The sequence below is a fragment of the Podarcis bocagei genome (genome assembly GCF_964188305.1).
Source record: "Podarcis bocagei genome assembly, chromosome: 2".
NCBI lineage: Eukaryota > Metazoa > Chordata > Lepidosauria > Squamata > Lacertidae > Podarcis > Podarcis bocagei.
The window spans coordinates 6,431,432-6,556,964 of NC_138126.1; the positions used below are offsets into that span (position 1 = coordinate 6,431,432).

Below are 125,533 nucleotides of genomic sequence, written 5' to 3' on the forward strand. Positions count from 1 at the left end.
GAGCACCTGCACATATGTGAGCGGCGAAACATGGAAGTAACGCGCTCCGTTACTTCCAGGTCGCTGCGGAGCGCAACCTGAAAATATTTAAGCTGAAGCGTATTCATCCCAAGGTATGACTGTACTAGGATAGAGAGCTGACTGCACCTGTGATTTTACAGTGGTACCTTGGGTTACATACGCTTCACGTTACATACGCTTCAGGTTACAGACTCCGCTAACCAAGAAATATTGCATCAGGTTAAGAACTTTGCTTCAGGATGAGAACAGAAATTGTGCTCCAGCGGCACGGCGGCAGCAGGAGGCCCCATTAGCTAAAGTGGTGCTTCAGGTTAAGAACAGTTTCAGGTTAACAACGGACCTCCAGAACGAATTAAGTACTTAACCCGAAGTACCACTTTATGATGCACAATTTTAATCAATGTGTGCCTCTTTCCACACACACAGAGCACAAATCTGTTAGGCCACATTCACTCCACATATCCAAAGCCCCATGAAACCACCTAAGATTTCAGGGAGCTTGTTTTGCTGGTTAAGGGTGCTGTGAGTTGTGACAATAAACTATTCTAGCTGGGAGCAAAATCTGTAGTGGCGGGGGGGGGGGGAGGGGCAATACGGGCTCTTCAAGGGTTAAAAGGAGCGATTATATTATGACAGAGGATTTCCTGGGGGAGGGGGGAAGCGTCACTTCCTCCTCCGTTTGTCACATTTGACAAGCTGCGAGGGAGGAGGAGATTCTGCAGCGCGGAAGACTGTGCTTTTTGCCAGGTAGGAAAAATAGGGATATATTTGGGGGGGGGGGAAGGGGGCTCCCAGGCCAGAGCAGCTCCTTTGCAGGAGAGAAGCCCCCTGGGAGAGGGCAGTTTTGCAAAGGGGCAGCGGTGGGAGGGCGCATGCGTGGGGTTGCCCCCCCAATTCAGCCCCCCAAGAGCTGCGATGAGTGCAAAAGGCTTTAAGGGGTGCAGGGGCGCCCCAGGAGGAGAGCAGGCGGGGGAAGAGGCAGTTTTAGGGTGGGCTAGAAACCCCCCCCTCCCTAAAAGGAAAGGAGGGGAAGAGGAGGAGGGAGACATTCATGTTTTGGGAAAAGAGGGGGGGAGGGCAGGGTCAGCTGGAAACTCATTTCAGCTCTACAAAGACATGGGCTCTTTTATCTTCGATGCCTTCCCTGTCTGGGGGGGTTCAGGAGGAAAGCCCCCAAGGAGGGCGCAGTCTCTCTGTATAGCAGACCAGCCCTAGGAAGGAACCAAGGTGTTGGGAGAGATGGAGGAGGGAAGACTTTAAGGATGGGAAGAGGAGAACCACTGGACATAAAATGTCATCAGTTTCTCACCACCAGCAACTGCTGCAGCAGAACTGGGGGCTCCAAGCGCACTGAGCTGCCTACACAGTCATACCCTTGCTCCACCTGGGCTACTATTGTCCACACGGACCGGCAGCAATTGCTCTTCCGGGTTTTCAGACGTGGTTTCTCAGCCCTGCCTGGGGACTGAATCTGGGGCTTCCTGCCTGCGGAAGAGATGCGCTGCCCTCGAACTGCAGCCCCTTCCCCTAAAGTGGGGATGGGGGAAAGGAAATAAATGTTTTTAATGGTGGTGGGAAGAAGATCCTCTTTCAGGCATGACTCCACTTTTCATGCATGGCTTCACAATCACCAGGAAAATGTCTTGGGCAGGAGTATCCCTGCAGGGCCTCTGAGGCTCTCTTTGCTTCTTCCTCCCTCCCAGGAACCTGCAGCTTCTGAGCTCTTCAATCCAAGCGAGGATGGAAGGAGGAAGATGGACGGTTGACCTGCTCAGGCTGTCTCCTGCCTCCCTCCAAGCAACCTCTGAGTGTTGCCTCCCAGGACCCTCAGAGACATCTCGTGAGTTCCTAGGAAGTGGAGATAGGGACTTGGGGGGATGGAGAGTGGAAGCAAGGAATAAGATAAAGGGGGGAGATTTTACTGTGGAGGCTGTGGGTGGGCCCCCGATATATTGGGAGGCATCCCCTCCGGCAGGAAAATCCCTGGAGGGGCTCTGAGGCCGCCTCGCTTCTCTCTCACCCCCAAAACCCTCAGCTTCTTTAAACTTCTGAGTCCTGCAAAATAGTTCCAAAGAAGCTGGATTTGTGGTCCTAGGAAGGACCTGAGCTGGGACTCCCCACCTCTGAGGCTGGGAGAGGTTGGCTCAGTTTCAGGGGGTTGGGGTGGAGAAGGAGAAGGAGAAATGGATGGGTGGGGGCTGGAGGAAAACCCTCCCTCAAGCAAGCAGAAAAGACAGGAGAACATAAAATGCAAGAAGGTCTTGACTTGGAGGAAGGCAGGGAAGAGGTTTTCTCCAAAGCCTCTCTCCTGGAGCATGTGCCAATATGTTTCTGGTTGCCAGAAGAGGAGGAATAGGCAGAGGATCTCTATATAGATATAAAAACAACTGAGTTCAATGGGATCTACATTCAGGTCATTACTGTGCCTCCCATGCCGTGAGGCCTGGGTGCAAGGCCCATTCCACCTGGGCAAGGGGGTGGAGCCCAGGCTCACCTTGAACAGCCGAAAGAGGCTCCTGGGAGGCCACTGGGACATTGCTGGAACAACTCTTGGGTTGGGGCAACTGGCTAAAATGCTTTAAAAGGTTCTGATTTTGGTTCCTTTGTTTTGTTTTCGTCGGGTTGGTGTTGGTTAATTGTTTAGTTGGGGGTCGGTGGTTATTTTAATTTGGGTATAGGTGTAAACATGTTGTTGTTATTATTGCTGCTATTCTTATTATTGGTTTGTTTGTTGCCAGTATAGGATATTTCTGTTTTCTTATGTTTGATGTTTTGTTCTGTTTTTATATATGCTCTTAGCCACACTGGGTGGCTGTGAGAAGCCCACCAGATTGGGGGATATAAATTTTTAATATATGCCGCATTTGGGCTTCTGCAGCGGCTGGAGAATATCTAGGGCAGAGGAATCCCTGCAGCTTCTCTGAGGCTCCTTTTACTCCTCCCTCCCTCCCTCCCTCCCTCCCAAGGAACCTGCAGCTTCTTTAAGCTTCTGAGCTCCTCAGGAAGGATGAAAGAGGCTGATCCTCTTTGACCCTCTTTCTGCTAACAACAACACCTTGAAGATCCCAGGCCCCAGGGAAATTAGACTGGCCTTGACTAGAGCCAGGGCCTTTTCAGCCGTGGCCCCGGCCTGGTGGACCACTCTCCCACAAGAGACCAGTACCTTGTGGGATTTGACATCTTTCCACAGGGCCTGCAAGATGGAGCTCTTCCGCCAGGCCTTTGGGCAGGATGCAGTTTGACTTACCATATTTTTCTCTCTATAACACGCAGATCTTTTCTCCTAAAAAGGAAGGGGAAATGTCTGTGCATGTTATTGAGCGAATGTGTGGTCCCTGGAGCCGAAAAATCAGGCAAAAATCAAATTGTGCAGTCACGGAGAAGGGAAACCTGAAAAGAGGAAGCTGCTGCTTTCCTGCATTATTGCCCACCCTTTTCTGTTTCGTTGCTGTGTTTGCTCAAACAGAACAAAGAGCAGGGAAAGCTCCTCCCCTCCAAGCAAGCAGAGGGGAAAGCAGAGTGTCGTTCCTTCCTCTCTGTGCTCCGTTCCTTCCTCTCTGTGCTCCGGTGCTGCTGAAAACATGCAGGTGGGGGGGGGGAGAGAGAGAGAGAGAGAGAGAGATGGCTGGCTTGGGTGCTTGGGTGGGGGGGAAACTTTTGCCTTCCTTTCCTCCCTCCCGTTATACCCCTCTCCTGCATTCTTAGCCAGCTGCTTCTCTGCACACCCCTCTCGTGCTCCTTGTCCCTTCTGTGTTTTTCCTTCCCTCCCCACTTAAAATGTGGTTACAAAGAATGGATCCACATGGATCCTCAGGATCTTTGCATTGGGTCACCCCAAATTCACCATCAGAGCACATAGCATGTCCATGGCTACAGCCTGCCCCCCAAAAAAATCACGCACCCACTGTTGCCTGGGGCTGCAATGGTGCAAAAATGTGGTTAAAAAGCATGGATCCACATGGATTCTCAGGATTTTTGCATTGGGTCACCCCAAATTTACCATCAGATCACATAGCATGTCCATGGCTACAGCCTGCTCCCCAAAAATCACGCACCCGCTGTTGCCTGGGGCTGCAATGGTGCAAAAATGTGGTTAAAAATATGGATCCACATGGATTCTCAGGATTTTTGCATTGGGTCACCCCAAATTCACCATCAGATCACATGTCTGTGGCCACAGCATGAAGCAAAGAGAGATCTGGTGAGTCTCAGGGAATGGAGATGGGGACCTGGGGAAATGTTGGGGTTGAGGAAGCCCCCCTGGCAAGAAAACGAGGAAGGCTAGCAGAGATAAAAGGTAGAAAGAAAGGACATGAATGTTTTTTAATGGTGACATGGCATAGTCAGAGTTTTGGGGCTGTTGTCTACCAGCTCGATCTGGTACACAGGCTAAGTCCCTACCTGCACACAGACTGTGGTACATGCCTTGGTTATCTCCTGCTTGGATTGCTACAATGCACTCTAGGTGGGGGTTCCTTTGAAGGTGACTCGGAAACTACAATTAATCCAGAAAGCAGCAGCTCAACTGGTGACTGGGAGCAGTTGCCAGGAGCATATAACACCGGTCTTAAAGGATCTACATTGGCTCAGAGTATGTTTCCAAGCACAATTCAAAGTGTTGGTGCTGACCTTTAAAGCTCTAAACGGCCTCGGCCCTGTAGACCTGAATGAGCATCTCCACCTCCATCCTTCTGCCCGGACAATGAGGTCCAACTCTAAGGGTCTTCTGCTGGTTTCGTCACAGTAAGAAGTGAAGTAGTGGAACCAGCCCTGTGGAACACCCTCCCGTCAGATGTCAAGGAGATAAAGAAGTACGTAGCTTTTAGAAGACATCTGAAGGCAGCCCTGTATTGGGAAGTTTTTAATGTTTGCTGTTTCCCCTTAATTTTAGCAGGTGATGACCAGGGCAATAATGGTTCTCGGGGCTCACCAGAAAGAAATAGGCATGAAGCGAAGAGAAGAAATGATAGCCCTTCATATGGCAAAACGTTCAAAGGTAAATCGAGCCTCAGCCCACACTGCAGAATCCACTCAGAGGAGATACTGTGTAAATGCTTGGTGTGTGGAAAGAGCTTCACTGACCGCTCAGGCCTAAAATCACATCAAAGAATTCACGCAGGACAGGAATCATACCAATGCCTAGAATGTGGAAAGAGTTTCAAGCGCCACTCAAACCTTACAACACATCAGGTAGTCCACAGCAGGGAGAAACCACATAGGTGCTCTGAGTGTGGAAAGAGCTTCAGTCGCAGGAGAAACCTTACAGAACATCAAAAACTTCACACAGGGGAGAAACCGTATACCTGTTTGGACTGTGGAAAGACCTTCCGTCACAGCGCAAGCCTTGCTTCGCATCAAAAAACCCACACAGGGGAGAAGCCGTATAAATGTTTGGAGTGCGAAATGAGCTTCACTCACAGCTCAAGTCTTATATCGCACCAAAGAATTCACACAGGAGAGAAATCTTATAAATGTACAGAGTGCGGAAGGAGCTTTGCTCACAGTGCTACCCTTACTTCACATAAGAGAACCCACACAGGGGACAAACCATATAAATGCTTGGAATGTGGAAAGAGCTTCAGCCAGAGTTCACACCTTAGTTCACACAAGAGAACTCACACTGGTGAGAAGCCGTATAAATGCTTTGAGTGTGGGAAGAGCTTCAGTCAGAGTTCACACCTTACTGTGCATGAGCGAATCCATACAGGGGAAAAACCATATAAATGTGTGACATGTGGAAAGAGCTTTAGTACCTGCACATACCTTGTTTGCCATCGCAGAATCCATACAGGAGAGAAGCCATATAAGTGCTTTGAGTGTGGAAAGAGCTTCAGTCAGGTTACAAGCCTTCATATACATCAAAAAATTCACAGAGGTGAAAAACTGTATGCATGTTTTGAGTGTGAAAAGAGCTTCACTCAAAGCTCAAGCCTTGAACGTCATCAAAGAATTCACACAGGGGTGAAACCATATACCTGTTTTGAGTGTGGAAAGAACTTCATTCACAGCACAAGCCTTACATATCATCAAAGAATTCACACGGGAGAAACCATATAAATGGACTGTGGAAAGAGATTTGCACAGGGATCTAAGCTTACTTCTCATAAAAGAACTCACATGGGATAAACCATATATATGCTTGGAGTGTGGGATTTCACAACTCATTTTGCATAAGCGAATCAAGAGGAAAGAAATATTGAGATGCTTGTAATGCGGAAAGCATTTTAATTAGAGCACCGCTGTTGCTAAACTTCATGGAATTCATACAATAATTCCAATGGGAGAAATGGTACACCTGCTGTCACGAAGGTGCCGTCAACTACAGGGCTGGCTGGCTGGCTGCCTGCCTGGTGAAATCAGTGGTGCTGTGAGCTTCTTTTGCTTCTTTCATTTAAATCAACAAAAACACACAGAAACATGGAATGTATGTCCTCAAAAACCTGAGCTGTTGCCTAGAGTGAGTGTTCCTGCCCGCAGCAATTACTTCCTGGCCTTGAGTCCCTTCCTGTTGTGTACGGGGGCCGCTAATGGAAAATCTCTGTCTCTGTTTGGCTTTCTGCTCTGTGAGATGAAGGGCACGCCTGGTTGTAGGGGAAGGAGGGGACTCCAGTATACTAGAGACATCGTGTCGCTTGGCTGCTGTGATATTTCTTTTTTTTAAAAAAAGTAATCTTTATTAAAGTTTCAAAAGGTTACAAATAACAAAACAGAAAAACAAAAGAGAACACAAAAAACAACAAAAAAGATTCCACCTTTTAGATCTCATTTTCAATAACTTCTTTTCATGACTTCCCCACGCCTCCCCTTATTGTATTCCAACTCCAGTTGTTTGTTCAAACAAGTTTTTGTCCTTAATGTCCTAATCATAAATTGTTAATTTGCTTAACCATGATTTGTTAATATGATTCTGTAATAAATTTATGCCTTATCATTATTATCCTTATCCTTAGTTTAGTTTATCCAACAATTTTTAAAATATATACCTTAATCATATATGAAAAAAACAAACAAGAAATATAAAAACAAGAAAAAAGATACCTTTCCTAATGTTGTCCTTAATTCCCATCCACGGATTCCCCTTTCTTATAATAATAAAAAACATATAATTTTTACACTGCATAATGAGAATCAGGCCGCCTTTGGACTTCTAAACCCCCACCCTTCTCTCCCCGGTTTCAGTCCCAAACCAAAGTCCAGTTAGTCCATCTTTTTAGCCTGGTGATCTTATGTCCGAGGCTCTCAAATCTCTCTCAGTCCCTTTCAGCTGGCTTCTTCGAAAGTCTCTCATGCTAAACATCCAGGGTCGAAAAGGTACCTTCTCAGTGTTGACCATGCTTCTTCCAGCCATGCCTACTTGTTTAAAGATGGAGCTCCAACTCTGCTTCTTGAATTTGTATATCCCAAATGGTCCCACTTTCACCTTGGTCGAATTAGAGTTCATCTTAGCAGGTCTCCGGCTCTCTTTTATCTTCTGTGGCATTTCAGCCACCCCTTCTTTCTGCTCCTCCTGTTCAGCAGGTGTCTTTTCCTCCTCTTCAATTTTTGGTTTCTTTTCTTGTCCAGCTGCCTGTGTTTTGAGCATCAAGTCCCTTTCCAACTCAATAGGTATATTTTCTGTTAACTTCGGTTTTGTGGGGCTTGTACACAAAACATGGCCTCGCTCGCTCGTCTCTCGCAGCTTTCCCACGAGAAAGATAAGCTCTTGCAAGTCAGCTCGTATTTCCCGACCTAGTTCCATTCTTGTAATGTCCAAGAATCCCCTCTAGAGGGATTCTAGTTACTTTGTGTTCTTTTCCCTTCCGATCCAAAAGTCAGATTTGTTTGTATCAATCTTTCTTTACTTTCAATATTTTGTAACAATATAACCGGTTAAAATTTAAGCTTTCAGTTTTTCCCAACTTTGACAGCTAGTTTGACAGCTGTCAAAAGTTTTCTGTAAATCCTCAGCAGGCTCTTTTCACGGGTTACTCCCGGGCTTGAGAAAGATGGTACTTGATCCAAACAAATAAACTCTTGTCCTCCAGCACACTAGCTTAGTCCTTTAAATCCGTGGAATTTATATTTTTTATCCAATCACAACAGTTCTTCTCGCAACCTTAGATGACAGATCCTTGCTTTAAGCTGTTTACAATAGGGGGGAGACGGACTTCCTTTTTTCCCCCACCTCCCCCGCTCGTACCAAATCCAAAACTGAATTATTTATAGTCCAATTTCCAAGTTACTCACGGGTTGTTGCTCTTGATTTTAAGTCCAAATTTTGGCAGGAAGAAGTCAGCGCTCCCCGACAAACGGCATGCGGCTACGCTCGGCAGGGGAAGCAGAAGACTCACAGCACCACGCCGCTCCCCGGCACCCGTTCCGTAGCCTTTAAAAAGGCTACTTCACGAGTCGGGAGGGCGCTAACTGTGCCAGCCGAGTCACCATGTCCATGGGCTCCGTGCCCGTGGTTTTTTAGGGTCCCCGTATCGCCGGCACGGCAAGACCCAGCCCCCTGTCAAGCCGATTCCCTCCAGAGCTCGGAGGGAATCCGCCATTAGTCGATCGCGCTAACCCGGAAGACTGGCTGCTGTGATATTTCTAACGCAACAGGCTCCTGTCTCTGTTCAGGGCTGGAGCACCTGCTATCTTGCTCCTGTTGATCCACTATTTCCCAGCTCCTTCCTTCTGCGGTGTGTCCCATCTCAAACCACCGCAATTCTAGGTCCATACTCCCTTCCTCTTCCCCTTCTCTGAAGCCTATTGGAGTGGCATCTCCACCACTCTTGCTCATCTCATCTTTGAAAACAGACCAAAGGATGGCCTAATATGGTCACACTCTTATCTAAGGAAGCATGTTGTGTGGAAAGGCAGGGACAGGTCTGAGCATCATGTACTGCTTCTGAACTCCTGCAGGTTTCTGGCTGGTGCTTTTGGGTACAAGATGGTGCCATCCATGGACCTTGGGTCAGATCCTGCAAAACAGTTATTGAAAGCGGACCAGGATTCATTGCTTTTGTTTTGTAGCAGTTGGGTAATTTGATTGTAGTTGGTAATGAGGCATTTCCCTTCTTTCCTCCAGGGGTGTCCCACCTTTTCCTTGTAACTTCTAGATGAATTAAAGCATTATATTTGAGCATTATCGTGGGGGTCAGAGTAATACATTTTGTTACTGTGTGCTGTTGTAATTACCTTTCACTGGAAAGGTGGAATATAATCAGGTATACCTATAAATGCACATGCACAAAAACACATGCATACTCAGAAATAATAAAATTCCTTGCTTATAAACCACTGCAGGAGGAAGCAACGCCTTGAAGCAACATTCCAACATATTGTTAGTTACAAGCAGGCCAACTAATTCAGATTAACACCATCAGCTTCTGTCCATCTTTATAGAATAAGTAAAAATGCTATATTCTTAACCATATTGGATTATCTTTTTTAAAAAAAGGGAAGGGGGAAATTGAGTTCCCCTAAGTGTTTTCATTTTGAAAATCTTAACGCACTTCTAGTCATGCAAATTCTTCATAGCTTTCCTGAAAGCTCTAATGGAAACTTTTGGAACAGGGCAGAATTAAAGCAGTAAACAGCTCCATTTTAGGAAGAAAGTGAAGAAAACTGCCTTTTAAAAAAATACAGTGGTACCTCAGGTTACAGACGCTTCAGATTACAGATTCTGCTAAGTCAGAAATTAAAGGAAAGTCCTCCTTCTGAATATAACTACTGCATTCTGGGGAAGCATTTCTTCTTTTCTCTTGCATTCTGGGAAGTCTTGCTTGTAGGATTTTCTCTGCTTTTACACACACACTGCACAACCTGTTCCTGTTCCAAAGACCAAGACATTCCCTCATTTCTTTACACTGACACTATGACCTGTTCTTAATGCACAGCTGACCACATCTACGGAATTCACTTATTATTATATTCTTTCATGTTATGATCAATCATTAGTAATTGTTTTAGTCATGTTATATTAATCTTTAGTTATAATTTAATTAGGAGGTTTCATGCCTGTCTAGTTCCAGTTTAGTTTCTCAGCCTTTAATCTATAAGTGATTAATGATCACATGTAATTCACGCCTTGTCCAACCTTGTACTTACGTTAACCAATCAGCAACAGGTTGCTTTGTATTTGTATCAACCAATCAGCCACAAGCACACCTGTGGCAATGTTTTGTAATATTCAATAAAGGAGAGTTCCCGGGGCTCGCCCCGGCCGACGCCTCTCTCACATGACACCGGCTACTCGTCTGTCGTTATTCCAGCCCAACAAGAAATAGTACCTCAGGTTAAGAACTTAGCTTCAGGATGAGAACAGAAATCGTGTGGCGGCGGCAGCGGGAGGCCCCATTAGCTAAAGTGGTACCTCAGGTTAAGAACAGTTTCAGGTTAAGAACGGACCTTTGGAACAAATTAAGTACTTAACCTGAGGTACCACTGTAGAAGACATTGCAATTATTCAGCCTGGAACTTGCCAGAGCCTGGAGTTCAGTTGCCAAGTCATCTCTGTCCCGAAGGGGGCATAGCTGGCAAACCTGCAGAGGTGAGAAAAGCCATGGGGGGCGACCAGTGGGAGTGGAGAGGAGCCCCTCCGAAGTTTTGGAGGGAAGATCTTGAGAGGCCAGGGGCTGAGCTGGATTGGAAAGCAGTAAATAAAATGGAAACCTTTCTTTTAAATAAAAGCATACATGTGCTAGGAACTCCACAAGAGCTGAGCTATTGTTTAGAATAGAACAGAATGAATTGTAAGAATACAATTTAAGAACCTATTTATACTGGCTCTTCAAGGGTTAAAGGCAGCGATTATATTGCTAGAGAGGACTTCCTGGGGAAGAGGGGAAGCGTCACTTCCTACCTTTGTTACATTTGAAAAGCTGCGAGGGAGGAGATTCTGCAGCGCGGAAGACGGTGCCTTTTGCAAGGTAGGAAGAAAGAGGGATATATGGGGGGGGGCGGAGGGGGCTCCCGTGCCAGAGCAGGAGAGAAGCCCTCCGGGAGAGGAGCATGCATGGGGTTGCACCCCACATTTGAGCCCCGAAAGAGCTGTGGGGAGAGCAAAGGACCTCGAGGGCTGCAGGGGCGCCCCAGGAGGAGAGCAAGGCAAGAAGGCGAGGCGGGGGGGGGGAGAGGGAGTTTTAGGGTGGGGTAGGAGACCCCACAAAGGAAAGGGGGCAGGATGGCTCTGGGGAGAGGAGGAAGGAGGCCTGGATGTTTTGGAGAGAAAGGGGTCGAGTAGAGAGGGCAGGATTAGACCAAAGGGGGGGGGGTCTTGGATCGGGGACTTTCTGCCAGTTTAGGAGATGCTCCGCTCTTGAGCTGCAGCCCCTTCCCCTAAAGTGGGGCTGGGGGAGGAGGTGGAATGGAGGGAGGCAGCCAGGTCACAGCTCCAGGCTGGCAGAGAGAGAAGGAAGCCAAAAAAGGAATGTTTTGAATGGTGGTGGGAAGAAGATCCTCTTTCAGGCATGACTCCACTTTCCTCGCATGGTGGGGTTCAGGAGGGGGGACACTCCTCTTTTATCACGGGAGCTCCACACCTAGGCAGGCTTATCATTCACCAGGAAAATATCTTGGGCGGGAAAATGCCTGCAGGGCCTCTGAGGCTGCCTTTGCTTCTTCCTCCCTCCCAAGAACCTGCCGCTTCTGAGCTCCCCAGGAAGGATGGAAGAGGCCGGTCCTGCGATCCTAGCGAGGATGGAAGGAGGAAGGTGGACGGTTGACCTGGTCAGGTTGTCTCCTGCATTCCTCCCAACGACCTCCAAGCTTTCTCTCCCAGGACCCTCAGAGAGATCTGGTGAGTGGCAGGGAATGGAGATGGGGACCTTGGGAGATGTGGGGGATGAAGAAGCTCCCCTGGCAAGAAAACAAGGAAGGCTGCAGGGCCAGAGCTCTGGACTGGCAGAGATAAAAGGTAAAAACAAAGGAAAGGAATGACTTAATGGTGATGTGTATGTGAAGAAGTGTGCATGCACATGAAAGCTCATACCAAGAACTAACTTAGTTGGTCTTTAAGGTGCTACTGGAAGGAATTTTTTTATTTTTAATGGTGATGTGTAGAAGATTCATTTTCACGCGTGACACCTCTCTTCTCTGGTGGGGGATCAGGAGGAAGACACCCCACTTTTACCATGGAAACTGTGACTGGGAGCTCCACGCATAATGAGGCTTTTCCTTGAGACACCCCCCCAGTCCTTCCTTCCCTTCTGCAAGTCCCATTTCCACCTGGCCTAGGGGGCGGAGCCCAGACTCACCTTGAACAGCCTAAAGAGGCTCCTGGGAGGCCACTGGGACATTGCTGGAACATCTCTTGGGTTGGGGGCAAATGACAAAAAAGATTTATAATGTTAAAAACAGTTCTCGTTTTGGTTCCTCTGTTTTGTTTTCGTTGAGTTGGTGTTGGTTAAATGTTTATTTGGGGTTAGTGGTTATTTTAATTTGGGTATAACTGTAAACCGTTTATTACTGCTATTGTTATTGTTGTTGGTTTGTTTGTTGCCTGTATAGGATATTTCTTTTTTTTCTGTTTGATGTTTTGTTCTGTTTTTATATATGCTCTTAGCCACACTGGGTGGCTGTGAGAAGCCCACCAGATTGGGGGATATAAATTTTACATATATGCCCCATTTGGGCTTCTGCAGGGGCAGGAGAATATCAAGGGCAGAGGAATCCCTGCAGCTTCTTTGAGGCTCCTTTTACTCCTCCCTCCCACCCAAGGAACCTGCAGCTTGTTTAGGCTTCTGAGCTCCTCAGGAAGGATGAAAGAGACTGATCCTCTTTCACCCTATTTCTGCTAATAACAACCCCTTGAAGATCCTGGGCCCCAGGGAAATTAGACTGGCCTTGACTAGAGCCAGGGCCTTTTCAGCCGTGGCCCCGGCCTGGTGGACCTCTCTCCCACAAGAGACCAGTACCTTGTGGGATTTGACATCTTTCCGCAGGGCCTGCAAGACGGAGCTGTTCCGCCAGGCCTTTCGGCAGGATGCAGTTTGACTTACTTTCCTTTGTATAAAACAAGCCCGAAGGAGGCCCCCAACCTGCTCACAGGTCCTTGTATGATCAGTGGAAACAGTTGGTCCTGGCAAGTATTAACCACTCTGAATTCCAACATGATAATTCCCAACTGCTTAGATTTTAACTTGTCTGAATTAATTTTAAGATGTATTTTAATTAATTGATGTCTGTTTTTATGCATATTGTGTTGTTTTTATGATGCTAGCCACTCTGGGCCCTGCCTCGGCCGGAGAAGGCAGGATACAAAAATTATTATTGTTATTGTTGTTGTTGTTGTTGTTATTATTATTATTATTATTCTCCTGCAGACCTAGCAAGGATGGACGGGGGAAGATGGACAGTTGACCTGGTCAGGCTGTCTCACACCACCTCTGACTGTTCTCTCCCAGGACCCTCAGAGAGATCTGGTGAGTCTCAGGGAATGGAGATGGGGACCTGGGGAAATGTTGGGGTTGAGGAAGCCCCCCTGGCAAGAAAACGAGGAAGGCTAGCAGAGATAAAAGGTAGAAAGAAAGGACATGAATGTTTTTTAATGGTGGCATGGGCATAGTCAGAGTTTTGGGGCTGTTATCTACCAGCTCCATCTGGTACACAGGCTAAGTCCCTACCTGCACACAGACTGTGATACATGCTATGGTTATCTCCCGCTTGGATCGCTACAATGCGCTCTAGGTGGGGCTGCCTTTGAAGGTGACTCGGAAACTACAATTAACCCAGAAAGCAGCAGCTCAACTGGCGACTGGGAGCAGTTGCCAGGAGCTTATAACACCGGTCTTAAAGGATCTACATTGGCTCAGAGTATGTTTCCAAGCACAATTCAAAGTGTTGGTGCTGACCTTTAAAGCTCTAAACAGCCTCGGCCCTGTAGACCAGAACGAGCATCTCCACCTCCTTTGTTCTGCCCGGACACTGAGGTCCAACTCTGAGGGTCTTCTGCTGGTTTCGTCACAGTAAGAAGTGAAGTAGTGGAACCAGCCCTGTGGAACACCCTCCCTTCAGATGTCAAGGAGATAAAGAACCACGTAGCTTTTAGAAGACATCTGAAGGCAGCCCTGTATTGGGAAGTTTTTAATGTTTGCTGTTTTCCCTTAATTTTAGCAGGTGATGACCAGGGCAATAATGGTTCTCGGGGCTCATCAGAAAGAAATAAGCATGAAGCGAAGAGAACAAATGATAGCCCTTTGTGTGGCAAAACGTTCAAAGGTAAATCGAGCCTCAGCCCACACTGCAGAATCCACTCAGAGGAGATACTGTGTAAATGCTTGGTGTGTGGAAAGAGCTTCAGTGACAGCTCAGGCCTAAAATCACATGAAAGAATTCACGCAGGACAGGAATCATACCAATGCCTAGAATGTGGAAAGAGTTTCAAGTGCCACTCAAACCTTAAAAGACATCAGGAAGTCCACAGCAGGGAGAAACCACATAGGTGCTCTGAGTGTGGAAAGAGCTTCGGTCGCAGGAGAACCCTTACAGAACATCAAAAACTTCACACAGGGGAGAAACCGTATACCTGTTTTGAGTGTGGAAAAAGCTTCACTTGCAGCTCAGGCCTTGTGTATCATCAAAAAATTCATACAGGGGAGAAACCGTATACCTGTTTTGAATGTGGAAAGAGCTTCTCTCATAGCCAAGGTCTTCTTGTTCATCAAAAAATCCACACAGGAGAGAAGCCGTATAAATGTTTGGAGTGCGGAATGAGCTTTGGTTACAACTCAAATCTTACAATACATCAAAGAATTCACACTGGGGAGAAATCTTATAAATGTTCGGAGTGCGGAAGGAGCTTTGCTCACAGTGCTAGCTTTACTTCACATAAGAGAACCCACACAGGGGAGAAACCATATAAATGCTTGGAATGTGGAAAGACCTTCAGTCAGAGTTCACACCTTAGTTCACATAAGAGAACTCACACTGGTGAGAAGCCGTATAAATGCTTTGAGTGTGGGAAGAGCTTCAGTCAGAGTTCACACCGTACTGTGCATGAGCGAATCCATACAGGGGAAAAACCATATATATGTGTGACATGTGGAAAGAGCTTTAGTGATTCCACATACCTTGTTAGCCATCACAAAATCCATACAGGAGAGAAGCCATATAAGTGCTTTGAGTGTGGAAAGAGCTTCGCTCAAAGCTCAAGCCTTCAGATACATCAAAAAATTCACAGAGGTGAAAAACCGTATGCATGTTTTGAGTGTGGAAAGAGCTTCACTCAAAGCTCAAGCCTTAGATCTCATCAAAGAGTTCACACAGGGGTGAAACCATATATATGTTTGGAGTGTGGAAAGAGATTTGCACATGGATATGGCCTTACTTCTCATAAAAGAACACACACAGGGGAGAAACCATATAAATGTTTGGAGTGTGGAAAGAGATTTGCTCACAGTGCTAACCTTACTTCTCATAAAAGAACTCACATGGGATAAACCATATATATACTTGGAATGTGGGAAAAGATTTGGTCAGATTTCACGACTCATTTTGCATAAGCGAATCAAGAGGGGGGAAGTATTTAGATTCTTATAAAGAGGAAAGCAGTTTAATTAGAGCACCGCTAATTTGGAAGATATAGGTTTATTGGATTTGGAGGGACATAATAACCGTTGGGGTTAGCACGCTTTATTGAATTTATGGGAAGGCAAAAATACACAGATTTCTCAAATCATATTATAAGGAGATCACTTCTTAAAGTTTGGGAGAAATACAAAGATTGGTTGGAGCCTAAAATCCCGTGGTGGGCCTCTCCAAGCAGAGGCCACAGTGGTGAAGGAAAAAAATATGTTGTGAAATTGGCCTACTTATAAAATAATTTTAAAAGAAGATAACAAACTGAAACTTAAAAGTTTTGAGGAATTAAGAGATATTATTACAGATTGGTTCCAATATTATCCAATATTCAAAAAATTTAAAGTAGAAAAAAAGAGTTCGCCAAGGAAACCTCGAGTTTTGAATCCAATGTAATAAACTCAAAAAGTAAAACTCTCTCTAAAGCTTATCATCTCCTCCACTGGGAAGTCGAGGAGGAAGAAGTTACATCAGCCGTGATAAAGTGGTCTCACAACTTTGGGTATGTTATAACAATGTCCCAATGGGAAAATCTGTGGAAGAATAATTGGAAATTTACCACGTGCTATGCCATAAGGGAAAACTTTTTTAAAATGCAGCACCGGTGGTATTTAACTCCATGGAAATTAGCCAAAATGTACAAAGGAGCCAAAAGTAACTGTTGGAGATGTGGAGATCAAACAGGCTCACTGTATCCTATATGGTGGCAATGTAGCAAAAGAAAGAAATTTTGGGAGGAAATCCATTCAGAATTAGAAAAAAATGTTAAGAATTTCCTTTACAGTGGGATCTTGGGTTAAGAACTTAATTCGTTCTGGAGGTCCGTTCTTAACCTGAAATTGTTCATAACCCGAGGTACCACTTTAGCTAATGTGGCCTCCCGCTGCTGCCGTGTTATTTCTGTTCTCACCCTGAGACAAAGTTCTTAACCCAAGGTACTATTTCTGGGTTAACTGAGTCTGTAACCTGAAGTGTCTGTAACCTGAAGCGTCTGTAACCTGAGGTACCACTGTAATAAAAAAGCCAGAGGCATATCTGTTGGGGATCAGGGACTCAGATATTCAAAAAAATATTAAAGGTATTTTTTTGTATGCAACGGTGGCACCGAGAGTCCTTATAGCCATCAAGTTGGAAAAGCGATATAATTATTTCCAGACAGGAGTGGATTCAAAAATTGACTGAATATGCTGAATTAGATAGCTTATCAGGAAAAAATAAACTGAGAGCTGAATTTGTATCAAAATGGGAGGCCTGTAGAATATATCTTAAACAAAACTATACCATGTTGAAATCTATAGCTACTTTTGAGTGATCTCAGCAGTCTTTATTAATTGCTTATATAAATATTACTAAACTGTGTAAAAATAATATAAAAAATAGTATTTTGGTATGGCAGTAAAGTTATAGAGAAAGAACAAAGGAATAAACGGGAGGTTGGGTTTAATGATAATGAGATTTTTTTTACTGTAACATGAAATTGCAATCTCAAATTTATGTCATATTCTCTACCTTAATAATAACAATAGATAGTGTAAGTTTTCTTTTCCTTCCCCCCTTCTTAATTTGTACTCTTTATCGGTATTGCCTTTTTGTAATATTTTTCTCCAGTTATGAAATAAGCATGGAAAATATAATAAATTTTTTAAAAATAATAATAATAATTGGAGCACCGCTGTTGTGAAATCAGTGGTGTGGAGAGCTTCTTTCATTTCTTTCATTTAAATCCACGTAAATACAGAGATTACAATTACTTCCTGGTTGTTTTTCCTACATTGCAGGGGGTTGGACTAGATCAGGGATTATTGACCTGGTCCCTACCGCACACTAGTGGGCATTTCAGGATTCTAACTGGGCGGTAGAGGGTTCTGAATCCTCCTTCCATCAAGTCCTGGTGGGCGGTAAGGAAATTTTACCATCAAGAAAGATGCATTAGTGGGCGTTAAGTATAAAAAGGTTGACTATCCCTGGACTGGGACGCGGGTGGTGCTGTGGTCTAATCCACAGAGCCTAGGGCTTTCCTATCAGAAGGTCGGCGGTTCGAATCGCCGCAACAGGGTGAGCTGCCATTGCTCGGTCCCTGCTCCTGCCAACCTAGCAGTTCGAAAGCACATCAAAGTGCAAGTAGATAAATAGGTCCTGCTCCGGCGGGAAGGTAAACGGCGTTTCCATGCGCTGCTCTGGTGTGCCAGAAGCGGCTTAATCATGCTTAATCATGCTGGCCACATGACCTGGAAGCTAGATGTACGCTGGCTCCCTTGGGCAGTAAAGCGAGATGAGCGCCACAACCCCAGAGTGGTCCGTGACAGGACCTAATGTTCAGGGGTCCCTTTACTTTTACCCCAGGAGTTGATGATTCTTATTGTCCCTTCCAACCCTACATTTGTATTATTCTTTGACCTGGAGTTTCCAGTTCTGGTCTTGCACTATGGCGGCAGCTCTCTCAACATTGGAGGGAGGCACAAATGAGGGGGTAGGGAATGAAAGGGTTTAAGCATTCCTGGAAACCTCCTGGGTTACGAGGGAGCAGGCTGACCCGCAGCCGTCTCAACAGCTCGCTCCCGTGCAGATCAGCATGGGGGCATATGGAGGTGTTGGGACACCACATTTGCCATGATGCAACCCCCTCGGACTGCCAACAAAAGCAGACGTTCTCCTTATAATAGGATTTTAATTGGTATTACCGTATTTTTCGCCTCATAGGACGCTCCGTCCCATAGGACGCACCTAGTTTTTTTTTGGGGGGGGGGGAAATAAAGGGAAAAAAATTGCAAGTGAGGGGAGCACCCTGTCGCGACAGTCTTTCTTCAATAAAGACCAAGCCTACAGGCTGCTGATTTGCTTCAATTTACTCTGGTTGGTGTCTTTACTTTTTGTCCAAGGGAGCACTCAGATTTTTCCGGTAACAGTTTTGGCGACCATGCTCAGGGACACTTGGTTCTCCTGTAGAGGTGAGGAGGGAGATAGAGGGGATCAGGCGCCACTGGGCAACCTTAGCCCAGAGATCCTTCTTCCTCTCCCTGCCTCCTCTTTGCGGGCGGTAATCAATCGTACCAAAAGCTCAACCAGGGGAAGCAAAGGCGAGGTCAAGCCGGCTAAAAAGAAAAGGATCCCGGGATCCACGAGGGACATCTTCGAACGTGAGTATGGTTTGAAGTAAATACATTGGGAGGGGGGTGGAAAAGGAACATCTCCACGACAGCCAGACTTTCCTTCTTTCATTTCTGACGTTACCCCTCGGAGTCGTCCGGGTACGTTCTCTCTCTCCCCTTTTCTCCCCCGATTTTCCCTTTCGGAAAGTGGCCAGGAAATCGCGGAACTTTACTGTCTGACGTTACCTCTCGGAGTCGCCCAGGGACGTCAAAAACTTACCCTTTCTCTCCCCCAATTTCCTTTTTTCGGAGTGTGGCCGGGGAAATTGTGGCACCTTTACTGTTTTCCGACGTTACCTCTTGGAGTCGCCCAGGGACGTCTTAATCTCTCTCCTTTTCTCCCCCGTTTTCCATCTTGGAATTGAGTCCGGGAAAGCGTGGCTCTTTTACTGTTTCTCTGACGTCCTTCCCTCGGAGTCGTCCGGTGGTGTCTTTTCAAAAGTATTTTAACGCAAGGTCATTTGCTTCCTTTCAAACCTTGGTTGTTTTCTCGGACCCCGATCTGGCACTGCATTGCACAGGCGTTCAGTAGGGGACTCCAAACTTAGTCTCAAAGGCTAGGCAGGAGGCTGTCGTGGAGGGTAGAGGGGGAAATTGGGGCCCCACACTAGGATTAGTCTTGTAAACAGCGCTGAGGTAAAGGAATTCCGGGCAGAGGGACCCGTGGTTTGAGTTTCCGGGCAGAGGGACCCGTGGTTTGAGTTTCCGGGCAGAGAGACCCGTGGTTTTGTTTCAGGTTCAGGTTTGAGATTTCCAGAAATTAATTTGTGGTTTATAGATAAGTAGGAATTGTGTTAGTCAAGGGTACTTTGAGTACTGAAAGGATCTTTTATCTGTCCCCCCTTTCTTTCCCATTGCCCCTCCTCCCTTGTGTGTGTGTTTCCACTCTTTCTGTCTTTAGCGTACTTCGTTAACGAAAAAAAAGCCCAATAATAACATATGAGAGAATGGGAGCTCACTAAACACCCTAGCTGGACTCCTCCTGGCAACAAAGCTTCCATGAAGCCTTTTTGCCCCAGGGAGGATTCTAATATGCCCCTCCAGCATCTCCAATTGGAAAAAAATAAAAATAAAAATATAAAATAAAGGGGCAAAAAATGGTCAAATTTGTGTTGTTAAACTATAACCTAAAGCTAGAACATGAAACTGTAAACTTAATGGTGCTCAGAAGGCAGTACATATAATAACAGCCCAGCCTGAGAGCCCACGCATTAGAGATCTTAGTTTCTCTTAAAAAAAAGAAAAAAGAATAAGAGATATACTCAAAGATTTAGAAATATTTCAAGGGTTTGTATTTACATTGGCCTTGGCATCCACAGACTGTTCTTAAATGCACATAGTTTTAAATTGCAAGCTTGCTTCAAAAATCTTAAATCTAAGGAAGCCATGTTGCGCCTTATCAATCTTAAAACAAAACAAAATGGAGAATGGAGTTTGCAAATGTTTGTTATTTGAGAGAGGCTCTAAAAGAGAGTTTTCCTCCCAAGTGGTAAAATCCTGTATACGTGCTACTTGCGTTCTGAAAGGGGGATTACCCCACCTCCTTCCTCTAGTTTAAGTGAGGAGGGTGATTTAAGTCTAATGGTAAATGATGTTTTGTTGTAACTTTTGAGTTTGTGAGTACACCTGTGTTCCAGTCTATTTTGGAAGGTGAAGTTAACCTAATGTTTCTGCTGCAAAAGCCTAGTTCAGCCAATTGCTCTCTCAAGCTAAAATGCAGTGTATGTATTTCATTAAGCATATACCTATGAAAGTATGGTGTTCATTCTAAGAAAAATATGTGAGTCCAGTTTTAACTTTGATTTGGTTGGACAGAAGAGTTATTGTAAGGCTCCTGATATCAGTCTCTATAAGACTTCCTGGCCTCTTTTGTTAGAAAATGCCCCCCCTTGTTTCACTCTGCCTCTCTCAGTTGTTTTCTCCCTTCTTACTTCTGTGCCAGGTAAATTTACTCCCAAGTAAGCTTCCTTTAAAGGAAACTGCAAAGAGGGGAGGGGGGCAACACTTGTGTATTCTCTTTAAAATCAAATCTAGGGCTGTTTTAACTATGCTTTATAAGAGATCCTCTCCCTATCTTACGAAAGCTGCTCACTTCAATCTTCCTTTAAATATCATTTCAAACTCACTCAAACTATCTCAAGATCTGCAAAAAGGGTTCTGTGTAAAGTTGGGTATTTTATTTTCCTCTTCCTTAGTACATGATAGGAGCATAGATGTTTCCTTTCCCAGCTGTAAATCTGTACTTAAATGTGTATGCCTCTTTGGTAGTACAAATCTTGCTGTGAAATCTTGCTGTGAACCCTATGTTTTGGAGGGTTGGACTAGATGACCCCAGGGTCCCTTTCAACTCTCCCAATTTGTGGCTGTGTGGAAGGACATGTGTCTGAAAGCATTGGAAGGTAATTCTTAAATTCTGGTGTGGTGATGGAGTTGAAATTCAGCCTAGCTTTGCTCTTTAGTTTTAAGAGGTGTGAGATGAAGCCATGATGGTTTTGAAGCACAACTAGTGACATCAAGCATTTGGGTGATTACAGTGTTTATCATTTTGTCTACTATTTAAAAATCAGACTTCAAAGTCAATTCAAAGTTTCAGCACATACAAATACATAGGCGCCTTGACCAATCCTGTAAATAAAGGGCAGGGGGAAAATTTTTTTGTGTGTGTCTGCAAATGGTAAGGCTGAAATGACTGAGAATGTTAAAAAAAATCCTATGAATTCTGACTCTGGCCATTTCCCCAATTTATAAGGGCGTGGCATTGTTCCGCGAATGGCCAGAGGGATATTAGCCCTTTCCTGTACATAAAGGAAGCAGTCTCTTTTGCTTGGGCTGAAATTGCTAGTTTTGGTGAATACTTAAATTGCTGAGTAGTAGATAGGTAGCCGTGTTGGTCTGCCATAGTCAAAATAAAAAAAATTCCTTCCAGTAGCACCTTAAAGACCAACTAAGTTAGTTCTTGGTATGAGCTTTCGTGTGCATGCACACTTCTTCAGATACACAGTGTGTATCTGAAGAAGTGTACATGCACACGAAAGCTCATACCAAGAACTAACTTAGTTGGTCTTTAAGGTGCTACTGGAAGGAATTTTTTTTATTTTAAATTGCTGAGTTTCTCTTTTTTGTTTAAAATCTAACCCTATTTTCAAAATCTACTCCTTACCCTTCCCTTCCCTTACTCAAATGGTAATTTAGCCAAAAGAGTCAACATTTCCAATAGTATAAAACGTTTGCTGAGACATGAACTCTGCACATGCACAGAGGCTAGATCAGATAAAGAGAGAGGGGGGGGAGAGGAGGTTTCTTCGAGAACTGCAGAGAGAAACTTATCCAAATGTAAAAGAAAACTTGGAACCATTGAGGGAAATCACCCTTAATGTGTCTTTGCTCCAGGGGCTACGTAAGACAAAAGGCTTAAAAAAACAAAACAAAACAAAAAACTAGCCCATCAAAAGTCAAGAGCTTTCCAGGTTCGAAATCTTAGCATGGCAAATTCTTTTCACAGGTAAATATCAAAGCATTCCCCCCCCTCAATGGGAATTTTAGGAACAGCATTTCCTGACAGGCTTCTCACATGAAATAATTCCCCCCCCTTTTTTTTTGCAAGTAAATTTTTATTCAAAATTTGTAAAAGAAAAAAGAACAAACAAATACAAAAATAAACATTTTAACATAAATTATTCATCCTATTTTCATGCTATACAAAAAGTAAGCGTACAATCATACAAAAAAATAATATAAACATTAGGCTCTACTTAGCCTTTGACTTCCCTTCACCCTTTTGGTAAGTATCAAATAAATCCCGGGTTGCGTAATTAGTTTATTAAAGTTTATAATTATTAGCTGATAAAGTTTTTCTAATACCGCCAGTTCCTCCTATATATCCGTTCCAATATATTTCCAAAATTTACTCCAATTTTTTTGAAATTTCTGGTCGTCTTGGTCTCGTATTCTGCCTGTTAATCTATCTAGCTCGGCATAGTTAATCATTTTGACCTGCCAGTCACTTATGTTAGGTATAGTTTCTGTTTTCCAGTTTTGTGCCAGCATAATTCTTGCGGCTGTGGTGGCATAGAGAAATATTTTTTTATCTTCATTTTTTATTTCCTTACCCATAATTCCCAGCAAAAAGGCCTCAGGTCTTTTGGGAAAAGTATATTTAAAAACTTTTTAAAGTTCATTATAAATTGCTTCCCAAAAAACCTTCACCTTGTTGCATTGCCACCACATATGGTAGAGGTCTCCCTCCACTTCACCACATTTCCAGCATGTCTTATTTTCTGATCTATAGATTTTAGCCAATTTTGCCGGTGTAAGATACCATCTATAGAGCATTTTCCAAACATTTTCTCTCAAACTCGTACAGGCCGTAAATTTAATATCTCTATTCCACAATTTCAACCACTTTTCAAACTCGATGTTATAGCCGAAGTCAATTGCCCATTTAATCATTGCCTCTTTGACTTCCTCATCTTTTGTATGCCATTCCAGTAATATGTCATATAATTTAGACAATGTTTTGTTTTTACCTTCTATTATTTCTATATTGAATTTTGATTTCTTGTCCTCAAAGCCCATTTTTCTTTTGTCTTGCTTTAACATATCATTCACCTGATGATATTGTAGCCAACCGGTGAATTGATCCTTTATTTCCTCATACAGTTTAAGTTTAAGCCCTTGTTCTGATTTTCTTACCAAATCTTCGTAAGTGGCTGTCTTCCCTTCCATGTTGGTTTTTTTTATTGTTAAGACCTCTACCGGTGAGATCCACCATGGTGTTTTTCTTTCAAGAAGGTTCTTATTTCTTTCCCAGACCTGATATATTGGTCCCCTGAAAATATGATTTAAGAAAGCCCTGTGGACTTTCACCTTCTCATACCAGAGATATGCGTGCCACCCGTACCAAAATTTTCCCTTTTAACAGGATATGTGAACCCCGATAACAAAGTGTTTGTCCCTTTTTCCTCCCACAGCAACTTTCTTTCTGTTCTGTGAAACAAGTCTGAATCCCTGCTATATTAGTGACTTCCATCTCTTTGTGGCTTTGACACTTTTTAAAGTTACAAATAATCTGTTTTCATTTATTTAATCCGTTTCTCCATGATGTCTATGAAGTTAATCGAAGCACAACCAAACATTGTTTGTGGAATGGTACTTGTTTACCTTTGGCCCAAGCATCTCTTATTAATTCTGTCATTTTGGCTAGTGCAAGGTACTTGCACAACTTTAAATTGCCATTCATTTTTTTCCCTTGGTATTAAGTCATTTTCCAGTATTTTGCTATTAACATTCTAGCCGATGTTGTCACATCAAGAAACACTCTTTTATTTTCATTGTTACTTCAGATTTCTTAAAATTGTGTGTCTTAGCATTTATTTATTTTTCGTTCCTCATAAGTCAGTGTGCGTGTTTCATTATTATTTTAACCTTGTATTTTTTACAATTCTCTTTCTCTCCAAAGTGAAGGAAAGCAAACAAACTTGGCAGATAATAACAGTAATTATATGAAAATGTGATAATAATATTGGAATGAATGAAATGCTTAATTCGCTAAGATTTTTATTATTTGCAGCTTCCAACAGAAACCGAAGGACATCCTTTTTGCCTTTTGCCCCCTCCTTTTTCTAACTCTGTCTTTAAGCCCCCAAAACCCTGCCCCTTACAGGATATCACCTATACAGATGTGCAATGATGAAAAGCAGCAACAACCCCTCAACTCAGTTCTTCGCCATCACAAGACCAGCAACAACAGACACCAGAGTTTTCAAAGCGCCCACAGCTATCTCTTTCAAAAGCTACAGACTGATGGGGGAGTGGGGCTGACAAAGGAGGGAGGAGTTGAATTACAAGGACATTTTTTCACTTGAACCTCAAGCCTCTGTGCTCCAGGATTCAAAAGATACATGCGTAAAAGATCACAATTGTGTCAAAGATATGCAACTGATATTTGATTAGTTTGTTTTGTATTACGTGTTATTGCGTAGGAATGTTGACAGTGTGTTATTTCCACAAAAGGGGGGCTATTTTTGCGTGTAATTGTTTTTATGTTTAATGTCTTATTCCTTACACCCCAGTGGAGGATTCTCATACATTTTATGCTTTTTAATAGGTCAGGCTATTATGTAGTCCAATGTTTAGAATTAGATAAATTTATAACCACATTTCGTTGTTCCACCTGGCACTCTGCCAACTACCCTACCCATTTTAAAATGTGCGAAAACTCACTTTACCAAAGAGAAGCTGATAAGATACATGAAGGTGCATATGCTTTGGTTTAGCAGGAATGATCCCTTATAGAGTTAAATTGTCTTATTTGGACAAAGTGCCCTTTTAAGAACGGTTTTCCTTTAACAGACTGGTTTGAAAGGTTGAGAACCATGGGCACATAAATTCAAATTGGACTCAGTTTGAATTGGGCAAGTGTATCCAGGCTGCAATTAGCTTTTTGGTCCTTAAAGTGCAAGTGAGCAACTTCCCATGACTGCAAGACCAGAGCCCATAAATCCCATGGAATGGCCAAGGCGAGGACATTTCACTCATGACGTGTCCAAAACCTGTGCCAGCTGTGGTGGGTGCCAGGCAACATGGTAAATATGAAAGCCCTAAGTGGATTCACCAGGGATTGCCACTACTGCGACACCATGCCGATGTGAGACCACAGAAGAGCTACTTTGACACCTGAGAACACAAAAATGGAGGGGGGGGGGGAAGCAAACTGCACTTTTCAGTCATTAGTGGACCTTCCTGCTAAATGTAAAGCATAGACCACTATTGAGAAAATATTTCTTCCAAGGTACTAGAATACCACAAGTAACTGAGCAACAAAATATTAATTTTACGTGATATCCTATGTCTAACTATGTGCACTGTTACACCATTATATTTCTATGCAAATATCCTTAAAGAGGCATGATATCCAAGTCTCTTTCAGGTTCACATGGACACACGCATCGGGGACGGAGAATAGCAGGTTAATATTTACCACCTTAAATTGTGTGGAGAAAAGGATTGCAAAGTAGCCACCTTTGCAATCTTATCTCCGAAAGGGGGAACTGTAGCAGGAACTCCCCACCCCAATCATTCTGTTTGTACAAACTTCACACACACTCACACTCACACATTACACACGCCACATTTCTGTTATAAATTCATAGAAAAATCAACCATACATCGGATTTGCACTGTTCCATTTTTATTTTTACTCCATATGACAAGGACTATTAAAGGGGGGGGGTGGCTTGGTTCTGGTCAGCCATAATCCCTTCACCATCCCAGCACATCCACAGGAGCCCTGCCCAGTTGCTATGTCAACCCTGATAATCCCAGACAGAAGACAATCAAAATCACAAAGAATCTGCATATGGTAGTGGATTCAGCATGGACTGAAACAAAGGACAATAATCAGATCTTCCCTCTGGGGGCAGGAAACTGCAAACTCCCGTTTGTCTCCTGGAAGTGACTCATGGGCAGGGGGAAAGGAGGAACCAGCCAGGTGACAGGACACTCAGGTTACCACCACAACTCCTCCCTCAACCCCTCCTTTCTGTAATGTATGCATGATGTCAACCCCTTCTGTAATGTATGCATGATGTTTCTGGGGGTGGGCTTGATCTAGAGGAGGGGAATTTCAAAAGTTTTTATAAGGTCTTGCACACCATCTTTCTGGGTCTTTCCTCTCACCTGCAAGTGAGGGGAGCACCCTGTCGTGACAGTCTTTCTTCAATAAAGACCAAGCCTACAGGCTGCTGATTTGCTTCAATTTACTCTGGTTGGTGTCTTTACTTTTTGTCCAAGGGAGCCCTCAGATTTTTCCGGTAACAGCTGCTATCCGCAGCGTGGGGAGCCTTGCCGGGAAGTCCGGCAAGGCTCCCCACGCTGCGGATGTCTGCCTGGCGAGGGGGGCGCTCTGCTTCAGGGCACCCCGCCCGCCGGGCGGCAGGCTGCTATCCGCAGCGTGGGGAGCCTTGCCGGACCTCCCGTAGGGCTGCCTAGGCTGCGGGTGTGTTCCTGAAGCCTGGAGAGTGAGAGGGGTCGGTGCGCACCGACCCCTCTCGCTCTCCAAGCTTCAGCAAAAGCCTGCATTCGCCCCATAGGACGCACCCAGATTTCCCCTTCATTTTTGGAGGGGAAAAAGTGCGTCCTATAGGGCGAAAAATACGGTATGTCTTATTCTTCATCTTAATAATAACAAAAGATAGTGTAAGTTATCTTTTCCTCCCCCCCTTCTTAATTTGTACTCTTTATCGGTATTGTCTTTTTGTAATTTTTTTTCCAGTTCTGTAATAAGCATGGAAAATGTAATAAAATTTAAATAATAATAATAATAATTGGAGCACCGCTGTTGTGAAATCTGTGGTGTGGAGAGCTTCTTTCATTTCTTTCATTTAAATCCATGTAAATACAGAGATTACAATTACTTCCTGGCTTTCCGACTCTTCCTGCATCTGTATTTTATGCAAGGAGTAAAAATACACCTAATCCTAAACTTTAGGAAGAAATTTCTGACTGCAAGTGAGATGAGCTACCTTGGAAGGTGGTGAACTCTCTTTCCTTTTTTTAGGTTTTTCAGCAGAGGTCGGGTTGTTTTTCCTGCATTGCACGGGGTTGGACTAGATCAGGGATTGTCGACCTGGTCCCTACCGCACACTAGTGGGCATTTCAGGATTCTAACTGGGCGGTAGAGGGTTCTAAATCCTCCTTCCATCAAGTCCTGGTTTGTGGTAAGGAAATTTTACCATCAAGGAAGATGCATTAGTGGGTGGTAAGTATAAAAAGGCTGACTACCCCTGGACTGGGACGTGGGTGGTGCTGTGGTCTAATCCACAGAGCCTAGGGCTTTCCTATCAGAAGGTCGGTGGTTCGAATCGCCGCAACAGGGTGAGCTGCCGTTGCTTGGTCCCTGCTCCTGCCAACCTAGCAGTTTGAAAGCACATCAAAGTGCAAGTAGATAAATAGGTCCTGCTCCGGCGGGAAGGTAAACGGCGTTTCCATGCACTGCACTGGTTCGCCAGAAGCGGCTTAGTCACGCTGGCCACATGACCCGGAAGCTGTACGCTGGCTCCCTTGGCCAGTAAAGCGAGATGAGTGCCGCAGCCCCAGAGTCATCCGCAACTAGACTTAACGGTCAGGGGTCCCTTTACCTTTACCCCAGGACTAGATGATTCTTATGGTCCCTTCCAACACTACATTTGTATTATTCTTTGACCTTGAGTTTCCGGTTCTGGTCTTGCACCATGGTGGCAGCTCCCTCGACATTGGAGGGAGGCACAAATGAAGGGGTAGGGAATGAAAGGGTTTAAGCATTCCTGGAAACCTCCTGGAGTATGAGGGAGCAGACTGACTCGCAGTCGTCTCAACAGCTCACTCCCATGCAGATCAGCATGGGGGCAGATGGAGGAGTTGGGTCATCTCCTTTGCCATGATGCAACCCCCTCGGACCGCCATCAAAAGCGGAGGTTCTCCTTATAACTGGATTTTATTGGCTGTGCACTGGAGGAGATGTGGACACTAGAAGCTATATGTGGTTTGAAAGGAGTGAAGGTGGGGAGAACCTTGTTTTGACCGATGTCGTTGGGAAACTAGAGCTTAACCCCACCACCACCAAAAAAGAGTGTGGATTTAAGGAGGTGTTGACATACAACCTATTTTTAAGAGGAAGGACATGGGCTAAACAAAAAAACGCTACCATAGAGGTGAGAGGAATTACACAAGGGCACATGAATAGCAGTGGTCCCCGAATGCTTGGAGAGAAAAACCCTTCCCGTCTAAGACAAGGAAGAAAGTTGTTGATCAACTAAAAGGAGGCCTGTTGTTTATCTTGAAGTGGGATGGAGGGGGAGCTGAGTTGAGGAGGACGGGACTTCATCTTGTGACTTCAGGTCCGCCCTGAACCACGCTGGAATGACAACATTGGGACAACATTCCTACTGCCCAAGGTTGCGGTAGGAAAAACATCAGTGGCAAAGATATACCCATTTTTACTCTCCTGCACCCTATCTGCATAATGTAGCAATTATAAAATATAAATGCGCATTTACTCTCACAAGATTGAATATACTGCCTTCGGTTGTACTTGAGGGACAATTCCAACAAATTCCACACAAAAAACGATTATGTCCCTGTGGAGATGGCAATACCGAATCAGTGGCGCATGTCCTTCTGGTTTGCATTCTTTATAAATATTTGAAGAGCGAGGTTATCACCCCTATTTTATTGTCCATTCCTGGTCTCCCAGCCACTGTCACAGTGTTTTTTTTTTTCTCAGCAGACCAAGATGAGCAAGTGACATCAAAATTTGCAAGGTTTTAAGCTGGGGCAATTAGAATAAGATCCACTATCTGACTATTGATTCAAAACCCCAAAATGTATTTTATATAATTGCGTTTTTATCTTTTCGCCGCTTCCGCGCATGCATTTGACATCATTTTGAGCACCTGCACATATGTGAGCGGCGAAACATGGAAGTAACGCGCTCCGTTACTTCCAGGTCGCTGCGGAGCGCAACCTGAAAATATTTAAGCTGAAGCGTATTCATCCCGAGGTATGACTGTACTAGGATAGAGAGCTGACTGCACCTGTGATTTTACAGTGGTACCTTGGGTTACATACGCTTCACGTTACATACGCTTCAGGTTACAGACTCCGCTAACCAAGAAATATTGCATCAGGTTAAGAACTTTGCTTCAGGATGAGAACAGAAATTGTGCTCCAGCGGCACGGCGGCAGGAGGAGGCCCCATTAGCTAAAGTGGTGCTTCAGGTTAAGAACAGTTTCAGGTTAAGAACGGACCTCCGGAACGAATTAAGTACTTAACCCGAAGTACCACTTTATGATGCACAATTTTAATCAATGTGTGCCTCTTTCCACACACACAGAGCACAAATCTGCTAGGCCACATTCACACCACATATCCAAAGCCCCATGAAACCCCCTAAGATTTCTGGGAGCTTGTTTTGCTGGTTAAGGGTGCTGAGAGTTGTGACAATAAACTATTCTAGCTGGGAGCAAAATCTGTAGGGGGGAGGGGAGGGGAAATACTGGCTCTTCAAGGGTTAAAGGCAGCGATTATATTATGACAGAGGATTTCCTGGGGGAGGCGAGGGAAAGCGTCGCTTCCTCCTCCGTTTGTCACATTTGAACAGCTGCGAGGGAGGAGGAGATTCTGCAGCGCGGAAGACTCTGCTTTTTGCAAGGTAGGAAGAAAGAGGGATATATTGGGGGGGGCGGAGGGGGCTCCCGTGTCAGAGCAGCTCCTTTGCAGGAGAGAAGCCCCCTGGGAGAGGGCAGTTTTGCAAAGGGGCAGCGGTGGGAGGGCGCATGCGTGGGGTTGCCCCCCCAATTCAGCCCCCCAAGAGCTGCGATGAGTGCAAAAGGCTTTAAGGGGTGCAGGGGCGCCCCAGGAGGAGAGCAGGCGGGGGAAGAGGCAGTTTTAGGGTGGGCTAGGAAACCCCCCCCAAAGGAAAGGAGGCAGGATGGCTCTGGGAAGAGGGAGACATTCATGTTATGGGAAAAGGGAGGGGGAGGGCAGGGTCAGCTGGAAACTCATTTCAGCTCTACAAAGACATGGGCTCTTTTATCTTCGATGCCTTCCCCGTCCGGGGGGGGGGGTTCAGGAGGAAAGCCCCCAAGGAGGGCGCAGTCTCTCTGTATAGCAGACCAGCCCTAGGAAGGAACCAAGGTGTTGGGAGAGATGGAGGAGGGAAGACTTTAAGGATGGGAAGAGGAGAACCACTGGCCATAAAGTTTCATTAGTTTCTCACCACCAGCAACTTGTGCAGCAGCAGAACTGGGGGCTCCAAGCGCAGTCAGCTGCCTACACAGTCATACCCTTGCTCCACCTGGGCTACTATTGTCCACACGGACCGGCAGCAATTGCTCTTCTGGGTTTTCAGACGTGGTTTCTCAGCCTTGCCTGGGGACTGAATCTGGGGCTTCCTGCCTGCGGAAGAGATGCGCTGCCCTCGAACTACAGCCCCTTCCCCTAAAGTGGGGGTGGGGGAAAGGAAATAAATGTTTTTAATGGTGGTGGGACGAAGATCTTATTTCAGGCATGACTCCACTTTTCATGCATGGCTTCACATTCACCAGGAAAATGTCTTGGGCAGGAGTATCCCTGCAGGGCCTCTGAGGCTCTCTTTTCTTTTTCGGGAACTTCTGAGCCCTTCAATCCAAGCGAGGATGGAAGGAGGAAGATGGACGGTTGACCTGGTCAGGCTGTCTCCTGCATCCCTCCAAGCAACCTCTGAGCGTTGCCTCCCAGGACCCTCAGAGACATCTGGTGAGTTCCAGGAGAGAGGGACTTGGAGGGATGGAGAGTGGAAGCAAGGAATAAGATAAAGGGGGGAGGTTTTACTGTGGAAACTGGGGGTGGGCTTCCCCTCCCAATATATCCGGGGAAGAAAATCCCTGGAGGGGCTCTGAGGCCGCCTTTGCTTCTCCCTCACCCCCCAAAACCTGCAGCTTTACTCAACTTCTGAGTCCTGCAATATAGTTCCAAAGAAGCTGGATTTGTGGGGCTAGAAAGGACCTGAGCTGGGGCTCCCCACCTCTGAGGCTGGGAGAGGTTGGCTGAGTTTCAGGGGGTTGGAGGTGGAGAAGGAGAAATGGATGGGTGGGGGCTGGAGGGAACTCCTCCCTCCAGCAAGCAGAAAAGACAGGAGAACATACAATGCAAGAAGGTCTTGACTTGGAGGAAAGCAGGGAAGAGGTCTTCTCCGCTGGAATGCGGAGTTAACCAGGGCTATTGACTGTCTGGCTCCGAAGCGCCCTCTCCGATTGCATGGAGCCCGGACAGCCCTGTGGTTTTCCCCGGAGCTGAGGGTGATGAAACAATCGTTGAGACGGCTAGAGCGCCGGTGGCGGAAAACTCATTCTGAATCAGACCGGACACGGGTTAGAGCTCAACGTCGAGCCTACCAAGTGGCAATGGCGACGGCGAAGAGGGCCTTCTTCGCTGCCTCCATTGCATCTGCAGAAAACAGCAGCAGGAGACTTTTTCAGGTGGTTCGCAGTTTATCGGAACCACCTGTACCACCGGGGCCTGGTAGGGACCCCAAGATCTCCTGCAATGCTTTTGCAAAGTTTTTTGCAGATAAAATTGCTCAGATTCAGAAGGAGGTAGACTCCACAGTGGGAGCAGGGCCAGGGCGGGAGAGTGCTAGAGTTCTGTCTGGTCCTGTTATATGGGATCAATTCCAATCTGTTACCTCCGAGGATGTGGACAGGCTGCTTGGACGAGTGAAACCGACCACCTGTCTCCTTGATCTTTGCCCATCCTGGCTGATAAAAGCGAGCTAGGAAGGGCTGGGCGATGGGCTCTGCGGGGTGGTGAATGCTTCCCTCTGTGAGGGAGCCTTCCCAGACCCGCTGAAAAAGGCGGTCATTAAACCGCTTCTTAAAAAAACATCTTTATACCCGGCCAATTTGGCCAACTATCGCCCAGTCTCAAATCTGCCATTCTTGGGCAAGGTGATTGAGCGGGTGGTTGCTGAGCAACTCCAAACACGCCTGGAGGAAACGGACCATTTGGATCCCTTCCAATCGGGATTCAGGCCTCACCATGGGACTGAAACTGCCTTGGTCGCGCTGGTTGATGATCTCCGGCGGGCTAGGGACAAAGGTGAGAGCTGTTTCCTAGTTCTGCTGGATCTCTCAGTGGCCTTTGACACCATCGACCATAACATCCTTCTGGACCGTCTAGAGGGGCTGGGAGCTGGGGGCACTGTCATACAGTGGTTCCGCTCCTTCCTCCTGGGCCGTGTCCAGAAAGTGGTGGGGGGGGGTGAGTGTTCAGACCCCTGGGCTCTCACTTGTGGGGTGCCTCAGGGTTCTGTCCTCTCCCCCATGCTTTTTAATATCTATATGAAGCCGCTGGGAGAGATCATCAGGGGGTTTGGACTGGGTGTTCATCAGTATGCAGATGACACCCAGCTTTACCTCTCCTTTAAATCAGAACCAGTGAAGGCGGTGAAGGTCCTGTGTGAGTGCCTGGAGGCGGTTGGAGGTTGGATGGCGGCTAACAGATTGAGGTTGAATCCTGACAAGACAGAAGTACTGTTTTTGGGGGACAGGAGGCGGGCAGGTGTGGAGGATTCCCTGGTCCTGAATGGTGTAACTGTGCCCCTGAAGGACCAGGTGCGCAGCCTGGGAGTCATTTTGGACTCACAGCTGTCCATGGAGGCGCAGGTTAACTCTGTGTCCAGGGCAGCTGTCTACCAGCTCCACCTGGTACGCAGGCTAAGACCCTACCTCCCCGCGGACTGTCTCGCCAGAGTGGTGCATGCTCTGGTTATCTCACGCTTGGACTACTGCAACGCGCTCTACGTGGGGCTACCTTTGAAGGTGACCCGGAAACTGCAATTAATCCAGAATGCGGCAGCTAGACTGGTGACTGGGAGTGGCCGCCGGGACCACATAACACCGGTTCTGAGAGATCTGCACTGGCTCCCAGTACGTTTCCGAGCACGATTCAAAGTGTTGGTGCTGACCTTTAAAGCCCTAAATGGCCTCGGTCCTGTATACCTGAAGGAGCGTCTCCACCCCCATCGTTCAGCCCGGACACTGAGATCCAGCGCCGAGGGCCTTCTGGCGGTTCCCTCATTGCGAGAAGTGAGCCTACAGGGACCCAGACAGAGGGCCTTCTCGGTAGTGGCGCCCGCCCTGTGGAACGCCCTCCCATCAGATGTCAAAGAGATAAAGAATTACCTGACATTCAGAAGACATCTTAAGGCAGCCCTGTTCAGGGAAGTTTTTAATATGTAATGCTGTACTGTTTTTAACACTGATTGGGAGCCGCCCAGAGTGGCTGGGGAAACTCAGCCAGATGGGCGGGGTATAAATAATAAATTATTATTATTATTATTATTATTATTATTATTATTATTATTATTATTATGTCAAGCAGATAAAGAACTATGTAGCTTTTAGAAGACATCTGAAGGCAGTCCTGTATTGGGCAGTTTGATGTTTTATATATGCTGTGGCTGAGGAAACCCAGCCAGATGGGCAGGGTATAAATAATAAAATCACCATCATCATCATCAGATGTTACAGAAAGTCTCACTAGGATGGTGATTTGGATTACATTTTTAATTGTCATCTTCCCTTAACTTTAGCAGGTGATGAACACGACAGTCATTGTTCTTGGGTCTCATCAGAAAGAACCAAGAATGAAGTCAAAGGAAAGACCTTTCAAGATCAAGAGGAAACAAGACCACAAGAGAAAAAGCAAGAAGAAAATAGGAGGTATGAAGGCCTTCTAATGCAGACTGATAACGACCATCAAATCCCAGTCCAGAAAAAACATCAGAAGGGGAAGAGAACAAATGAGAGACCTTTATGTGGCAAAACATTCAAAAGTAAATCTAGGTTCAATTCACACTGCAGAATCCACACAGAGGAGAAACCGTGTGAATGCTTGGTGTGTGGAAAGAACATCAGTGACAGCTCAGGCCTAAAATCACATGAAAAAATTCACGCAGGACAGGAATCATACAAATGCCTAGAATGCGGAAAGGGTTTCAATCGCCACTCATACCTTAAAAGACATTACAAAGTCCACACTGAGGAGAAACCATATACCTGTTTAGAGTGTGGAAAGGCCTTCACTAGCAGATCAAGCCTTGTATATCATAAAAAAATCCACACAGGGGAGAAGCCATATAAATGTTTGGAGTGCGGAATGAGTTTCGCTCATGGCTCAAGTCTTACATTGCATCAAAGAATTCACACTGGGGAGAAATCTTATAAATGTTTGGAGTGCGGAAGGAGCTTTGCTCACAGTGTTAGCCTTACTACACATAAGAGAACCCACACAGGGGAGAAACCATATAAATGCTTGGAATGTGGAAAGTGCTTCAGCCAGAGTTCACACCTTAGTTCACATAAGAGAACTCACACTGGTGAGAAGCCGTATAAATGCTTTGAGTGTGGGAAGAGCTTCAGTCATAGTTCACATCTTACTGTGCATGAGCGAATCCATACAGGGGAAAAACCATATAAATGTGTGACATGTGGAAAGAGCTTTAGTAACTCCACATCACTTGTTATCCACCGCAGAATCCATTCAGAAGAGAAGCCATATAAGTGCTTTGAGTGTGGAAAGAGCTTCCGGCATGGTACAGGCCTTCATAAACATCAAAAAATTCACAGAGGTGAAAAACCGTATGCATGTTTTGAGTGTGGAAAGAGCTTCACTCACAGATCACAGCTTAAATGTCATCAAAGAATTCACACAGGGGTGAAACCATATACCTGTTTTGAGTGTGGAAAGAACTTCACTGAAAGCTCAAGCCTTAGATCTCATCACAAAGTTCACACAGGGGAGAAACGATATAAATGTTTGGACTGTGGAAAGAGATTTGCACATGGATCTGGCCTTACTTCTCATAAAAGAATTCACACAGGGGAGAAACCATATATATGTTTGGAGTGTGGAAAGAGATTTGCACAGGGATCTGCCCTTACTTCTCATAAAAGAACTCACACAGGGGAGAAACCATATAAATGTTTGGAGTGTGGAAAGAGATTTGCACATGGATCTACGCTTACTTCTCATAAAAGAACTCACATGGGATAAACCATATATATACTTGGAATGTGGGAAAAGATTTGGTCAGATTTCACAACTCATTTTGCATAAGTGAATCAAGATGGGGAAAATATTTCGATTCTTGTAATGAGGAAAGCACTTTAAGTTGAGCACTGCTAATTTGCAAGATATAGGTTAATTGGATTTGGAGGGACATAATAACCGCTGGGGTTAGCACGCTTATTGAATTTATGGAAAGGCAAAAATACACAGATTTCTCAAATCATATTATAAGGAGATCAGTTCTTAAAGTTTGGGAGAAATACAAAGATCAGTTGGAGCCTAAAATCCCATGGTGGGCCTCTCCAGCAGAGGCCACAGTGGTGAAGAAAAAAAATACGTTGTGAAATTGGCCTGCTTATAAAATAATTTTAAAAGAAGATAACCGACTGAGATTTAAAAGTTTCGAGGAATTAAGAGATATTATTACAGATAGGTTCCAATATTATCAATTATTCAAAAATTTAAAGTAGAAAAAAATAGTTCACCAAGAACCTCAAGATTTGAATCCAACGTAATACACTCAAAAAGTAAAACTCTCTCTAAAGCTTATCGCCTCCTCCTCCACTGGGAAGTCGGGGAGGAAGAAGTTACATCAGCCATGATAAAGTGGTCTCAAGACTTTGGGTATGTTATAACAATGTCCCAATGGGAAAATCTGTGGAAGAATAATTGGAAATTTACCACGTGCTATGCCATAAGGGAAAACTTTTTAAAAATGCAGCACCAGTGGTATTTGACTCCATGGAAATTAGCCAAAATGTACAAAGGAGCCAAAAGTAACTGTTGGAGATGTGGAGATCAAACAGGCTCACTGTATCATATATGGTGGCAATGTAGCAAAAGAAAGAAATTTTGGGAGGAAATCCATTTAGAATTAGAAAAAATGTTAAGACTTTCCTTTACAGTGGGACCTTGGGTTAAGAACTTAATTTGTTCTGGAGGTCCGTTCTTAACCTGAAACTGTTCTTAACCTGAGGTACCACTTTAGCTAATGTGGCCTCCTGCTGCTACCGCGCGATTTCTGTTCTCATCCTGAAACAAAGTTCTTAACCGAGGTACTATTTCTGAGTTAGTGGAGTCTAACCTGAAGCATCTGTAACCTGAGGTGTCTGTAACAAGAGGTACCACTGTAATAGAAAGCCAGAGGCACATTTGTTGGGGATCACTGACTCAGATATTCCAAAACAAATTAAAGGTATTTTTCTGTATGCAACAGTGGCAGCGAGAGTCCTTATAGCCATCAAAGTGGAAAAGCGACATAATTCCTTCCAGTCAGGAGTGGATTCAAAAATTGACTGAATATGCTGAACTAGATAGCTTATCAGGAAAAAATAAACCGAGAGCTGAATTTGTATCAAAATGGGAGGCCTTTAGAATATATCTTAAACAAAACTATTCCATGTTAAAATCTGTAGCTACTTTAGAGTGATCTTAGCAGTCTTTATTACTTGCGTATGTAAATATTACTAAACTGTGTAATAATAAAGGACAAAAATAATAAGGACCTAACAGAAGCAGAAGACATCAAGAGGAGGTGGCAAGAATACACAGAGGAACTATACCAGAAAGAAATGGATGTCTCGTACACCCCCGGTAGTGTAGTTGCTGACCTTGAGATATCCTGGAGAGTGAAGTCATATGGGCCTTAGAAAGCACTGCTAATAATAAGGCCAGTGGAAGTGATGACATTTCAGCTGAACTATTTAAAATGTTAAAAGATGATGCTGTTAAGGTGCTACACTGAAGAAGCCAGAAAGTTTGGAACACTCAGCAGTGACCAGAGAATTGGAGAAGATCAGTCTACATCCCAATCCCAAAGAAGGGCAGTGCCAAAGAATGCTCCAACTACCGCACAATTGCACTCATTTCACACACTATCAAGGTTATGCTTAAAATTCTACAAGGCAGGCTTAAGCAGTATGTGGACCGAGAGCTCCCAGAAGTGCAAGCTGGATTTAGAAGAGGGAGAGGAACCAGAGACCAAATTGCAAACATGCGCTGGATTATGGAGAAAGCTAGAGAGTTCCAGAAAGACATCTACTTCTGCTTCATTGACTATGCAAATGCCTTTGACTGTGTTGACCACAGCAAACTATGGCAAGTTCTTAAAGAAATGGGAGTGCCTGATCACCCCATCTGTCTCCTGAGAAATCTCTATGTGGGACAAGAAGTGACAGTTAGAACTGGATATGGAACAACTGATTGGTTCAAAATTGGGAAAGTAGTACGACAAGGCTGTATATTGTCTCCCTGCTTATTTAACTTATATGCAGAATTCATCATGCGAAAGGCTGGGCTGGATGAATCCCAAGCCGGAATTAAGATTGCCGGAAGAAATATCAACAACCTCAGATATGCAGATGACACAACCTTGATGGCAGAAAGTGAGTAGGAATTAAAGAACCTTTTATTGAGGGTGAAAGAGGAGAGCGCAAAATATGGTCTGAAGTTGAACATCAAAAAAACGAAGATCATGGCCACTGGGCCCATCACCTCCTGGCAAATAGAAGGGGAAGAAATGGAGGCAGTGAGAGATTTTACTTTCTTGGGCTCCATGATCACTGCAGATGGTGACAGCAGTCACGAAATTAAAAGACACCTGCTTCTTGGGAGAAAAGCGATGGCAAACCTAGACAGCATCTTAAAAAGCAGAGAAATCACCTTGCCAATAAAGGTCCATATAGTTAAAGCTGTGGTTTTCCCAGTAGTGATGTATGGAAGTGAGAGCTGGACCATAAAAAAGGCTGATTGCTGAAGAATTGATGCTTTTGAATTCTGGTGCTGGAGGAGACTCTTGAGAGTCCCATGGACTGCAAGAAGATCAGACCTCTCCATTCTTAAGGAAATCAGCCCTGAGTGCTCACTGGAAGGACAGATCATGAAGCTGAGGCTCCAATACTTTGGCCACCTCATGAGAAGAGAAGACTCCCTAGAAAAGACCCTGATGTTGGGAAAGATGGAGGGCACAAGGAGAAGGGGACGAAAGAGGACGAGATGGCTGGACAGTGTTCTTTAAGCTACCAGCATGAGTTTGACCAAACTGCGGGAGGCAGTGGAAGACAGGAGTGCCTGGCATGCTCTGTTCCATGGGGTCACAAAGAGTCGGACACGACTAAACAACTAAACAACAACAAAACTGTAAAAATAATATAAAAAATAATATTTTGGTATGGCAGTAAAGTTATTTAGAAAGAACTAAGGAATAAATGGGAGGTTGGGTTTAATGATAATGAGTTTTTTTTTTTTTACTGTAACATGAAATTGCAATCTCAAATTTGTGTCATATTCTTTATCTTTATCTTAATAATAAAAATAGATAGTTTAAGTTTTCTTTTCTTTCCCCCTTAATTTGTACTCTTTATTGGTATGGTCTTTTTGTAATATTTTTTTCCAGTTATGTAATTTTTCCCCCAGTTATGTAAGAGAGCTTCTTTCACTTCTTTCATTTAAATTCACGTAAATACAGAGATTACAATTACTTCCTGGCTTTCCGACTCTTCCTGCATCTGTATTTTATGCAAGGAGTAAAAATACATCTAATCCTAAGCTTTAGGAAGAAATTTCTGACTGCAAGTGAGATGAGCTACCTTGGAAGGTGAAGGACCAGGTGCGCAGCCTGGGAGTCATTTTGGACTCACAGCTGTCCATGGAGGCGCAGGTTAACTCTGTGTCCAGGGCAGCTGTCTACCAGCTCCACCTGGTACGCAGGCTAAGACCCTACCTCCCCGCGGACTGTCTCGCCAGAGTGGTGCATGCTCTGGTTATCTCACGCTTGGACTACTGCAACGCGCTCTACGTGGGGCTACCTTTGAAGGTGACCCGGAAACTGCAATTAATCCAGAATGCGGCAGCTAGACTGGTGACTGGGAGTGGCCGCCGGGACCACATAACACCGGTTCTGAGAGATCTGCACTGGCTCCCAGTACGTTTCCGAGCACGATTCAAAGTGTTGGTGCTGACCTGTAAAGCCCTAAACGGCCTCGGTCCTGTATACCTGAAGGAGCGTCTCCACCCCCATCGTTCAGCCCGGACACTGAGATCCAGCGCCGAGGGCCTTCTGGCGGTTCCCTCATTGCGAGAAGTGAGCCTACAGGGAACCAGACAGAGGGCCTTCTCGGTAGTGGCGCCCGCCCTGTGGAACGCCCTCCCATCAGATGTCAAAGAGATAAAGAATTACCTGACATTCAGAAGACATCTTAAGGCAGCCCTGTTCAGGGAAGTTTTTAATATGTAATGCTGTACTGTTTTTAACACTGATTGGGAGCCGCCCAGAGTGGCTGGGGAAACTCAGCCAGATGGGCGGGGTATAAATAATAAATTATTATTATTATTATTATTATTATTATGTCAAGCAGATAAAGAACTATGTAGCTTTTAGAAGACATCTGAAGGCAGTCCTGTATTGGGCAGTTTGATGTTTTATATATGCTGTGGCTGAGGAAACCCAGCCAGATGGGCAGGGTATAAATAATAAAATCACCATCATCATCATCAGATGTTACAGAAAGTGGTGAACTCTCCTTCATTTTTTTAGGTTTTTCAGCAGAGGTCGGGTTTTTTTCTGCATTGCAGGGGGTTGGTCTAGATCAGGGATTGTCGATCTGGTTCCTACCGCACACTAGTGGGCATTTCAGGATTCTAACTGGGCAGTAGGGGGTTCGGAATCCTCCTTCCATCAAGTCCTGGTGGGCGGTAAGGAAATTTTACCATTAAGAAAGATGCATTAGTGGGCGGTAAGTATAAAAAGGCTGACTACCCCTGGACTGGGACGCGGTTGGTGCTGTGGTCTAATCCACAGAACCTAGGGCTTTCCTATCAGAAGGTTGGCGGTTTGAATCCCGTGACGGGGTGAGCTGCCGTTGCTCGGTCCCTGCTCCTGCCAACCTAGTAGTTCGAAAGCACATCGAAGTGCAAGTAGATAAATAGGTCCTGCTCCGGCGGGAAGGTAAACGGCGTTTCCATGCACTGCTCTGGTTCGCCAGAAGCGGCTTAGTCACGCTGGCCACATGACCCGGAAGCTGTACGCTGGCTCCCTTGGCCAGTAAAGCGAGATGAGCGCCGCAGCCCCAGAGTCATCCGCAACTAGACTTAACGGTCAGGGGTCCCTTTACCTCCCCCCCCCCCCAATTCCAAGCTTTCCATTTCCAGCTCTATCGGACTGTGGTCTGAGATTACTTTCGGTCTTTTTTCTATTAATTTAACTCTTGGACATAATTCACTCGAGATCCATATCTGATCTATCCGTGACATCGACTGGTTAGGTCCGGAATGAAAGGTGAATTGTTTGTCTAGCGGATGTCTGAGGCGCCAAATGTCTGTCAAATTGCAGTTTTCCATCATTGAGAAGAAGGATTTTGGTAGTTTTCCTTCTTTACTTACTCCTTTCCTAAGTCTATCCGCTTCTAGAGAAACCACCCCATTCATGTCACCCAATAAAATGATTTTTTGGTCCAAATATTCAAGTAGTTTCTCTTCTAAGTTTTTAAAGAATTCAGTCTTATTACCATTTGGAGCGTAAACCCCAACTACAACCAGGTTTTCTCCCTGCCAGTTAAGACGAACCGCTATCACCCTCCCCTCCTCGTCTTTGAAAATTGTTTTGGCTTCAATCCTGTTTTTAATGTATAATACCACCCCTCTTTTCCTTTCCTTATCAGAAGATTCAAATTCATTTCCCAATCTTTTATTGATTAACACTTTTTTATGCCTTCTAGCCATGTGCGTTTCTTGTAGACAGATAATGTCCAGATTTTTCTTTTTCAGAAATTGCTCAATTTTATTCCTCCTTTTTTTTCGTTCATCCCATTAATATTCCAGTTCCAAATTTTTAACCCCATGGTGTCTAACTCTCGCCTAAGCTTTCCTTTTCTTTATAAATTCGCTGGGTCTTCTTCTTCCTCCTCTTCCTCTTCGTCCGAGCTGCTTCCTCTACCCTCCTCCTCCTCCCCCCCTGTTCCTGGTTCTCCTGGTAGTCTTCCCTCTGCTCCCCCTGCTCCGTTCGCCTCTACTCTCAATTCCTTATATTTCCTCAGAAATTTCCCGGTTTCTTCCAGGTTTGATAACCTGTGCCTCTTGCCTCTATACATAAATGATAATCCTTCCGGGAATTCCCATCTAAATTCAATTTTTTTTTTCTTCAATGTCTGCGCCAATGATTTGTAAGAGTCTCTTCGTTTAAGTAATCTGATTGGGATGTCTTTAAAGATGATTATGCAGTTCCCATCTATGTACAGCCTCTTTTCCCTATTCTTTTGAAGAATCCTATTCCTCATTTCTTTATCCTTAAATGTAATCAGGCAATCGCCTGTGAATTTCTTTACTTTTGTTGTTTTAACACGCATTCTGAATGCGTCCCTTTACCTTTACCCCTGGACTAGATGATTCTTGTGGTCCCTTCCAACACTACATTTGTATTATTCTTTGACCTTGAGTTTCCGGTTCTGGTCTTGCACCATGGCGGCAGCTCCCTCGACATTGGAGGCAGGCACAAATGAAGGGGTAGGGAACGAAAGGGTTTAAGCATTCCTGGAAACCTCCTGGGGTACGAGGGAGCAGGCTGACCCGCAGCCGTCTCAACGGCTCACTCCCACGCAGATCAGCATGGGGGCAGATGGAGGAGTTGGGTAATCACCTTTGCCATGATGCAACCCCCTCGGACCGCCATCAAAAGCGGAGGTTCTCCTTATAATTGGATTTTATTGGCCGTGCACTGGAGGAGATGTGGACACTAGAAGCTATATGTGGTTTGAAAGGAGTGAAGGTGGGGAGAACCTTGTTTTGACCGATGTCGTTGGGAAACTAGAGCTTAACCCCACCACCACAAAAAAGGAGTGTGGATTTAAGGAGGTGTTGACATACAACCTATTTTTAAGAGGAAGGACATGGGCTAAACAAAAAAACGCTATCATAGAGGTGAGAGGAATTACACAAGGGCACATGAATAGCAGTGGTCCCTGAATGCTTGGAGAGAAAAACCCTTCCCGTCTAAGACAAGGAAGAAAGTTGTTGATCAACTAAAAGGAGGCCTGTTGTTTATCTTGAAGTGGGATGGAGGGGGAGCTGAGTTGAGGAGGACGGGACTTCATCTTGTGACTTCAGGTCCGCCCTGAACCACGCTGGAATGACAACATTGGGACAACATTCCTACTGCCCAAGGTTGCGGCAGGAAAAACATCAGCGGCAGAGATATACCCATTTTGACTCTCCTGCACCCTATCTGCATAACGTAGCAATTATAAAATATAAATGCGCATTTACTCTCACAAGATTGAATATACTGCCTTCGGTTGTACTTGAGGGACAATTCCAACAAATTCCACACAAAAAACGATTATGTCCCTGTGGAGATGGCAGTACCGAATCAGTGGCGCATGTCCTTCTGGTTTGCATTCTTTATAAATATTTGAAGAGTGAGGTTATCACCCCTATTTTATTGTCCATTCCGGGTCTCCCAGCCACTGTCACAGTGTTTTTTTTCTCTCAGCAGACCAAGATGAGCAAGTGACATCAAAATTTGCAAGGTTTTAAGCTGGGGCAATTAGAATAAGATCCACTATCTGACTATTGATTCAAAACCCCAAAATGTATTTTATATAATTGCGTTTTTATCTTTTCGCCGCTTCCGCGCATGCATTTGACATCATTTTGAGCACCTGCACATATGTGAGCGGCGAAACATGGAAGTAACGCGCTCCGTTACTTCCAGGTCGCTGCGGAGCGCAACCTGAAAATATTTAAGCTGAAGCGTATTCATCCCGAGGTATGACTGTACTAGGATAGAGAGCTGACTGCACCCGTGATTTTACAGTGGTACCTTGGGTTACATACGCTTCACGTTACATACGCTTCAGGTTACAGACTCCGCTAACCAAGAAATATTGCATCAGGTTAAGAACTTTGCTTCAGGATGAGAACAGAAATTGTGCTCCAGCGGCACAGCGGCAGCAGGAGGCCCCATTAGCTAAAGTGGTGCTTCAGGTTAAGAACAGTTTCAGGTTAACAACGGACCTCCAGAACGAATTAAGTACTTAACCCGAAGTACCACTTTATGATGCACAATTTTAATCAATGTGTGCCTCTTTCCACACACACAGAGCACAAATCTGCTAGGCCACATTCACTCCACATATCCAAAGCCCCATGAAACGCCCTAAGATTTCTGGGAGCTTGTTTTGCTGGTTAAGGGTGCTGAGAGTTGTGACAATAAACTATTCCAGAGCTGGGAGCAAAATCTGTAGTGGCGGGGGGGGGGGGGAGAATACTGGCTCTTCAAGGGTTAAAGGCAGCGATTATATTATGACAGAGGATTTCCTGGGGGGGGAGGGGAAAAGCGTCGCTTCCTCCTCCGTTTGTCACATTTGACAAGCTGCGAGGGAGGAGATCCTGCAGCGCGGAAGACTGTGCCTTTTGCCAGGTAGGAAAAATAGGGATATATTGGGGGGGGGGAAGGGGGCTCCCGCGCCAGAGCAGCTCCTTTGCAGGAGAGAAGCCCTCCGGGAGAGGGCAGTTTTGCAAAGGGGCAGCGGTGGGAGGGCGCATGCGTGGGGTTGCACCCCCCCAATTCAGCCCCCCAAGAGCTGCGATGAGTGCAAAAGGCTTTAAGGGGTGCAGGGGCGCCCCAGGAGGAGAGCAGGCGGGGGAAGAGGCAGTTTTAGGGTGGGCTAGGAAACCCCCCCAAAGGAAAGGAGGCAGGATGGCTCTGGGAAGAGGGAGACATTCAAGTTTTGGGGAAAGGGGGGGGAGGGCAGGGTCAGCTGGAAACTCATTTCAGCTCTACAAAGACATGGGCTCTTTTATCTTGATGCCTTCCCCGTCCGGGGGGGGGGGGGTTCAGGAGGAAAGCCCCCAAGGAGGGCGCAGTCTCTCTCTATAGCAGACCAGCCCTAGGAAGGAACCAAGGTGTTGGGAGAGATGGAGGAGGGAAGACTTTAAGGATGGGAAGAGGAGAACCACTGGCCATAAAGTTTCATTAGTTTCTCACCACCAGCAACTTGTGCAGCAGAACTGGGGGCTCCAAGCGCAGTCCGCTGCCTACACAGTCATACCTTTGCTCCACCTGGGCTACTATTGTCAACACGGACCGGCAGCAATTGCTCTTCCGGGTTTTCAGACGCGGTTTCTCAGCCCTGCCTGGGGACTGAATCTGGGGCTTCCTGCCTGCGGAAGAGATGCGCTGCCCTTGAACTGCAGCCCCTTCCCCTAAAGTGGGGATGGGGGAAAGGAAATAAATGTTTTTAATGGTGGTGGGAAGAAGATCCTCTTTCAGGCATGACTCCACTTTTCATGCATGGCTTCACATTCACCAGGAAAATGTCTTGGGCAGGAAACTGACTGCAGGGCCTCTGAGGCTCTCTTTTATTCTTCAGGAACTTCTGAGCTCTTCAATCCAGGCGAGGATGGAAGGAGGAAGATGGACGGTTGACCTGGTCAGGCTGTCTCCTGCATCTCTCCAAGCAACCTCTGAGCGTTGCCTCCCAGGACCCTCAGAGACATCTGGTGAGTTCCAGGAGAGAGGGACTTGGAGGGATGGAGAGTGGAAGCAAGGAATAAGATAAAGGGGGGAGGTTTTACTGTGGAAACTGTGTATTGGGCCCCCAATATATTGGGAGGCTTCCCCTCCCAATATATCCATGGAGGAAAATCCCTGGAGGGGCTCTGAGGCTGCCTTTGCTTCTCCCTCACCCATAAAAACCTGCAGCTTGTTTAAACTTCTGAGTCCTGCAATATAGTTCCAAAGAAGCTGGATTTATGGTCTTCTCCAAAGTCTATCCCCTGGAGCAGGCACCAATATGTTGCCAGAAGAGGAGGAATAGGCAGAGGAGCCCTATATAGATATAAAAACCACTGCGTTCAATGGGAACCACTTTCAGGTCACTACTGTGCTCCCCATGCCATGAGGCCTGGGTGCAAGGCCCATTCCACGTGGCCAAGGGGGTGGAGCCCAGGCTCACCTTCAACAGCCAAAAGAGGCTCCTGGGAGGCCACTGGGACATTGCTGGATCATCTCTTGGGTTGGGGTAAAATGCTTTAAACGGTTCTGATTTTGGTTCCTCTGTTTTGTTTTTGTCGGGTTGGTGTTGGTTAATTGTTTAGTTGGGGTCGGTGGTTATTTTAATTTGGGTATAGCTGCAAACATGTTGTTATTATTATTATTGGTTTGTTCTTATTATTGGTTTGTTTGTTGCCTATTCTTATTATTGGTTTGTTTGTTGCCTGTATAGGATATTTCTGTTTTTTATGTTTGATGTTTTGTTCTGTTTTTATATATGCTCTTAGCCGCACTGGGTGGCTGTGAGAAGCCCACCAGATTGGGGGATATAAATTTGTAATATATTTGTAATATATATATTGGGCTTCTGCAGGGGCTGGAGAATATCTAGGGCAGAGGAATCCCTGCAACTTCTCTGAGGCTCCTTTTACTCCTCCCTCCCTCCCTCCCTCCCTCTCTCCCTCCCAAGGAACCTGCAGCTTGTTTAGGCTTCTGAGCTCCTCAGGAAGGATGAAAGAGACTGATCCTCTTTCACCCTATTTCTGCTAACAACAACACCTTGAAGATCCCGGGCCCCAGGGAAATTAGACTGGCCTTGACTAGAGCCAGGGCCTTTTCAGCCGTGGCCCCGGCCTGGTGGACCACTCTCCCACAAGAGACCAGTACCTTGTGGGATTTGACATCTTTCCGCAGGGCCTGCAAGACGGAGCTGTTCTGCCAGGCCTTTCGGCAGGATGCAGTTTGACTTACTTTCCTTTGTATAAAACAAGCCCAAAGGAGGCCCCCAACCTGCTCACAGGTCCTTGTATGATCAGTGGAAACAGTTGGTCCTGGCAAGTATTAACCACTCTCAATTCCAACCTGATAATTGCCAACTGCTTAGATTTTAACTTGTCTGAATTAATTTTAAGATGTATTTTAATTAATTGATGTCTGTTTTTATGCATATTGTATTGTTTTTATGATGTTAGCCACTCTGGGCCCTGCCTCGGCTGGAGAAGGCAGGATACAAAAATTATTATTATTATTATTATTATTATTATTATTATTATTATTATTATTATTATTATTATTATTTTATTTATTCTCCTGCAGATCTAGCTAGAATGGAAGGGGGAAGATGGACAGTTGACCTGGTCAGGCTGTCTCCCACCACCTCTGACTGTTCTCTCCCAGTACCCTCAGAGAGATCTGGTGAGTGGCAGGGAATGGAGATGGGGACCTGGGGAGATGTTGGGAGTGAGGAAGCCCCCCTGGCAAGAAAAGGAGGAAGGCTGCAGGGCCAGAGTTCTGGGCTGTGAGAGATGAAAGGTAGAAAAGGAAAGGAATGTTTTTCAGTCGTGGCATGGGCGCAAGATTTTTGGTGGGGGCGGCAGGCCTTTTGTTAGGGGGGCAGCACTGGCATGATTGGCCAGTTAGTTAAGTATTTCTAATGTTTTACCTGATCTGGGGGGCTGCCCCCCACCCCTCCTTGGCTATGCCCATGAATGGTGGTGTGAAGAAAATTCTTTTTCAGAGTATAATATTGTGTTGGGTCCTGAATCTTCCGACACTTGGTGGTAGCTGCAGCAATTGCCAGATGAGGGACTGAATGGGCTTCATCTCAGTATGGAGACAGATTTCCCCTCAGTTTGCAGCAGCCAAGCTGCCAGGTCAGCAGTGAGAAACTTGTGGGTCATGGCAGCAGTCCCTCTCTAGCCCACAAAGCCATTTCCCTCAAACCGTGTTCTGCTGCCCTACATATCAGAGGTGGGGGGCCAGGATGTGACTGAAAAGGATATGTATCAGGATCCCGAAAGTGCACCGCTGATTGTTCCTTGGCACCTGAGACTTTCTGTCAGATGAAACCTTATGAAACGTTGTCTCTTTCAGCAGATTATGATGCGGCACTTTGGGATCTTCACTAGTTGCAGATCTTGCAAAAATCCCTGTAATTGCTCTTACAAGTCTTATTAGAGGAACGTCTTTTTCAAAAGAGTGCAAAATGTTTATTCACCAGCTGATGTTGCTGTTTGAGTCACTCCCTCTCTGCGATTTTCGACCCCCTTCTCAATCTATGTCCGTCTATGTCAGTCTTATGCAATTCATTTCCGTTCCTCAAACCAGGAAATGTCAGTCTAAGAAAATGTCGGAGCGCGTGAGTCAGCAGAAGTACCGTATTTTTCGTCCCATAGGACGCTCCGTCCCATAGGACGCACCTAGTTTTTTTTGGGGGGGGGGGGGAATAAAGGAAAATATCTTTTCCTTTATTTCCCCCGCAAAAGCAGGTCAGGGAAACCGAACAAGGTCGAGGAACAGCGGGATGGCGGTGCTGCGCCTCCCTGCTGTCCCCTGAGCTTGTGGGGCTGGCCGATGTCTGCCCGGCGCGAGGGGTGCTCTGCTTCAGGGCACTCCGCCCCCCCGGGTGGCATTCTGCTACCCGCAGTGTGGGGAGCCCTGGGGGGAACTCCTGCAGGGCTCCCCATGCTGTTTTTTGTTGCATCAATTAAGTGTTTTAAATTTGTTGTTAGCTGCATTGAGCCCGGTTTTCTGAACCAGGAAGGGTGGAGTATAAATAAAAAAAGTATTTATTTATTTATTTTTATTCTGCAAACCTAGCGAGGATGGAAGGAGGAAGATGGACGGTTGACCTGGTCAGGCTGTCTCCCACCACCTCTGACTGTTCTCTCCCAGGACCCTCAGAGAGATCTGGTGAGTTCCAGGGAATGGAGATTGGGACCTGGGGAAATGTTGGGATTGAGGAAGCCCACCTGGCAAGAAAACGAGGAAGGCTGCAGGGCCAGAGCTCCGGGCTAGCAGAGATAAAAGGTAGAAAGAAAGGACATGAATGTTTTTTAATGGTGACATGGGCATAGTCAGAGTTTTGGGGCTGTTGTCTACCAGCTCCATCACAGGCTAAGTCCCTACCTGCACACAGACTGTGCTACATGCTATGGTTATCTTCCGCTTGTATTGCTACAATGCGCTCTAGGTGGGGCTGCCTTTGAAGGTGACTCGGAAACTACAATTAACCCAGAAAGCAGCAGCTCAACTGGTGACTGGGAGCAGTTGCCAGGAGCATATAACACTGGTCTTAAAGGATCTACATTGGCTCAGAGTATGTTTCCAAGCACAATTCAAAGTGTTGGTGCTGACCTTTAAAGCTCTAAACGGCCTCGGCCCTGTAGACCTGAATGAGCATCTCCACCTCCATCGTTCTGCTCGGACACTGAGGTCCAACTCTGAGGGTCATCTGCTGGTTTCGTCACAGTAAGAAGTGAAGTAGTGGAACCAGCCCTGTGGAACACCCTCCCTTCAGATGTCAAGGAGATAAAGAACCACGTAGCTTTTAGAAGACATCTGAAGGCAGCCCTGTATTGGGAAGTTTTTAATGTTTGCTGTTTTCCCTTAATTTTAGCAGGTGATGACCAGGGCAATAATGGTTCTCGGGGCTCATCAGAAAGAAATAGGCATGAAGCGAAGAGAACAAATGATAGCCCTTCGTGTGGCAAAACGTTCAAAGGTAAATCGAGCCTCAGCCCACACTGCAGAATCCACTCCGAGGAGACACTGTGTAAATGCTTGGTGTGTGGAAAGAGCTTCAGTGACAGCTCAGGCCTAAAATCACATGAAAGAATTCACGCAGGACAGGAATCATACAAATGCCTAGAATGTGGAAAGAGTTTCAAGCGCCACTCAAACCTTAAAATACACCAGGAAGTCCACAGCAGGGAAAAATCACATAGGTGCTTTGAGTGTGGAAAGAGCTTCAGTCGCAGCAGATGCCTTAAATCACATCAAAAAATCCACAGGAAGGATAAACCATATACCTGTTTGGACTGTGGAAAGACCTTCTGTCACAGCTCAAGCCTTGCATCACATCAAAAAATCCACACAGGGGAGAAGCCATATAAATGTTTGGAGTGCGGAATGAGCTTCGCTCACGGCTCAAGTCTTATATCTCACCAAAGAATTCACACAGGAGAGAAATCTTATAAATGTACGGAGTGCGGAAGGAGCTTTGCCCATGAATGTAGCCTTACTTCACATAAGAGAACCCACACAGGGGAGAAACCATATAAATGCTTGGAATGTGGAAAGAGCTTCAGTCAGAGTTCACACCTTAGTTCACATAAGAGAACTCACACTGGTGAGAAGCCGTATAAATGCTTTGAGTGTGGGAAGAGCTTCAGTCAGAGTTCACACCTTTCTGTGCATGAGCGAATCCATACAGGGGAAAAACCATATAAATGTGTGACATGTGGAAAGAGCTTTAGTAACTGCACATACCTTGTTTGCCATCGCAGAATCCATACAGGAGAAAAGCCATATAAGTGCTTTGAGTGTGGAAAGAGCTTCAGCCAGGGTACAAGCCTTACATCACATCAAAAAACTCACAAAGGTGAAAAACCGTATGCATGTTTTGAGTGTGGAAAGAGCTTCACTCACAGCTCCAGCCTTGAATGCCATCAAAGAATTCACACAGGGGTGAAACCATATACCTGTTTTGAGTGTGGAAAGAACTTCAGTCACAGCACAAGCCTTACATCACACCAAAGAATTCACACAGGGGAGAAACCCTATAAATGTTTGGAGTGTGGAAAGAGATTTGCACATGGATCTACGCTTACTTCTCATAAAAGAACTCACATGGGATAAACCATATATATGCTAGGAATGTGGGAAAAGATTTGGTAAGATTTCACAACTCATTTTGCATAAGCGAAATAATGCTTTCCGCTTGTAATGCGGAAAGCATTTTAATTAGAGCACCACTGTTGCTAAACTTCATGGAATTCATACAAGATTTCACATGGGAGAAATCATACACCTGCTGTCATGAAGGTGCAGTCAACTACAGGGCTGGCTGGCTTGCCTGGTAAAATCAGTGGTGCTGAGAGCTTCTTTCGCTTCTTTCATTTAAATCAACAAAAACACACAGAAACATGGAATGTACGTCCTCAAAAACCTGAGCTGTTGCCTAGAGTGTGTGTTCCTGCCCCCAGCAGTTATTTCCTGGCCTCGAGTCCCTTCCTGTTGTCTACGGGGGCCGCTAATGGAATCTCTCTGTTTGGCTCTCTGCTCTGTGACACAAAGGGCACGCCTGGTTGTAGGGGAAGGAGGGGACTCCAGTATACTAGAGACATCGTGTCGCTTGGCTGCTGTGATATTTCTAACACAACAGACTCCTGCCTCTGTTCAGGGCTGGAGCACCTGCTATCTTGCTCCTGTTGACCCACTATTTCCCAGCTCCTTCCTTCCTTCTGCGGTGTGTCCCATCTCAAACCACCGCAATTCTAGGTCCATACTCCCTTCCTCTTCCCCTATGTCAGGAGTGCTCTGATGGTGTTTCCTGCTTGGCAGGGGGTTGGACTTGATGGCCCTTGTGGTCTCTTCCAACTCTATGATTCTATGATTCTATGATTCTCTGAAGCCTATTGGAGTGGCAGTCTCCACCACTCTTGCTCATCTCATCTTTGAAAACAGACCAAAGGATGGCCTAATATGGTCACACTCTTATCTAAGGAAGCATGTTAATAATAATAATAAATTTTATTTATATCCCGCTCTCCCCAGCCGAAGCCGGGCTCAGGGCGGCTAACAACAATCAAATAATCAAACAGTAAAATAGTTACACAATCTAAAAATATTTCATTATAAAAATTAACTAAATCAAAGGATTTAATTTATTTTTAATTTAATAATGGAAAGGCAGGGACAGGCCTGAGCATCATGTACTGCTTCTGAACTCCTGCAGGTTTCTGGCTGGTGCTCTTGGGTACAAGATGGTGCCATCCATGGACCTTGGGTCAGATCCTGCAAAACAGTTATTGAAAGCGGACCAGGATTCATTGCTTGTGTTTTGTAGCAGTTGGGTAATTTGATTGTAGTTGGTAATGAGGCATTTCCCTTCTTTCCTCCAGGGGTGTCCCACCTTTTCCTTGTAACTTCTAGATGAATTAAAGCATTATATTTGAGCATTATCATGTGTGCTGTTGTAGTTACCTTTCACTGGAAAGGTGGAATATAATCAGGTATACCTATAAATGCACATGCACAAAAACACATGCATACTCAGAAATAATAAAATTCCTTGCTTATAAACCACTGCAGGAGGAAGCAACGCCTTGAAGCAACATTCCAACATATTGTTAGTTACAAGCAGGCCAACTGATTCAGATTAACACCATCAGCTTCTGTCCATCTTTATAGAATAAGTAAAAATGCTATATTCTTAACCATATTGGATTATCTTTTTTACAAAAGGGAAGGGGGAAATGGAGTTCCCCTAAGTGTTTCCATTTTGAAAATCTTAACGCACTTCTAGTCATGCAAATTCTTCATAGCTTTCCTGAAAGCTCTAATGGAAACTTTTGGAACAGGGCAGAATTAAAGCAGTAAACAGCTCCATTTTAGGAAGAAAGTGAAGAAAACTGCCTTTAAAAAAAATACAGTGGTACCTCAGGTTACAGACGCTTCAGGTTACAGACTCTGCTAAGTCAGAAATTAAAGGAAAGTCCTCCTTCTGAATATAACTACTGCATTATGGAGAAGCATTTCTTCTTTTCTCTTGCATTCTGGGAAGTCTTGCTTGTAGGCTTTTCTCTGCTTTTACACACACACACTGCACAAACTGTTCCTGTTCCAAAGACCAAGACATTCCCTCATTTCTTTACACTGACACTATGACCTGTTCTTAATGCACAGCTGACCACATCTACGGAATTCACTTATTATTATATTCTTTCATGTTATGATCAATCATTAGTAATTGTTTTAGTCATGTTATATTAATCTTCAGTTATAATTTAATTAGGAGGTTTCATGCCTGTCTAGTTCCAGTTTAGTTTCTCAGCCTTTAATCTATAAGTGATTAATGATCACATGTAATTCACGCCTTGTCCAACCTTGTACTTACGTTAACCAATCAGCAACAGGTTGCTTTGTGTTTGTATCAACCAATCAGCCACAAGCACACCTGTGGCAATGTTTTGTAATATTCAATAAAGGAGAGTTCCCGGCCCCGGCAGACGCCTCTCTCACATGACACCTGCTACTCGTCTGTCGTTATTCCAGCCCAACAAGAAATAGTACCTCAGGTTAAGAACTTAGCTTCAGGATGAGAACAGAAATCGTGTGGTGGCGGCAGCGGGAGACCCCATTAGCTAAAGTGGTACCTCAGGTTAAGAACAGTTTCAGGTTAAGAACGGACCTCTGGAATGAATTAAGTACTTAACCTGAGGTACCACTGTAGAAGACATTGCAATTATTCAACCTGGAACTTGCCAGAGCCTGGAGTTCAGTTGCCAAGTCACCTCTGTCCCGAAGGGGGCATAGCTGCCAAACCTGCAGAGGTGAGAAAAGCCATGGGGGGCAACCAGTGGGAGTGGAGAGGAGCCCCTCCGAAGTTTTGGAGGGAAGATCTTGAGAGGCCAGGGGCTGAGCTGGATTGGAAAGCAGTAAATAAAATGGAAACCTTTCTTTTAAATAAAAGCATACATGTGATGGAAACTTGGCAAGAGCTGAGCTATTGTTTAGAATAGAACAGAATGAATTGTAAGAATACTTATTTAAGAACCTATTTATAAACTGAAAACAAGATGAGAAAATAAATATAATCAGCCCAACAGTTACCAATAAAGTGCATGTATTACTGAGCCATAAATAAAACTTTCACAAATCCAACTTTGTCAGGAAGCACGCTAAATTGACAGCATTCATAGCTGGGATCCAAGGAATCGCTTCTGTCAACCGGAGGGAAAGTTCTGTTGAACAAATGAAATTGTTGGAGAGGAAATTGTTGGAATGCTGATGAGAGAGAGAAATGCAAGGTGGGGCATCGTGTTGGGCTGCGACAGATTGTAATGGATTGCTTCCAAGTCGGTTCAGCAAGAAATTGGGGGTGGGTGGGAGGAATCACCCCCCCCCAACAGCCTTGTATTTCGCCAGAAGAAAGGTAGCAACCCTCTTTTATGGGGTACAAAGAAGCAGAATCCGCAATGTCCCCAGCACCTTACAGTTTGGGGTGGAGGGTGGAGGGTGAAGGGGGATACTGGCTCTTCAAGGGTTAAAGGCAGCGATTATATTGCAAGAGAGGATTTCCTGGGGGAGAGGGTAGCGTCACTTCCTCCTCCGTTTGTCACATTTGACAAGCTGCGAGAGGAGATTCTGCAGCGCGGAAGGCTGTGCCTTTTGCAAGGTAGAGAGAAAGAGGGATATACTGGGGCGGGGGGCTCCCGTGCCAGAGCAGGAGAGAAGCCCTCCGGGAGAGGAGCATGCATGGGGTTGCACCCCACATTTGAGCCCCGAAAGAGCTGCGGGGAGAGCAAAGGACCTCGAGGGCTGCAGGGGCGCCCCACGAGGAGAGCAAGGCAAGAAGGCGAGGCGGGGGGGGGGGAGGGAGTTGTAGGGTGGGGTAGGAAACCCCACAAAGGAAAGGGGGCAGGATGGCTCTGGGGAGAGGAGGAAGGAGGCCTGGATGTTTTGGAGAGAAAGGGGTAGAGTAGAGAGGGCAGGATTAGACCAAAGGGGGGGGGGTCTTGGATGGGGGACTTTCTGCCTGCTGAGGAGATGCTCCGCTCTTGAGCTACAGCCCCTTCCCCTAAAGTGGGGCTGGGGGAGGAGGTGGAATGGAGGGAGGCAGCCAGGTCACAGCTCCAGGCTGGCAGAGAGAGAAGGGAGCCCAAAAAGGAATGTTTTGAATGTTGGTGGAAGAAGATCCTCTTTCAGGCATGACTCCACTTTCCTCGCATGGTGGGGTTCAGGAGGGGAGGCACTCCTCTTTTATCATGGGAGCTGCACATGGGAGCTCCACACCTAGGCAGGCTTATCATTGACCAAGAAAATACGTTGGGCGGGAAAATAGCTGCAGGGCCTCTGAGGCTGCCTTTGCTTCTTCCTCCCTCCCAGGAACCTGCAGCTTCTGAGCTCCTCAGGAAGGATGGAAGAGGCCGGTCCTGCGAACCTAGCGAGGATGGAAGGGGGAAGGTGGACGGTTGACCTGGTCCGGCTGCCTCCCACAACCTCTGACCGTTCCCCTCCAGGACCCTCAGAGAGATCTGGTGAGTGGCAGGGAATGGAGATGGGGGCATGGGGAGATGTTAGGAGTGAGGGACTTCCTCTGGCAAGAAAACAAGGGAGGCTGCAGGTCAAGAACAGAGATAAACGGTGGAAAGAAAGGAGAGGAATGTTTTTTAATGGTGGTGCTAAGAAGATTCTGTTGGGGACTGTTGCAGAGGGGATGCCCCATTTGGGCTTCTTCAGGGGCAGGAGAATCCCTGCAGGTCCTCAGAGGCTCCTTTTGCTTATTTTTCCGTCCCAGGAAAATGCCTTCTGAGCTCCTCAGCAAGGATAAAAGAGGCTGATCCCGCAATCCTAGCGAGGATGGAAGGGGGAAGATGGACGGTTGACCTGGTCAGGCTGTCTCCCACAACCTCTGGCCGTTCCCCTCCAGGACCCTCAGAGAGAAATGGTGAGTGGCAGGGAACGGAGATGGGGGCATGGAGAGATGGGGAGTGGAAACAAGGAAAATCCCTTTGCTTCTGCCTCCCTTCCAGGAACCTGCAACTTGTTTAAACTTCTGCAAAATAGTTTCAAAGGGCTCCCCACCTACAGCATTCTTTAAGGCTGGAGAGGTTAGCTGAGTTCCAGGGGTTTGGGGGAGGGGAGGAGGAGAAACGGATCCCCCAAGTCAGCAGAAAATACAGAAGGGGAAGAAAAGGCAAGAAGGTCTTGACTGGAGGAAGGGCAGGGAAGAGGACCAATGGGTTTCTGGGTGTCAGAAGAGGGAAAATATGCACAGTAGTCCTTTGCAGATTTACTCAAAAGTAAGCTCCATTGAGTTGAATAGGATCTATTGAGGCTCCCTTTGCTTCTCCCTCCCTCCCAAGCACCCTGCAGCTTGTTTTGCTTTCTGAGCTCCTCAGGAAGGATGGAAGAGGCTGATCCTGCAACCCTAGCGAGGATGGAAGGAGGAAGATGGACAGTTGACCTGGTCAGGCTGTCTCCCACCACCTTTGAATGTTCCCACCCAGGACCCTCAGAGAGTTCTGGTGAGTTCCAGGAAATGGAGATGGGGACCTGGGGAGATGTTGGGGGTGAAGAAGCCCCCCGGCAAGAAAACGAGGAAGGCTGCAGGGTCAGAGTTCTGGGCTGTGAGAGATAAAAGGTAGAAAAGGAAAGGAATGTTTTTCAATGGTGGCATGGGGGCAAGATTTTTTTTGGGGGGGCAGGCCTTTTGTTAGGGGGGCAGAACTGGCATGATTGGTCAGTTAGATAAGTATTTCTAATGTTTTACTTGATCTGGGGGGCTGCCCCCACCCCTCCTTGGCTACGCCCATGAATAGTGGTGTGAAGAAAATTCTTTTTCAGAGTATAATATTGTGTTGGGTCCTGAATCTTCCGACACTTGGTGGTAGCTGCAGCAATTGCCAGTTGAGGGACTGAATGGGCTTCATCTCAGTATGGAGACAGATTTCCCCCCAGTTTGCAGCAGCCAAGCTGCCAGGTCAGCAGTGAGAGACTTGTGAGTCATGGCAGCCGTCCCTCTCTAGCCCACGAAGCCATTTTCCTCAAACCGTGTCCTGCCACCCTACGTATGTGGCCTCAGGGGTGGGGCGTGCAGGGGCCAGGATGTGACTGCAAAGGATATGTATCAGGATCCCGAAAGTGCACCGCTGCATGTTCCTTGGCACCTGAGACTTTCTGTCAGTGCAGGTCAGCTGATGGCGGCTAACGCAATGAAGTTGAATCCTGATAAGGCAGAAGTACTGCTATTGGGAGCTGGGGAGCAGGTGGTTGTGGTGACTCCCTGGTCCTGAATGGGGTATCTGTGCCCTTGAAGGAGCAGGTGCACAGCTTGGGAGACATTTTGGACTCACAGCTGTCCATGGAGGCGCAGCCTCTGAGTTCATCCGGCAAGTGATTTAAGTCAAACAATATGTTCCTGTCAAAACAAAACAAAACAAATTCTTCTAGTAGCACCTTAGAGACCAACTAAGTTTGTTATTGTTATGAGATTTCATGTGCATGCACACTTCTTCAGATACACAAAAGCTCATACCAATAACAAACCTAGTTGGTCTCTAAGGTGCTACTAGAAGAATTTGTTTTGTTTTGTTTTGTTTTGACTACGGCAGACCAACACGGCTACCTACCTGTATCTAGAAATATGTTCCTGTGTGGATGATTTCTTCTCCATGTCTTTACTTTCATTTCTTCATTCAAAATATCCATGATGACATGTCTTAAAATGGAGGAATTCTGGCTCTCTGCCAACTATTCCGGGCATACATCCAAATAGATAAGCCCACACTTTGGCCAGAAAGCCTTGACTCCCCAATCCATTTGTTAAAGTCCATTAAAAATAATATCATCTTTTTCATAAGTCTTCTCCACACATTTAAGTCAAAATAAGTCTCAAATATTATAGTGCACTCCAATCGCACTTGCTTACATAGTCCATCGGCAGAGTCAGTTCTTCCGGGGGGCGGATTTTGCCAGGTAAAATAGCAAATACAGAATATATCAAGAGAAACAAAGAAGGCTCACTCCCTGTTTTTGGTCCAACATACCAGCTCCGTCATGATGATAATCCCTCTTCAACTCAATTCCTTTTAGCTCCTCAGTGACTGAATCAATCAGCAGAGTAACTTATCCCTCCTCACTCTGAGTATGCCCATTAATTAAATCCAATTTCTCATCTGCAAAAACAGTAATTCGTTTGCTCATGGCAACGACTGTGGAGAGTTGGCAAAAAATTTGCCATCCACCCAGCGCCCCCAGCCCCTGTTAGTTTCTGTTTTGCCACTGTGCAGCTGCTTGGAGTCACAGGACTCTGTTTACATTCCAGAGACCTTACAGGCTGTCGGAAGTCTCACGGGAGACGGATGTGACGTTAGTGGTTTCCTGTTCCTTTGTTCCTTTGTTGTTCAGTTGCTCTCTGCTTTCATAGAGAGAGGATGTATTTTGCTGTCTGGGTAGTAAGAAATAAAACATAGCATGCAGTCATAAATCTCATCACTTCCGCGTGCTGTTTTGATTCTCTGCTCATTGGGAATGTGCCTGAGTCTCATCAAAGGCTCAGGTCGTTCATTATCATCGGAGGGCGATTCCGAAGGACCCGGCCGGAAGATTAGCTTTATCAGCTCGGTCGAACGCAGATTCCGGCAGCCCCCTCATTCCTTTCCGGATTGGGGGCTGGTGTTGGGCGATCTGTGGGTGAAGCTGCCCCCCCACGACCCTGAGGGGGTTGGGAGGATGATTACTCCCATCTTATGCAAAAGAGCTGCGATGTTGTTTTCAGCCTCCACCATGGTGAGCCAAACCGGAAGTGCTGCCTCTGTGGCTCCCAATACATTTCTGAGCACAATTCAAAGTGTTGGTGCTGACTTTTAAAGCCCTAAATGGCCCCGGCCCTGTAGACCTGAAGGAATGTTTCCATCAGCTTTTTTTCCTCAGTGGTGGTGCCCTCCCTGTTGACTACGTAACTTTTAGAAGACATCTGAAGGCAGCCTGTATTGGACAGTTTTTAATGTTTAATGTTTTACCATGTTTTACATATGCACTTCAGCTGCCCAGCATGGCTGGGGAAACCCAGCCAGATGGGTGGGGTGTAAATAATAAAATCACCATCAGATCTTACAGAAAGTCTCACTAGGATTGTGATTTGGATTACATTTTTGATTATGATCTTCCCTTAACTTTAGCAGGTAATCAAGGCAACAGTCATCGTTCTTGGGTCTCATCAGAGAGAACCAAGAATGAGGTCAAAGGAAACACCTTTCAAGATCAACAAGAAACAAGACCACAAGAGAAAAACCAAGAAGAGATTGGGAGGAATGATGGTCTTCTTACACAGACGGATATCGGCCATCGAATCCGAGTCCAGAAAAAACATCAAAAGGGGAAGAGAACAAATGAGAGACCTTTATGTGGCAAAACATTCCAAAGTAAATCTAGGTTCAATTCACACTGCAGAATCCACACAGAGGAGAAACCGTGTAAATGCTTGGTGTGTGGAAAGAATTTCAGTGACAGTTCTGGCCTAAAATCACATGAAAGAATTCGCGCAGGACAGGAATCATACAAATGCCTAGAATGTGGAAAGAGTTTCAATCACCACTCAAACCTTAAAAAACATTACAAAGTCCACAGCAGGGAGAAACCACATAGGTGCTCTGAGTGTGGAAAGAGCTTCAGTTGCAGGAGAAACCTTACAGAACATCAAAAACTTCACACAGGGGAGAAACCGTATACCTGTTTGGACTGTGGAAAGACCTTCCGTCACAGCTCAAGCCTTGCATCGCATCAAAAAATCCACACAGGGGAAAAGCCGTGTAAATGTTTGGAGTGCGGAATGAGCTTCGCTCACAGCTCAAGTCTTATATCGCACCAAAGAATTCACACAGGAGAGAAATCTTATAAATGTACGGAGTGTGGAAGGAGCTTTGCCCATGAATGTAACCTTACTTCACATAAGAGAACCCACACAGGGGAGAAACCATATAAATGCTTGGAATGTGGAAAGAGCTTCAGCCAGAGTTCACACCTTACTTCACATAAGAGAACCCACACAGGGGAGAAACCATATAAATGCTTGGAATGTGGAAAGAGATTCAGTCAGAGTTCACACCTTACTGTGCATGAGCGAATCCATACAGGGGAAAAACCATATAAATGTGTGACATGTGGAAAGAGCTTTAGTAACTGCACATACCTTGTTTGCCATCGCAGAATCCATACAGGAGAGAAGCCATATAAGTGCTTTGAGTGTGGAAAGAGCTTCAGCCAGGTTACAAGCCTTCATATACATCAAAAAATTCACAGAGGTGAAAAACCGTATGCATGTTTTGAGTGTGGAAAGAGCTTCACTCACAGCTCAAGCCTTGAACGTCATCAAAGAATTCACACAGGGGTGAAACCATATACCTGTTTTGAGTGTGGAAAGAACTTCAGTCACAGCACCAGCCTTACATCGCACCAAAGAACTCACACAGGGGAGAAACCATATAAATGTTTGGAGTGTGGAAAGAGATTTGCACATGGATCTAAACTTACTATTCATAAAAGAACACACATGGGAGAAACCATATAAATGTTTGGAGTGTGGAAAGAGATATGCACAGGGATCTAAGCTGACTTCTTGTAATACACTCAAAAAGTAAAACTCTCTCTAAAGCTTATCGCCTCCTCCTCCACTGGGAAGTCGAGGAGGAAGAAGTTACATCAGCCATGATAAAGCGGTCTCACGACTTTGGGAATGTTATAATAATGTCCCAATGGGAAAATCTGTGGAAGAATAATTGGAAATTTACCACGTGCTATGCCATAAGGGAAAACCTTTTTAAAAATGCAGCACCGGTGGTATTTAACTTCATGGAAATTAGCCAAAATGTACAAAGGAGCCAAATGTTACTGTTGTGGAGATCATACAGGCTCACTGTATCATATATGGTGGCAATGTAGTAAAATAAAATTTTGGGAGGAAATCCATTCAGAATTAGAAAAAAAAAGACTTTCCTTTACAGTGGTACCTTGGGTTAAGAACTTAATTTGTTCTGGAGGTCCGTTCTTAGCCTGAAACCGTTCTTAACCTGAGGTACCACTTAAGCTAACGGGGCCTCCCGCTACTACCATGCGATTTCTGTTCTCATCCTGAAGCAAAGTTCTTAACCCGAGGTACTATTTCTGAGTTAGCACAGTCTGTAACCTGAGGTGTCTGTAACCTGAGGTACCACTGTAATAGAAAGCCAGAGGCACATCTGTTGGGGATCACTGACTCAGATATTTAAAAAAAATTAAAGGTATTTTTCTGTATGCAACAGTGGCAGCGAGAGTCCTTATAGCCATCAAGGTGGAAAAGCAACTTAATTCCTTCCAGACAGGAGTAGATTCAAAAATTGACTGAATATGCTGAATTAGATAGCTTATCAGGAAAAAATAAACCGAGAGCTGAATTTGTATCAAAATGGGAGGCCTTCAGAATATATCTTAAACAAAACTATACCATGTTAAAAGCTATAGCTACTTTTGAGTGATCTCAGCAGTCTTTATTAATTGCTTATATAAATATTACTAAACTGTGTAAAAATAATATAAAAAATAGTATTTTGGCAAACCTAGACAGCATCTTAAAAAGCAGAGAAATCACCTTGCCAATAAAGGTCCATATAGTTAAAGCTGTGGTTTTCCCAGTAGTGATGTATGGAAGTGAGAGCTGGACCATAAAAAAGGCTGATCGCTGAAGAATTGATGCTTTTGAATTATGGTGCTGGAGGAGACTCTTGAGAGTCCCATGGACTGCAAGAAGATCAAACCTATCCATTCTTAAGGAAATCAGCCCTGAGTGCTCACTGGAAGGACAGATCCTGAAGCTGAGACTCCAATACTTTGGCCACCTCTGGAGAAGAGAAGACTCCCTGAAAAAGACCCTGATGTTGCGAAAGATGGAGGGCACAAGGAGAAGGGGACGAAAGAGGACGAGATGGCTGGACAGTGTTTTTTAAGCTACTAGCATGAGTTTGACCAAACTCCGGGAGGCAGTGGAAGACAGGAGTGCCTGGCGTGCTCTGGTCCATGGGGTCACAAAGAGTCGGACACGACTAAACGACTAAACAACAAAAAACTGTAAAAATAATATAAAGAATAATATTTTGGTATGGCAGTAAAGTTATTTAGATAGAACTAAGGAATAAATGGGAGGTTGGGTTTAATGATAATGAGATTTTTTTTTTACTGTAACATGAAATTGCAATCTCAAATTTATGTCATATTCTTTATCTTTATCTTAATAATAACAATATATAGTTTAAGTTTTCTTTTCCTTCCCCCCTTCTTAATTTGTACTCTTTATCGGTATTGCCTTTTTGTAATATTTTTCTCCAGTTATGTAATAAGCATGGAAAATATAATAATTTTTTTAAAAATAATAATAATAATTGGAGCACCGCTGTTGTGAAACTTCATGGAATTCATACAAGAATTCACATGGGAGAAATCATACACCTGCTGTCACGGGGGGCTGTCAACTGCTCACTGGGCTAGCTGCCTGGTGAAATCAGTGGTGTGGAGATCTTCTTTCACTTAAATCCATGTAAATACAGAGATTACAATTACTTCCTGGCTTTCCGACTCTTCCTGCATCTGTATTTTATGCAAGGAGTAAAAATACCTCTAATCCCAAGCTTTAGGAAGAAATTTCTGACTACAAGTGAGATGAGCTACCTTGGAAGGTGGTGAACTCTCCTTCATTTTTTTAGCTTGTTCAGCAGTGGTTGGGTTCTTTTTCCTGCATTGCAGGGGGTTGGTCTAGATCAGGGATTGTCGACCTGGTTCCTACCGCACACTAGTGGGCATTTCAGGATTCTAACTGGGCGGTAGAGGGTTCTGAATCCTCCTTCCATCAAGTCCTGGTGGGCGGTAAGGAAATTTTACCATCAAGGAAGAGGCATTAGTGGGCGGTAAGTATAAAAAGGTTGACTATCCCTGGACTGGGAAGCGGGTGGCGCTGTGGTCTAATCCACAGAACCTAGGGCTTTCCGATCGGGTGGTCGGTGGTTTGAATCCCTGCGACGGGGTGACCTCCCGTTGCTCGGTCCCAGCTCCTGCCAACCTAGCAGTTCAAAAGCACATCAAAGTGCAAGTAGATAAAAAGGTACCGCTCCGGCGGGAAGGTAAACGGCGTTTCCATGCGCTGCTCTGGTTTGCCAGAAGTGGCTTAGTCATGCTGGCCACATGACCTGGAAGCTGTACACCGGCTCCCTTGGCCAGTAAAGCGAGATGAGTGCCGCAGCCCCAGAGTCATCCGCAACTAGACTTAACGGTCAGGGGTCCCTTTACCTTTACCCCAGGACTAGATGATTCTTGTGGTCCCTTCCAACACTACATTTGTTTTATTCTTTGACCTTGAGTTTCTGGTTCTGGTCTTGCACCATGGTGGCAGCTCCCTCGACATTGGAGGGAGGCACAAATGAAGGGGTAGGGAACGAAAGGGTTTAAGCATTCCTGGAAACCACTTGGGGTATGAGGGAGCAGACTGACTCGCAGTCGCCTCAACGGCTCACTCCCATGCAGATCAGCATGGGGGCAGATGGAGGAGTTGGGTCATCTCCTTTGCCATGATGAAACCCCCTCGGACCGCCATCAAAAGTGGAGGTTCTCGTTATAATTGGATTTTATTGGCTGTGCACTGGAGGAGATGTGGACACTAGAAGCTATATGTGGTTTGAAAGGAGTGAAGGTGGGGAGAACCTTGTTTTGACCGATGTCGTTGGGAAACTAGAGCTTAACCCCACCACCACCTAAAAAAAGAGTGTGGATTTAAGGAGGTGTTGACATACAACCTATTTTTAAGAGGAAGGACATTGGCTAAACAAAAAAACGCTACCATGGAGGTGAGAGGAATTTCACAAGGGCACATGAATAGCAGTGATCCCCGAATGCTTGGAGAGAAAAACCCTTCCCGTCTAAGACAAGGAAGAAAATGGTGAATGTTTGAAAGTTGATCAACTAAAAGGAGAGGCCTGTTGTTTATCTTGAAGTGGGATGGAGGGGGAGCTAAGTTGAGGAGGACGGGACTTCATCTTGTGACTTCAGGTCCGCCCTGAACCACGCTGGAATGACAACATTGGGACAACATTCCTACTGCCCAAGGTTGCGGTAGGAAAAACATCAGTGGCAGAGATATACCCATTTTGACTCTCCTGCACCCTATCTGCATAACGTAGCAATTATAAAATATAGATGCGCATTTACTCTCACAAGATTGAATATACTGCCTTCGGTTGTACTTGAGGGACAATTCCAACAAATTCCACACGAAAAACGATTACCGTATTTTTCGCCCTATAAGACGCACTTTTCCCCCTCCAAAAATGAAGGGGAAATGTGGGTGCGTCTTATGGGGCGAATGCAGGCTTTCGCTGAAGCCTGGAGAGCGAGAGCGGTAGGTGCGCACCGACCCCTCTGGCTCTCCAGGCTTCGCGGACCTCTCCCCAAGCAGCGGGAATGCTCCCGCTGCTTGGGGAGTTGCCGGCATCCCGAAGCCTGCGCGCGCTGATCCCAGCGCCGGCAGGCTTCGCGGATCTCTCCGCAAGCAGCGGGAACGTTCCCGCTGCTTGGGGAGAGTTGCAGGCATCCCGAAGCCTGCCCGCGCTGATCCCAGCGCCTGCAGGCTTCGCGGATCTCTCCGCAAGCAGCGGGAACGTTCCCGCTGCTTGGGGAGAGTTGCAGGCATCCCGAAGCCTGCCCGCGCTGATCCCAGCGCCGGCAGGCTTCGCGGATCTCTCCGCAAGCAGCGGGAACGTTCCCGCTGCTTGGGGAGAGTTGCAGGCATCCCGAAGCCTGCCCGCGCTGATCCCAGCGCCGGCAGGCTTCGCGGATCTCTCCGCAAGCAGCGGGAACGTTCCCGCTGCTTGGGGAGAGTTGCAGGGATCCCGAAGCCTGCGCGCGCTGATCCCAGCGCCTGCAGGCTTCGCGGATCTCTCCGCAAGCAGCGGGAACGTTCCCGCTGCTTGGGGAGAGTTGCAGGCATCCCGAAGCCTGCCCGCGCTGATCCCAGCGCCGGCAGGCTTCGCGGATCTCTCCGCAAGCAGCGGGAACGTTCCCACTGCTTGGGGAGAGTTGCAGGCATCCCGAAGCCTGCCCGCGCTGATCCCAGCGCCGGCAGGCTTCGCGGATCTCTCCGCAAGCAGCGGGAACGGTCCCGCTGCTTGGGGAGAGTTGCAGGCATCCCGAAGCCTGCCCGCGCTGATCCCAGCGCCGGCAGGCTTCGCGGATCTCTCCGCAAGCAGCGGGAACGTTCCCACTGCTTGGGGAGAGTTGCAGGCATCCCGAAGCCTGCCCGCGCTGATCCCAGCGCCGGCAGGCTTCGCGGATCTCTCCGCAAGCAGCGGGAACGGTCCCGCTGCTTGGGGAGAGTTGCAGGCATCCCGAAGCCTGCCCGCGCTGATCCCAGCGCGTGCAGGCTTCGCGGATCTCTCCGCAAGCAGCGGGAACCACCGCTGGGCTCCCACGGCTTGCAGAGAGCTGCCTGTTTGCGGGCTGGGGTCGGGGGAAGCTCGGGCTGCCCCAGCCCCGCGCCTGGGGGGGAAATAATTTTTTTCCTTTATTTCCCCCCCAAAAAAACTAGGTGCGTCTTATGGGCCGGAGCGTCTTATGGGGCGCAAAATACGGTATGTCCCTGTGGAGATGGCAGTACCGAATCAGTGGCGCATGTCCTTCTGGTTTGCATTCTTTATAAATATTTGAAGAGTGAGGTTATCACCCCTATTTTATTGTCCATTCCGGGTCTCCCAGCCACTGTCACTTTTTTTTCTCTCAGCAGACCAAGATGAGCAGGTGACATCAAAATTTGCAAGGTTTTTAGCTGGGGCAATTAGAATAAGATCCACCATTTGACTATTGATTCAAAACCCCAAAATGTATTTTATATAATTGAGTTTTTATCTTTTTGCCGCTTCCGCGCATGTGTTTGACATCATTTTGAGCACCTGCGCTTATGTGAGCGGCGAAACGTGGAAGTAACGCGCTCCGTTACTTCCAGGTCGCTGCGGAGCGCAACCTGAAAACATTTAAGCTGAAGCGTATTCATCCCGAGGTATGACTGTACTAGGATAGAGAGCTGACTGCACCTGTGATTTTACAGTGGTACCTTGGGTTACATACGCTTCACGTTACATACGCTTCAGGTTACAGACTCCGCTAACCAAGAAATATTGCATCAGGTTAAGAACTTTGCTTCAGGATGAGAACAGAAATTGTGCTCCAGCGGCACGGCGGCAGCAGGAGGCCCCATTAGCTAAAGTGGTGCTTCAGGTTAAGAACAGTTTCAGGTTAAGAACAGACCTCCGGAACGAATTAAGTACTTAACCCGAAGTACCACTTTATGATGCACAATTTTAATCAATGTGTGCCTCTTTCCACACACACAGAGCACCAATCTGCTAGGCCACATTCACACCACATATCCAAAGCCCCATGAAACCCCCTAAGATTTCTGGGAGCTTGTTTTGCTGGTTAAGGGTGCTGAGAGTTGTGACAATAAACTATTCCAGAGCTGGGAGCAAAATCTGTAGTGGCGGGGGGGGGGGAGAATACTGGCTCTTCAAGGGTTAAAGGCAGCGATTATATTAATACAGAGGACTTCCTGGGGGGGAGGGGGAAAACGTCTCTTCCTCCCCCGTTTGTCGTATTTGACAAGCTGCGAGGGAGGAGGAGATTTTGCAGCGCGGAAGACTCTGCTTTTTGCCAGGTAGGAAAAATAGGGATATATTGGGGGGGGGAGGGGGCTCCGGAGCCAGAGCAGCTCCTTTGCAGGAGAGAAACACTCCGGGAGAGGGCAGTTTTGCAAAGGGGCAGCGGTGGGAGGGCGCATGCGTGGGGTTGCCCCGCCAATTCAGCCCCCCAAGAGCTGCGATGAGTGCAAAAGGCTTTAAGGGGCTCCCCAGGAGGAGAGCAGGCGGGGGAAGAGGCAGTTTTAGGGTGAGCGTGGAAACCCCCCTCCCTAAAAGGAAAGGAGGCAGGATGGCTCTGGGAAGAGGAGGAGGGAGAACTACAGCCCCTTCCCCTAAAGTGGGGGTGGGGGAAAGGAAATAAATGTTTTTAATGGTGGTGGGAAGAAGATCCACTTGGGGCGTGGGGTTGCCCCCCCCCATTCAGCCCCCCAAGAGCTGCGATGAGTGCAAACGCTTTAAGGGGTGCAGGGGCGCCCCAGGAGGAGAGCAGGCGGGGCAAGAGGCAGTTTTAGGGTGGGCTAGAAACCCCCCCTCCCTAAAAGGAGAGGAGGAGGGAGACATTCATGTTTTGGGAAAAGAGGGGGAGGGGGCCAGGGTCAACTGTAAACTCATTTCAGCTCTACAACGGCATGGGCTCTTTTATCTTCGATGCCTTCCCTGTCTGGGGGGGGGGGGTTCAGGAGGAAAGCCCCCAAGGAGGGCGCAGTCTCTCTGTATAGCAGACCAGCCCTAGGAAGGAACCAAGGTGTTGGGAGAGATGGAGGAGGGAAGACTTTAAGGATGGGAAGAGGAGAACCACTGGACATAAAATGTCATCAGTTTCTCACCACCAGCCACTGCTGCAGCAGAACTGGGGGCTCCAAGCGCAGTCAGGTGCCTATACAGTCATACCCTTGCTCCACCTGGGCTACTATTGTCCACACGGACCTGCAGCCATTGCTCTTCTGGGTTTTCAGGCGTGGTTTCTCAGCCCTGCCTGGGGACTGAATCTGGGGCTTCCTGCCTGCGGAAGAGATGCGCTGCCCTTGAACTGCAGCCCCTTCCCCTAAAGCAGGGGTCTGCAACCCGCGGCTCCGGAGCCGCATGTGGCTCTTTTACACCTTTGCTGCGGCTCCAGGGCTGATACAAGCGAGGGGAGGAGGCGCATTGTGCGCCCCGACACTCCCCACTGTGGCGGGCGCTGTACTGGCTGTGACGTCGCATGGGGGCGGTGCATGCGTTAGTCACGCACTGTCCCAACGTCACCTTCCCGCCCGCTGTCAGATCGCGGCTCCGGAGATATATTTGTTTTAAATGTCGCAGTGGTTTTGCGGCTCCCAGTTCTTTTTTCCCTTCGGAAACGGGTCCAAGTGGCTCTTTATGTCTTAAAGGTTGCAGACCCCTGCCCTAAAGTGGGGATGGGGGAAAGGAAATAAATGTTTTTAATGGTGGTGGGAAGAAGATCCACTTTCAGGCATGACTCCACTTTTCATGCATGGCTTCACATTCACCAGGAAAATGTCTTGGGCAGGAAACTGACTGCAGGGCCTCTGAGGCTCTCTTTTCTTGTTCGGGAACTTCTGAGCTCTTCAATCCAAGAGAGGATGGAAGGAGGAAGATGGACGGTTGACCTGGTCAGGCTGTCTCCTGCATCCCTCCAAGCAACCTCTGAGCGTTGTCTCCCAGGACCCTCAGAGACATCTGGTGAGTTCCTAGGAAGTGGAGATAGTGACTTGGAGGGATGGAGAGTGGAAGCAAGGAATAAGATAAAGGGGGGAGGTTTTACTGTGGAAACTGGGGGTGGGCTTCCCCTGCCAATATATCCGGGGAAGAAAATCCCTGGAGGGGCTCTGAGGCCGCCTTTGCTTCTCCCTCACCCCCCAAAACCTGCAGCTTGTTTAAACTTCTGAGTCCTGTGAAATAGTTCCAAAGAAGCTGGATTTGTGGTGCTAGAAAGGACCTGAGCTGGGGCTCCCCACCTCTGAGGCTGGGAGAGGTTGGCTGAGTTTCAGGGGGTTGGAGGTGGAGAAGGAGAAATGGATGGGTGGGGGCTGGAGGGAACTCCTCCCTGCAGCAAGCAGAAAAGGCAGGAGAACATACAATGCAAGAAGGTCTTGACTTGGAGGAAAGCAGGGAAGAGGTCTTCTCCAAAGTCTATCCCCTGGAGCATGCACCAATATGTTGCCAGAAGAGGAGGAATAGGCAGAGGAGCCCTATATAGATATAAAAACCACTGCGTTCAATGGGAAGCACTTTCAGGTCACTACTGTGCCCCCCATGCCATGAGGCTGGGGTGCAAGGCCCATTCCACCTGGCCAAGGGGGTGGAGCCCAGGCTCACCTTGAACAGCCAAAAGAGGCTCCTGGGAGGCCACTGGGACATTGCTGGAACATCTCTTGGGTTTGGGCAACTGGCTAAAATGCTTTAAACGGTTCTGATTTTGGTTCCTCTATTTTGTTTTCATCGGGTTGGTGTTGGTTAATTGTTTAGTTGGGGGCAGTGGTTATTTTAATTTGGGTATAACTGTAAACATGTTGTTGTTGCTATTCTTATTATTGGTTTGTTTGTTGCCTGTATAGGATATTTCTGTTTTTTCTGTTTGATGTTTTGTTCTGTTTTCCTATATGCTGTTAACCGCACTGGGTGGCTGTGAGAAGCCCACCAGATTGGGGGATATAAATTTTTAATATATGCCCCATTTGGGCTTCTGCAGGGGCTGGAGAATATCTAGGGCAGAGGAATCCCTGCAGCTTCTCTGAGGCTCCTTTTACTTCTCCCTCCCTCCCTCCCTCCCTCCCTCCCTCACAGGGAACCTGCAGCTTCTTTAGGCTTCTGAGCTCCTCAGGAACGATGCAAGAGACTGATCCTCTTTCAGCCTCTTTCTGCTAACAACCCCTTGAAGATCTCAAATCTGCCATTCATGGGCAAGGTGATTGAGCGGGTGGTTGCTGAGCAACTCCAAACACGCCTGGAGGAAACGGACCATTTGGATCCCTTCCAATCGGGATTCAGGCCTCATCATGGGACTGAAACTGCCTTGGTCGCGCTGGTTGATGATCTCCGGCGGGCTAGGGACAAAGGTGAGAGCTGTTTCCTAGTTCTGCTGGATCTCTCAGCGGCCTTTGACACCATCGACCATAACATCCTTCTGGACCGTCTAGAGGGGCTGGGAGCTGGGGGCACTGTCATACAGTGGTTCCGCTCCTTCCTCCTGGGCCGTGTCCAGAAAGTGGTGGGGGGGGGTGAGTGTTCAGACCCCTGGGCTCTCACTTGTGGGGTGCCTCAGGGTTCTGTCCTCTCCCCCATGCTTTTTAATATCTATATGAAGCCGCTGGGAGAGATCATCAGGGGGTTTGGACTGGGTGTTCATCAGTATGCAGATGACACCCAGCTTTACCTCTCCTTTAAATCAGAACCAGTGAAGGCGGTGAAGGTCCTGTGTGAGTGCCTGGAGGCGGTTGGAGGTTGGATGGCGGCTAACAGATTGAGGTTGAATCCTGACAAGACAGAAGTACTGTTTTTGGGGGACAGGAGGCGGGCAGGTGTGGAGGATTCCCTGGTCCTGAATGGTGTAACTGTGCCCCTGAAGGACCAGGTGCGCAGCCTGGGAGTCATTTTGGACTCACAGCTGTCCATGGAGGCGCAGGTTAACTCTGTGTCCAGGGCAGCTGTCTACCAGCTCCACCTGGTACGCAGGCTAAGACCCTACCTCCCCGCGGACTGTCTCGCCAGAGTGGTGCATGCTCTGGTTATCTCACGCTTGGACTACTGCAACGCGCTCTACGTGGGGCTACCTTTGAAGGTGACCCGGAAACTGCAATTAATCCAGAATGCGGCAGCTAGACTGGTGACTGGGAGTGGCCGCCGGGACCACATAACACCGGTTCTGAGAGATCTGCACTGGCTCCCAGTACGTTTCCGAGCACGATTCAAAGTGTTGGTGCTGACCTGTAAAGCCCTAAACGGCCTCGGTCCTGTATACCTGAAGGAGCGTCTCCACCCCCATCGTTCAGCCCGGACACTGAGATCCAGCGCCGAGGGCCTTCTGGCGGTTCCCTCATTGCGAGAAGTGAGCCTACAGGGAACCAGACAGAGGGCCTTCTCGGTAGTGGCGCCCGCCCTGTGGAACGCCCTCCCATCAGATGTCAAAGAGATAAAGAATTACCTGACATTCAGAAGACATCTTAAGGCAGCCCTGTTCAGGGAAGTTTTTAATATGTAATGCTGTACTGTTTTTAACACTGATTGGGAGCCGCCCAGAGTGGCTGGGGAAACTCAGCCAGATGGGCGGGGTATAAATAATAAATTATTATTATTATTATTATTATTATTATTATTATTATTATTATTATTATTATTATGTCAAGCAGATAAAGAACTATGTAGCTTTTAGAAGACATCTGAAGGCAGCCCTGTATTGGGCAGTTTGATGTTTTATATATGCTGTGGCTGAGGAAACCCAGCCAGATGGGCAGGGTATAAATAATAAAATCACCATCATCATCATCAGATGTTGCAGAAAGTCTCACTAGGATGGTGATTTGGATTACATTTTTAATTGTCATCTTCCCTTAACTTTAGCAGGTGATGAACACGACAGTCATTGTTCTTGGGTCTCATCAGAAAGAACCAAGAATGAAGTCAAAGGAAAGACCTTTCAAGATCAAGAGGAAACAAGACCACAAGAGAAAAACCAAGAAGAAAATAGGAGGTATGAAGGCCTTCTAATGCAGACTGATAAAGGCCATCGAATCCCAGTCCAGAAAAAACATCAGAAGGGGAAGAGAACAAATGAGAGACCTTTATGTGGCAAAACATTCCAAAGTAAATCTAGGTTCAATTCACACTGCAGAATCCACACAGAGGAGAAACCGTGTGAATGCTTGGTGTGTGGAAAGAACTTCAGTGACAGCTCAGGCCTAAAATCACATGAAAAAATTCACGCAGGACAGGAATCATACAAATGCCTAGAATGTGGAAAGGGTTTCAATCGCCACTCATACCTTAAAAGACATTACAAAGTCCACACTGAGGAGAAACCATATACCTGTTTAGAGTGTGGAAAGGCCTTCACTAGCAGATCAAGCCTTGTATATCATAAAAAAATCCACACAGGGGAGAAACCATATACCTGTTTTGAGTGTGGAAAGGCCTTCACTAGCAGCTCAGGCCTTGCAATGCATCAAAAAATCCACACAGGGGAGAAGCCATATAAATGTTTGGAGTGCGGAATGAGCTTCGCTCATGGCTCAAGTCTTACATTGCATCAAAGAATTCACACTGGGGAGAAATCTTATAAATGTTTGGAGTGCGGAAGGAGCTTTGCTCACAGTGTTAGCCTTACTACACATAAGAGAACCCACACAGGGGAGAAACCATATAAATGCTTGGAATGTGGAAAGTGCTTCAGCCAGAGTTCACACCTTAGTTCACATAAGAGAACTCACACTGGTGAGAAGCCGTATAAATGCTTTGAGTGTGGGAAGAGCTTCAGTCATAGTTCACACCTTACTGTGCATGAGCGAATCCATACAGGGGAAAAACCATATAAATGTGTGACATGTGGAAAGAGCTTTAGTAACTCCACATCACTTGTTATCCACCGCAGAATCCATTCAGAAGAGAAGCCATATAAGTGCTTTGAGTGTGGAAAGAGCTTCCGGCATGATGCGGGCCTTCATACACATCAAAAAATTCACAGAGGTGAAAAACCGTATGCATGTTTTGAGTGTGGAAAGAGCTTCACTAACAGCTCACAGCTTAAATGTCATCAAAGGATTCACACAGGGGTGAAACCATATACCTGTTTTGAGTGTGGAAAGAACTTCACTCAAAGCTCAAGCCTTAGATCTCATCACAAAGTTCACACAGGGGAGAAACCATATAAATGTTTGGACTGTGGAAAGAGATTTGCACATGGATCTGGCCTTACTTCTCATAAAAGAATTCACACAGGGGAGAAACCATATATATGTTTGGAGTGTGGAAAGAGATTTGCACAGGGATCTGCCCTTACTTCTCATAAAAGAACTCACACAGGGGAGAAACCATATAAATGTTTGGAGTGTGGAAAGAGATTTGCACATGGATCTACGCTTACTTCTCATAAAAGAACTCACATGGGATAAACCATATATATACTTGGAATGTGGGAAAAGATTTGGTCAGATTTCACAACTCATTTTGCATAAGTGAATCAAGAGGGTGGAAGTGTTTAGATTCTTGTAATGAAGAAAGCAGTTTAATTAGAGCACCGCTAATTTGCAAGATATAGGTTTATTGGATTTGGAGGGACATAATAACCGTTGGGCTTGGCACGCTTATTGAATTTATGGAAAGGCAAAAATACACAGAGATTTCTCAAATCATATTGTAAGGAGATCACTTCTTAAAGTTTGGGAGAAATACAAATATCAGTTGGTGCCTAAAATCCCGTGGTGGGCCTCTCCAAGCAGAGGCCACAGTGGTGAAGAAAAAAAAAATGTTGTGAAATTGGTCTACTTATAAAATAATTTTAAAAGAAGATACCCAACTGAAATTTAAAAGGAATTAAGAGATATTATTACAGATAGGTTCCAATATTATCAATTATTCAAAAATTTAAAGTAGAAAAAAATAGTTCACCAAGAACCTCAAGATATGAATCCAACGTAATACACTCAAAAAGTAAAACTCTCTCTAAAGCTTATCGCCTCCTCCTCCACTGGGAAGTCGAGGAGGAAGAAGTTACATCAGCCATGATAAAGTGGTCTCACGACTTTGGGTATGTTATAATAATGTCCCAATGGGAAAATCTGGAAGAATAATTGGAAATTTACCACGTGCTATGCCATAAGGGAAAGCTTTTTTAAAATGCAGCACCGGTGGTATTTAACTCCATGGAAATTAGCCAAAATGTACAAAGGAGCCAAAAGTTACTGTGGTGGAGATCAAACAGGCTCACTGTATCATATATGGTGGCAATGTAGCAAAATAAAGAAATTTTGGGAGGAAATCCATTCAGAATTAGAAAAAAATGTTAAGAATTTCCTTTACAGTTGGACCTTGGGTTAAGAACTTAATTTGTTCTGGAGGTCCGTTCTTAACCTGAAATTGTTCACAACCCGAGGTACCACTTTAGCTAATGTGGCCTCCCGCTGCTGCTGTGAGATTTCTGTTCTCACCCTGAGGCAAAGTTCTTAACCCAAGGTACTATTTCTGGGTTAACGGAGTCTGTAACCTGAAGCGTCTGTAACCTGAGGTACCACTGTAATAAAAAAGCCAGAGGCATATCTGTTGGGGATCACTGACTCAGATATTTAAAAAAAATTAAAGGTATTTTTTTCTATGCAACAGTGGCAGCGAGAGTCCTTATAGCCATCAAGGTGGAAAAGGAACTTAATTCCTTCCAGACAGGATTCAAAAATTGACTGAATATGCTGAATTAGATAGCTTATCAGGAAAAAATAAACCGAGAGCTGAATTTGTATCAAAATGGGAGGCCTTTAGAATATATCTTAAACAAAACTATAGCATGTTAAAATCTATAGCTACTTTTGAGTGATCTCAGCGGTCTTTATTAATTGCTTATATAAATATTACTAAACTGTGTAAAAATAATATAAAAAATAGTATTTTGGTATGGCAGTAAAGTTATGTAGAAAGAACTAAGGAATAAATGGGAGGCTGGGTTTAATGATAATGAGATTTTTTTTTATTGTAACATGAAATTGCAATCTCAAATTTATGTCTTATTCTTCATCTTAATAATAACAAAAGATAGTGTAAGATATCTTTTCCTCCCCCCTTCTTAATTTGTACTCTTTATCGGTATTGTCTTTTTGTAATATTTTTTTCCAGTTCTGTAATAAGCATGGAAAATATAATAAAATTTAAATAATAATAATAATTGGAGCACCGCTGTTGTGAAATCAGTGGTGTGGAGAGCTTCTTTCATTTCTTTCATTTAAATCCACGTAAATACAGAGATTACAATTACAGTGGTGCCCCGCAAGACGAATGCCTCACAAGACGAAAACCTCGCTAGACAAAAGGGTTTTGCGCTTTTTGAGTCGTTCCGCAAGACGAATTTCCCTATGGGCTTGCTTTGCAAGACGAAACGTCTTGCTTGTTCTTGCGAGTTTGTTTCCTTTTTCCTAAAGCCGCATTAGTGGGCGGTAAGTATAAAAAGGCTGACTACCCCTGGACTGGGACGTGGGTGGTGCTGTGGTCTAAAATCCACGGAGCCTAGGGCTTTCCTATCAGATGGTCAGCAGTTCACATCGCCACAACAGGGCGAGCTGCCGTTGCTCGGTCCCTGCTGCTGCCAACCTGCTGCCACCATGCGAGGAAAGTGGAGTCATGCCTGAAAGAGGATCTTCTTCCACCAACATTCAAAACATTCCTTTTTTGGCTCCCTTCTCTCTCTGCCAGCCTGGAGCTGTGACAGGGCTGCCTCCCTCCATTCCACCTCAGTAGTGACCTGAAAGTATATCCTCCATTTCAGCTCAGTAGTGACCTGAAAGTATATCCTGTTGAACTCAGTGGAGCTTACATATGAGTAAATCTGCAATGGACTGCTGTGCATATTCTCCCTCTTCTGACACACAGAAACCTATTGGTCCTCTTCCCCACCCTTATTCCAGTCAAGATCTTCTTGCCTTTTCTCCCCCCTGTGTCTTTTCTGCTCACTTGGGGGGGGGGGTTCCCTCCCCCCCATCCATCCATCCTCCCCCCCCCAACCCCCTGTAACTAAGGCAGAAGCAAAGGGAGCCTGCAGGGATTTATCTTGCCACAGAATTTCCTTGTTTCCACTCCCCAAACCTCCATGCCCCCATCTCCATTCCCTGCCACTCACCAGATCTCTCTGAGGGTCCTGGAGGGGAACGGTCAGAGGTTGTGGGAGGCAGCCGGACCAGGTCAACTGTCCATCTTCCCCCTTCCATCCTCGCTAGGTTTGCAGGATCAGCTTCTTCTATCCTTCATGAGGAGCTCAGAAGCTGCAGGTTCCTGGGAGGGAGATAGAAGCAAAGGCAGCCTCAGAGGGCCTGCAGGCATTTTCCCGCCCAAGATATTTTCCTGGTGAATGATAAGCCTGCCTAGGTGTGGAGCTCCCATGATAAAAGAGGAGTGTCCCCCCTCCTGAACCCCACCATGCGAGGAAAGTGGAGTCATGCCTGAAAGAGGATCTTCTTCCCACCAACATTCAAAACATTCCTTTTTTGGCTCCCTTCTCTCTCTGCCAGCCTGGAGCTGTGACCTGGCTGCCTCCCTCCATTCCACCTCCTCCCCCAGCCCCACTTTAGGGGAAGGGGCTGTAGCTCAAGAGCGGAGCATCTCCTCAGCAGGCAGAAAGCCCCCCATCCAAGACCCCCCCCCTTTGGTCTAATCCTGCCCTCTCTACTCGACCCCTTTCTTCCCAAAACATCCATGCCTCCCTCCTCCTCTCCCCATAGCCATCCTGTCCCCCTTTTTTGGGGGGGGGGTTCCTACCCCACCCTAAAACTCACTCCCCCCCCGCCTCGCCTTCTTGCCTTGCTCTCCTCCTGGGGCGCCCCTGCAGCCCTCGAGGTCCTTTGCTCTCCCCGCAGCTCTTTCGGGGCTCAAATGTGGGGTGCAACCACGTGCATGCTACTCTCCCGGAGGGCTTCTCTCCTGCTCTGGCACGGGAGCCCCCTCCGCCCCCCAAATATATCCCTCTTTCTCCCTACCTTGCAAAAGGCACAGTCTTCCGCGCTACAGACTCTCCTCCCTCGCAGCTTGTCAAATGTGACAGACGGAGGAGGAAGTGACGCTTCCCTCTCCCCCAGGAAGTCCTCTCTAGCAATATAATCGCTGCCTTTAACCCTTGAAGAGCCAGTATTCACGACACCCCACTCCACCCTCCAACCCAAACTGTAAGGTGCTGGGGACATTGCGGATTCTGCTTCTTTGTACCCCATAAAAGAGGGTTGCTACCTTTCTTCTGGCGAAATACAAGGCGGTTGGGGGGGTGATTCCTCCCACCCACCATCAATTTGTTGCTGAACCGACTTGGAAGCAATCCATTACAATCTGTCGCAGCTCAACACGATGCCCCACCTTGCATTTCTCTCTCTCATCAGCATTCCAACAATTTCCTCCATCGCCTCTCCAACAATTTCATTTGTTCAACAGAACTTTCCCTCCGGTTGACAGAAGCGATTCCTTGGATCCCAGCTATGAATGCTGTCAATTTAGCGTGCTTCCTAACCAAGTTGGATTTGTGAAAGTTTTATTTATGGCTGAGTAATACATGCACTTTATTGGTAACTGTTGGGCTGATTATTTTCTCATCTCATCTTATTTTCAGTTTATAAATAGGTTCTTAAATAGTATTCTTACAATTCATTCTGTTCTATTCTAAACAATAGCTCAGCTCTTGCGGAGTTCCTAGCACATGTATGCTTTTATTTAAAAGAAAGGTTTCCATTTTATTTACTGCTTTCCAATCCAGCTCAGCCCCTGGCCTCTCAAGATCTTCCCTCCAAAACTTCGGAGGGGCTCCTCTCCACTCCCACTGGTTGCCCCCCATGGCTTTTCTCACCTCTGCAGGTTTGCCAGCTATGCCCCCTTCGGGACAGAGGTGACTTGGCAACTGAACTCCAGGCTCTGGCAAGTTCCAGCCTGAATAATTGCAATGTCTTCTACAGTGGTACCTCAGGTTAAGTACTTAATTCGTTCCAGAAGTCCGTTCTTAACCTGAAACTGTTCTTAACCTGAGGTACCACTTTAGCTAATGGGGCCTCCCGCTGCCGCCGCCACACGATTTCTGTTCTCATCCTGAAGCTAAGTTCTTAACCTGAGGTACTATTTCTTGTTGGGCTGGAATAACGACAGACGAGTAGCAGGTGTCATGTGAGAGAGGCGTCGGCCGGGGCGAGCCCCGGGAACTCTCCTTTATTGAATATGACAAAACATTGCCACAGGTGTGCTTGTGGCTGATTGGTTGATACAAACACAAAGCAACCTGTTGCTGATTGGTTAACGTAAGTACAAGGTTGGACAAGGCGTGAATTACATGTGATCATTAATCACTTATAGATTAAAGGCTGAGAAACTAAACTGGAACTAGACAGGCATGAAACCTCCTAATTAAATTACAGTGGTGCCTCGCAAGATGAAATTAATTCGTTCCGCGAGTTTTGCCGTCTAGCGAATTTTTCGTCTTGCGATGCACGGTTTTAACGGTTTAACAAAGTCGCGAAAAGTTTTCGTCTTGCAAAGCAAGCCCATAGGGGAATTCGTCTTGCGATGCAAATCGAAAACGAAAAAATCTTTCGTCTAGCGAGTTTTTTGTCTTGCGAGGCATTCGTCTTGCGAGGTACCACTGTATAACTAAATATTAATATAACATGACTAAAACCATTACTAATGATTGATCATAACATGAAAGAATATAATAAGTGAATTCCGTAGATGTGGTCAGCTGTGCATTAAGAACAGGTCATAGTGTCAGTGTAAAGAAATGAGGGAATGTCTTGGTCTTTGGAACAGGAACAGGTTGTGCAGTGTGTGTGTAAAAGCAGAGAAAAGCCTACAAGCAAGACTTCCCAGAATGCAAGAGAAAAGAAGACATGCTTCCCCATAATGCAGTAGTTATATTCAGAAGGAGGACTTTCCTTTAATTTCTGACTTAGCAGAGTCTGTAACCTGAAGCGTCTGTAACCTGAGGTACCACTGTATTTTTTTAAAAGGCAGTTTTCTTCACTTTCTTCCTAAAATGGAGCTGTTTACTGCTTTAATTCTACCCTGTTCCAAAAGTTTCCATTAGAGCTTTCAGGAAAGCTTTGAAGAATTTGCATGACTAGAAGTGCGTTAAGATTTTCAAAATGAAAACACTTAGGGGAACTCAATTTCCCCCTTCCCTTTTTTAAAAAGATAATCCAATATGGTTAAGAATATAGCATTTTTACTTATTCTATAAAGATGGACAGAAGCTGATGGTGTTAATCTGAATCAGTTGGCCTGCTTGTAACTAACAATATGTTGGAATGTTGCTTCAAGGCGTTGCTTCCTCCTGCAGTGGTTTATAAGTGAGGAATTTTATTATTTCTGAGTATGCATGTGTTTTTGTGCATGTGCATTTATAGGTATACCTGATTATATTCCACCTTTCCAGTGAAAGGTAACTACAACAGCACACATGTAACAAAACGTATTACTCTGACCCCCACGATAATGCTCAAATATAATGCTTTAATTCATCTAGAAGTTAATTCATCTAGAATCCTGGTCCGCTTTCAATAACTGTTTTGCAGGATCTGACCCAAGGTCCATGGATGGCACCCAAGAGCACCAGCCAGAAACCTGCAGGAGTTCAGAAGCAGTACATGATGCTCAGACCTGTCCCTGCCTTTCCACACAACATGCTTCCTTAGATAAGAGTGTGACCATATTAGGCCATCCTTTGGTCTGTTTTCAAAGATGAGATGAGCAAGAGTGGTGGAGACTGCTACTCCAATAGGCTTCAGAGAAGGGGAAGAGGAAGGGAGTATGGACCTAGAATTGCGGTGGTTTGAGATGGGACACACCGCAGAAGAAGGAAGGAGCTGGGAAATAGTGGATCAACAGGAGCAAGATAGCAGGTGCTCCAGCCCTGAACAGAGACAGGAGCCTGTTGCGTTAGAAATATCACAACAGCCAGTCTTCTGGGTTAGCGCGATCGACTAATAGCGGATTCCCTCCGAGCTCCGGAGGGAATCGGCTTGACAGGGGGCTGGGTCTTGCCGTGCCGGCGATACGGGGACCCTAAAAAACCACGGGCACGGAGCCCGTGGACATGGTGACTCGGCTGGCACACTTAGCGCCCTCCCGACTCGTGAAGGAGCCTTTTTAAAGGCTACGGAACGGGTGCCGGGGAGCGGCGTGGTGCTGTGAGTCTTCTGCTTCCCCTGCCGAGCGTAGCCGCATGCCGTTTGTCGGGGAGCGCTGACTTCTTCCTGCCAAAATTTGGACTTAAAATCAAGAGCAACAACCCGTGAGTAACTTGGAAATTGGACTATAAATAATTCAGTTTGGATTTGGTATGAGCGGGGGAGGTGGAAAAAAAAAGGAAGTCCGTCTCCCCCCTATTGTAAACAGCTTAAAGCAAGGATCTGTCATCTAAGGTTGCGAGAAGAACTGTTGTGATTGGATAAAAAATATAAATTCCACGGATTTAAAGGACTAAGCTAGTGTGCTGGAGGACAAGAGTTTATTTGTTTGGATCAAGTACCATCTTTCTCAAGCCCGGGAGTAACCCGTGAAAAGAGCCTGCTGAGGATTTACAGAAAACTTTTGACAGCTGTCAAACTAGCTGTCAAAGTTGGGAAAAACTGAAAGCTTAAATTTTAACCGGTTATATTGTTACAAAATATTGAAAGTAAAGAAAGATTGATACAAACAAATCTGACTTTTGGATTGGAAGGGAAAAGAACACAAAGTAACTAGAATCCCTCTAGAGGGGATTCTTGGACATTACAAGAATGGAACTAGGTCGGGAAATATGAGCTGACTTGCAAGAGCTTATCTTTCTCGTGGGAAAGCTGCGAGAGACGAGCGAGCGAGGCCATGTTTTGTGTATAAGCCCCACAAAAGTTAACAGAAAATATACCTATTGAGTTGGAAAGGGACTTGATGCTCAAAACACAGGCAGCTGGACAAGAAAAGAAACCAAAAATTGAAGAGGAGGAAAAGACACCTGCTGAACAGGAGGAGCAGAAAGAAGGGGTGGCTGAAATGCCACAGAAGATAAAAGAGAGCCGGAGACCTGCTAAGATGAACTCTAATTCGACCAAGGTGAAAGTGGGACCATTTGGGATATACAAATTCAAGAAGCAGAGTTGGAGCTCCATCTTTAAACAAGTAGGCATGGCTGGAAGAAGCATGGTCAACACTGAGAAGGTACCTTTTCGACCCTGGATGTTTAGCATGAGAGACTTTCGAAGAAGCCAGCTGAAAGGGACTGAGAGAGATTTGAGAGCCTCGGACATAAGATCACCAGGCTAAAAAGATGGACTAACTGGACTTTGGTTTGGGACTGAAACCGGGGAGAGAAGGGTGGGGGTTTAGAAGTCCAAAGGCGGCCTGATTCTCATTATGCAGTGTAAAAATTATATGTTTTTTATTATTATAAGAAAGGGGAATCCGTGGATGGGAATTAAGGACAACATTAGGAAAGGTATCTTTTTTCTTGTTTTTATATTTCTTGTTTGTTTTTTTCATATATGATTAAGGTATATATTTTAAAAATTGTTGAATAAATTAAACTAAGGATAAGGATAATAATGATAAGGCATAAATTTATTACAGAATCATATTAACAAATCATGGTTAAGCAAATTAACAATTTATGATTAGGACATTAAGGACAAAAACTTGTTTGAACAAACAACTGGAGTTGGAATACAATAAGGGGAGGCGTGGGGAAGTCATGAAAAGAAGTTATTGAAAATGAGATCTAAAAGGTGGAATCTTTTTTGTTGTTTTTTGTGTTCTCTTTTGTTTTTCTGTTTTGTTATTTGTAACCTTTTGAAACTTTAATAAAGATTTTTTTTTTTTAAAAAAGAAATATCACAGCAGCCAAGCGACACGATGTCTCTAGTATACTGGAGTCCCCTCCTTCCCCTACAACCAGGCGTGCCCTTCATCTCACAGAGCAGAAAGCCAAACAGACACAGAGATTTTCCATTAGCGGCCCCCGTAGACAACAGGAAGGGGCTCAAGGCCAGGAAGTAACTGCTGGGGGCAGGAACACTCACTCTAGGCAACAGCTCAGGTTTTTGAGGACATACATTCCATGTTTCTGTGTGTTTTTGTTGATTTAAATGAAAGAAGCAAAAGAAGCTCACAGCACCACTGATTTCACCAGGCAGGCAGCCAGCCAGCCCTGTAGTTGACGGCACCTTCGTGACAGCCGCTGTACCATTTCTCCCATGAGAATTATTGTATGAATTCCATGAAGTTTAGCAACAGCGGTGCTCTAATTAAAATGCTTTCCGCATTACAAGCATCTCAATATTTCTTTCCTCTTGATTCGCTTATGCAAAATGAGTTGTGAAATCTGACCAAATCTTTTCCCACACTCCAAGCATATATATGGTTTATCCCATGTGAGTTCTTTTATGAGAAGTAAGCTTAGATCCCTGTGCAAATCTCTTTCCACAGTCCAAACATTTATATGGTTTCTCCCGTGTGAATTCTTTGATGATATGTAAGGCTTGTGCTGTGAATGAAGTTCTTTCCACACTCAAAACAGGTATATGGTTTCACCCCTGTGTGAATTCTTTGATGACGTTCAAGGCTTGAGCTTTGAGTGAAGCTCTTTCCACACTCAAAACATGCATACAGTTTTTCACCTCTGTGAATTTTTTGATGTATATGAAGGCTTGTAACCTGGCTGAAGCTCTTTCCACACTCAAAGCACTTATATGGCTTCTCTCCTGTATGGATTCTGCGATGGCAAACAAGGTATGTGCAGTTACTAAAGCTCTTTCCACATGTCACACATTTATATGGTTTTTCCCCTGTATGGATTCGCTCATGCACAGTAAGGTGTGAACTCTGACTGAAGCTCTTCCCACACTCAAAGCATTTATACGGCTTCTCACCAGTGTGAGTTCTCTTGTGTGAACTAAGGTGTGAACTCTGGCTGAAGCTCTTTCCACATTCCAAGCATTTATATGGTTTGTCCCCTGTGTGGGTTCTCTTATGTGAAGTAAGGGTAGCACTGTGAGCAAAGCTCCTTCCGCACTCTGTACATTTATAAGATTTCTCTCCTGTGTGAATTCTTTGGTGCGATATAAGACTTGAGCCGTGAGCGAAGCTCATTCCGCACTCCAAACATTTATACGGCTTCTCCCCTGTGTGGGTTTTTTGATGTGAAGCAAGGCTTGCGCTGTGACGGAAGGTCTTTCCACAGTCCAAACAGGTATACGGTTTCTCCCCTGTGTGAAGTTTTTGATGTTCTGTAAGGTTTCTCCTGCGAATGAAGCTCTTTCCACACTCAGAGCACCTATGTGGTTTCTCCCTGCTGTGGACTACCTGATGTGTTGTAAGGTTTGAGTGGCGCTTGAAACTCTTTCTACATTCTAGGCATTGGTATGATTCCTGTCCTGCGTGAATTCTTTGATGTGATTTTAGGCCTGAGCGGTCATTGAAGCTCTTTCCACACACCAAGCATTTACACAGTATCTCCTCTGAGTGGATTCTGCAGTGTGGGCTGAGGCTCGATTTACCTTTGAACGTTTTGCCACATGAAGGGCTATCATTTGTTCTCTTCGCTTCATGCCTATTTCTTTCTGATGAGCCCCGAGAACCATTATTGCCCTGGTCATCACCTGCTAAAATTAAGGGAAAACAGCAAACATTAAATACTTCCCAATACAGGGCTGCCTTCGGACGTCTTCTAAAAGCTACGTAGTTCTTTATCTCCTTGACATCTGAAGGGAGGGTGTTCCACAGGGCTGGTTCCACTACTTCACTTCTTACTGTGACGAAACCAGCAGAAGACCCTCAGAGTTGGACCTCATTGTCTGGGCAGAACAAAGGAGGTGGAGATGCTCATTCAGGTCTACAGGGCCGAGGCCGTTTAGAGCTTTAAAGGTCAGCACCAACACTTTGAATTGTGCTTGGAAACATACTCTGAGCCAATGTAGATCCTTTAAGACCAGTGTTATATGCTCCTGGCAACTGCTCCCAGTCACCAGTTGAGCTGCTGCTTTCTGGGTTAATTGTAGTTTCCGAGTCACCTTCAAAGGCAGCCCCACCTAGAGCGCATTGTAGCAATCCAAGCGGGAGATAACCATAGCATGTAGCACAGTCTGTGTGCAGGTAGGGACTTAGCCTGTGATGGAGCTGGTAGACAACACCCCCAAAACTCTGACTATGCCCATGTCACCATTAAAAAACATTCATGTCCTTTCTTTCTACCTTTTATCTCTGCTAGCCCGGAGCTCTGGCCCTGCAGCCTTCCTCGTTTTCTTGCCAGGTGGGCTTCCTCAATCCCAACATTTCCCCAGGTCCCCATCTCCATTCCCTGGAACTCACCAGATCTCTCTGAGGGTCCTGGGAGAGAACAGTCAGAGGCGGTGGGAGACAGCCTGACCAGGTCAACTGTCCATCTTCCTCCTTCCATCCTCGCTAGGTTTGCAGATAGATAGATAGATAGATAGATAGATAGATAGATAGATAGATAGATAAATATTTTTTTATTTATACTCCACCCTTCCTGGTTCAGAAAACCGGTCTCAATGCAGCTAACAACAAATTTAAAACACTTAATTGATGCAACAAAAAACAGCATGGGGAGCCCTGCAGGAGTTCCCCCCAGGGCTCCCCACGCTGTGGATAGCAGAATGCCACCCGGGGGGCGGAGTGCCCTGAAGCAGAGCGCCCCTCGCGCCGGGCAGACATCGGCCAGCCCCACAAGCTCAGGGGACAGCAGGGAGGCGCAGCACCGCCATTCCACTGTTCCTCGACCTTGTTCGGTTTCCCCGACCTGCTTTTGCGGGGGAAATAAAGGAAAAAAAAATTTCCTTTATTTCCCCCCCAAAAAACTAGGTGCGTCCTATGGGACGGAGCGTCCTATGGGACGAAAAATACGGTACTTCTGCTGACTCACGCGCTCCGACATTTTCTTAGACCGACATTTCCTGGTTTGAGGAACGGAAATGAATTGCATAAGACTGACATAGACGGACATAGATTGAGAAGGGGGTCAAAAATCGCAGAGAGGGAGTGACTCAAACAGCGACATCAGCTGGTGAATAAAAAATTTGCACTCTTGAAAAAGACGTTCCTCTAATAAGACTTATAAGAGCAATTACAGGGATTTTTGCAAGATCTGCAATTAGTGAAGATCCCAAAGTGCCGCATCATAATCTGCTGAAAGAGACAACGTTTCATAACGTTTCATCTGACAGAAAGTCTCAGGTGCCAAGGAACAATCAGCGGTGCACTTTCGGGATCCTGATACATATCCTTTGCAGTCACATCCTGGCCCCCCACCTCTGCTATGTAGGGCAGCAGAACATGGTTTGAGGAAAATGGCTTTGTGGGCTAGAGAGGGACTGCTGCAATGACCCACAAGTTTCTCACTGCTGACCTGGCAGCTTGGCTGCTGCAAACTGGGGGGAAATCTGTCTCCATACTGAGATGAAGCCCATTCAGTCCCTCATCTGGCAATTGCTGCAGCTATACCAGTGAGTGTCGGAAGATTCAGGACCCAACACAACATTATACTCTGAAAAAGAATTTTCTTCACACCACCATTCATGGGCATAGCCAAGGAGGGGTGGGGGGCAGCCCCCCAGATCAGGTAAAACATTAGAAATACTTAACTAACTGGCCAATCATGCCAGTGCTGCCCCCCTAACAAAAGGGCTGCCGCCCCCACCAAAAATCTTGCGCCCATGCCACCACTGAAAAACATTCCTTTCCTTTTCTACCTTTCATCTCTCACAGCCCAGAACTCTGGTCCTGCAGCCTTCCTCGTTTTCTTGCCAGGGGGGCGTCCTCACCCACAACATCTCCCCAGGTCCCCATCTCCATTCCCTGCCACTCACCAGATCTCTCTGAGGGTCCTGGGAGAGAACTGTCAGAGGTGGTGGGAGACAGCCTGACCAGGTCAACTGTCCATCTTCCCCCTTCCATTCTTGCTAGATCTGCAGGAGAATAAATAAAATAATAATAATAATAATAATAATAATAATAATAATAATAATAATAATAATAACAATAATAATAATAATTTTTGTATCCTGCCTTCTCTGGCCGAGGCAGGGCCCAGAGTGGCTAGCATCATAAAAACAACACAATATGCATAAAAACAGACATCAATTAATTAAAATACATCTTAAAATTAATTCAGACAAGTTAAAATCTAAGCAGTTGGCAATTATCAGGTTGGAATTGAGAATGGTTAATACTTGCCAGGACCAACTGTTTCCACTGATCATACAAGGACCTGTGAGCGGGTTGGGGGCCTCCTTCGGGCTTGTTTTATACAAAGGAAAGTAAGTCAAACTGCATCCTGCCCAAAGGCCTGGCGGAACAGCTCCGTCTTGCAGGCCCTGCGGAAAGATGTCCAATCCCACAAGGTACTGGTCTCTTGTGGGAGAGCGGTCCACCAGGCCGGGGCCACGGCTGAAAAGGCCCTGGCTCTAGTCAAGGCCAGTCTAATTTCCCTGGGGCCCGGGATCTTCAAGGTGTTGTTATTAGCAGAAAGAGGGTCAAAGAGGATCAGCCTCTTTCATCCTTCCTGAGGAGCTCAGAAGCCTAAAGAAGCTGCAGGTTCCTTGGGAGGGAGGGAGGAGTAAAAGGAGCCTCAGAGAAGCTGCAGGGATTCCTCTGCCCTAGATATTCTCCAGCCCCTGCAGAAGCCCAATATATATATTACAAATATATTACAAATTTATATCCCCCAATCTGGTGGGCTTCTCACAGCCACCCAGTGCGGCTAAGAGCATATATAAAAACAGAACAAAACATCAAACATAAAAAACAGAAATATCCTATACAGGCAACAAACAAACCAATAATAAGAATAGGCAACAAACAAACCAATAATAAGAACAAACCAATAATAATAATAACAACATGTTTACAGCTATACCCAAATTAAAATAACCACCGCCCCCAACTAAACAATTAACCAACACCAACCTGACAAAAACAAAACAGAGGAACCCAAATCAGAACCGTTTAAAGCATTTTAGCCAGTTGCCCCAACCCAAGAGTTCTTCTAGCAATGTCCCAGTGGCCTCCCAGGAGCCTCTTTTGGCTGTTCAAGGTGAGCCTGGGCTCCACCCCCTTGGCCAGGTGGAATGGGCTTTGCACCCAGGTCTCATGGCATGGGGGGCATAGTAGTGACCTGAAAGTGCTTCCCATTGAACGCAGTGGTTTTTATATCTAGATAGGGCTCCTCTGCCTATTCCTCCTCTTCTGGCAACATATTGGTGCATGCTCCAGGGGATAGACTTTGGAGAAGACCACAAATCCAGCTTCTTTGGAACTATATTGCAGGACTCAGAAGTTTAAACAAGCTGCAGGTTTTTATGGGTGAGGGAGAAGCAAAGGCGGCTTCAGAGCCCCTCCAGGGATTTTCCTGCCGGAGGGGAAGCCTCCCAATATATTGGGGGCCCAATACACAGTTTCCACAGTAAAACCTCCCCCCTTTATCTTATTCCTTGCTTCCACTCTCCATCCCTCCAAGTCCCTCTCTCCACTTCCTAGGAACTCACCAGATGTCTCTGAGGGTCCTGGGAGGCAACGCTCAGAGGTTGCTTGGAGGGATGCAGGAGACAGCCTGACCAGGTCAACCGTCCATCTTCCTCCTTCCATCCTCGCCTGGATTGAAGAGCTCAGAAGTTCCTGAAGAAGAAAAGAGAGCCTCAGAGGCCCTGCAGTCAGTTTCCTGCCCAAGACATTTTCCTGGTGAATGTGAAGCCATGCATGAAAAGTGGAGTCATGCCTGAAAGTGGATCTTCTTCCCACCACCACTAAAAACATTTATTTCCTTTCCCCCATCCCCACTTTAGGGGAAGGGGCTGTAGTTCGAGGGCAGCGCATCTCTTCCGCAGGCAGGAAGCCCAGATTCAGTCCCCAGGCAGGGCTGAGAAACCACGTCTGAAAACCCGGAAGAGCAATTGCTGCCGGTCCGTGTGGACAATAGTAGCCCAGGTGGAGCAAGGCTAAGTGCTGCAGCAGTGGCTGGTGGTGAGAAACCGATGACATTTTATGGCCAGTGGTTCTCCTCTTCCCATCCTTAAAGTCTTCCCTCCTCCATCTCTCCCAACACCTTGGTTCCTTCCTAGGGCTGGTCTGCTATACAGAGAGACTGCGCCCTCCTTGGGGGCTTTCCTCCTGAACCCCCCCCCCCCCCAGACAGGGAAGGCATCGAAGATAAAAGAGCCCATGTGTTGAAATGAGTTTCCAGCTGACCCTGCCCCCCCTCTTTCCCCAAAACATGAATGTCTCCCTCTTCCCAGAGCCATCCTGCCTCCTTTCCTTTTAGGGAGGGGGGGTTTCCTAGCCCACCCTAAAACTGCCTCTTCCCCCGCCTGCTCTCCTCCTGGGGCGCCCCTGCACCCCTTAAAGCGTTTGCACTCTTCCCAGCTCTTGGGGGGCTAAATTGGGGGTGCAACCCCACGCATGCGCCCTCCCACCGCTGCCCCTTTGCAAAAGTTCCCTCTCCCGGAGGGCTTCTCTCCTGCAAAGGAGCTGCTCTGACACGGGAGCCCCCTCCCCCCCCCCCAATATACCCCTATTTTTCCTACCTTGCAAAAAGCACAGTCTTCCGCGCTGCAAAATCTCCTCCCTCGCAGCTTGTCAAATGTGACAAAGGGAGGAGGAAGTGACGCTTTCCCCCTCCCCCGAGCAAGTCCTCTGTCATAATATAATCGCTGCTTTTAACCCTTAAAGAACCAGCGTCTCTCCCACCCCCACCCAAACTGCGTGGTGCTGGAGACATAGCGGATTCTGCTTATGGGGACCCCTCAAAGCGCCCCCCTCCCTCACAAGGTTACTGAGAAGATATAAAGGGCGGGAGGGGCACAGAAAAACACTATAAGGATGTGCAGTTTTGGTCACAGCTTAGCCCACCTCACAGGGTTGTTGTTGTTGCAAAAGTAACAGGTGAGAAGAGAAGCCAGCAAGAAGCGGCTGGTGCAAATGTATCATTTCAGCTTCACAGAACCAGCAGAGACACAAAACCGGTGCCAAGCTCACCCTGCTCCATCACAATCGCTTAGCTGCAAAATTGCAGTCCTGATCCTTTACAGGGGGAAGAAAACACCGAAAAAGGAAAAATATATACAATTGACTTGAAGGCAGAGAGTTTTAAAGCTCTTTTTTGCACAGGGCAGAGAGCTTTCCCAGGGGTTTGTCCTGACCATATGTGATTTCGACTTTACACACTATCACTGAAATGTAACCCCTGCAAACGTCGTGTGTCAAACTCTGCACCCCATACAATAGTTTATTGTCACAACTCTCAGCACCCTTAACCAGCAAAACAAGTTCCCAGAAATCTTTGGGGGGGGGGTTCATGGGGCTTTGGATATGTGGAGTGAATGTGGCCTAACAGATTTGTGTGTTTGTGTGTCTCCCATCACATGGCCTCCAAACACAAGTTGGAAAGAGGCACACACTGATTAAAATGGGGCAGTATAAAATCACAGGTCAGCTCTCTATCCTAGTATATTCACAACCCCATTCTAAAGAGTTTCTATATGAAGGGGGGGGAGGGGAAAAACAAGCCCTTGAAGAGTGGAGTAGCCACATTCAGTGCAAAGGTCACCAGGAAATGGTCCGTCTACGAGGAAAGACCCACAATGGACCCCCGGTCCCAAGCAACAGAATATTACCAATCTGCTTTGTGTCAAAAACCAGGCTGAGCCCGTGATGTACGGAGATCGACCCACGGTTGCCATGCATGACCAACTCAACACCTGACTTTACTTCTCCTGGCTCCTTCTGGTTGTCCTTTGCTTGAAACGTGTCGGTTGCTGTAGGAAGAGCTGGCTGAAGACGCTTCCCCAATGGCCTTGGAGGGCTAAACTAAGTTTTTTTTAATGAGGCAAGATGCAATACAAGCAACAGTGTGAGTTTTGCTTCTGTCTGGGAGGGAGATGCTGTAAAGATGGGTGCCATGATGAACTTTTTACTGTGGTTTATTTCTATAGATCACGGCATTGGGTCAGTTGACATAATTTTATTTATTGATCTATTTATTGAATTTATATACCACCCTATACCCGGGGTTCTGAGGGCGGTTCTGGGGGTCTCAGGGCAGTGAATTGATATAGAATTTGATATAAAAAGAGATCCCCATCGTGACCTATTTTGACCCTGATGTCAGTTCTTAGCTTAAATTATTATTATTATTAAACGTGTCCTGGAAGTTACGAAGAAGAGAAGAGTTTGGACTTTATATGTGGAGGAGAATCTCTGAGAGAGGAACTGCTATGAGGCCCAAACACAGCATACCAGCTCTTTAGCCCTTAAGGCACCAGGTGAGCAAAACCTCCCTTCTTTTAATTATTTTAGAGGCTTGAACTAATTACTGAGGTGGTCCATCTACCTATTAACTGTCACTCAGAGTGCAAATTGGCTGCTGGCATTTCTGAACATTTTCCAGGGCAAAGAATCATGTTTTTGCCAATCATCCCTCCCCCCAAAAATTTAACCCAATTATACAAATTATTTCCAAATTGCTACAATTTTAGGTGGTTTCCCACGTGCCGTACTTGATGCATCCTTGTGATCTAATATTACAGTGGTACTCAGAAGTTGAACACAATCCGTTCTTGAAGGACGTCCGACTTTCGAAACGTTTGACTTCCAAGGCGTGGCTTCCGATTGGCTCTTGCCATCAGAGAAGCCAATCGGAAGCTGCTTGTCTCCCAGCTGGACGTTTGGCTTCCGAAAATTGTTCAAAAACCTTACTTCCAGGTTTTTGTCGTTTGGGAGCTGAAATATTTGACTACGGAGGTGTTTGACTTCCGAGGTACCAGTGTACTGTGATCCATATTCTTATTTACTTCTGATTACATTCCATTTTACAAAATTATCGCTTAGTCAAGAGCTGCACTCTTAATAGTTTCTATTTATTTTATTATTTAACCTTTCAAAAAACATCATCGAGTGAGGAACAATAATAAATAATAATAATAAATTTTATTTATATCCCGCCCTCCCCAGCCGAAGCCGGGCTCAGGGCGGCTAACAACAATAAAACAGTACAAAAGTACAACATAAACAACATTCTAAAATCATTCATTATAAAAATTAATTAATTAAAAGAAAAAAATTCTTTTCTTTTCAATCTGTGCATGTCTAATTGAATAAGTGCAGTTGTTAACTTCATTGGCTTTATTTCTCTGCCGCTGATGAATGAATCAATCTTTATTTGCATCAGCCACCAGCCATAAGCAATAAAACAAACAGTACGATATACAAAGAATAAAGATAAAAAGACAATTATATAAATACACTCTGAGGCTTTGAATCAGTAGTCAAATAGCAGATCTTATTTGAATTGCCCTGGCTAAAAACCTTGCAACCTTTGCGGTCACCTGCTCATCTTGGTCTGCTGAGAGAAAGGACACTGTGACAGCAGCTGGGTGACCCGGAATGGACAATAAAATAGGGGTGATAACCTCAATCTTCAAATCTTTATAAAGAGTGCAAACCAGAAGGACATGCGCCACTGATTCGCTACTGCCATCTCCACAGGGACATAACTGTTTTTCGTGTGGAATTTGTTGGAATTGCCCCTCAAGTACAACTGAAGGTAGTATATTCGATCTTGCCAAAGTAAATGTGCGTCTATATTTCCCAATATTGTCATTCCAGCGTGGTTCAGGGCGGACCTGAAGTCACAAGATTAAGTCCTCCTCAACTCAGCTCCCCCTCCATCCCACTTCCTGATAAACAACAGTCCTCTCCTTTCAGTTGGTTGGACGAATCAACTTTCAAACATTCACCATTTTCTTGCTTCATCTTAGAACAGAAGAGTTTTTCTCTAAAGCATTCGGGGACCACTGCTTTTCACGTGCCCTTGTGAAATTCCTCTCGCCTCCATGGTAGCATTTTCCTGTTTAGCCAATGTCCTTCCTCTTAAAAATAGGTTGTCAACACCTCCACACCCTTTCTTTGGTGGGGTGGGGAATAATCTAGTTTCCCAACGACATCCATCAAAACAAGGTTCTCCCCACCTTCACTCCTTTCAAACCACACACAGCTTTAAATCTTCTTTTAAATGTCAAAGTACACAGTACATCGAACCATCCACACTTGTAACTCTATAAACCTTGTGTTTGGAGAGCCTTGCCAAATCATAACCTTAGGGACTTAATACCAATTAAAATCCTATTATAAGGAGAACGTCTGCTTTTGATGGCGGTCCGAGGGGGTTGCATCATGGCAAATGTGGTGATCCAACTCCTCCATCTGCCCCCATGCTGATCTGCACGGGAGCGAGCCGTTGAGGCGACCGGGGGTCAGCCTGCTCCCTCGTACCCCAGGAGGTTTCCGGGAATGCTTAAACCCTTTCGTTCCCTACCCCCTCATTTGTGCCTCCCTCCAATGTTGAGAGAGCTGCTGCCATAGTGCAAGACCAGAACTGGAAATTCAAGGTCAAAGAATAATACAATTATTATTATTATTTTTTAATAATATTATATTTTCCATGCTTATTACATAACTGCAGACAAATATTACAAAAAGGCAATACTGATAAAGAGTACAAATTAAGAAGGGGGGAGGAAAAGAAAACTTACACTATCTATTGTTATTATTAAGATAAAGAATATGACATAAATTTGAGATTGCAATTTCATGTTACAGTAAAAAAAATCTCATTATCATTAAACCCAACCTCCCATTTATTCCTTAGTTCTTTCTACATAACTTTACTGCCATACCAAAATACTATTTTTTATATTATTTTTACACAGTTTAGTAATATTTATATAAGCAATTAATAAAGACTGCTGAGATCTCTCAAAAGAAGCTACAGCGTTTAACATGGTATAGTTTTGTTTAAGATATATTCTAAAGGCCTCCCATTTTGATACAAATTCAGCTCTCGTTTTATTTTTTCCTGATAAACTATCTAATTCAGCATATTCAGTCAATTTTTGAATCCACTCCTGTCTGGAAGGAATTATGTTGCTTTTCCACCTTGATGGCTATAAGGACTCTCGCTGCCACTGTTGCATCCAAAAAAAATACCTTTAATATTTTTTTGAATATCTGAGTCAGTGATCCCCAACAGATATGCCTCTGGCTTTTTTATTACAGTGGTACCTCAGGTTACAGACGCTTCAGGTTACAGACTCCGTTAACCCAGAAATATTACCTCGGGTTAAGAACTTTGCTTCAGGATGAGAACAGAAATCGCACAGTAGCAGCGGGAGGCCCCATTAGCTAAAGTGGTACCTCGGGTTAAGAACAGTTTCAGGTTAAGAACGGACCTCCAGAACAAATTAAGTTCTTAACCCGAGGTAACACTGTAAAGGAAAGTCTTAACATTTTTTCTAATTCTGAATGGATTTCCTCCCAAAATTTTATTTTACTACATTGCCACCATATATGATACAGTGAGCCTGTTTGATCTCCACATCTCCAACAGTTACTTTTGGATCCTTTGTACATTTTGGCTAATTTCCATGGAGTTAAATACCACCGGTGCTGCATTTTAAAAAAGTTTTCCCTTATGGCATAGCACGTGGTAAATCTCCAATTATTCTTCCACAGATTTTCCCATTGGGACATTGTTATAACATACCCAAAGTTGTGAGACCACTTTATCATGGCTTATGTAACTTCTTCCTCCTCGACTTCCCAGTCGAGGAGACGATAAGCTTTAGAGAGTGTTTTACTTTTTGAGTTTATTATGAGAAGTAAGCTTAGATCCCTGTGCAAATCTCTTTCCACACTCCAAACATTTATATGGTTTCTCCCCTGTGTGTGTTCTATAAATAGTAAGTTTATATCCATGTGGAAATCTCTTTCCACACTCCAAACATTTATATGGTTTTCTCCCCTGTGTGAGTAGGACACTGACAAACTGGAACGTGTCCAGAGGGCAACCAAAATGGTCAAAGGCCTGGAAACGATGCCTTATGAAGAACGGCTAAGGGAGCTGGGCATGTTTAGCCTGGAGAAGAGGAGGTTAAGGGGTGAGATGATAGCCATGTTCAAATATATAAAAGGATGTCACATAGAGGAGGGAGAAAGGTTGTTTTCTGCTGCTCCAGAGAAGCGGACACGGAGCAATGGTTCCAAACTACAAGAAAAAAGATTCCACCTAAACATTAGGAAGAACTTCCTGACAGTAAGAGCTGTTTGACAGTGGAATTTGCTGCCAAGGAGTGTGGTGGAGTCTCCTCCTTTGGAGGTCTTTAAGCAGAGGCTTGACAACCGTATGTCAGGAGTGCTCTGATGGTGTTTCCTGCTTGGCAGGGGGTTGGACTCGATGGCCCTTGTGGTCTCTTCCAACTCTATGATTCTATGATTCTATGAGTTCTTTTATGAGAAGTAAGGTTAGCACGGTGAGCAAATCTCTTTCCACACTCCAAACATTTATATGGTTTCTCCCCTGTGTGAATTCTTTGGTGCGATGTAAGGCTTGTGCTGTGACTGAAGTTCTTTCCACACTCAAAACAGGTATATGGTTTCTCCCCTGTGTGAATTCTTTGGTGCGATGTAAGGCTTGTGCTGAGACTGAAGGTTTTTCCACACTCAAAACAGGTATATGGTTTCTCCCCTGTGTGAATTCTTTGATGATATTTAAGGCTTGAGCTTTGAGTGAAGCTCTTTCCACACTCAAAACATGCATACGGTTTTTCACCTTTGTGAATCTTTTGATGTATATGAAGGCTCGTACCCTGGCTGAAGCTCTTTCCACACTCAAAGCACTTATATGGCTTCTCTCCTGTATGGATTCTGCGATGACTAACAAGGTTACTAAAGCTCTTTCCACATATCTCACATTTATATGGTTTTTCCCCTGTATGGATTCGCTCATGCACAGTAAGGTGTGAACTCTGAGTAAAGCTCTTCCCACACTCAAAGCATTTATACGGCTTCTCACCAGTGTGAGTTCTCTTATGAGAACTAAGGTGTGAACTCTGGCTGAAGCTCTTTCCACATTCCAAGCATTTATATGGTTTCTCCCCTGTGTGGGTTCTCTTATGTGAAGTAAGGCTACATTCATGGGCAAAGCTCCTTCCGCACTCCGTACATTTATAAGATTTCTCTCCTGTGTGAATTCTTTGGTGTGATATAAGACTTGAGCTGTGAGCGAAGCTCATTCCGCACTCCAAACATTTATACGGCTTCTCCCCTGTGTGGGTTTTTTGATGCGAAGCAAGGCTTGCGCTGTGACGGAAGGTCTTTCCACAGTCCAAACAGGTATACGGTTTCTCCCCTGTGTGAAGTTTTTGATGTTCTGTAAGGTTTCTCCTGCGAATGAAGCTCTTTCCACACTCAGAGCACCTATGTGGTTTCTCCCTGCTGTGGACTTCCTGATGTATTTTAAGGTTTAAGTGGCGCTTGAAACTCTTTCCACATTCTAGGCATTTGTATGATTCTTGTCCTGCGTGAATTCTTTCATGTGATTTTAGGCCAGAGCTGTCACTGAAATTCTTTCCACACACCAAGCATTTACACGGTTTCTCCTCTGTATGGATTCTGCAGTGTGAATTGAACCTAGATTTACTTTGGAATGTTTTGCCACATAAAGGTCTCTCATTTGTTCTCTTCCCCTTCTGATGTTTTTTCTGGACTGGGATTCGATGGCCGTTATCAGTCTGCATTAGAAGACCATCATTCCTCCCAATCTCTTCTTGGTTTTTCTCTTGTGGTCTTGTTTCTTGTTGATCTTGAAAGGTCTTTCCTTTGACTTCATTCTTGGATCTTTCTGATGAGGCCCAAGAACGATGACTGTCGTCTTGATTACCTGCTAAAGTTAAGGGAAGATCATAATCAAAAATGTAATCCAAATCACAATCCTAGTGAGACTTTCTGTAAGATCTGATGGTGATTTTATTATTTATACCCCATCCATATGTTTGGGTTTCCCCAGCCATGCTGGGCAGCTGAAGAGCATATATAAAACATGGTAAAACATCAAACATTAAAAACTGCCCAATACAGGCTGCCTTCAGATGTCTTCTAAAAGTTACGTAGTCAAATGAAGGGAGGGTGTTCCACAGGGAGGGCAACACCACGAAGAAGAAAAAGCTGATGGAAACATTCCTTCAGGTCTACAGGGCTGTGGCCATTTAGGGCTTTAAAGGTCAGCACCAACACTCTGAATTGTGCTCTGAAATGTACTGGGAGCCACAGAGCCAGCACTTCTGGTTTGGCTCACCATGGTGGAGGCTGAAAATAACATTGCAACTCTTTTGGATGAGATGGGAGTAATCATCCTCCCAACCCCCTCAGGGTCATGGGGGGGGGGCAGCTTCACCCGCAGATCGCCCAACACCAGCCCCCAATCCGGAAAGGAATGAGGGGGCTGTCGGAATCTGCGTTCGACCGAGCTGATAAAAGCTAATCTTCCGGCCGGGTCCTTCGGAATCGCCCTCCGATGATAATTAACGACCTGAGCCTTTGATGAGGCTCAGGCACATTCCTATTGAGCAGAGAATCCAAACAGCACGCGGAAGTGATGAGATTTATGGCTAAATGCTATGTTTTATTTCTTACTACCCAGACAGCAAAATACATCCTCTCTATGAAAGCAGAGAGCAACTGAACAACAAAGGAACAGGAAACCACTAATGTCACCTCCGTCTCCCGTGAGACTTCCAACAGCCTGGAAGGTCTCTGGAATGTAAACAGAGTCCTGTGACTCCAAGCAGCTGCACAGTGGCAAAACAGAAACTAACATGGGCTGGGGGCGCTGGGTGGATGGCAATTTTTTGGCAACTCTCCACAGTTGTTGCCATGAGCAAACGAATTACTGTTTTTGCAGATGAGAAATTGGATTTAATTAACGGGCATACTCAGAGTGAGGAGGGATAAGTTACTCTGCTAATTGATTCAGTCAATGAGGAGCTAAAAGGAATTGAGTTGAAGAGGGATTATCATCACGACGGAGCTGGTACATTGGACCAAAAACAGGGAGTGAGCCTTCTTTGTTTCTCTTGATATATTCTGTATTTGCTATTTTACCTGGCAAAATCCCCCCCCCCCCGGGAAGGACTGACTCTGCTGATGGACTATGTAAGCAACTGAGATTGGAATGCACTATAATATTTGAGACTTATTTTGACTTAAATGTGCAGAGAAGATTTATGAAAAAGATGATATTATTTTTAATGGACTTTCACAAGTGGACTGGGGAGTCAGGGCTTTCTGGCCAAAGTGCGGGCTTATCTATTTGGATGTATGCCCGGAATAGTTGGCAGAGAGCCAGAATTTCTCCATTTTAAGCCATGTCATCATGGATATTTTGAATGAAGAAATGAAAGTAAAGACATGGAGAAGAAATCATCCACACAGGAACATATTTCTAGATACAGGTAGGTAGGCGTGTTGGTCTGCCATAGTCAAAACAAAACAAAACAAATTCTTCTAGTAGCACCTTAGAGACCAACTAGGTTTGTTATTGGTATGAGCTTCTGTGTATCTGAAGAAGTATGCATGCACACAAAATCTCATAACAATAACAAATTTAGTTGGTCTCTAAGGTGCTTCTAGAAGAATGTTTTTGTTTTGTTTTGACAGGAACATATTGTTTGATTTAACTCACTTGCCGGATGAACTCAGAGGCTGCGCCTCCATGGACAGCTGTGAGTCCAAAATGTTTCCCAGGCTGTGCACCTGCTCCTTCAAGGGCACACATACCCAGTTCAGGACCAGAGAGTCACCACAACCACCTGCCCCCCCCTCGGCCTCCAACAGCAGTACTTCTGTCTTATCAGGATTCAAACTCATTGCGTTAGCCGCCATCAGCTGACCTGCAATGAAAGGAGGTCTCAGGTGCCAAGGAACAATCAGCGGTGCACTTTCGGGATCCTGATACATATCCTTTGCAGTCACATCCTGGCCCCTGCACGTCCCACCCCTGAGGCCACATATGTAGGGCGGCAGGACACGGTTTGAGGAAAATGGCTTCGTGGGCTAGAGAGGGACTGCCGCCATGACCCACAAGTCTCTCACTGCTGACCTGGCAGCTTGGCTGCTGAAAACTGGGGGGAAATCTGTCTCCATACTGAGATGAAGCCCATTCAGTCCCTCAACTGGCAATTGCTGCAGCTACCACCGAGTGTCGGAAGATTCAGGGCCTAACACAATATTATACTCTGAAAAAGAATTTTCTTCACACCACCATTCATGGGCATAGACAAGGAGGGGGGGGGCAGCTGCCCAGGTCAAGTGAAACATTAGAAATACTTAACTAACTAGCCAATCATGCCAGTTCTGCCCCCCTAACAAAAGGCCTGCCCCCCCCACCAAAAATCTTGCGCCCATGCCACCATTGAAAAACATTCCTTTCCTTTCATCTCTCACGGCCCAGAACTATTGCCCTGCAGCCTTCCTCGTTTTCTTGCTAGAGGAGCTTCCTCACCCCCAACATCTCGCCAGGTCCCAGGTCCCCATCTCCATTCCCTGGAACTCACCAGAACTCTCTGAGGGTCCTGGGTGGGAACATTCAAAGGTGGTGGGAGACAGCCTGACCAGGTCAACCGTCCATCTTCCTCCTTCCATCCTCTCTAGGATTGCAGGATCAGCCTCTTTTATCCTTCCTGAGGAGCTCAGAAGACAAAACAAGCTGCAGGGTCCTTGGGAGGGAGGGAGAAGCAAAGGGAGCCTCAATAGATCCCATTCAACTCAATGGAGCTTACTTTTGAGTAAATCTGCAAAGGACTGCTGTGCATATTTTCCCTCTTCTGACACCCAGAAACCCTTTGGTCCTCTTCCCTGCCCTTCCTCCAGTCAAGACCTTCTTGCTTCTTCTTCCCCTTCTGTATTTTCTGCTGACTTGGGGGAGGGATTCCCTCCCCCCCCATCCATTTCTCCTCCTCCCCTCCCCTAAACCCCTGGAACTCAGCTAACCTCTCCAGCCTTAAAGAATGCTCTAGGTGGGGAGCCCCAGCTCAGATCCCTTCTAGGATCACAGATCCCGCCTCTTTGAAACTATTTTGCAGAAGTTTAAGCAAGTTGCAGGTTCCTGGGAGGGAGGCAGAAGCTAAAAGGGGGGGGGGTGAAGGGATTTCCCTTGATTTTTCCTTGTTTCCACTCTCCATCCCCCCATGCCCCCATCTCCATTCCCTGCCACTCACCAGATCTCTCCGAGGGTCCTGGAGGGGAAGGGTCAGAGGTTGTGGGAGGCAGCCTGACCAGGTCAACCGTCCACCTTCCCCCTTCCATCCTCGCTAGGATTGCGGGATCAGCCTCTTTTATCCTTGCTGAGGAGCTCAGAAGGCATTTTCCTGGGACGGAAAAATAAGCAAAAGGAGCCTCTGAGGACCTGCAGGGATTCTCCTGCCCCTGAAGAAGCCCAAATGGGGCATCCCCTCTGCAACAGTCCCCAACAGAATCTTCTGCGCACCACCATTAAAAAACATTCCTCTCCTTTCTTTCCACCGTTTGTCTCTGCTCTGGCCTTGCAGCCTCCCTTGTTTTCTTGCCAAAGGAGCTTCCTCACTCCCAACATCTCCCCAGGTCCCCCCTCTCCATTCCCTGTCACTCACCAGATCTCTCTGAGGGTCCTGGGAGGGAAAGCTTGGAGGTCGTTGGGAGGAATGCAGGAGGCAGCCTGACCAGGTCAACCGTTTGCAGGATCAGCTTCTTCTATCCTTCCTGAGGAGCTCAGAAGCTGCAGGTTCCTGGGAGGGAGGGAGGAAGCAGCAAGGGCAGCCTCAGAGGCCCTGCAGCTATTTTCCCGCCCAACGTATTTTCTTGGTGAATGATAAGCCTGCCTGGGTGTGGAGGTCCCATGTGCAGCGCCCATGATAAAAGAGGAGTGTCCCCCCTCCTGAACCCCACCATGCAAGGAAAGCGGAGTCATGCCTGAAAGAGGATCTTCTTCCCCCAACATTCAAAACATTCCTTTTTTGGCTTCCTTCTCTCTCTGCCAGCCTGGAGCTGTGACAGGGCTGACCCCCACCCCACTTCCTCCCTCTCCCCAGCCCCACTTTAAGGGAAGGGGCTGTAGCTCAAGGGCGGAGCATCTCCTAAGCAGGCAGAAAGCCCCCGATCCAAGACCCCCCTTTTGGCCTAATCCTGCCCTCTCTACCCAGCATCGACCCCTTTCTCTCCAAAGCATTAATTCCTCCTTCCTCCTCTTCCCAGAGCCACCCTGCCCCCTTTCCTTTTTTTTGGGGGGGGGGTTCCTACCCCACCCTAAAACTCCCTCCCCCCCCGCCTCGCCTTCTTGCCTTGCTCTCCCCCTGGGGCGCCCCTGCAGCCCTCGAGGTCCTTTGCTCTCCCCGCAGCTCTTTCGGGGCTCAAATGTGGGGTGCAGCCCCATGCATGCTCATCTCCCGGAGGGCTTCTCTCCTGCAAAGGAGCTGCTCTGGCACAGGGGCCCCCTTCTCCCCAAAAAATATATCCCTCTTTTCCTACCTTGCAAAAGGCACAGTCTTCCGCGCTGCAAAATCTGCTCCCTCGCAGCTGTTCAAATGTAACAAACCGAGGAAGTGACGCTTTTCCTCTCCCCCAGGAAGTCTCCTCTGTCAAAATATAATCGCTGCTTTTAACCCTTGAAGAGCCAGTCTCTCTCTCTCTCTCTCTCTCCCCCCCCCCACCAACCAAACTGTATAGCGCTGGGGATACTGCGCCTTCTGCCAATGGGAACCCACAAAGCGCCCCCTCCTTGCCAGAGTCCCTTGGAGGGGGGCACGCTCTCCTTTTTCTTCCTGCATTTCCAGGGCGGTGGGATTTGCATTCTGCAGAGGGTCCGCTCCAGGGTTCACGTGAGACAGCTGTGGCATAGTGGTTAGAGTGCCCCTCTTGATATTAAGGTGGGACACTTCATAGCCCTGATATGTTACAGCAGAATGCAAAAGAATTCCTTCTCATCCCTGAGAAAGAAAAATAAGCACCCCATCCCAGACCTCCTAAGGCTGTTTTCTGCATTTTCAAAACCATAATGCCCGAAAAAACCATGTCGAAGCCATGCCCACCTCACAAGGTTACTGAGAAGATAAAGGGGGGGGGGGCAGGACATAGATAAACCCTACAAGGATGTGCAGTTTCACAGATTTTGCTCACAGCTTAACCCACCTCACAGGGTGGTTCTTGTTGCAAAGGTAAGTGGTGAGAAGAGAAGCCAGCAAGAAGCGGCTGGTGCAAATGTATCATTTCAGCTTCACAGACCCTGCAGAGACACAAAACTGGCACCAAGCTCACCCTGTTCCATCACCGTCGCTTAACTGCAAAACTGCACAGTCCTGATCTTTTACAGGGGGAAGAAAACACCGAAAAAGTAAAGATATATACAATTGACTTGCAGGCAGAGAGTTTTAAAGCTCTTTTTGCACAGGGCAGAGAGCTTTCCCAGGGGTTTGTCCCGACCATATGTGATTTCGACTTTACACACTATCACCCTGCAAACTTTGTGTGTTAAACTCTGCACCCCATACAATAGTTTATTGTCACAATTCTCAGCACCCTTAACCAGCAAAACAGCTCCCAGAAATCTTAGGTGGTTTCATGGGGCTTTGGATATGTGGTGTGAATGCCTTTAGCAGATCTTGAAGCTAGTTTGAGTGAGAGTTGACTTCCTTAGACTAAATAGTGCAAGTTCCTAGAGAAATTATCTTTAAAGGAAGATTGAAGTGAACATTTTTCCTAAGATAGGGAGAGGATCTCTTATAAAGCATAGTTAAAACAGCCATAGATTTGATTTAAAAGGAATACAAAAGTGACAATTTTTCCTGAACTTGCAGAGGAATAGTATAGTAAGCCTAATCTATACCCCCCCCCCTTTTGCAGTTTCCTTTAAAGGAAGCTTACTCGGGAGTAAATTTACCTGGCACAGAAGTAAGCAAAAAAACAACAACAAAAAAACAAAAAACAAAAAAAAAACCTGAAAGAGACAGAATGAAACAAGGGGAGGCATTTTCTAAGAAAAGAGACCAGGAAGTCTTATAGAGACTGATATCAGGAGCCTTACAATAACTCTTCTACCCAACCAAATCAAAGTTAAAACTGGACTCACTTTTTTTTCTTAGAATGAACACCATACTTTCATAGGCATATGCTTAATGAAATACATACACTGCATTTTAGCTTGAGAGAGCAGTTGGCTCAACTAGGCTTTTGCAGCAGAAACATTAGGTTAACTTCACATTCCAAAATAGACTGGAACACAGGTGTACTCACAAACTCAAAAGTTACAACATCATTTACCATTAGACTTAAAATCACTCTCCTCACTTAAACTAGAGGAAGGAGGTGGGGTAATCCTCCTTTCAGAACACAAGTAGCACGTATACAGGATTTTACCACTTGGGAGGAAAACTCTCTTTTAGAGCCTCTCTCAAATAACAAACATTTGCACACTTCATTCTCAATTTTTGTCTTGTTTAAGATTGATAAGGCTTCAACATGGCTTTCTTAGATTTAGAACTTGGAGCAAGCTTGCATTTTTATTTTAGATGGCACATTTAAGATAAGCAGCTGCTGGATGTTACCTAAGTACAATTTAAACACAGGAAAAACGTTTCTTAAACACAAATTGAAGGGGACTGTCAGAGTCCAGGCGGGAAGTAAGCACCAACTGGGCTTCTTTCCCATCAGGAGTCTGTGGGTTCATTTCTTTTGATTGAGGTGCACCCATTTTATTAAGAATTTTTAATAGCGCTAGCTTTTACTTTTATACTGCAGTCGGGGTTTTATCCCCACTTTTCAGGAAACACAATAAATAACCCACAGTAGACTCAATTTGGACAACTCCGAGAATTTAGTACTGTGACACACCGCCGTTCGTCTGGCCTGACTTACTAGGCTGGTACAGCTGTTGGCCTTTCCTGGCTACTAAGCTAACAGTGCGGTCAGCGATCTCAAACCCCCCCTTTGGTCATTTCTCAGCCAGGGAGCCCACAGCAACCTCCTGCCTCTTACAATCTAACCTGAGAGTTCCCTACTGGACGCTTGCGTAGCGCAGTGCCAGATTGGGACTCAGAAATGACAAAGAAGGAAAGGAATCAGGTGCCCTTGCTTTCTCTGCTCACAGGTCATCTCTAACAAAGATCGCCATGGCAGAGGTGCGGCTGCACCTGGGAGTTATAGTTTTCAGTACAGAAGAAAAAGCACGACCTTTTCTGGGCAAAACTCCGAAGGAATAGGTCGGCATATAGACTGTAGAAGGGAAATGAAAGAAGTCACACACAACTTTTGCCTGGGCATACTCCGAAGGGCTAGGGCTGGTGTTGAGATTGAGGGGACAGAAAGGAGGAGAAGACAATTTTTAGATGAGGAAAGAAGTAGAAAGTTTAGATTTGAAGGAAAAAGGAAGAGTTAAAGAATTTTGGTTGCTGTGGTTTAGAGAACCCAACCCACTACCCGTGTTTCCTACTTAATACTCACTTCCGCATGCGCTGTTCCTGGTGATCCCACGATCTCTTGACTGGTTGTTTAAGGCCGGCCTGATCAAGCATTGCTTCCTCTGGTTAGCCCCGCTGAACCTCCAGTTATTTCCAGACCCTGGGATTGATGGAAGACTGGTTATTCCTCCTGGCAAACTGCCTGGTGCGCGCTGGATAACTAGTCCTTCCTCGCTTCCAGAATCCGGGTAACCAAAAGTCCCTTCGTGCGTGGTCGCCATCTGTTGTAAATAAAAAAATATGCCTTTTTCCCTTATGGGGTATCCAAGAGCCCATATAGAGTCCTTACATAGGTTCCCTATTGGTAGGAGATAATAACACAGGCCAACCAGAGAATATTGAGAAGCAAAGCAGCTAGTAAGCTTGATCTTTATTGATCTGTTGCAACAGGGTACTCCCTCACACGCAGGAGAGGAGGAGGACCCAGAAAGATGGTGTGCAAGATTTTATAAAGACTTTTGAAATTCCCATTCTCTAGATCAAGACCACCCCCAGAAACATTATGCATACATCACAGAAGGGGTGTAACCTAAGACCACCCCCCAGATACATCCCACCTACATCACAGAAATTTAAATGTTGTTTTTCTCCTGTCACAGTTTATCTGCTGTCTGGCAAGTTACTTGATTGGATTTCCCGGGGAGCCTGGCCATTCTTTTGTAGTGGTAAAATACTTATTTCCTGGGCCAGGTCACAGGCTCACACCTTATTCAAACAGACATATCCTTGAGACAGGATTTGTGAGGAAAGAGACAATGGGGAGACTTTTCCAGTTTGACTTTGCAGAGAAAACATTTGGTCAGTTTAGGAATCAAAATGGTTCCAGGTTGGTCTTCCTGTGTTGATCTATGTATGTGCAGTTATGAACATTACCATATATCTAAGACCATAAAATTCCTATCACAGGCCTAACAGATTTGTGCTTTTTGTTTGTGTATCCACCATCAAGTGGCCTCCAAACACATTGGAAAGAGGCACACATTGATTAAAATGGTGCAGCATAAAATCCCAGGTGCAGTCAGCTTTCTATCCTAGTACAGTATAGGCCCTGGAGGGCTAAAATAAGTTTTTTGAATGAGCCTAGAGTCAATTCAAACAGCAGCCTGAGTTTTGCTTCAGGCTGGGAGAAAGACGCTGTAAAGATGGGTGCCACCATGAACTTTTTACTATGGTTTATTTCTATGGATCACGGCATCGGGACAGTTGGCATAATTTGATATAAGAAGAGATCCCTGTGATGACCTATTTCGACCCTGGTGCTAGTTCTTCTTCTTCAATGTGTCCTGAAAGTTATGAGTAAATATTCTCACATCCTCATTCTTAATGTCAAGATCAGCACAGCAATCTTGTGTTTCAAGCAAATTTTATTGCATAGACAATACCAAAATATACACTCTGGAAACAAGTAGGATAATAATTTTTACTAGGGGTACCTCCTTTCAACTACCAACTTGTTTACTAAAGGTAAACAAAAATGGGAAACAGGAGGTACTTATAGGAAACAAACAATGTTACAGAGGTATCAGGGAAGTAATAATATAGCCTTATAATAATAATTATTAATAATCTGTTGGGAGCCACCCAGAGTGGCTGGGGAAATCAAGACCCCCTCTATGCTTTTCATGGATCTCAAGGACCAGCTTTATGCTTCCCTGGACGATGGACCAAGGAATGAGTGGGAGAGGTGCTGTAGCCTTGGCACCACAGGTTATTGATGGGGAGCTCTCAAGCAAAAGGCACAGCTCTCTGGATCTCGTTTCATTTAAGACAGGTATTCCCTTCTCCTCCTTCCCTTACTTTTAGTGTGGGTCTGTTGCCAAGTTGTCACGCCAACTTGATCTTCAGGCTTTTGGAATCAAAAGGGATCCTTTAACTCATTAGATTAAGGTGCCCATTTTTTTTCTTTATTCCCCTTGGGGCATAGGATTAAGGATGAAAATGTAGTCTGAACAGACACACCTCCTAATTCCAGAAAAGACCCTAATAATAAAAATAATTGTAATAATAAAATTTATTTAAACCCTTAACAGAATTAAAAGCACAATAAAACATCAAACATTAAAAACTTCCCTGAACAGGGCTGCCTTCAGATGTCTTCTAAAAGTCAGGTAGTTGTTTATTTCCTTGACATCTGATGTTGGACATGCATGTGGGTTAATCTTTTCTGAATTCCTTGAAGACCAGCAAGAAATATGGGCACTTCTAACTTGGTGTGATGTCATTATGGTATCTCTATTATATACAAGCTTTGATGGAATATAAAGTGCCTTTTCGCACTCCCAACATTTATGTGATTTCCCTCCCTGTATTTTTTTTTTTTTTGATGATAATTAAAATGTGTCCACCACGTTATCTTTTCCCACACTCCAACCATTTGCCTGGTTTCTCTCCTCTGTGTTTTTTCTGATGAGCAAGATGAGAGTTGCAAGTAAACCTTCCACACTCAAAACATGCATGCAATTTTTTGATGTGTACTAAGGCTTGAACTCTGGCTGAAGGTTTTTCCACACACAAAGCACTTAGATGGCTTCTCCCTTGTATGGATCCTGTGATGGTAAGTAAGTTCTGTGTTAGTACAGAAACTCTTTCCACATGTCTAACAATTAACTGGTTGTTTCCTTTATGGATTCACTCATGCACAGTAAGATGTGAACTCTGACTGAAGCTCTTTCCACATTCCAAGCATTTATATGGTTTCTCCCCTGTGTGGGTTCTCTTATGTGAAGTAAAGTGAGATCCACGAGCAAAGCTTTTTCCACACTCAGAACAGGTATACGGTTTCTCCCCCGTGTGAATTTTTTGATGCGATGAAAGGTTTGAGCCATGAGTGAAGCTCTTTCCACACTCAAAACAGGTATACGGTTTCTCCCCTCTGTGAATTCTTTGGTAATTTCGAAGTGTTACGCTTGTAGTGAAGCTCTTTCCACATTCAAAACATGCATGCAGTTTCTCCCCACTGTGAATTTTTCGATGCGTACTAAGGCTTGAACTCTGGCTGAAGGTTTTACCACACTCAAAGCACTTATATGGCTTCTCTCTCATATGGATTTTGCTGTGGCTAACAAGGTATGTGCAGTTACTAAAGCTCTTTCCACATGTCTCACATTTATATGGTTTTTCCCCTGTATGGATTCGCTCGTGCACAGTAAGATGTGAACTTTGACTGAAGCTCTTCCCACACTCAAAGCATTAATATGGCTTCTCACCAGTGTGAGTTCTCTTATGTGAACTAAGGTGTGAACTCTGACTGAAGCTCTTTCCACATTCCAAGCATTTATATGGTTTCTTACTTCTTATGTGAAGTAAGGCTAGCACTGTGAGCAAAGCTCCTTCCGCACTCTGTACATTTATAAGATTTCTCTCCTGTGTGAATTATTTAATGCGATGTAAGACTTGAGCTGGAACCAAAGCTCATTCCGCACTCCAAACATTTATATGGCTTCTCTCCTGTGTGGATTTTTTGATGAACAAGAAGACCTTGGCTTAGACGGAAGCTCTTTCCACAGTCAAAACAGGTATACGGTTTCTCCCCCGTGTGAATTTTTTGATGAGATACAAGGCATGAGCTGTAAGTGAAGCTTTTCCCACACTCAAAACAGGTATGTGGTTTCTCCCTGCTGTGGATTGTTTGATGTGATTTAAGGCCTCTTCTGTGAATGAAGCTCCTTACACACTCAAAGCAGCTAAGTGGTTTCTCCTCGCTGTGGACCTCCTGGTGCTTTCTAAGGTATGAGTAATGACTGAAACTCTTTCCACATTCTAGGCATTCATAGGATTCCTGTCCTGCATGAATTCTTTTATGTGATTTTAGGCCTGAGCTGTCACTGAAGTTCTTTCCACATACCAAGCATTTACATGGTTTCTCCTCTGTGTGGATTCTGCAGTGTGAGTTGAAGCTAGATTTATTTTTGAATGTTTTGTCACACAAAGGTCTCTCATTTGTTCTCTTTCCCTTCTGAGGTTTTTTCTGGACGGGGATTTGATGGCCATTATCAGTCTGCGTTAGAAGGCCTTTATTCCTCCCATTTTCTTCTTGGTTTTCCTCTTGTGGTCTTCTTTCCTCTTGATCTTGAAAGGTCCTTCCTTTGACTTCATGCTTGGTTCTTTCTGATGCGACCCGAGAACAATGACTGTCGTTTTCATCACCTGCTAAAATTAAGGGAAGATTACAATTAAAAGTGTAATCCAAATTACAATCCTAGTGAAATTTCTGCAACATCTGATCATGTTGTTGTTGATGATGATAATATTCATATCCCGCACACCTGGCTGGGTTTCCGCAGTCACTCTGGGCGGCTTACAGCATATTTATAACATAGTAAAACATCAAACATTACAAATGTTCTGGTACAGGGTTGCCTTCAGATGTCTTCTCAAAGTTATGGTTATGTTGTTCTTTTTCTCCTTGACACCTGAAGGGAACGCGTTCCACAGGGACAGCGCCACTACCGAGAAGGCCTTTTGTCTGGTTCTCTGTTACTTCCCTTCTTGCAGTGACAGAACCAGAAGAAGACCCTGGGAGCTGGACCTCAGTGTCTGGGGTTGAGCGATGGGGGTAGAGATGCTCCTTTGGGTCTACAGGGCCAAGCCGTTTAGAGCTTTAAAGTCAGCACCAACACTTTGAATTGCACTTGGAGTCAATGTAGTTCCTTTAAGACCTGTGCTATATGGTCCTGGCATCTGCTCCCAGTCACCAGTCTAGTGGGAGAGGGCACTCAGGGGCGATTGTGTCAATAGCTCATGTCAACCCCCCAGAGCTGTTTGGAATCCCACTGGATTCATCAGCCTCTGAGAGCAAACTTTCCTTACAGGTCCCCCGTCTCTGCAGAGGGAAAAAGATGCTGACATTCTAAATCTCAATAGGAAGTGATCTGACCATGACACGGGATTTGTAGAGTGTGGTGGTTAAGGGTTAACCTTTCTGTGTCTCATGCCTGATGGAGGGGCTCCACAGAGCCAGGATATTGCATCACACAGCTATGTTGTTTGTACTGTGAAAGTGCTTTCGTTTTCCAGTTAGAGAATGGCTCTCAACCGGAGAGGATGTCGGAATTTTCTGGTGGAAAGATTTACTGTTTGGCATGTAAATAAAGCTTCTTAGTTTAAATAGAAGCTGTCTGGACTGGATTTATTTTTCTTTCTCATACTGACTGCTGTGCATCTGCTGATTGCTCTTCTCTCAGAGCTTCGCTTCAAAGGATCCCAGAGGAACAAAGGATCGCAGAGGAAGCGTAAGCTGGACAGAGGAGCATGCACACGAAAGCTCATACCAATAACAAACATAGATTAAATTAAGTCTTTAGTTCACTCACACTTTCACCTTTTTACCCCCCCAAAATCCGAAATCATGTTCCAATACGTAATAAGTTTTTCTTTTACATTATCAACTTCCTACTCCATTTTCCATGACGTTTCTCTTTTCCACCCTTTGCTGTGCCCTGTCTAAAATAGCCCAGATTAAAGGGAAGGAAGGCAGAGAGTTTTAGAAGCTTGGGGGGGGCAGGATGGGGGGGGGTTAAGACCTGTTTGGCATGCTGGTTCCAGAAGGTAAGGATGGCCAGGTGGGGGCATCCCAAGGGGCTGTCCAGAATATATGTGATTTAAACTTTACACACTATCACCCAAATGCAACCCCTGCAAAAGTTGTGTGTCGACTGTACACCCCATATAATAGTTTATTGTCACAACCAGTTGGGAGGGGACATAGGGTCTCCCGAGCATGAGAAAGGAGGAGCTGCCGGTCATTGAAGCCGTGCTTTGTCTCCTCCTGACAATGCGATGCATGACATCAGACACACGCAATGTGCACCAGGTGCGTGACGTCACACGTGTGACGTGTGATGGGCACCCTCAATATTGGGCGCAAGATGGTTTCTCTGCTAGTAGGGCATGGTAGCTCACATACTGTTTACTTACCCTGCTTTGTATCCTACTTGTGTGCTTTTGCCTGGCTGAAATGTGTCCTGGATCTCTAACATGGCCACATACTTGCCTAAGAGTTAGGGTTGCATATTTCAAAATCCAGAGGTTTTTTTGGCCGTGGGTCGCCATACGTCCAGACGTATGGCCATCCTAGCCTAAGTGGAGGATGGAGGAGTGCGCGTAGAAACTAGGCTGCTTTCCCATTAGTCTGTCAGATTTTTACCTCTGGAACTGCCCGCCACTGGCATGTGGGCCCCCGAAGTTTGCCCAGAAGGGAATGCAGCCCACAGTCTGAGAAAGATTACCAACCCCTGCTGTCAAACAAAACAAAACGAATTTAATAATGTTTAGAAGCAGCTACTCCATGTCAGGGGATTATATTTGAATAGATCCTAAGTGAATATCTTGTTCATGACCCTTATGAAGGTGCTTCATCGGCTAAAGGCCTTTCACCTTCACAGTGACCCACCTCAAGGCCAGACAGTGAAGTCCTGTAAACAAGGTTTCTTCTACTTCTGCACCTGCGTCTCAAGTCCTACAGGGATCACAATGCAATTGTTCTCCTCCATGTCATCATTCCTATTCTTGGAATAGCTTCAGGGAATTGCACAAGTGTTGTCTGTGAGACCAACCAGCTAAACATGAGAATCAAGGGGAAGGGGAGACAATTTCTTGCCTGAAAGGTTTGAAGCATAAAATATCCCCTGTGCTAAAGAGAGCCTGTCTTCTGCACATCCTTGTGCCCTGACTGATAACGATATTGTTTGAGAACCTGATTGCTACAGAATACATGCAACCCCCACACATAAACCCTCCAACATTTCTCTGATTTAAATAGAGATGCCCTATTAAATAATAACGACAATGATGATGCTATTTATACATACATACATACATACATACATACATACATACCCCAACCACCCATCACACTGGGTTTCCCCAGCTCCTATGTGCAACTTCCAACACATATAAAAACATAGTAAAGGTAAAGGTACCCCTGCCCATACGGGCCAGTCTTGACAGACTCTAGGGTTGTGCGCCCATCTCACTCAAGAGGCCGGGGGCCAGCGCTGTCCGGAGACACTTCCGGGTCACGTGGCCAGCGTGACATTGCTGCTCTGGCGAGCCAGAGCCGCACACGGAAACGCCGTTTACCTTCCCGCTAGTAAGCGGTCCCTATTTATCTACTTGCACCCGGGGGTGCTTTCGAACTGCTAGGTTGGCAGGCACTGGGACCGAACAACGGGAGCGCACCCCGCCGCGGGGATTTGAACCGCCGACCTTTCGATCGGCAAGCCCTAGGCGCTGAGGCTTTTACCCACAGCGCCACATTAAACATAAAAAACTTCTCTATACAGATGTTTTCTAAAGGTTGTATAGTTTCTTATCTCCTTGGCTCAGGGGTTGCATAACTCCAGATCCTCCAACATAGGGATGTCCTAAGGAAAAGCGGAACATTCTTGGATCAAATCAGAAACCGCGGTGGCTTCTGTAAATCTGTGACTGTTACTGGAAAATAGGGACACTTGGAGGGTCTGTTTGGTATCTGATACACCTTTTAAAGAGGCTGATGAATGTATAAATTGCATTTGGGTGGGTTGTGTTGTTGCAAGCAAAAATGCCTTAATTCTTGTATTGAGCCAAAAAGACACAAGAGATTGAAGAGGATGAATTCCAACATTGTTTATTGCAAAGCGATAGGTTACAATAGGATGGCTCTGCAAAAGTTGCAACTGCGCCCAGTGGTATTTATAAAGTTTCAAACAAAGCATTTCAATTTCCACCAATCATATACACCGTTACCTCATTTAAATTGTTAGACCAATCATATGAGTAAGCATTGGCTATTTCTGCTGACTAAGCTCTGATTCCCACCATGTTCTGCTATGACCTTGCATGGATACATTTTGTTTGTGTGCGTTTTGGGAACCTGTGTTACGTGTCGCCATTTGCATCATGTAGCAGCTTATGTTCTAGGTTTGTGCTGTATCTTTGTGATTTACATATTAGCTGTATTTCTACCCCAATTGGGGGGGGGGCGTGGCAATTTGCAAAATCAGCAGTTTCTTAAAGTGCCAGGCTACCATAACTTTTCTATTAGAAGCACACTCAGGGATTTACAGGGGTACACATTATCACATTTATTGTAGCCATTTGGGCCACTCTCACAGTGCGACCTCTCTATGTGGTCATCTCATTGTTTAAATAAACCCCCAATAAACCTAAATGTTGTTTTCTGCGTGGATTGTGATCGTGGACAGCCAGATATACTTGCCTCAGACTTCAGAGATCTAAGCTGGCCAGGGGGGGCCTTGCCAGGGACCAACTGCTTTTTTGTTTGAGTTTATAACTTTATTCTAACAATTGGGGGGGGGGGAGGTAAAGGACCCCTGGACTGTTAAGCCCAGTCAAAGGCAACTATGGCATGTGGCGCTCATCTCGCTTTGAGGGTGAGGGAGCCGGTGTTTGTCCACAGACAGCTTTCTGGGTCATGTTGCCAGCATGACTAGACTGCTTCTGGCGCAACAGAACACTGTGGCGGAAGTCAGAGCGCACGGAAATGCTGTTTACCTTCCCACTGCAGTGGTACCCACTTATCTACTTGCACTGGTGTGCTTTCAAACTGCTAGGTTGGCAGAAGCTGGGACACCACCATCAAGCGGATTCGAACCACCGGCCTTAGAATCAGCAAGCCCAAGAGGCTCAGTGGTTAAGACCACAATGCCACCCACATCCCTTTATTTTAACAAGACTGCCACCCTGAGCCTCAGACAAGCTTTGCATGGGCCTGAACTCCTCTATTATTGCCAGATGCCTAAAGATATGCAACGAAGGAGCCAGGCAAGTCACATTGAGGAGACCATTCCACCAGTGGAATCAAGTGGGAATCAGGCTATGATGAAACCATGCACGTTGAAAATTGAGCTTAAAGGGTGTGTGGCTGCTGGAGTCATTCTGTATTCATTTTCATCATTTTAGGATTTATGCAAAATAAAGAGAGATTGAACTTCAAGGAGCTATATTCTACAGACAACTACATAGCTAGCATTACTGTTGTGCTCATCATCAACTGTCAAAACAGAATACAGTGGCACCTTGGTTCTCAAACGGCTTGGCTCCCGGACAAATCGGTTCCCGAACGCCACAAACCCGGAAGTAGGTGTTCCGGTTTGTGAACATTTTTTGGAAGCCAGGTGTCCGCCATGGCTTCCACGGCTTCTGATTGAGTGCAGGAAGCTCCTGCAGCCAATCGGAAGCTGCACCTTCATTTTCGAACGGTTCCGGGATTTGAACGGACTCCCGGAACAGATTAAGTTTGACTACCAAGGTACCACTGTACTTTAAGAATCAGATGCTATCTTTACTTTTTGTCGTCAGGTGCTCCTTTGTATTCAGGTCAGGCCTGAGTATGATAATGTAGCATTTGGGAAGGAAGATGCAGCCCAGAAGCCCAGCACTGGAGGCCAACATAGAGAAGACCTGCACGGCCACCATGTACTTCCCCTTTGTGCTCAGGTAGGTGGGCACAAAGGACACCCAAACACTGCAGAAGACCAGCATGCTGAAGGTGATCAGTTTGGCTTCATTGAAGGCCCCAGGCAGCTTCCTGGCTAGGAAAGCCACAGTGAAGCAAATGGCAGCCAGGAAGCCCATGTAGCCAAGGACAGTGTAAAACATGGCAACAGATCCTTCATTGCATAGAAGGATGATCTCTCCAGCCTGGGAGTGCATGTCAGAATCTGGGAATGAGGGAGAGATACCTAGCCAGATGATGCAGATGACAACTTGGACACTGGAACAGGAAATGACAATGGAGTTGGCAAGACTCCTCCCCAGCCATCTCCTCGCTCTGTTCCCTGGCTTTGTGGCCAGGAAGGCCAGAATCACAGTGATGGTTTTTGCCAAAACAGAAGAGACGGCAACCGAGAAGATGATGCTGAAGGCTGTTTGTCGGAGAAGGCAGGTCACTTTCCTTGGCCTCCCAATAAAGAGGAAGGAGGAGAAAAAGGAAAGTAGAAGAGAGAAGAGAAGGATGTAGGAGAGGTCTCGGTTGTTGGCTTTCACTATGGGAGTCTCCCTGTATTTAACGAGGATTCCTAACACAATGCCTGTTGTTAAAGACAAGAATACGGTAACAGAAGTTAAGATGATCCCCAATTGTTCTTTATAAGCCAGGAAGGTGATAATCTTGGGGACACATTGATCTTGGTCCTTGTTTGGATGCTGATCTTCTGGGCACTTGATGCAATGGTCTGCATCTGAAGGGGGGAAAGAGTGGCTTCAGCATCATATACAACCAAACAATCTATTCTATTACTTTTTTGGGGGGAAAGATTCTTATGGGGGAGATGACACCTGTTTATTAGGGAAGGGTAGGCAAAATTCTTTATAAATGCTCAGAAATGTTTTTAGAATCTTCACTGAAAGTCTCTCTGAGTGATTCTTCACCCTATTTATATTCTCCTAAGGAATTTCCTAACCTTTGATTCACTCACCTTCCTCAGTGGAGATCATCCCTTCCGCACATGGAGCACAAGCATAGCAGCAAAGCGGTTGTCCTTCTTGAACCACCTTGGTATGGCCTGGCAGACAGCTTTTGGTACACCTGGAGAGAGGCAGAGCCTAGCCACGCAGAAAAGAAGGTTCATCAAGGGTGAAGTGTTAGGAGCACCTGTGCCTATGGAGTACTGAAGGGGATCTCACGGAGCCCATGTGCTTTTTTTCAGGGAAGCACTTTTGATGCAAAACAGCATGGAAGGGAAACCTCTTTGTGTCAGGAGCTCAGCCTGCACTCGAGTAGGATCCTGGTAGAGACACATGCCCGCCTGGCATGTTCTCTCCCTCTTGGTCGATTGTTCGGGAGCTTCAAAAGCTTTCTTCAGCCCGAACATCACAGCGACCGATGCCAACCGACACTGGCACACTTAGGGATCCGCAGAGTTTGCGCAGTTGCGTAACAGACCTCAGCAACTCAGCATTTTGGCTAATCTACTTTATTTACATATAAACACACATGGAGAATGGCAACATGGCTCCCTCTCTCTCTAGCATCAGACAGCAAAGAGAAAAAGAAGAAAGGACAAACTTCACGGAACACAGTAACACAAACATCCTGTCTCCGTCACTTCCCACTCTGTGGAGTCAAAACATACCACATCATGTGAAAGACAAAAATCCCACGACTGCAATCATGGAGCAGGAATTTTAACACTTTGGTGTGTCTGCTTGCTTGTTTCAACACTTATACCTATCATTTCTAAAGAAACTTATGCTCAAGGCAATGGACAGAATAGGCAAAAACAATATAATAATGGCAGAATAATACGCCAAACAAAATGCTGCAATGAAACATACTGATAAAGAGCAGAAATTAAATATACCATCACATGATGATGCTAACTAAAAAAATGTCTCCTGAATTATTATTATTTAATTTTTTTCTAAGAGTTCTGGGTCCTGGGATAGAAGGGGAAGATGAAACGGTCATGGGGTGCCATTACATTGTGGTTAAAGAGCCTTTCTCTTCTACCACTATATTAATACTGTGACTATTGTTACTAGTAATATTAACACCACCTTTCTCCCACTTAACTAAAAAAGAAAACTATTATATCCACCCCTAAAAACAACCTTGTGTGCTATGCTAGGAGGAGATACTATAACTAGCCCAAGGTCACCCAGTGAAGTTCGTTTTGGCTGAGCAGGGATTTGAAATACACCATTTTTGGCATTAGAGATCAGATCCCAAGTAAAGTCTGCATTAGACTTGTGAGCCACTGGACCCATAACTTGTTATACTGGGCCCACAACCTGTTCCTGATAGCATGTCTGAAGGCAGCCCTGTTTAGGGAAGCTTTTAATGTTTGATGCATTACTGTATTTTAATATTATTTTGGAAGCCTCCCAGAGTGGCTGGAGAAACCCAGCCAAATGGGTGGGGTATAAATAATATATTATTATTATTATTATTATTATTATTATTATTATTATTATTATTATTATTATTATTTCACACCTTAACCAGTGTGGTCAGCAGATTACCTGCACCTCCAGCAGCATATTCCAGCAGAACATCAGTGTATTCTTGCTCTCCAGTTGTCAGCCTTTTTCAGAGTGCACGGTTAAGAAAATTCCTTGCCCACACAGTTCAGTTCAAAGTATAAAGTATTTAAAGACAAGTATAAACACGCTATCTACATAAACTTAAGAGATGCTGGTGCATCACAAACTATTAAGTGCAGTTCCCAGCACAGCACAATATTCAATGGAATATTTGTGGAAAGGATTTGAGTTAAAGTTCCATATAAAGTAAAAGGTAAAGGTAAAGGACCCCCACAGTTAAGTCCAGTTGCGAACGACTCTGGGGTTGCGGCGCTCAACTTGCTTTACTGGCCGAGGGAGCCGACGTCTGTCCGCAGACAGTTTTTCCGGGTCATGTGGCCAGCATGACTAAGCCGCTTCTGATGAAACCAGAGCAGCACACGGAAACACCTTTCCGCTGGAGTGGTACCTATTTATCTACTTGCACTTTGATGTGCTTTCGAACTGCTAGGTGGGCAGGAGTTGGGACCGAGCAACGGGAGCTCACCCCGTCGTGGGGATTCGAACCACTGACCTTCCGATCGGCAAGCCCTAGGCTCAGTGGTTTAGACCACAGCGCCACCCGTGTCCCCTCCTGCTTCCATATAAAGTACTAGGAATTTAATATTTGTCATGTGACATAAGGAGTCTCATACCTTGTTAAACTGTTGGGGCCAGACAATGGCTTTTGTGTTAATGGTAAACTTTACGTCAGGGGAGGGGCCCCTCTCTATGCTCCCAATTTTCCCTCTAACACGAGACTTATTGGGAAACATAATCCAGTTCTCAATATTGTAGTTGCCTGGCAGCTCTCCATTCTCATCCAAATATAGCCTGCCCATTGAAGTATTCAGAAATTGAATTTCTCTTAAAAAAAGGTGGAGCTGAAATGGAAAGGATACAGTAGCATTAAGGAAATATGAAACTATACTGACTATCTCAGCATTAATAAAAAAATTCCTTCCAGTAGCACCTTAAAGACCAACTAAGTTAGTTCTAGGTATGAGCTTTGGTGTGCATGCACACTTCTTCAGATACACTGAAACAGAAGTTGCCAGATGCTTCTATATAGTGAGAAGGTGGGGAGGGGTATTACTCAGAAGGGTGGTGGGAATGGGAGATTGGCAGATAGCTGAGATGAGCCTGTTGACGACTCTTAGCGACTGTAATAGGTCTTCCAGGAAAAGGCAAGGGGTGAGAAGGTGAGAAATGGCTTAGTCATGTATAATGAGATAAGAATCCAATGTCTCTGTTCAGGCCAGGTCTCTCCATGGTTTTAAGTTTGGTAATGAGTTGCAATTCAGCAGCTTCTCTTTCCAGTCTATTTCTGAAATCCCTTTGTAGTAAAACAGCTACTTTGAGATCTTGTATAGAATGTCCTGGGAGATTGAAGTGTTCTGGGAGATTGAAGTGTTCTGGGAGATTGAAGTATCTGAAGAAGTGTGCATGCACACGAAAGCTCATACCTAGAACTAACTTAGTTGGTCTTTAAGGTGCTACTGGAAGGAATTTTTTTATTTTGACTATGGCAGACCAACACGGCTACCTATCTGTATCTCAGCATTGCTCACTTTGAGCTGTTATGAATTGGGGCCAGGGGTTTGCTTTTCCCAATTTCAGTAGCACCCTGTGGAAGCCCAAAATTTGGTGCCCCTCACTTCTCACCTTCCATTCTGCGTGTGCCCAGCGCAGGGGAACCAGTTACATTGCCCCAAATCTGCCTCTGATAGCTCAACTAAACTATATGCCTTTTTCAGGCATTCTATTTATTTAAACATTTTTAGACCACATTTTATATAAAATCACAAATCTTTTTACACAATAAGTTCATTACACAAAAGAAAGGTTAGATCTTGATATAACACATTTAGCATTTAGATCTTTTTGTATTTTTGTATTTTGTATTATATTATCTGTAGTTGTTTTGTTTCAAAAACTGATTTGAGCTGTATTTTATTATCTTGTTTGACTGTATCGAGAACTGTCCTGTGCTCTTTTGACAAATAGCTGTATATAAATGTTTAAGGTCTGTATGTAAATGTTTGAGGTCCAGCACCAAGGGCCTTCTGACGGTTACCTCACTGCAAGAAGCCAAATTACAGGGAACCAGGCAGAGGGCCTTCTCAGTAGTGGCACTCGCCCTGTGGAACGCTCTCCCACTAGATGTCAAAGAGAACAACTGCCAGACTTTTAGAAGACATCTGAAGGCAGCCCTGTTTAGGGAAGCTTTTAATGTTTGATGCATTACTGTATTTTAATATTTTGTTGGAAGCCACCCAGTGTGGCTGCAGAAGCCCAGCCAGATGGGTGGGGTATAAATAATAAATTATCATTATTATTATTATTAATAATAATAATATAAATTTACTTGGGCACGGTGGAGGAAGCATTGCACTGGGAAGAGAGTTCCCATATAAGCATAATGATCAATTATTATTTTTTACCTCTACCAGGAGCCTCATGAATTGGATTTGCCTCAGAAATGGTTCTCATATGTAAATTTGATGAAACATTTGGGGCAATGTACTGCAGTTTGCAGAAAGGGAGAGAAAATACCTGCCACGGCTGTAGCCTTTGATGTTCCAACCTGTCTCCTCCACCAGCCACCAACATCCACTTTGATCTGGATGAATAGGCAGCATTCAAAGCCTGAGCCACAGCTTGGACACTGAAGTAAGTGACGTAGCTGTTTTGAGACAGGGCTCTCTGCCGCTCCTCTTCAGGCACCATCTCCAGTTTCTCGTTCTCTGGGCATCTTCTCCAACCTTTCGCGGCCAGCACATGTTTTGAATATGAACAATGAAATGCTTTCTGCCAGAAGTGATGAAGAATATAGGAAGTTGGGTTATAGTAGTCACGCTTAGTCCTTTCCCTCATCTTCATTATGAAGGACAAAGACCCATGAATGTACTGGAATAAATCAGGAGGATAAGATAAAAACACATTGATGTCCTTTAAACCTATTGTGATCCAGACTTTTGGCCCAATTTGTTCCCCAAGTGCTGCTTGTAGTGTCATGATTGGGAGCCACCCCATGCGAGTATTTTCATAGTAAACAAATACACCCAGTTGTCTCCATAGGACAAAGGGTTCATTCAAACTGAACATTTGATGTGGATTCTTTTCTGGAATTCTTTTTGATAGAGCAATGCAAATCCCATTGCTGATCATCAGAGGTGTCAAGCCACTGATAAATCTTTCTGCATCATTGTTCTCTGGAGCTAAGAGGCCAATCCATGTCCATCTGAAATGCAGGAGCAACTTGATAATACCCAAGTATTGACTTTCTTCTTTGGGGACCATTCGGTACAGAAAAGGGAACTGAGTTTTATCATCAAGAACTTGAGGAACCAACCCATAACTGATCTAGCAAGGAAAGGAAAAGATTAGTGTTTCGTTTTGCTTCCAGGATAAAGACCAGATATTTATTAACCTGAAATGATTAATATCTAACAACATTTGTGCTGGCTGTGACAAATTGGAGTTGTAGTCCACAAAATCTGGATGATACCGGGTTGGTGAAGGCTGGATTTTGGGGGGGAAAGACCCCTGAACTTTTCCATACTTTTCTCACTTTTTGATGCTCTTTCTTACCATTCCCTTCATACCTGTGGGATTTTGTAGATGCCCGACATGGCAGAAATCTCTTTTGAGAGTGTAGAATCGGCCCCCTCCAGAACAGCCAGAAGGTTATTCCTTTTCCTGCACTTATAGTTGGGAATGTTGCTATTGCCACCTGCAACCAGGTCTAGCATGGCATCAGAAGTGATCCTGGCATCAAAATAGTTCTCATAGAGGTTGTAGCCCAGGGTGATGTTGGCTAAGAACTGGGGATTGCGGTTTATCTCTTGGATGGTGAACAAGAACGACAAGATGTGCCAGTGGAACCTATATGATGGACTGCAAAAATTGAAGCAATTAAAAACCGTCAAACTGCTTATCAGCATTTAATGGAAAAAAAAGTCACACCTAAGGGGCTATTTAGGCAATATGAATCTCATAATTGCTGACCCCAAAATAATTGTCTTCATCTTGGTGGCAGAGTGTGAGAGGGACTTATCCTTTTTGTAAGGTGAAAACTCACAGGCCAATTAAGAATAAAAATGGGGAAATTCATGCTTCCTTGCAGAAGAGGAAAAGAACACAGTCTTGAAAAAAGAAAATTAATAACTTTTTTTGGGAAGACTCGTGAAATTTCCACAAAGGCTGCAGTTTATTTCTTAGTCTTTGTTGTTTCAAAGGGCTGTTTCGTAAGTTCCACTTTGTTAAAATAGAGAACTTTGTCCATACTCTAGAAGGGGAATAAGACTGCAACCCCAAATCCATATACTTAGCAGAAAGCTCTATTCAATCAGTTGGACTTAGGACGTTCATACTTCTGCCTGTCCTGGTCCACCCGCTTGCAATCTAATGATACAAAAGGAAAGGGGGTTAGGAGAGGGGCGGAAAGCTTTCATTTAGCTAAGCAGGATTTTAAAATAAGCTTCTGGGCTAGGAAGGAAGACCTCCCACATTCAAATCCTGGCAGCTACTTCGCTGCAGCAGCCACTCCACCACCCACTTGCCAGTCCTGTCTTTCAATGCATCATTTTGATCTGTGATAAGGTTGAATTGCATTCTAGCATTACATCCTTCAAAAGGCATCACGGTAGCACAGCACAGATAGATCACTTCACCAGGGACAACCAAGGGAACCAGAAAGTAAAACGGGTGGGAATATTAGAGCACCAGCTGTTCTTTGACTCCAACTCCCATCTGCCCCAGTCAGCATGCAGGGGACAACCATGGAGTCTCAAATTTCAGTGGCACCCCATGCAATGCCAATTTTTTGTGCCCCTCCACCTCTCACACTCCATCCTGACCAGCGGTTGAGGCATCCAAACTGATCGTGTGCTCCTCTAAATCTGCCTTTGCAGCATGGCCAATGTTTGAGATATTATCCCCCAACAATATCTCGATTGCTACACGTTCCCCTTTCCAGGCTATTTCCTTGGTAAACACTAAACATTGGAGGCAGAGAAGCATAACACCCACCTGCACATAATTACTTACACATGAAACCTGGCAAATGGAGGCTGGGAAAAGTTGTATGGACGCTGTTCAGAGAAATATTTTGGAGATATGATCCCACTAATGAGGAAGTCTCCTGGCCGGTAATAATTGTGTGCTTCATTTTCTTCCCTGATCAGATTCAAGGGGCATTTTGTCTTTAGGTCTCCAAAGACTCCATGGGGCATCAGCAGAAGAAGTAGCAGCAGAAGCAGAAACAGCAGGGATCTCATTCTGGCTCTGCTTCCTACACGTTTCTTGTGAGTGGATCCTCTCACCTCCTGAACCAGCTAATAAGAAGAAGACAGAACGTCTTGCAAGACCAAAGCTGCACCACCAATATGGGTGGTGTTCAGCTATGGCTTCAGAGCCATTGGACTTCACGTAGTATTTCCCATGTCCCTTCTGCCAGTTCTCACTCAATGTATCTCTGACACAGGAGGTGTTCTGTGTACCACATTACCAAGGCGCAGTAAGTAACATCACACCGACCTTGATTCTGATGTTTAGACAGTTTCCCCAAATGTCTCTTGAGCTTTGGCAAGAATGAGGATAGATCACTATGATTTTCATAATGATAAGGGGAATAAGGTTCACTTCTGTAATATACTGGAGCCCTTGTGTGGCTTGAGGGGCAGGTGCAGAGGTGTAGAAAAACATGTCTTCAAGAAAGCACAGATGTTTATCCAAAATTTATCATGAGTTGAAGGTGGGGAGAGTTAGCCTGGACTTTGATGGTGGGAACCTGGACATTCTGATGGAGGATACCATAGGTCCATCTAATTTGGTATTCTGCTTCCCACAGTAGCCAAGACCCCTAGATCCTTTTTACACAAACAGCTGGCAAGCCAGATGTCCCCCACCTTATATTTGTAACCTTACATTTGTCCCTATTGAAATTCATTTTGTTAGTTTGGGCCTAGTTCTCCAACCTATTAAGGTCATCTTGAATCCCGATTCTGTCTTCTGTGGCATTAGCTACCCTTGCCCTACTCTTAAATTCCTGAATCATATCTCCTGAGTCTTGGGATTGCAGATGAAGTTCTACCAATAATTTGCAGAAAAATGAACCCTTTCTTGCATACAAGTATCAATCAATCTTTATTATTGCCATCACAGATCAGCCACTAAGTTAGAATACGATTTACAATTTGCAATATTCAGGCCAGGAGAAGACCATAAGGAATTAAAATCACAGCAAAAGACAAGGATATATGTGAGCATTGTTACACATTCACATTCAATTCCTAGTTAGACTAGATTACTGAGTGCTAGTATGGTTGTAAAGAGATTTAACCGTTCAATTCCTAGTTATCCATTTTGATGCATGTAATTTAGCCACTTGTGGGTGAAGTTTGACAAAAGGAGGGAGGTATAAAAATTATCATATCTGTCTAGGAATTTTGTTCAGATGGGTGTAATATATAAGGAGTGAATGTCTTCTTAGTATGAATAGTATAGTACTATGTGCTAAACCATTTCCACACCCAATTCACAAGAGCTGGCACGTTGGTTAAAGAGTGTGTGAACATCTCCCATCCAAAGAGCACACGGAGAGGCGTCAAAGTGGGCCTAAGTCAAATTCCAAAGCATAATCTGCTGGAACAAAGCTTTTGCTACAATTTCCCTGAGTCATACGTCATAAAAGGATAGAGTGAATCTGACTCAGATGAGGATTAGCAGCGTAAAAGCCAACGTGGCTAATCAGGTATTTAGTGGCAATCAGGGAGTGACAAAGCAGTTATAATACATTCATTTTAATCATTCATAATTTATGCAAAACAAAGAGAGCTATATGGAACTATAATCTGAAGACTACATGATCACAGTGCTACCCATTGTCAAGCTGGAATGTTTCAAGCATTAGGTGTCATCTTAAATTTCTCTTGTCAGATGCTGCTTTGTATTCAGATCAGGCCTCAGCAAAATAATGTAGCACTTGGGAAGGAAGATGCAGCCCAGAAGTCCAGCACTGGAGGCCAACATAGAGAAGATCTGCACAGCCACCATGTATTTCCCCTTGGTGCTCAGGTAGGTGGGCACAAAAGACACCCAAACACTGCAGAAGACCAGCATGCTGAAGGTGATCAGCTTGGCCTCACTGAAGGACCCTGGAAGCTTCCTGGCTAGGAAAGCCACCGTGAAGCAGATGGCAGCTAGGAAGCCCATGTAGCCCAGGGCAATATAAAACATCGCAGCAGATCCTTCACTGCATTGCAGGATGATCTCTCCAGCCCAGGAATGCATGTCAGAGTCAGGGAATGGTGGAGACATGCACAGCCAGATGGTGCAGATGACCACTTGGAGACCAGAGCAGCAAATGACAATGGAGTTGGCCAGACTCTTTCCCAGCCATCTCCTCACCCTGTTTCCTGGCTTTGTGGCTAGAAAGGCCAGAACCACAGTGATGGTTTTTGCCAAGACAGAAGAAACAGCAACAGAGAAGATGATGCTGAAGGCTGTTTGTTGGAGAAGGCAGGTCCCTTTCCTTGGTTGCCCAATGAACAGGAAGGAGGACAAAAAGGAAAGCAGGAGGGAGACGAGGAGGATGTAGGAGAGGTTCCGGTTGTTGGCTTTCACTATGGGAGTCTCCTTGTATTTAATGAAGATTACTAACACAATGCCTGTTGTTAAAGATAAGGAAAGGGCAATGGAAACTAAGATGATCCCCAAATGTTCTTTATAAGCTAGGAAAGTGATAAGCCTGGCGACACATTGATCTCTGTTTTTGCTTGGGTGCTGATCTTCTGGACATTTGGTGCAACCTTCTGCATCTAAGGAAGAGAAAAAGAGTAGTTGGCCCAAACAAGGATCTTGGCATCCAGGAATTCTTCTATACAGTGGTACCTCGGGTGACATACACTTCAGGTTACACACTCTGCTAACCCAAAATAGTGCTTCAGGTTAAGAACTTTGCTTCAGGATGAGAACAGAAATCAGGCTCTGGCGGTGCAGCGGCAGCAGGAGGCCCCATTAACTAAAGTGGTGCTTCAGGTTAAGAACAGTTTCAGGTTAAGAGCGGACCTCCAGAACGAATTAAGTACTTAACCCGAGGTACCACTGTATACCTATTTTTTCTTACTAACCACCAGACAGGAGAAGACAGGGGAGTCAGCTACATTAAACACTGTGACACCTGATGGCCCTTCGGCAACGTGATTTCCCAATATGAGGTTTACAACGTGTTTTCTTGAAATGGTTTTTTTATGTGTCTAGATCCAGCCAGGGACTACTGATCATGCAAGGAGCATGAAGGAGTTATCAGTAGAAGGTTCCCCAGCTATGTAGGTTAGATGGTCAGAGTTTGGGGGCTTGGGGCATTCCAGATGGTTTTTCCCCCCCACCCTTAAGAATTCAGTAGGGGATGCTGAGTGTGGTTTTAGCTGTCATTAGAGCAAAAGACTCACGTCCCATGGAAGTACAGGGGGATATTATATAGGAGAATTCCTAGGCTAGTTTTGACCCCTTAGCCTTCCCCTCCTTTTTTTCCTTTCCAGGTTCCTCCTCTCACTCCACGCATGGTCTGTACAGTGCAGTATGGGAGCCCAGCCAACAACTGCTCCAGTTCACTGCCGTAGTACATGTGGATGCCCAGCTCATGGTTTATCACCACAGCCAGAAGAGGCCATCCTGGTCTTGTGATTCATGACTGAAGAATGCTGAGAAAAACCATCCTTGCAACTGGTAATGGAAGATGCAGAGAGGGCTGAGGTTCAGAGGGAACTTGGTGAATCTGCAGAAACTCTATTACAAGACCAGAGCTAAGTTGTGTGCAGGAGGGGCGCAGATTCCACTCTCCACACACCCCATCCTAGGGGTTCACAACATTCCATGGAATGAAAGAAATCAGAATATTTGGAAGGGCAGTGGGACAAAAAAGGGCACCTCCAGGGGTGAAGTCAAACGACTGCGATAGCAGCACCCAAGTGACCTCCCTGGGTCACAGTCTTGAGAAATGGGTATGGAGGTCCTAGGCTGTCCAGATGACAAGACCTCCCTCTTGGCTTCACTTATGTGGTCCAAAGGAAAGCAGAGCAATGTCTTTGGTTCCAGCTTGGCTGCAGGAGGCATACAAGACACCATCCATCCGTTTTAGGGACTCCGGATTTGTGTAGGGTTTACTCCTGAGCCTTTTCCTAACCTGAAGATGTCCCCACAAGTCAGGACACACAAAGCCATTTATGAGGCCCATGGAGCCCAGCTGGACTTTTTACCTTCTCTTTGAAAGAGGAGAACACATATTCCTTTGAAAATGTCCCCCCCCCTTCAGCTGCTTTGAAGCTGCTGTGGCCCATATGTATACCTGAAGGAGCGTCTCCACCCCCATTGTCCAACCCAGACACTGAGCTCCAGCTTCGAGGGCCTTCTAGTGGTTCCCTCACCGCGAGAAGTGAGGTTACAGGGAACCAGGCAGAGGGCGTTCTTGGTAGTGGCGCCCTCCCTGTGGAACGCCCTCCCATCAGATGTCAAGGAAATAAACAACTATCTGACTTTTAGAAGACATCTGAAGGCAGCCCTGTTTAGGGAAGCATGCCTTGTAATAGTGGGTACACTGTGACAAATACATTCATGGTACCAGTTACAGATAGGTAGCCGTGTTGGTCTGCCATAGTCAAAATAAAAAAATTCCTTCCAGTAGCACCTTAAAGACCAACTAAGTTAGTTCTTGGTATGAGCTTTCGTGTGCATGCACACTTCTTCAGATACACTGAAACAGAAGTTGCCAGATCCTTCTATATAGTGAGAAGGTGGGGAGGGGTATTACTCAGAAGGGTGGTGGGAATGGGAGATTGGCAGATAGCTGAGATGAGCCTGTTGACGACTCTTAACGACTGTAATAGGTCTTACAGGAAAAGGCAAGGGGTGAGAAGGTGAGAAATGGCTTAGTCATGTATAATGGGATAAGAATCCAATGTCTTTGTTCAAACCAGGTCTCTCCATGGTTTTAAGTTTGGTAATGAGTTGCAATTCAGCAGCTTCTCTTTCCAGTCTATTTCTGAAATTCCTTTGTAGTAAAACAGCTACTTTGAGATCTTGTATAGAATGTCCTGGGAGATTGAAGTGTTCTCCTACTGGTTTCTCTGTTTTGTGATTCTTGATGTCAGATTTATGTCCGTTTATTCTTTGGCGTAAGGTTTGGCCTGTTTGTCCAATATAGAGAGCTGAAGGACACTGTTGGCATTTGATGGCATACACAATGTTAGACAATGAGCAATTGAATAGTCCCGAGATGGTATGTGTGATGTTGTTGGGGCCAGTAATGGTGTTGTCCGGGTGTATGTGGCAGCAAAGTTGGCATCTGGGTTTATTGCAGGCTCTGGTGCCAGTGTCCGTGTTAAGTCTGGTTGTAGTATTATTGTGGGTTAGGAGTTGTTTAAGATTGGGTGGCTGTCTGTAGGCAATGAAAGGTCTTCCTCCCAGAGCTTGAGAAAGAGAACTGTCATTGTCCAGGAGAGGTTGTAGATCTCTGATGATGCGTTGTACTGTTTTAACTTGGGAGCTGTATGTGATGACTAGAGGTGTTCTGTTATTTTCTTTTTTGGGTCTGTCTTGCAGCAAGTTCTCTCTGGGTATAAGTCTGGCTCTGTTGATCTGTTGTCTAACTTCATCTGCTGGGTATTTTAGTTCTGAAAAGGTTTGCTGTAGATCCCTTAGGTGAGAGTCTCTGTCTGTAGAGTTGGAACAGATGCGGCTGTAACGTAGTGCCTGGCTATATACAATGGACTGCTTGGTATGTTTGGGATGGTAGCTAGAGGCATGTAGATATGTTTGTTGGTCAGTTGGTTTACGGTATAGGGTGGTGTCTATGCGCCCATCCTGTATTTTTATAGTAGTGTCCAAAAAATGTATTTCTTGCATAGATTGATTCATTGTAACGTTGATTGTGGGGTGAAAATCATTAAATTTCTGGTGAAAGGTGTCCAGGGTCTGTTGACCATGTGTCCAGATGATAAAAATATCGTCAATGTATCGCAGGTACAAGAGAGGTTTGAGTGGGTAGGAGTTTAGGAAACATTGTTCTAAATCTGCCATGAAGATGTTGGCATACTGTGGGGCCATGCGGGTGCCCATTGCTGTGCCGCTGATCTGAAGGAACAGGTCATCACCGAATTTGAAGTTGTTGTGGGTAAGGACAAATTGGCAGAGTTTGGTGGCAAGGTCCGCTGTGGTTTTATCTGAAATGGTGTTCCTTATAGCTTGTAAACCATCATGGTACATTCATGGTACTTTGCTTGCCATATATTGTGTCTGAATCCCTGCTTTCCCCCCCCTGAGTGTATGTTCCTATACAATGGGACGCTGGTGGTGCTGTGGTCTAAACCACTGAGCCTTGGGCTTGCCAATCAGAAGGTCAGTGGTTCGAATCCCCACAACGGGGTGAGCTCCCGTTGCTTGGTCCCTGCTCCTGCCAGCCTAGCAGTTCAAAAGCGCGTCAAAATGCAAGTAGATAAATAGGTAGCACTCCGGCGGGAAGGTAAATGGCATTTCAGTGCGCTGCTCTGGTTCGCCAGAAACGGCTTAGCTGTATGCCGGAAGCTGTATGCCGGTTCCCTTGGCCAATAAAGCGAGATGAGCGCCGCAACCCCAGAGTCGGTCATGACTGGACCTAATGGTCAGGGGTCCTTTTACCTTTTACCAATCTAGATGGTTTTGAAAAAGAATCCTAGGATCAGAGGCTCCTGAACTCTCAATTGCTGTGGAATAACACTAGAAGGGGGCTGTTGCTCTTTTGCAACCAGGGCTGTCAGTTTTCTCTCAGCAAAGTTCAGGCCAAACTCCCCCCTCACTCCGACTCACATCGTACTTTGACGCCACATCTACAATTTCTCACAAATACATTTTTTTCTCCAGCTCTACACCTGCCCCTCAAGCAGGTGTCTCCAGGATATTGAAGGGACGAGTTGCCTTGCCTTTATAATTATTACAATTAATAATAATTATAA

General features: G+C 45.5%; 5 protein-coding genes across 10 annotated transcripts; 2 read left to right on the top strand and 3 right to left on the bottom strand.

Moving 5' to 3' along the window:
- The first annotated feature begins 703 nt into the window (after positions 1 to 703).
- Positions 704 to 73,326, top strand: LOC308580479 (uncharacterized protein). Its single transcript, XM_081182184.1, has 9 exons — positions 704 to 768; positions 1,725 to 1,861; positions 13,317 to 13,415; positions 30,889 to 30,993; positions 46,391 to 46,489; positions 47,894 to 47,986; positions 54,654 to 54,746; positions 55,234 to 55,326; positions 70,069 to 73,326. The coding sequence occupies exons 2-9, from the start codon at positions 1,762 to 1,764 to the stop codon at positions 71,613 to 71,615; spliced, it is 2,229 nt and encodes a 742-aa protein (XP_081038310.1). The 5' UTR covers positions 704 to 768; positions 1,725 to 1,761; the 3' UTR covers positions 71,616 to 73,326.
- On the top strand, positions 34,351 to 38,167 carry LOC308581060 (uncharacterized protein). The gene is made up of 2 exons (XM_081183512.1): positions 34,351 to 36,673; positions 37,428 to 38,167. Exon 1 carries the CDS (start codon positions 34,396 to 34,398, stop codon positions 35,290 to 35,292), a length of 897 nt encoding a protein of 298 aa, XP_081039638.1. The 5' UTR covers positions 34,351 to 34,395; the 3' UTR covers positions 35,293 to 36,673; positions 37,428 to 38,167.
- Positions 73,327 to 79,730: 6,404 nt separating the features above from the next.
- On the bottom strand, positions 79,731 to 86,833 carry LOC308580806 (uncharacterized protein). The gene is made up of 5 exons (XM_081182994.1): positions 86,742 to 86,833; positions 85,707 to 85,836; positions 84,030 to 84,128; positions 82,513 to 82,605; positions 79,731 to 81,806 (listed from the first exon to the last, which is right to left on the bottom strand). Exons 2-5 carry the CDS (start codon positions 85,804 to 85,806, stop codon positions 80,641 to 80,643), a joined length of 1,458 nt encoding a protein of 485 aa, XP_081039120.1. The 5' UTR covers positions 85,807 to 85,836; positions 86,742 to 86,833; the 3' UTR covers positions 79,731 to 80,640.
- Positions 86,834 to 90,025: 3,192 nt separating this feature from the next.
- LOC308580670 (uncharacterized protein) lies at positions 90,026 to 99,650 on the bottom strand. Of its 6 annotated transcripts, none has more exons than XM_081182659.1 (5): positions 99,211 to 99,650; positions 97,677 to 97,811; positions 97,266 to 97,415; positions 96,603 to 96,764; positions 90,026 to 93,934 (listed from the first exon to the last, which is right to left on the bottom strand). In XM_081182659.1, the coding sequence occupies exons 3-5, from the start codon at positions 97,351 to 97,353 to the stop codon at positions 92,472 to 92,474; spliced, it is 1,713 nt and encodes a 570-aa protein (XP_081038785.1). In that variant the 5' UTR covers positions 97,354 to 97,415; positions 97,677 to 97,811; positions 99,211 to 99,650; the 3' UTR covers positions 90,026 to 92,471. The 6 variants fall into 6 exon arrangements, with proteins under 6 accessions (XP_081038785.1, XP_081038787.1, XP_081038786.1 ...); XM_081182661.1 differs by lacking the exon at positions 99,211 to 99,650 and adding an exon at positions 98,551 to 98,623 and having other exon boundaries at positions 96,603 to 96,695; XM_081182660.1 differs by lacking the exon at positions 99,211 to 99,650 and adding an exon at positions 98,551 to 98,623 and having other exon boundaries at positions 90,026 to 93,931.
- An 11,157-nt stretch (positions 99,651 to 110,807) lies between these two features.
- Positions 110,808 to 118,822, bottom strand: LOC308579734 (vomeronasal type-2 receptor 26-like; the record flags this gene model as incomplete). Its single annotated transcript, XM_081180667.1, has 5 exons — positions 110,808 to 111,718; positions 111,956 to 112,082; positions 116,097 to 116,906; positions 117,149 to 117,440; positions 118,593 to 118,822. 5 exons carry the CDS (start codon positions 118,820 to 118,822, stop codon positions 110,808 to 110,810), a joined length of 2,370 nt encoding a protein of 789 aa, XP_081036793.1.
- Between the last annotated feature and the right edge of the window lie 6,711 nt (positions 118,823 to 125,533).

What these genes read in the sequence shown, in the direction of transcription:
- LOC308580806 (XM_081182994.1), bottom strand. Translation starts at nt 85,806, where the DNA reads ATGGAAGGAGGAAGATGGACGGTTGACCTGGTCAGGCTGTCTCCTGCA. An exon ending in AGGACCCTCAGAGAGATCTG is followed by an intron (nt 82,606 to 84,029) that starts GTGAGTGGCAGG and finishes CTGCAAACCTAG; the next exon opens with CGAGGATGGAAGGAGGAAGA. An exon ending in AGGACCCTCAGAGAGATCTG is followed by an intron (nt 81,807 to 82,512) that starts GTGAGTTCCAGG and finishes CCTTAATTTTAG; the next exon opens with CAGGTGATGACCAGGGCAAT.
- LOC308581060 (XM_081183512.1), top strand. Translation starts at nt 34,396, where the DNA reads ATGAGTTTCGCTCATGGCTCAAGTCTTACATTGCATCAAAGAATTCAC.
- LOC308580479 (XM_081182184.1), top strand. Translation starts at nt 1,762, where the DNA reads ATGGAAGGAGGAAGATGGACGGTTGACCTGCTCAGGCTGTCTCCTGCC. An exon ending in AGTACCCTCAGAGAGATCTG is followed by an intron (nt 46,490 to 47,893) that starts GTGAGTGGCAGG and finishes CTGCAAACCTAG; the next exon opens with CGAGGATGGAAGGAGGAAGA. An exon ending in AGGACCCTCAGAGAGATCTG is followed by an intron (nt 47,987 to 54,653) that starts GTGAGTTCCAGG and finishes CCGCAATCCTAG; the next exon opens with CGAGGATGGAAGGGGGAAGA.
- LOC308580670 (XM_081182659.1), bottom strand. Translation starts at nt 97,353, where the DNA reads ATGGAAGGGGGAAGGTGGACGGTTGACCTGGTCAGGCTGCCTCCCACA. An exon ending in AGGACCCTCGGAGAGATCTG is followed by an intron (nt 96,765 to 97,265) that starts GTGAGTGGCAGG and finishes CTCCCTCCCAAG; the next exon opens with GACCCTGCAGCTTGTTTTGT. An exon ending in AGGACCCTCAGAGAGTTCTG is followed by an intron (nt 93,935 to 96,602) that starts GTGAGTTCCAGG and finishes CCTTAACTTTAG; the next exon opens with CAGGTAATCAAGACGACAGT.